The 144179-nt window shown below is 46.4% G+C and overlaps 1 protein-coding gene across 1 annotated transcript; it reads left to right on the top strand.

Annotated features, from left to right (window-relative positions):
- The first annotated feature begins 35930 nt into the window (after positions 1-35930).
- Positions 35931-126606, top strand: LOC109758279 (uncharacterized). The gene is made up of 6 exons (XM_045227557.1): positions 35931-36611; positions 124458-124834; positions 125548-125700; positions 125774-125856; positions 125970-126169; positions 126601-126606. Exons 1-6 carry the CDS (start codon positions 35931-35933, stop codon positions 126604-126606), a joined length of 1500 nt encoding a protein of 499 aa, XP_045083492.1.
- Positions 126607-144179: the final 17573 nt, after the last annotated feature.

The following is a 144179-nucleotide window of genomic DNA, read 5'->3' as shown; positions in this document are numbered from 1 at the left end:
CACACGCTATTCTGTGGTGCAACGTTTACGATGCATACTTCATCAAAAACAGTTCATGGTTGCGAATCGTGTACGATAAGGCAACTAACACAAATGTTTAGTTTGCTCGCACCGTTTGTGATACTGTCTGATATCGCACACGCTTTGCAAACGGCAACTGTGTGCATGCTTGCACACGTTTCGTATCTGTGAACCGTCTCGGATTATGGTGCATATCGCAAACGTTTGTGTTTTACAAACCGTGTGTGCCGTAAAAACCTGGAGAGCGTAATTTCACCTTAATTTAATTGCTGCTTTTCCAAATTGTACCAGATTTGGATTTGAATTTGAACGTATGCTGCAGCTTTATTCATATCCATCAGGTTCAAAGAACCAATGCATTATTCGATTCATAGGTACATATGTTCAAGAATTACATAACAACCAAATAAAAAATGATGAACCATAGTTGTATACTTGTACTATTGAAGATGGTAAAGAAAGAGGCGAAATATATTCTGGTTGCTCAACAAGGTGAAGCGGAATGCCCATATTGTGCCCTCCTCCATGCAAAAGGCACGCACGACTCTAGTCCAACCCCTTGTGATGGTCGACCGCCCATCCTTCACGGTCTTCATGAAAACATCTAGATAATCATCGTGTTCTGGTAGAAATACTTTAACCTTTGCATGCCCACCAATCATGTAGTTTGAGAGGTAATCTTGAGTAAACTGCTTTGGCAACCACTGCAATGGAATAAGATTTCAGACATTGTCATCTAACACAACTCATTATGGGCAGTAAAAAGAAGGCTGCAGAGTTCTTACTTACCATCCTGCAGTTCGTTGTTGTCTTGGATAAAGTGTAAACAAATAGTTTAATTGCCAGCTTTGGACCCATTTTACTAACAATCTTTATCAGCTTCCTCACTAGATGCTGGTTCATCGATATCTCATTGCCCCATACGCAGAAAGGGTCGAAACGCGGATCTTTACCAATGACATATGTACCTAAAAGCACCAAGTTAATATTATAGAAGCTAAACAGCAATGGCACAATGATGTAGTACAACACTCTTTTATAATATGTCTATATACATCCGTATGTGGTAGTCCATTTGAAATCTATAAATAGACAAATATTTAGGAACGGAGGGAGTATCTTATAACATCCAATATACTCACATATTAGATGAATTAACATCTTATATTATGGGCCGGAAGGAGTTTAGTTCGTTCTTAAAAATTATCTGCTGCTGTATCCACGGGTTACAGTTAGTTTGAGCTAGTTCGGGATCAAATAGCCCTAAAGTATATCTAAACATGAGGGCTAGTTTGAGCTAGTTGCATCTATAACCCACCCAAAAAAACTAGTATCCAACCCAAGAGGTGCTAATTGGAGCTAGTTCTCCTAGTGCATTTATTGTCAATCTAACCCTGCCATCCAAACAACTCTTTGGATGGAGTTAGTTCAGGGTTAGTAATGAGCTAGAAACTAACTCTAACCTCTAGCTAAGTTGAGTATCCAAACAGGGCTGTGTAGTTGATGTTGCTGCTGCTGCTCTTCTACGTATATCTAGACATCATTAGAACATTAATGTAACACTCTTCCTTGTTGCTATGTAGCCTCAGATATATTACATATGTCCCTAGTTAACCTAAGGAAAAACGGGTTGCAGATATATATTCAGTTAAAAGTCTGATTCACTGATTAGTCCCTTATCAGCCGCCAGCCTATATGGTACCAGCAACGGATATCCTGAACAGTGAGCAGATATAAGCCATGGGATGAAACTAACCTCGATGGAAAACAACAGTCGTTCCCAAAATTGTCCTGTGTAGGTACATCAAGAAGCATGTTAAGCACAACAGGCTAAACATCAACCAAAATTACACATGGCAGACAAAATAATCTCCAAAAGATAGCTTCAGTGTGCAGGTTTAAGCACGCTAGTAAAGCAAAACAAATGGAAAGGTGTGCTAACTGCAACATGCCTAACATTTAACAACAAGCAAACATGGTCATTCAAACTGGTATTGTGCCGGTCTAAGTACACTGGTTTTGGTTAAATAAAAATGGAAAGGCATGTTAACTACAAGATGCAGCAACCAAATGTAGTCATTCATAGTGGTATTGTTGAAACTGGTACTGATGAAATTGAACTACACAGTTCATACTTGCACATATAGAACATCACGTTGTGAATAACTGGAATAAACAAGGCATACTACAAACAACCAAAGATAGCATTTGAAACTAAACATATGCTAACTACAAACAACCGAACAATCAAAAAACTTTAAAAGAGGCATATGCTAGCTATAACAGGCTTAACAGCAAGCAAATATATGCATTCCTATCGGTATGTTTAAAACTGGATTGATGAAATGTACTGCACAGTCAATAATTGCACATATAGAGCATCACATTGTGAACAACTGAAATAAACAAATCATGGGTTTCCTCACTTGTCATAGATGGGCTCGTTCCCGTGGGAAGAGCACGGACCCTGGATGCGCTCCATGTTGTAGCAGATGGGCTCCTTCCCCTTGGAAGAGCACGGCTGTAGGGTGCCCTCCCTGATGTCGCAGACGGGCCCTTTCCCCTTGGAAGAGCAGATGGGCTCTTTCCCCTTGGAAGAGCCGGAGAGGGTGTCGTCCTCGTGGTCACCGTCGATGACGTCTAACTTGGAAGTTGTGGATCCCAAGCCAGCGTCACAGAATGTGTCCTTCAGAAATGACAAAAGGGGCTTGATGGCGATGTAGAATGGCAAATTGTTGACAGCGAGCCAGAGGAGATCAAGGGGGCCATGGATGAGATCGACGGCGGTTGAACCCGAGGGGTTGGGGGTGGGCCACTTAACCTATGACACAGCCAGCCTCAGGGCGTCGCTGTCGACGACCTCGATGTTGTAGCCGGCGGACAAGACATGCCCGTATACTCTAGCCTACTGCTTGAGTGCCTGCCACCAGTAATGGTCATAAGCTTCCTCGGCGACGTCGGGCGAAGAGACCGCATACACCTCTTTTGGGCCAGTCGCTCCTCGAGCTCCACGGGAAGCGTAGCCGGGCTTAGGCTGTGACGCTCTGGAGTGGGGGATGGGGCTAGGGATGGGGATCTATGGGAAAGGGGGCGTTTGGCAGGCGTCATCTAAGAAACTCAGGGCGGCCTGGATATGGAGATCGGTGGGTAAGCTACATAGGCAAACCGGCAGATTTTGACAATGGAGGCCTTGCAGCGGCGGCGGCGGCGGGGCCTTTGCTAGGGTTTCGAGCGAGGTAGGGTGTGTGTGTGTGTGCGCGCGCACGGCCGAGGAGGTTTTGGTGTGTGTGTGTTTGTGTGGAGGGGGCGCGGGGTGTTTGAGGAAATGACGCGGGTACTGAAAATTTTACTACACGGGAGTCAAACGCGGGAGTGAAATGCCGGGCTATTGAAAATTTTGATGATAGTGCATCGCACACGGTCCGGAGATAACAACCGTGTGTTATGAAAAAGAAAAACCCTCGAGGCGGGTAGATATTTTCGATGCAGGCGGGATTTCGGAAACGAAACATCGCACACGGTCCGGAGATAACAACCGTGTGTTATGAAACAGAAAAACACTCGAAGAGGGAAGATATTTTTGAGAGGGGGAGCCTCGTGGAGCCTAATGTACTGTGTGGATGTGTGCGTGACAGGTGCACTGGCGTGGCACACGGTTAGTTTGAGTGAACCGTGTCTGTTGCGTCATCCGACTTGTCTAATGTTCATAAATTTGGCGAAAAATGATGCGGGAGAGTCAAAACACGAACACACTTGCATGTGGACCAAATTTATGTATCAAAAGGGTGGTTTGATTTTCAAACACCAAATGCAACTTCGATGTGGCACCTCTCTCGCAAAGCGTACGGTATTGCTTGCTCCCACCCTCTCGTGTCGGCACGAAGGGAATCCTAAGCTATGAATGCATGCCCCCCAACCGCGGTTCACCTAGCAAACTGTGAAGTAGAGCTAGCAGCCCCCCTCCCTCCTGTCGGCACGAAGGGATTCCTAAGCTATGAATGCATGCCCCCCCAACCGAAGTTCACCTAGCAAAGTGCGAAGTAGTTAGCAGCCCCCCTCCCTCGTTTCGGCATGAAGGGAATCCTAGCTAAGCTATGAATGCATGCCCTCCCCCCAAGCGAGGTTTACCCTAGCAAAGTGCGAAGTAGCTAGCAGCCACCCCTCCCTCGTGTCGGCACGAAGGGAATCCTAAGGTATGAATGCACATGCCCTCCCCCCAACCGAGGTTCACCTAGCAAAGTGCGAAGTAGCTAGCAGCCCCCCTCGTGTTGGCACAAAGGGAATCCTAAGCTATGAGCAAGCCCCCCTCCCCCCTCCCTCAACCGAGGTTCACCTAGCAAAGTGCGATGTAGCAACCCCCCCCCCCACACACACTTTCAGTCGGTGGGCCAGAGAGGCATATATCTCACCAAGATGGATCGTAAAATGGACCAAGAATAATCCACCTTGGTCGTACAACCTGTCTCTTGTTGTTGGTCAAAGTGATGTCCGTCCATGCGACCCCGAAGATGGGCTAGCTCGCCAATAATCACGCAAGTAGCTATTCCCCGAAGACAACCACTGCATGCGTGTGGCCCAAACATATGTATGGAGAGGTGTGCTTTTGAGTAACAATGAACAACTTTGATGTGGAACCATGATTTCGAACTAGAAATCCCCACACCGAGTGAGGGTTAGGTTGACGATGCATATGTATGTTACACCACACTTCAAGCCAACGACGGGGATTCATATATGCATGGATGCGTGCATAGTATATGCGCTCAAACTTAATTAGGTCTGAATCTCACCATGACCTATACTAAGATAACACTAACCAAATGAAGAATCCGCCATGGTAACCTATCTTGTTGTTGGTCAAGGTGATCATGGATGTCCACGCGGGCCAACGAATATATAGGCTTGTCGCCGATAACCACGCGAGGGAGTGTATCGTCCGAAGGCAAACACTACATGCATATGTATGGATGCGTGCATGCATGCATGTTTGAATACACAACATTGATCCGGCGCGTGTGTCAAAAATCGTACTCTAGCTCCCCACACAGAGCAGGATCGGTTCATGATGGTGTCGTAGTACTAGCCACTTCGACTTGATGGGATGGATTCATGCGTACATATGCATATGTGTGTCCTCAAAGTGTATCATGCATGTCGCCCCAGAGCAAAAATAATAATCCTGTCATAGCCCTAGAATACTACCTGTAATTAGTTGCATGAGAGTGCATCATGCATCATGTTTAAATTCAAATGAAATTTGAATTGAGGAATTTTCAAAGCCTCAGAAACCTTTTAAAAATGATCAACATTAAAATCTTCTCAAAGAAGCCCAAGAAAATGTTCCTGTTAAACCTTGAAAAATATTGGCAAGAATAAAATTCAAACCAATATTTTTGGAGGCTTTAAAATATTTATTTTGGGCCTTTGAATTAAATTTATAACATATTTGAGTTGGACTTATTTCTGTTATATAAGAGATAAAGTTCAAATAATTTTTGTAAGTTTGCATGTGGCCTTGGACAAGTTTCCTAAGATCACATAAAAATTTACAGAAAGTTCTAAACGATTTGATGCTTCAAATCAAATCAAACAAATTACAGAAAATAGAAAACAGACAAGAAATGAAAGAGAGAGAGAGGAACCTCACCTGGGCTTACCCGGCGGCCCAGCAGAGGCCCAGCCCACTGGCCTGTGCCAGTCACCACCTACCTCCCGCCAGGAGGACAGCGCGTGCGTGGCCGCCCCGCGCAAGCACACACTCCGCCACCTCCTGCTTCCCGCCGCTGCCCCGACGCGTCTGGACGACGCCACGCATCACCCTCCCTTGTCCTCATCCCCTCCTCTCTCTCGCTCGATAGCTCATGCCCGTGCGAGCTCGCCGACGCCGATCGCCGTACCCGTAGCCAGAGCCACCCCCTTGCCTCTCTGACGCGTCCCCGAGCTCCGCATCATCGTCCTCTTCGTCCACGCGGAGCCAAGCAACCGGGGAAGCACCGCATCGCCGTCCCTGACGTCTTCTTCAACCTCGGTGCCGGCGATCCCCGCCACTTGTTTTGTCACGTCCAGAGCTTCCCCGGCCCCCGCCATCTACACCGGCCGACTCACCGTGAGCCACTGACCTTCTCCCCTAACTCAGCATGCTCGCCCCCATGCCATAGCGCCGTTCCCCACAAGCACCGAAGCCGCCGTCCGCTATTGCTGCTGCACGCATAGCCTCCGTGCTCTCCCAGCCTCTCCATTTGCTGACTGATGCACCGTAGCGACGCGCCCATGCACCACCGAACACCACCGCCGCCAAAGCTCATCGCCGGCATGAGTTCCGGTGACCCCGCGACCTCCTACTTGGTCCTCTGGATGCGCGAGAGAAAGGGCTATCCCCTGGTGCCCTCAGCGCGCCGAGCTGACACCTCTAGCACAAGTCCGGCATGCCCCCGCCGTGTCCTGTGGTCGCCGCCGGCTGGTCTCCGGTGGCTGATGTGGTACCATTAGTTTAGGTGCTAATGGCGTTTAGTTAGTTTCGCGTGTCGATGAAATATGGGCCCCACGCCCTTAACTAACCACGGTTTAACCCCTGTTTAGTTTAAGTTAATCACAATGGCCCCACGCGTCGGCATTGACCTTGCTGATGTGGCCGTTGACCGGACCCACCTGTCTGTGTCAGTAACTAACACTCGGTCACTGACCAATGGGTCCCACTGGTCAGGTTTGACATGGACCGTGTCTGTTGACCTGCTGAGGTCAGAATGACGTGATGCTGATGAAGTAATAGGCTTTTCTAGATTTATTCTTTCAGGAAATTCCAGAAAATAGTTATAACTTCTAAAAATCATAGAAAATAATCTATAACTCAGAATGAAATAAATTATATATGAACAATGATCAGAAAAATCCAATCTATCCATCTGTACCATTCTCATGCATGTTTGAGCAACCTAAAGCTACTGTATGTGACAATTTGAATTAATGGCATTTGAAATGTCTTATGTGGAGTTTGAATTTGAACCTTGGGTTCAAACCAACTTCATTTAAATTGTTGCTAACTACATTAGCTCAAATCACCGCATATTGCCATGTCACCTTCATGCATCATATTGATGGATTGCATTGATTGTGTTCCTTCTCTGTTTGCCGGTGTTGTTCCCTCTCAGTGGACATTGTATCGACGTTGTGATCGTTGACACCGATGAAGAGCTATACTATCTTCAGAAGTGCCAGGCAAGCAAAACCCCCTTGTTCATTCCGATACAATCCCACTCTCTCGCTCCTGCTCTCTTTTACTACATTAGGACAACAATGTTTCAACTGTTACATGCTGCGGTAGTTGAACCCTTTTCCTCTGCATGACCTGTCATTGCCACAGTAAATAGATGAAACCCACTAGCATGAGTAGGAGTTGTTTGAGCCCTGATGTGCCTACTCATTCATGCTTGTTTGTCATGCCTGCTATTGCTTAGAGTTGTGTCAGGTCTGATTCATCGGGGATGAATTGGAAAGTTGTGAACATGTCCTACTGTTGAGAGCTAAGTGTGTGAACATGATTTGGTAAAGGTAGCGGTGAGAGGCCATGTAGGAGTACATGGTGGGTTGTCTCATTGAAACCGTCCTCAGGAACTGAGTTCTGTGTTTGCGATCCATGAACAACTACTACCACACATTGGGCTCCGGGCACTCCAAGCTCTCTCGAGTTATTAATTAACCTGATCTCTGTCCAGGAGTTGCAACTAGTTTCTGGTGTTTGTAGGTAGTGCTAGTAGTCTACCAAGTGGCACCCGGTACAGGTGGGCTTGGGACAGACTAGGTGCAGTGGCACAGTGTACCAAGTGGCACCCAGATGGTGGGCTTGGGAACCCTGCTCACATCGTTTGGGGCCGTGAGCGACAACCCGGCCGGACCTCCTTGCGGATGGAACCCGAAGAGGCGATAAACCTGGACTAGAGACTTGTGTGTTTAGGCAGGTCATGGCCGACTCCCTCGCTAGGCTTCTGCTTGAAGGTTGCTGAGATACATGACGTGTACATGGTGGTAAGTGGTGAGCGCGTGTGTGAAGAAGTACACCCCTGCAGGGTTAACATCATCTATTCGAATAGCCGCGTCCGCGGTAAAGGACTTCTGGGTTGCCTGTACAGTTCATAGACAAGTGAAAGTGGATACTCTAAAATGCGTAAGATAAGCATGAGTGTGATGGATGGCCTTCTTGTAGGGAGACGGGAGCGGATCCATAGTTGTGTATTGTTATGGTGAATATGTGGACTCATGTGCGCCACCTCAAAAGAGTTACTTGCAGTCGTAGTTCAGGTTAGCCACTGATTCAAAGCTGGTTTGCTGCAGTCAAACTCCACCACCCCTTTATTGATTCTGATGCATATGTAGCTAGTTCTGATGTAAGTCTTGCTGGGTACATTTAAACTAACGTTTGCTTAATTTATGTTTTTGCAGAGAGACTTCAGCCTCACTAGTAGTTCCGCGTGGACTTCGACGTTTAGCTTGTTACCTCAGCTACGATCTTGTACCCTTGGGAGGGTCTTCTAGATAGTCAGGCTTCTCAGCCTTTTTCATTTGTAGTTGTCTGTACTCAGACATGTTCATGCTTCCGCTTGTTGCTTGTATGCTCTGTATGTAGGGTCATGAGACCCATGTTTGTAATACTTGGCTCCTCGGAGCCTAATGAATAAATACTTTGAGTTGTAGAGTTTTGTCGTGATGCCATGTTGTATTTGCACATATCGAGAATATTGTGTGTATGATTTGAAATGTTGGTATGTGTGCGATCCGACAACCTAGTTGTTTATCCTTGATAGCCTCTCTTACCGGGAAATGTCTCCTAGTGCTTCCACTGAGCCATGGTAGCTTGCTACTACTCCGGAACACTTAGGCTGGCCAGCATGTGTCCTTCGTTCCTATGTCTGTCCCTTCGGGGAAATGTCACGCGGTGTCTACCGGAGTCCTGTTAGCCTGCTATAGCCCAGATTCTCCGGAGTCGTGTTAGCCTAGCTGCTACTGCCCGGATTCACTCGCTGATGACCGACACGTTCGTTGTTGGGTCATGTATGCATGTCCTTGTAAGTTAGTGCCACTTTGGGTTTACGACTAGTCATGTCGGCCCGAGTTCTTTTTCATATGGATGCTATCAACACTATCATATACGTGAGCCAAAAGGCGCAAACGGTCCCGGGCTAGGTAAGGTGGCACCCATGGAAATACCGTTCGTGAGGCCGCAAAGTGATATGATGTGTTACATGCTAGATCGGTGTGACTTAGGATCGGGGTCTTGACAGCTTTGGTATCAGAGCCTGACTGCCTGTAGGATTACCAAGACAAACTGGTCGAAGTTGAGTCTATAAATGCTTTAGTTATATAAGGGAATTGATTGTGGAAGGGAACGTAAGGCTCTTTTTACTCCTTTACCTTATGCCCTTCTGATCTGAGTCATCCTATCTTTCCTACGGGGTTAAGGAACTAGGCTTTCTCTTCTTTCTATCAGGATCGCGTGTTACTAATCCGTAGACTCTTATAGGATTGTTGGTTCCAAGCCTCAATTCAGTTTCTACTACCTCAGTATGTTGACAGTTGATCTCGGAACCTTGATATTGTGATGTTGAGTGGTTATGCCACCATTTTTGCAGGATGTCTCAAATCTTTTTGAGCAATTGCAGTCGTTATGCTGTCCGAGTCATCCCAGGTTTCTAAATAGTCTGATGCATTTGCAAATCCCTTCTTTCCGTTCTCAATGTACCTTTGGGCCAGATTAACCACACTAATCAGTGTGTTGAGGTACTCCATTGCCTTGACATATATGTTGAAGCTATTATTATGACTCTAGGTGTCTTAGAGAATCACTTAGTAATCTAGTAATGCTTTGTATCTCCAGTGTGATGATTTTGGCCATCATTCTCGAAAGCATCCCGTGATGTTATTAGTTATTAGGCATTCCATTCCTGGGTTCTTGAACCCAATATTCACTCTACTTACTTCGTGTTGTTAGTTTTTGCTCGTTCCTTTAGGATATTAGTAACCTTTGTGATAGTCTTTGAGGTTTGTGGTATATCATTCTTCCAATACCATGAACCATTATGGCAGAAGATCTTTGAACCAGTGATGACAACAAGAGTGCTCTTGATGAGTTCTCCATTCAAAAATTGTGAATCTGCCAGTTCTACCTTTCTGCATGGGTTATCCGGAAGAAATATGTTGAACTCGTTCGACATGCTAATCTATGCACCCACAACTCCGAAAATCGTATGTTCCTTTGAGTTGTCCCTCTTTAGTTGTTTTCTGACCTTCGTCTATCAATTGATAGTCAAGAGTAGGTGTGCATTCGTTCATCGATGCCTATTATTCTTGTGTTCCGTCAAGCCATTCTATCTCGGAATGACTAGGAGAAACCAACTCCAGTAACTTATCCATTTCTAGTATTGGATCAAAGTAGTTGTATTCTGCAGATCAAATGCCAAACCAGCTTTTGTTCTATTCTACCTTGGAGTATTACCCTATTTATGTCAAGAATATCAAAGGAATTGCACCATCTCTTATGAATTCTTGATGCAGTGATACTTCTCACCATCATCATTCATTCCTCGGTCCTCGTGTTGTTGTAACTGGAATGTCGACAAGTGAATTGTGATGTGTGAAATCAATACTCCGAGCAACTCGTTGCTTGGTAGTAAATGGACAATATTCTCATTCTTAGCGTGTTGGTTATTGAATCATCATTCTAAGATAGATTGTGCTACCTAGTCCATTTTTCTTGGTGCACTCCTCGATCAATAAGTTAGGATTGTGTCAATCCCTCGCTCTTTTGATCATATCGTCTTGCCTTGAAAAGCAAGATTGTTCTCGAGCTTCATAACATATCGGTGGCCCATGATTTTCGGAATATCTTATTGGAAGTATCACCAGGTTGTCCCCTGACCGTTATGTTGAGCTCGTGATCACATGGTTTTCCTATAAACCACTCTTTCTACAAGAATCTGTGTCGGATACCCTGAACTAGTTGGTTGGGCTAAACAACAACTTGAAGAGTTGGAAGATGGAAGCTTGTCTGACTTAGTTCATTCCAAAGGGATATCTCTTTGTATATGTGTGTTGAAGAAAGATGATATCTTCATCGATTGATCTACGTGACCAATTGTTGGATCTACTGTCTTGTCCAAACTTTGATTTGAGTGTGGGATATCGTCAAATCAACTCAGAACCAACGATATTCGTAATGTTGTCTCACTCGTGGTTGACCCCTCGAGCATGCACCATTATATCCTTGGGTATGCCCAGTGCTATCACCATGTTCACATAATTGTGGAATTCCAGTTATATGGAAATCCCAATGACTTGTTGTTGAGCCCATGAGCAGCATTTTATCTCGTCCATGATTCATGTTGAACATTAAATAGTGTTGGAAACTTTTTAAGCATTGCCTTCGTGTTCCATTCATGAGGTATATGTTTGGATGAAAGAAGTGACTTCATCTAGTTCATGTGCATTTGAAGCAAGTTGCCGCCGTGAATTCAAGAAAGTTTGTTTTGCTCCCGCTGGAATCATCCCAAGTCAGTCAAGCATGTGCAAAGTATTCTGTGGTTTGATAGACTGATCATCTCCATTCTATATGTATTCCCTAGAACACCAAGCCACTGACTGATTTGTTCAAGGAAGAGAAGTCTATGCTTGGGATCTAATCCATGGACTTGCGTAAAGACTTCGTTATCCTCAATGATGGTTCCCAACCAGTACTCGATAGTGTTTCGTTGTAAGACTACCATGTGGTCATGCCTGTCTGGGACAACGTGTTCACATGTGTGTAGTAGTACCAACTCATGTTTTGGAGCTTGCTACCGTAGTTCATCTCCCGAGAATCTCGCAACATTATCTCGTCGATTTGTGTTGCAACCTTTCCTTTTCGGACATGTTGTCTGGAATATCCTATTACCAACCGGATCTGAATCTCAGGTAGATATGATGGTTGGAACATTCCCAACATTTGCAGCTTGTCCCCAGCTAGCACCGCCATTGTGCCAATTTCCCATGGGCCGCCCTTCTCAGCATTTGTTGTTCAGGATCATCTTCAAAAGTGGTCCTACCATGGGTCCCATCCATTTCCGATGATAAGCAAAAATCATCCATTGCGTTGTCTCCAACAAGGTAGTCCACACCATCCATCCTAGTTTGAGTATGCCATTCTTCCGAACACCCTCAAACGATCGACTGTGATTTGCCTTAGGTTGGTATAAAGAGTTTCAATGATCTTTGAATCAGAAGTAATTCTTTTTGGCACTTCCAGAATAACTCTACGAGTCGCCCTCCCTGAGGTGCCCCGTTATGGAATCATGGCAATCAACTCCTCGCTACCTTGAAACCTATGCACCATCCTACCTAAGCGTGGGAGTGTTTCCTACCAAATTGAACTTTCGTCATTTGTACTCTCCATCCCTCTTGATGTGTGTTTCTCTCTTTGATCAAGAGATGATTCAACGTCTCATTCCATGAGTTGATCGTGTATCGCTTGATATTTGAGAAGATCGTTTTCTATAGAGTTTCCTTCTGTCGTCATCATGTTGGATGAAGATCTCGAGAGCAAAGACGTTAAGATCAATTTGAAGCAATGAATCAACATCTTCGAGAGGGTAGCTGGATCATGAAGATCGTGTTAGCTTTGTGTTCCCTCTGTCTTCTTAGCTCACGTCTTGAATCTCTGGACGAGATTCTTGTTTAGTGGGGGTGAGTTGTCACAACCCTAGAATACTGCCTGTAATTAGTTGCATCAGAGTGCATAATGCATCATGTTTAAATTCAAATGAAATTTGAATTGAGGAATTTTCAAAGCCTCAGAAACCTTTTAAAAATGATCAACATTAAAATGTTCTCAAAGAAGCCCAAGATAATGTTCCTGATAAACCTTGAAAAATATTGGCAAGAATAAAATTCAAACCAATATTTTTGGATGCTTTAAAATATTTATTTTGGGCCTTTGAATTAAATTAATAACATATTTGAGTTGGACTTATTTCTGTTATAGAAGAGATAAAGTTCAAAAAAATTGTAAGTTTGCATGTGGCCTTGGACAAGTTTCCTGAGCTCACATAAAAATTTACAGAAAGGTTTAAATGATTTGATGCTTCAAATCAAATCAAACAAATTACAGAAAATAGAAAACAGACTAGAAATGAAAGAGAGAGAGAGGAACCTCACCTGGGCTTACCTGGCGGCCCAGCAGAGGCCCAGCCCACTGGCCTCTGCCAGTCACCACCTACCTCCCGCCAGGAGGACAGCGCGCGCGTGGCCGCCTCGCGTGAGCACGCGCCCCGCCACCTTCTGCTTCCCGCCACTTCCTCAACGCGTCTGGACGACGCCACGCATCACCCCGGACCCTCTCGCCCACTCCCTTGTCCTCATCCCCTCCTCTCTCTCGCTCGACACCTCATGCCCGTGCAAGCTCGCCGACGCTGATCGCCGTACCTATAGCCAGAGCCACCCCCTCGCCTCTCTGACGCGTCCCCGAGCTCCACATCGTCGTCCTCTTCGTCTACGCCGAGCCAAGCAACTGGGGAAGCACCGCATCGCCGTCCCTGACGTCTTCTTCAACCTCGGCGCTGGCAATCCCTGCCGCTTGATTCCTCGCGTCCAGAGCTTCCCCGGCCCCGCCATCTGCACCGGCCGACTCACCGTGAGCCACTGACCTTCTCCCCTAACTCAGCACGCTCGACGCCATGTCGTATCGCCGTTCCCCACGAGCACCGAAAACGCCGCCCGCCATTGCTGCTACACGCATAGCCTCCGTGCTCCCCTAGCCTCACCGTGCTGCTCTTAGTGCTCCCCGTGTCTAGCAGGTGCTGCCCAGCCTCTCCATTTGTTCACTGATGCACCGTAGCGACGCGCCCCATACACCACCAAACACCATCGCCGCCCAAGCTCGTCGCCGGCATGAGTTCCGGTGACCCCGCGACCTCCCACTTGGTCCTCTGGATGCGCGAGAGCAAGGGCTATCCCCTGGTGCCCTCGGCGTGCCAAGCTGACGCCTCTAGCGCAAGTCCGGCGTGCCCCCGCCATTTCCTGTGGTCGCCGCCGGCTGGTCTCCGGTGGCTGACGTGGCACCATTAGTTCAGGTGCTAATGGCGTTTACTTAGTGTCGCGTGTCGATGACATATGGGCCCCACGCCCTTAACTAACCACGGTTTAACCCCTGTTTAGTTTAAGTTAATCACAGTGGCCCCACGCGTCGGCGTTGACCTCGCTGACATGGCCGTTAACCGGTCCCACCTGTCTGTGTCACTAACTGACACTGGGTCATTGACCAATGGGTCCCACTGGTCAGGTTTGACCTGGACCGTGTCTGTTGACCTGCTGAGGTCAGCATGATGCGATGCTGATGCAGTAATAGGCTTTTCTGGATTTATTCTTTCAGGAAATTCCAGAAAATAGTTAAAACTTCTCAAATCATAGAAAATAATCTATAACTCAGAATGAAATATATTATATATGAAAAATGATCAGAAAAATCCAATCTATCCATCTGTACCATTCTCATGAATGGTTGAGCAACCTAAAGCTACTGTATGCGATAGTTTGAATTAATGGCATTTGAAATGTCTTATGTGGAGTTTGAATTTGAACCTTGGGTTCAAACCAAATTCATTTAAATTGTTGCTAGCTATATTAGCTCAAATCACAGCATATTGCCACGTCACATTCATGCATCATATTGTTGCATTGCATTGATTGTGTTCCTTCTCTGTTTACCGGTGTTGTTCCCTCTTAGTGGACGTTGTTTCGACGTTGTGATCGTTGGCACCGATGAAGAGCTATACTATCTTCAGAAGTGCCAAGCAAGCAAAACCCCCTTGTTCATTCCGATACAATCCCACTCTCTCGCTCCTGCTCTCTTTTACTACATTAGGACAACAACATTTCAACTGTTACATGATGCGATAGTTGAACCCTTTTCCTCTTCATGACCTGTCATTGCCACAGTAAATAGATGAAACCCACTAGCATGAGTAGGAGTTGTTTGAACCCTGATGTGCCTACTCATTAATGCTTGTTTGTCATGCCTGCTATTTCTTAGAGTTGTGTCAGGTCTGATTCATTGGGGATGAATTGGAAAGTTGTGAACATGTCCTACTGTTGAGAGCTAAGTGTGTGAACACGATTTGGTAAAGGTAGCGGTGAGAGGCCATGTAGGAGTACATGGTGGGTTGTCTCATTGAAATTGTCCTCAGGAACTTAGTTCTGTGTTTGTGATCCATGAACAGCTACTACCACACATTGGGCTCCAGGCACTCCAAGCTCTCTCGACTTATTAATCAACATGATCTTTGTCCAAGAGTTGCAACTAGTTTCTGGTGTTTGTAGGTAGTGCTAGTAGTCTACCAAGTGGCACCCGGTACAGGTGGGCTTGGGACAGACTAGGTGCAGTGGCACGGTGTACCAAGCGGCACCCGGATGGTGGGCTTGGGAACCCTGGTCACATCGTTTGGGGCCGTGAGCGACACCCTGGCCGGATCTCCTTGCGGATGGAACGCGAATAGGTGAGAAACCTGGACTAGAGACTTGTGTGGTTAGTCAGGTCGTGGCAGACTCCCTCGCCAGGCTTCCGCTTGAAGGTTGCCGAGATACACGACGTGTACATGGTGGTAAGTGGCGAGAGCGTGTGTGAAGAAGTACACCCCTGCAGGGTTAACATCATCTATTTGAATAGTCGCGTCCGCGGTAAAGGACTTTTGGGTTGCCTGTACAGTTCATAGACAAGTGAAAGTGGATATCTAAAATGCTCAAGATAAGCGTGAGTGCTATGGATGGCCTTCTCGTAGGGAGACGGGAGCGGATCCATAGTGGTGTGTTGTTATGGTGAATATGTGGACTCGTGTGCGCCACCTCAAAAGAGTTACTTGCAGTCGTAGTTAAGGTTAGCCACTGAGTCAAAGCCGGCTTGCTGCAGTCAAACTCCACCACCCCTTTATTGATTCTGATGCATATGTAGATAGTTCTGATATAATTCTTGCTAGGTACATTTGTACTCAAGTTTGCTTAATTTATGTTTTTGCAGAGAGACTTCAGTCTCACTAGTAGTTCCGCGTGGACTTCTACATTTAGCTTGTTACCTCAGCTACAATCTTGTACCCTTTGGAGGGTCTTGTAGATAGTCAGGCATCTCAGCCTTTTTCATTTGTAGTTGTCTGTACTAAGACATGTTCATTATTCCGCTTGTTGCTTGTATGCTCTGTATGTTGGGTCATGAGACCCATGTTTGTAATACTTGGCTCCTCGGAGCCTAATGAATAAATACTTTGAGTTGTAGAGTTTTGTTGTGATGCCATGTTGTATTTGCACATATCGAGCATATTGTGTATATGATTTGAAATGCTAGGTATGTGTGGGATCTGACAATACCTAGTTGTTTATCCTTGATAGCCTCTCTTACCGGGAAATGTCTCCTAGTGCTTCCACTGAGCCATGGTAGCTTGCTACTGCTCCGGAACTCTTAGGCTGGCTGGCATGTGTCCTTCTTCGTTCTTGTGTCTGTCCCTTCGGGGAAATGTCACGCGATGTCTACCGGAGTCCTATTAGCCTGCTACAGCCCGGATTCTCCAGAGTCCTGTTAGCCCAGCTGCTACAGCCCGGATTCACTCGTTGATGACCGACACGTTCGTTGCTGGGTCATGTATGCCTGTCCCTGTAAGTTAGTGCCACTTTGGGTTTACGATTAGTCATGTCGGCCCGGGTTCTTTGTCATATGGATGCTAGCGACACTATCATATACGTGAGCCAAAAGGCGCAAACGGTCCTGGGCCAGGTAAGGTGGCACCCGTGGAAATACCGTCCGTGAGGCTGCAAAGTGATATGATGTGTTACATGCTAGATCGGTGTGACTTAGGATCGGGGTCCTGACAAATCCCCTCCTCAGTCAAATTAACCTCTCTTGTTGTCAGGCAAAAAGAAGTGATGGACCAAGCAAGCCCATAGATGGAAAGAATCGATATCGCTGATAACCGCTTAAGTGGGTGCGAGAGGACAACCACCACCGCTTTGCATGTGAGCCAAACATATATATATGTTTAATACCCAAAATGCACAACTTTGATGTGCCACATGCCTCAAAAACCGTAAACCATGCACCCAGAGAGAGTGAGGTTCATATCAAGCTTACTACATATGATGGTCCCCTTCCCCCTCTTCACCGCATACTATATGCTCCTGCCGTAATATATGTACAACCCGAAAGAATGCTTATCGATGGTGAATTTAATTAACCTCTCCCGATGTAGGTCAAATCGATGCATGCATGCATGCATCAACGATGGCCTCATGGGCCCACAGATGAAGCGTCACACGTGAGTGTCCTAGCTAGGATATATAGGCATGTGGCCCAGGTGTTGTGTGATGTTTGAATAACCAATTTCACAATTTTGATGTGGCACGTGCCTCGGTAACCAAAAAGTCCCGACATTCATTGGGGTGTACTTGTTCCCGGACGCATACATATAGTATATATGATAGTGTCCTCCTACCTCTTCGACGCGTACTATATACCACCATAACACAAACAAAAAATATTATACCTTGCTGGTCCACTGTTGGCTGTTCGTCAAAGGGATGGACGACGACCTCGCGGGCCCATAGAAAGCGTGACACGTGAGTATCGAGTGTTTTTAGGACAACCATCGACTGCATGTGGCCAAAACACTTATGTATGAAAGGGTTGTGTAATGTTTTAAATAATGATTTCACGACTCTGATGTGGCACCAGCCTGCCAAACAAAACGGCCAACCCACACGGTGGCTCACAAGTCGTAGTGTACTGCGAGCCACCCGCCACCCCCAGACGCACACACCCACACACACACACACCACGAATCCACCGCAACTACGATGCATATTAAATTAATTATCCCACGGTGAACATACATGTTACCAAAGGAGGGACGTTTTAATTTCAAAAAATTCAGAGAGATAATTAAGACGTTTTAGTACATTGATCGATTTTCTATGGGTATAATGTGCAAAAATCAAATTTGAGCTACATGCACACGTGACAGTGCACCTAAATGGGTTGCAAAAAACATGTGTCTCACTGGCGGCATGTTTACTCCCCGTGCAACAAATTTCAAACACTGAGAATCTTGATTTTTAAATTCTAGTACATCCAAAACTTATTTGAAGTTCATGAAACTTATTGTGTTGTCATATGGACACCAATACAAAGTGGCATTGTACTTTTTTTGTCAAATTTGAGACCAGTTTTGATGTAATCTTTATCTAATTACAGACGGGAGATTATTAATAATTGGGAACCAATATCCGAATACGTGCCATGCTTCGGTTAAGCAATAAAGCGTCAGCATTAATCATCCAAATAGAAAAACAATATACGTGCCGCCGCGCGACCCGTGTGGCGTGCGAGACGGCGTAAGTTGATGGGACGCATGCGAGCAGTCCGCCGCGCAGGCAGACGGGGAGGCATGCGTGCAGGTGTGTGAATTGACAGAGGTGTGCTCGCTGTGCAGTGTCATCGAGGCGTGCGAGTAGCTATGTGAAACTTTGGTAGGCATGCCAGCAGTCCGGTGCGCAGGCTCACCGGGAGGTGAGCCATCGGTTTGACCGCCGCCCGCCTCTGTCCCACAACTCACACAACTCCATATTAATGGTGCGCCCGAGCGGCCGCACCCCCATCCTCGCTACGCACACACAATCCTCTCTCTCCGCTTGCAACCTCGACGCCGCTCTCAGTCCTCAAAGCCGTCAATGTATGAGGATGCCGCCGAAGCGCCCCATCGGAGGGAGTGGCGACGCCGGGGCTGCTAAAGCACCGGAGCAAGGAGTGGAGATGGAGACAGAGGTTGCCGTCACCGCCGGTGAGTTATCGCTGCACCCTGACGTCGTCGACGGCGTCGGGCTTCCACAGCCGGAGGCGGAGTTCCACACCGACTCCAACGACCACTCCGGTGACGACTCCGACGACCACTCTGGCGATGACTCCGACAACGACGGACAACTGGTTAGTCATCTATACCCATTTATGTGTCAAGTAGATCATAGGGTTTCTCTGGTTACTCCTGCCTCCCCCTCTTCGGAATAGAAATCCTGTGGTTATGTTCTCCCAATCCATGAAATCTGAGTAAGTTTCATTAGATCCGTGTAGTGTATTGATTGTTTGAATGGTACAGATGATAAGTGATTAGTTATTTCATCTGTGCAAATGATTTCTGCTAGTAATCCGACTAGGGTTAGTGTTCGTGCTAATAATTCCTAGCCAGGACTTGACAATTGATTTTGAATGACCTACATATGTTTGTGCCATTATTTTCTTCAAGATTGGTCTATACATAGATGACTCTGCTTAAAAATCGAACCATAATCTCTGAATATGTATAAATAAATAGCCATAAATTCCTAATCCTACTTCACGGCATGTAATCAGTGATTTGATGCCAAATTTGTTTTACTATATGTATAGGTGTTGTCTGACGATGTGGACTGCGAGGATGAAGATGCCTAGAGGAGGTAGAAGAGGCGAATCCTGAGGGAGTTTTTATGCGGGAATGCATAACAGGCGTATTAGGACCTGGAACGACGTCTATGGATGCCCATTTTGCAACCACAAAATTCATGATGCGTATCTAAATGTTCTTGCGCATGCAAGAGGACGGGCCATTGGCTCCTTCAAGCGGAAGTATTCTCTCAGGGTAGCGCACGGTGTGTACGCCGAGTACCTGGAGAAGCTTCAGGATCGTGCCGGCCACATGTGAGATGAGATGTGGGATGGATCGAACTATGTACGCTTGAGTATGCTTAATTACGGTTGAACTATGTACTTATGGTTGAACTATGCTTATGTACGTGTACCCTCATTATCTATGTCTGAGTATGTTAAATATTTCACCAAATTTTGGTAAAAATTACAAGGGGGGCAATAAACCAGGACGGAGGTAGTACGTCAATCACACACGGTTCGCAAAATTGGAACCGTGTGGAATGACTATCATTTTGCCTGCTGCATCAACCACATACGGTTCGCTCTAGCAAACCGTCGCCCCCAAAATTCTTTGTGGGACAGAAAACCCTCACCACCCAATTCAAAAAAGAAAAAAGAAAACCCTCACCATCGCCGCATCACAAAAACCCTCACCACGCCTGCCACCCACCTCGGCCCCTCCAGTACGTTCCCCATTCAGACCTACACAAGCTCCTCCGCGTCTATGCCATGGCACCGCCTATCGCGGCGGTAAACACTTAGTTCGATGCCTGCCGCCGCTGCCAGGCTGCCGGCAAAGCCCACCGTATTTCGCCACTTTTGCTTGCCGCCGCCTATCACCATCGACTTTCTCGATGCTGCCCGCGGTCGACCCAGCTCCGCTCGGTTGGGGAATCTGCCGTACTGAGTGTTCTTTCTCATGGACGACAAGGTAACTAATTTAACGAGATATTATCTCATCTCTTATCCTAGTTCATCTGCCTCCTTTAATCACCAGGTGGAAATCACCGTGAATACATTTTTATTCGAGCTGATTTGAGGGTTTTCTTTCATTCATAGAATGTATAGTGCGCCAATACTTCAGGACTTGGCGACCGCCACCAGAGATCCCATCTCATCGTACCAGATAACTTGAGGACGCGCGCGGTATGTTCAATCTCACTCTAAATCGGTTGGCATGGCCTACTTTCCTGAACATATTCTAAATATTGCTACATTTGGATAAAAGGTGCCACATGCACCATATACGTCACAGGGGATTTTTTCCCCTCTTCTTTCTATTTTAGGAAAATTAATGATGTATTGTTCTTTCGATTACTCTCATATTTCCATGACATCATGCTTACCATATCTGTTTAATTATAGACTTTTGTCCTTCGATTTCAACTGCTGTACCGTTCTTTCAATTTGGGCCCATATTTGCATGTTACCATATTTTCTCTAAGAACCCTACCATTTTCTGCAGGACATCCCTCGCTATGCAACAGATTATGTAGTGCACAGTTTTTCCCTTTACATACATCAAGGCTCCATGAATATCATACTGCGCACAAACCATGGATTTACAATCGTTGCTACTATAGGACTTGATGAACGTGGTGACTCCTATTTTGGCACTGGCTTTTGGAATGAAATTGCAAAGTTTTATGTACTGAAAGCTGGCACTAAAATTGCACTGCACATAGAAGGGCCTGGTCATGAGATATATGCTAACTTCCCCGACAAAATCATCCGTCCAGACTTTGTTCGAAGTAAGTTTTCTTTTCAACTATCTGCATATGTTGACTTACCCAGCAATGTCAAATGAATTGTGTAGTATTTAAGCAACCAATTGTTATTCCTTTATCTTACTATATTCCGACCTAATAACTTCAAGTTACCAATACACTTTTCTATTGCCCTGTTTTAACTAAATATTCCCTGTACTCCCATTTCTATCAGAAAGCGCCGCTGACAAGGAGATTCCGAAGATGGAGAACAGGGCTGCCAACAAGCGGAGGCGGGGCGAGCTAGAACCGCAAGCGACTCCAGCAAGCCTAGACTTAATCAGCAGCCTCCCCGATGATATGTTGAGAGTCATCATCTCCCTCCTCCCAATCAAATATGGGGCGCAGACAACCCTCCTTTCCCGGCGGTGGCGCCGCCTATGGAACTCCAGCCCTCTCGACCTCATCGACACCCACGAGCTCTGCCATGGCTATAGCAAAAGCTTGGATGCATTCTCCAAGATCCTCGGCAGTCACCTTGGCCCAACCAAAGACCTTAGAATGGGCAAGTTCCATTCCAACGGCAAGGACCGAGCCAAGCTTAACGACTGGTTTCGATCCCTCGCCCTAGATCAGCTCAAGGAGCTCACTTTTGATGATGGGCATATGCGGTCGCTGCCAACGTCCGCGCTCCGCCTCGCGCCCACGCCGCGCGTCGCCAAGTTCAGGAACTACCATTTCCCGCCCCTTAATGACGCGCCCGCTCTTATTCTACCATGACTGAAGCACCTTGATCTCATCGCCGTCTGCCTCTCAAAGGGTGACATGGAGCGCCTGTTCCATGGCTGTACTGCACTCGAGTACCTTCGTCTTCAGGTGATCAATGGGTTGAGTACCTTCCACATCACCTCCATGACTCTCCGGACTATTTATGTGTGTTGCTGGTGCGGCAGGAAGACATCACAAAAGGTGGACCACGGTATGGTCATCCAGGACACACCTGCACTTGAGAGATTACTTGTAGTTGATCAAGAAGGTCCAACAAGAATCAATGTCATTTCTGCGCCGAAATTGACAATGGTGGGCTACTCGTCCGACAAATACTCCGAACTTGTCATTGGATCCACACCCGTTCAGGTACAACAGCCTCCTTCTACCTCTCCGTCTACAAATTAACATTATATCTAATTTGGAAGATGTTTGTTCGTCTATCATTCAGAAAATGATTCCGATAAGCTTGACCCTGAAACTGCGCACAATGAAGGTCTTGGCACTAGAATATATCGGGCCCGACCTCGAGCAAGTTGTTAGTTTCCTGAGATGCTTTCTGTGCCTGGAGAAGCTATATATCGAGGTGATGTTCCTTTCCAGTTAAATGTTAACCATAAGGGAGTTCAATTTGTGACACCTTTTTCAAGTTTACAATGACAATGTACTACGATTTCTGAAGGTTCTTTTCGAGGATTTCAATAGATACATGCCCCCCCATATTGGTTGCTTGATCCATATGGTTACAATCAATAAGCATTTCTCCTTTGGATTCATCTGTACTAGTTTTCTTAGGGAACTTTTCATCCACTCCAACCTCTTGTGAAGAAGGCTACATTTTTCTAGAATGTAATCAAATGCTCATGTTAATCATGTCAGATCGAAGATGGCATGTTAGTGCATTTTACAAATCCTGCAAACCAAATACCTAGTCCTGTAGTAATGTTCAAAACTGCATGTAGGCACTAACACGTTTTCTTCTTTTGCAGATAAGATTAGGCCCAGCGGTGGATAATGTGATACAATATAACAATCACGTCGAATGCCTAGATCTGCATCTCTCGGAAATTACTTTGAACTCCTATCGAGGGACCTTACCGGAGATTATATTCGCCAGGTTCTTTGTTCTCAGAGCAAGGGTGCTGAAGGACATGAGGTTTGCCCTACATTTATTTCGCAAAAATGAATGGTATGTTGATCAGCACCGGCGCGTGCGGCAGAATGGAGTAGGCTCCAAAAATGCTGAATTTCATTTTGGAACTTTAGATGACAGAGTAATCGTAAGTCATCGGGTCAACCCCATACATGACTTCTCAGTGGCTGACCCCTTTGCAAAAATTGTGAGGTTTCGAAGCCAGACTTAGAAGCATTGATATTAGTTTGAACCTCTCTAATATCAATGTTCAGCGCATCAGCACGTGCGTTTGCAGCTAATGAGCTGAATTTCATTTCTAATATCAGTTTGAACCTTGTAATCTTTGAATTTGAGCCATATAACTCTGGAATTTGAACCTTGTAACATTTCGAGCTTTTGTGGTACAATCGTTGAAATGGCATCGTATGAGTCTCGTATATTGCTAGCACTATTTTGACCTTAATATGCAGTGGTCTTAGATTTTATTAACCATTCCCGAATCGGTTTACCTTGTTGATCTCACAGCACACGATCTGTATAGCTAACTCGACTGCGATCTTCGACATTATTGCACACAGTTGGTTTCTTCCACAGTGTGCACTGTAGAGCGCAGAATTAATTATCGCACTCGAGTGTCCATCATCACCATTGTGTGTAACTTTGACCTCATCACCCAGGGGTAAACTTAGGACCGAATTCATTCCATACACTTCGTTTTCACAAAGCTTTTTGCCAATAAACGCCCACGATTTGTCCCTCTTCTAGCCGACGTGTGGCCAAACTAGCCGGGCGAGAAGCTTGCGCGGTAAACAGCGCGGTAGTGCGGGAACAGGCTCACCGACGATACATTTGGCGCCTCTTCAAGCCCATGCCTGGGGTGCAGTGTTGTCAAGCGTGCACTGGATTCGAGAATCCTCCGCTATGAACGCCATGACAAGACATGACGATTATAGGACGGTCGGCCCCCATTTATTACAGCGGCCATTTAACCTACCCTTGTGTCTCTTCAACCTTTCGATCGCGCCCCACCATTGCAAGAAGCACACCCACCACGAGAAACTCTTAGAGCGTATCCTGCACGGCTCGAATGGCAATCCGAGAGGCTGCCGACGACAAGCAGCAGTTCACCATCCGTGCCGTGGTGGACACCCACAGAAGCTTCATGGACCTCTCGGTGGAGTACACCAACGACCCGGTTTGGGCGGAGCACTCCATCCACATCATGGAGCTGTTGCTTGCCGAGGAGAAGTACAAGGTGGTCGGGTTCGACCTCGAGTACACCCGCGCTCATGCCGGGTCTCGTCCCAAGGTCGCTATCGCCCAGATGTGCGTGCGCCACCACGTCCTTGTCTACCACTACTGCCTGGCCACAAGGCCTTGCGAGTGTTTCGCGATGTTTGTCAACAACCCCCACTACATGTCCGCTACGGTGGACATCACCAACAATGTAAAGGCGCTTGAGAATTCGGGCATCGCCTGCCAGAATCTTGTCGACATCCAGGGCCAATACAAGATCAGGGGTAGCAAGGAGCATGAGAAGGACTCACTAGTTCACCTCGCTGAGGCCATCATCGACACCTACTACAAAGACATGAAGGATTCGTGCAACAAGGACAAGCGTGCCTGGCACTCGGCATGGATGGAGAAACTCGACAAAGCTCACATCGTGTACGTGGCCAAGGTGGCGTACACGAGCTACGACATGTACCAACGGATTGTTGACATGAGGAAGTCCCTCCTTCCCCAAAACGGTCTGGGATCCAGCTGGAAGCAGAGCAATGGCAAGCGTCGTCGCAACAATAAGTAGATGATTAGATCCTCGTTTCTCCTACTTTAGTATGCATGTAATTGCTTACTTTGGTGTGTGCAAATGTTATGTGTGTAGTCACTTGTGTACTTGTATGCTTAATTTGGTTATGCAATGCTGTCTTTTTAAGTATATATGTTGATGCTCTGTAGACAGAGCGTAGATGGTGTGCGGACAAAGAAAATCACATCGCACACGGACTAAACAATGGAACCCGTCAGTGATGTTTTCATCAATCACTCACAATTGTATACCAGCAACCGTTTGCTCACAACACACACGTCTTATTAGTAGCAACTGTCTGTGTTCTTATCGGTCTTCAGACACATTTCTGATTACAGACCTGTTTGCCGCGTATCACACACATCTTGTTAAGTTGAACCATTTCTGTTCTCATGTCTCAACGCAAACAGTTCATCCGAGTGAACCGCATGCCGTATATCGCACACACCTTTGATCTGGCTGACCGTTTCTTTTGTGTTGCCTAATCACAAACAGTTCATCCGAGTGAACCGTATGATGTGTATCGCACACGCCTCCATCTGGCTGCCCGTTTCTTTTGTTCCTCCTCATCACAAACAGTTCATTGAACTGAACCGTATGCCCTTCATCGCACACGCAACTAAAACCTGAACCGTGTTTGGTGCATCTGTCATCACAAACATTTTACACATTTCTGATGGTTTTCTATGGCACCCCGGCTCAGAGCGACCGGTTTACCATGCATTGCCAGCCCAGAGATCATGTCTGCTGGCAACACACAACATCTTGGTACAGAAAACAACTGCTTTTTTGATGCTAGCGGAACAAAGTTTATATTACAACAGCTGTCGAGGCCAAGCGGCACACCCGGTGCAGCTGAACAATATGTACATTATTTAGTGAACATAAAGGGGCCTCGATCAGAACAACAACGTGGCAGTGGAATAACGTCGTAGTGGAAGCTCCATATCACAGGGACACCGATGTGGACACGATCTAGACTTGAGCAGCGCTCCTCTCCAACGAGACTTTCCTGAAATCTGGCATGACACGCCAGGTCAGTACATTGAATGCACTTGCAAGCTCACAACAGGCATAATCATAATGGCAAACAATATCATGATACTTAACCAATTATTAATAATGCAACACTATATGTGAAACCTGCTGTGATCATGCTCGAACGTCCCTCGGGACAACTTACCCACCGTGATCATTCTCGGATCACAAACAAGCCACCAACATGGTCTTAACAAGAGTAACTCATGATCCTTATGGCGATCCCAACCACGACCAATATCTGGTCCTGAATATCTCGATGGCCTTTCTGCCATCCTCAACAATGCAAAGTTCATAGCTTAGTGTGCACATTTTATTAAACATTGACTCATGGTGGGACCTACTACGAGGTGTGTGTGACCATGGACTCGGCTATCGATAGATTATACACTCTGCAGAGGTAGCACACTGTACCCACACCACGGAACCCATGGCCTCGCACTCCCATTCGGGTGGACCAACGACATTCCAACGAAACCCTTCCATTGCCATGACACTCTCTCGGCCACTCCGACCCAATCCCCAACGGGCTAGTGCTGGGTGGCCCCGTGTCTACCAAAGACACACCGACCACCGTCGTGGCCAAAACGATCCCACTCGGGGACCCGGTACCATAATCTCAACAACGGGCACACAAGGTTATGCCTGCTTACCGGGTCAGGGTAAGCACGACGTAACCTTCCCTAGTTGGAGGCACCGACCAGAGGCAATGTCAATGGACCGAATCAAGGCCTTCCCACAAAGGCAAATGTGGTTGCACTGGGAAAAACTCGATTCAGCGGCACCATGACCCAATCAACGGTATATTCAAGTTGAGTTATATTCAGGTTCAACTTAAAATGAAAATGACCGGTGTCATAGCATGCCATGAAATGCAAAACTACACATGCATCACTTAATAACGAAAATAACCGATGTCATCCATATTCACACTAAGCATACACATCAACAACTCATATTACTTTGCTGATCAAGATAACTCACATATTAACCAAAATATTTTGCAGCAAGTTCTATTATTTTCTCATGCAAGAACGTAACTCCGATTCATTTCTCATATGAATAACAAAGATTTTACCACACACAAATCCTAATTTCTTTACCAACCAAGTGAGGTTCAAACATTCTGTAAGTAAAGTAAAATTACTAAACAAGTACTTAACAGAATATTTTCTAGCAAATTTTTATCATTTTATTTATGCAAGAACATAACTTTAAATAATTAATAACATGCATAACAAAATTTATTTCTATCATCACCACAAATAGATCCTAGCTTTGCTTCACCAACTAAGCTAGTTTCCACATTCTGTAAATCAAGCATATTAACTAGCAAACACTTAACAGAATATAAATAACACAATAAATGCATGGATTAATCATTTCATTCAAGTAAGAAAATCATAAAATTGAAATGACACCATGAAAATGTTGTTGTGTCTTGCCTTAGTGCAGATGAGGTTCACAAGCCTTCTGGTGATCCTCAAGACAAGCCTCACCCTCTAAAAATAATTTTAAACACAAAAAGAAAATATCAAGAACACTTCTGAAAATCACTAGAAATTCTAAACAGCTCAGAAAAACCTAATCTTTGGTGAGCTGCTAGATTTCTTTGCAAAGAACAAGATGCAAAAAGAATCAATTCATTTGGACTTATGGTTGAGGAGTTATGGCTGTTTGAAGTGTTCTGTAAATTCAAATGAATTTGAATAAAAATAAGCAGGCTAGGAGTGACATCGAAGGCGTAAAGCCCAGGGGCGCCACCACTCGTACCACTTCACGCGCGTACAGAGTGGCTGACTAGCGGGGCCCGCTAGTCAGGTTAGGAGGAGGGGGAGAAGGAAACAGAGGGAGTCGCAGCTCCGCCGGTGCTCTCGCCAGCGACGAGGACTCCTTGGCCAAAACGAGAGGGAGGGATGGCAAGAGGGGGTTGAGGCGCACCTGCCCGTACCAGTAGCGTAGCTAGGGCGGTCGGACGGCGTCGGAATCAACCTCGTAAGTGGAGGCAGAACACGAGGTCGCCGGAGATGAAGAAGACGGCGAGCAGAGGCAACTCCAGGCGCTCCAAAGGGGTGGAACGGCTTCACCGGATAGGGGCAGAGGCCCTGGAAGGCTCGCCCTGGCCTGGGAGGGGCTGGAGCTACCGCGGCGACCAGAGGGGATCGCCGGCGATCTCGAGCTCGGGGACGGCGGCTAGAGGCCTGCCCGACCGGGCTACGGCTTCCTACTCGCTTGTGGGGGTGTGTGGGAGTGTTGGATGGTGCTCGAGGAGGCTGGGGGCGGCTCCATTTATAGGCGAGCGGCGAGGGGGTTTCGGGCTCCGTCGGTGGACACCTATCCACGGCGCCCGGCGACGAGCGGCGTCAGTGAGAGGGAAGAAGGCGACGCAGCTCACGCGGCAACTGTTGGCAGACGGAGACGAGCACAGGAACGAGGAGAAGGCGACGAGCACAGTGCGCACCGCACTGTTGGGTTGGCCGGAACGTGCCCGTGCTCGCTATGGTGAGCTCCGGCATCGGCGAGCGCCAGAGGGGAGTTAAGGGAGTTGAGACGAATATGGTGGTGAAGTTTGGCGTGCTACGGCAGTCGGGGAAGCGAGCACGCGCGAAACAGGGCGCTCAGCGGCACTCAGAGCACGTCGACACGCATGCCAGCACCCCTGGACGAACGCGGTCACCGCGTGGACTATGACATTAGGCCGAGCTAAGCCTAAACTTGATGTCTGGCGTGTTGTTCGTGGTAGTTTGAGATGTTACCACGCTTTGGTTTGGATCCAGGTGCAGTAAAGAAGTTTTTACACGCTAGGTAAGTTTCCGGTTAGTAACTTTGAGAGGTTACTGAGGTCAAATGGCTGGGAGTTAGAGGCTGTGCTTTGGAGGTTAGCCAAGAGTTACTAAGGTGAAAATGCACAAGAAAACCCAGGCACAATGGAGCAAGTAAAATGGTAGTTGCTGTAGAAACCACCATTTCTGTCCAGAACAAAAAATATTTTCTGTAGCAAAAATATTCCAAAAAGTGATGAAATATTTTTGCTCAGGAAGGTGCCCTAGGGTTCAAAGAATATTTGTGAATTATCTCAGATTTTTCTGGGCCATAAAAATTAGGGTTGCTTTGGAGCATACTGGCCTATCTAGGGTTTTTGAGAGAAAATGAATATTTTTCCTTTAAGAAAAATATTCCAAAGATTATTTTGGGTTGGATCAGAAGGGGAATGATGATCAGAGAGGAAAATGGAGCACTTGGGTGAAAGCCAAGAGTACCCAAGTGTTTAAGTCCATATGAAAAGATTCAAAAACTCCAAGTTTCAAATTTAATCCAAATAAAAACCAAGCAAATGAGAGAGGGCAAAAACCAGGCTATCACAAACCTCCCCCACTTAGAATGAATCTCGTCCTCGAGATTCAGGTGCTTGGGAAAACCACTCTGGATAATATGACTGTAGAAATTCTTCCTGCTCCCAAGTTGATTCTGACTCTGTGTGATGCTCGCACTGAACTTTGTAAAATTTCCTGACTTTACTGCGAGTGACCCTTTCCATCTGATCTAAAATTCTGAATGGTCTCTCTTCATAAGTTAAATAATTTGCCAACTCTACCTCAGCCATAGCAGTCCTTTTCTCAGGCGGGGATATGCATCGTCTCAATTGTGAAACATGAAACACGTTGTGCACGTCTGCCAACTCAGCGGGTAGTTCTAATTGATACGCAACAGTACCTACTCGAGACATAACTGGGAATGGACCAATAAATCTGGGGGCCAACTTTCCACGAGTCTGAAATCTCTTGACTCCTTTCATAGGAGTGACTCGGAGGTATACGTGCTCTCCGGGTTCAAAACTTATCTATCGGTGCTTTGCATCATAATAACTTTTATGTCGAGATTTGGCCAATTGCAATTTGTCTCTGATTTCCTTAACTTGTTTCACAGCTTCCATCATGAGATTTGTTCCGAAGATACGGCTATCTCGAGTTTGAGACCAATTTAAAGGAGTGTGGCACTTACAGCCATACAAAGCTTCATATGGTGACATTTTCAGACTGGTCTGGAAGCTGTGGTTATAGGAAGACTCGACATATGGCAAACAGTCTTCCCATTTGGGTCCTTGGGCTAAAGCACAGGCTCGCAACATATCTTCGAGTATTTGATTTTCCCTTTCTGTCTGTCCATCCGTCTGAGGATGATAAGTAGTACTATATTTCAGTGCTGTCCCCAAGGCTTGATGGAGGCGTGACCAAAAAGCGGAGGTAAACAGGGAACCTCGGTCGGAAGTGATTGTTCGGGGTACTCCATGCAGACTGACTATTCTGGATACATACAGCTGTGCAAGTTGATCTGCCCTGTATCTGGTGCTGATTGGAATGAAGTGAGCGACCTTGGTTAGGGTGTCCACTATAACCCAGATTGCATCATTGCCTCGCTGAGTCTTAGGCAATCCCGTAATGAAATCCATACAAACGTCATGCCATTTCCATTGTGAAACCGGCAGCGGTTGGAGGAGTCCGGCTGGCTTCTGATGCTCTGCCTTCACCTTGTTGCATATGTCGCAACAGGCTACAAAATAGGCAATGTCTTTCTTCATTCCATCCCACCAGAATATTTGTCTAAGGTCCTCATATATTTTCGTACCTCCCGGGTGAATGGAATATGAGGATTCGTGTGCTTCTGACAGAATTTTCTTCCTTAAATCCGGTTGATTGGGTACACAAATCCGTCCACGGAATCGGAGGGTACCGAATTTGTCCTTGAAGAAATCTGGGGTATGTTCTGCCATCTGGCCCTGAGCACGTCTTTGGAGCTCGGTGTCAGCTGGCTGGGCCTTGCAGATCTCTATCTCAAGTGTGGGTGTAACTTCCAAAATATTAGCGAGGCCAGCATCCAATATGACCAAGTTGAGCTGAGCGATCTCCTCTTGGAGTTCGGGCGGCAAGGATCTCAATATGACATTTAAGCTGACGGGCTTTCGACTGAGTGCATCGGCAACTACGTTGGGCTTGCCCGGGTGGTAATTTATTCCAAGGTCATAATCCTTGAACAACTCTAGCCATCTTCGCTGACGGAGGTTTAAATCTGGCTAAGTGAAGATGTATTTGAGACTCTTGTGGTCGGTAAAAATTTGGCACCGTTTTCCAATGAGGTAGTGTCTCCAAAATTTTAATGCATGAACCACCGCAGCCAATTCCAAATCGTGAGTAGGATAATTTCCCTCATGGGGTCATAGCTGTCGTGATGCATATGCTACTACCTTGCTGTCTTGCATAAGTACGCAACCAATACCTTGCCTGGAGGCGTCACAATACACATCAAAACTGCGATAAATGTCTGGAAGGGTCAATATAGGTGTCATAGCACTCGAAGACAAAGCACATCCAGATACGTCATCATTTTCTTTGAGATCTGTCGTGGTGGGTGCACGGCAGATGCCAAGGGATGGCTAAAGAGAGGAGGAGGCTCGAGGGCACCGGTGGGCTCTAGAGGCGAGGTCGGCGTGAGCGAGCGAGAGACGCAAGACATACCCAGGTTCGGGGCTCTCCGGAGAGATAACACCCCTCGTCCTGCCGAGTGTGGTTTATATGTAACAGTACAGATTTTCTCCTAGAGCTGTATGGAGGAAGAAGGAGGGCAGGCCAAGGCTTAGGCTGCTCCCTGTCCTAGTGTGTGGCTAGTCTAGTTGATCTTGTGTTCACCTGTATGCATGAGGGCTCCTGGGGGTTTTATAGGTCAACTCCCCAGGGATACAATGGTAATATTACAAGGCCGTGGGGCCGGGTTTTCATTGACCGGGAAGCTGGCGCTGGGACTCGCCGGGTGTCAGGGCTCGCCGGGTTCTCTGGGCGCGGGCACCGCGCGCCAGGGAGCACTATTTGCCATCTTGTCGATCGTCACGGAGTGGCCGGGTCGAGTCCGCTACAGTGGCGCACTGTCAGGTCACCGGTTGCCTGGCATCAGCAGTGATGACGGGTGCACTAAAGCCACATCGGCCTTGGTCAGCAGGATAGGTGGGGCACTGTTGCCACGCCTTGGCTGACCAGAGGAGCTGGTGGGGCACCGTTGCCTCGCTCATCCTTGAATGGAGACTCGTCCCATCGGTACGGCCCGGATGGGATGGGAGCTGACCCGTGGCCGGGTTGAGGAACACGCCAAGGGGAGCTGGCTTGTTGGATAAGTCTTTGTCGTGCCGGGTTCGGCCGTCTTGTGCTAGCTGTTGGGGCCGGGTTGAGGAGTTTGGCTGGGTTGAGGGACTTGGCCGGGTTGAGCAACCCGGCCAAGTGCGAGCCGGATTGAGGGGCGTTGCTGGCCCCGATGTTTTTGAAAAGGATCCGGGTTTCGTTGCCTGCCCGGGGTTCACCCCCCCCCCGACAAGATCATGTGTTGAAGGGTGACATCTCTATTGAGCACGTGAAGACTGAAGAACAGCTATCCGATATCTTCACAAAGCCCTTGGATGAGAAGAGATTTAGCAAGTTGCGGTGTGAGCTAAATATCTTAGAATCTTCGAATGTTCTTTGAAAAGGACACACATCCTAACACTTATGCAAAATTGATGACTTAGATGTGCAACACACAAAGTAACGTTTTTCTTCAATCAATGAAGACTAACCCTCTATGTGTGAAGAAATTAACGAAGAATTTGATTCTCATAGCCCTACGACAATTGTACACGGTGTCTGAAATCATCATTCTTATACGATGGGTCACGCCACAAAAAAAAGTTGAAAACCTTCAATTTGAGTTTTTCTTCAGTTGTTCAAATTCTTCAAATTTGCAGAGTCTTCACTCTTTCTGTCTATGTTCTTCATTGTCTATGTATATATTTGAGTTTTTCTGTCCTCTACAGCATTCACTTATAGCTAATTCTTCAAGTTGATTTTTACCTAAGTGAATGTGATCGGACCCGTCCCCCTCTATGCTAAATCAACCCAGTCTGTTCACAAATTCTTCATGTGCGTTCTATTTGAAACCCATTCAAAATCTTCACTGTGTCCTTGTCAGCTGAATAATTTGCGAACGAAACTTTAAAATATTCCAATCTGAATTTTCGGCTCTTGCCGCTCAAACCGTTCCGCATCCCAAGATGAGATTATTCTATTCACCCACAATCTAACACGGTCTCCACTACACAGTACGTGGGTGACACATGTCGCTAGGATGAGAAGGGTCAGGAGCACGTTCGTCCATTTTCCTCGCATGAGCGATTTTTCACCTCGGCTATAAATACCCCTCACCCTCCTCAGACTGCATTTACCCGAGCACTCTCACCTAGCACCGCCACTACTTTCCATCATCGCCGGTGAGGAAGATGTTCACTGCCTCGACCTCGTCGCCGTCGTACTCGCGCCGGCCGCGGAAATCTTCACTCCGCTGCCGCCATAGCTGTCTTCCGCCGCCAAGTTAGGTCGTGGAAGATCTGAACGGACGAACTTCTCAACTTCTACTCCCAGTTCATCATGTTCTTCATCAAGGGTAAATAAAATCTATTTTTACTGCCCTTGTTGATTCTGATGATTTCCACAAAATCTTCAAAAGGTGTTTATTCCTCAACTTCCACTCTTAAACACCACACTTGCATCTGTTCTTGATTTGTTTCTCTAAGCAACGTTTTTCTTCAAGATTCCTCAATTGTATGGATTTTCAATCTATACAACTCTGGAACCTAAGTCAAACACCCCTTAGTGAAATTCCTCTAGACGCTCCTGGTTAAATTCCTCAAACTTGATTCTTTTGAAAAACTTCTGAGAACGCATATGACCTCTCCAAATTCTTCGCACCTCTACTCTGTTCACAGGTACACATGTCCGCTGCTAAATCTCTAGTTTCTCATCAACTTAACTCATTTGCAGCATTCCTCGAAGACAAATTGCATACCTCATCAGAAAATTCGATTGTTCAAAATCCTCAATTGAAGAAAATGGCAGAAGGCAAAAGACCTCAAAAGGGAGGAAAAGACCTGAGTAAAATACTGCTTTTGAGATTTCTGTAGAAATTTATGAGGAATATTGCACCCCTGATGAAGCCAAGCATGCCAAGGAGAACAAAAATCAGCGCAAAGTGTGCATTCAGCGGATTGAAAGAAGGTGGGCCAAAGAATGGAGGGAGTATCACTATGTTACTCCCAAGTACATGAAGAAATTCGCGGTTAACCCTCCATGCCCAAGACCTCCTTCGGCTCTAGGCCAAGAAGCTGATCCCTCTAGCATTAGAAGAGGTGAGGAATTTCCCAAGGAATGGGCCAAGCGCCAAGCCAAGTTGGCCAAAATGGCCAAAGAAGCAGTGAAGAAATTCAATGAAGATTCTGGTGCTGCCGCTGCTCAGGCCTCTGCTAGCAAGCCCAAGAAGGCTATGCCCAAGAAGCCTGTGCACAAGCATAGTTCCTCAGCTGCAATGCCCTCACGGCCAAGCTCTTCAAATCCCTCACGGCCTGAGCCTCAAGCTACTTCCTCAAAAGCAGTTCCAGTCCCAACTGCAAAATCCTCAGCTGTTGCTGCAAAGTCCTCGGCACCTGCACATCTCGCCTCTTGCCAAAGGACCACTGGTATATCAATTGCTTCAGGAGTTTCTGCAAGTTCTTCAACTCCTCCTAAGTCTTCAATAGCTCCGACCTTGCTGAAGACAAAGGCCACTGCTGCACGAGGCACAAGGAAAAGTCCTCACAAGAAGCAGGTCGCCTTTCAAGTACCGTCCAGTGAAGACGAACCTGATGATGAAGAATTGGCTGAAATCATCAGAGACCGACAAGCAAGGGCTGCTAGAGCCAAAGGCAGTGAAGTAGCACTTCTGTTGGATCCAAAGTTGATCCTTGAGTACATTGATCTATGGCACAAGGACCCTAACACTCCTCTGCCTGATTTCAACCTCACGCCTGGTCAAAGTCACATGTTGACGGCCTTCATAAATGAAGAAAAATGGAAATTTCAAAAGGCCAGGCAAGTGAAGAAAGCTTAGTACAAGAAGGAGCGTTTTCTGAAGAAAAATGTTGTGAAGATGACTCCTGATGAACTTGTGACCATGCAAACTGAGATCAAAGCACTCAGTGATGAATTTGATGCATACCGTGCAGATTGGCTGGGCGCCAAAGTTAGATTCACCATAATGGCGAAGGGATTCACTCCAAATGTTGCAGCTTCATCGCAACATGAAATTCCTCAGGCTGAGACATCTTATCAGCCTACTGAAGAACATGCAAGCACAGCTGATGACAATCAGGCTGTTGAAGAAAATGAAAGCACCAGGGCTGCTGAAGAAATTCCAGCCTCTGAAGAAACTGCCAGGGCAACCTCGACTGTTGCACCTGAAGAACAAGCCAGGCCAGTCGAAGCATCAGCTACTGTGCCTGAAGAAACTGAACATGCCAAGGCAACTGCATCAGTTGCGCCTGAATAAATTGAACCAATTTCCTCTGCTCCTCGTGCACAGATGAAAAGTATCAACCTTCCTTCTACATCAGAAGCGAAGAAGACAAAGGCTGCGGAGCGAGCAGCAGTGAAGAAAAGGAAATCATCTGTAACTTCAAAGTCTTCTGCTCCGAAGAAAGTGAAGACTTTGACGAGCTCTTATGCAAACCCAATTGATGTTGTTCCGATATCAAGCATGCCATCAATGGAGATTGTTCCCTTTGGTGAGGAATATGTTATTCCCAGCGACTCGGATGAGGAAAATCCTTCTATTGCTTCGTCAGAGCAGTTGGATGAAGAAATTGAAGTGGACGATATCCCTTCAACCCCACTGGTATCATCGCCCATGCCTCAGTTCACAGCTGAAGAGGCAGGCGTTCAAGAAATTATTGAAGAAGATGAAGATGTGGATATTGGGTCAACCACTCCTATTCAGAATGATGACTACTGGGAAAGTCATCACCCTAATTCTCCACTGACTACACCACTGCACCAACTTCCTCAGTCCCCAGTCCAAACTAAAGAAATTCATATGGGCTCTAAAGAATTTCAAGCTTTACTTTTTTCTATTCCAGAAGAATTTCCAGCCGCTAGTGCCGAAGTAATGGAGGCCAAGGCTGCTGATGAAATTGCTCCAGAAATTCCTCAGCATGTGGCTCCAGAGACTGTGCGTCAAGAGGCTGTGAAGACTTCCACTGCAAATCCTCATCCCAAGCCACAAAATCCTCACACCAAGAAGCAGAAGTTCAAGGCTGATGAGTTCTTTGCTGAGCATCATTTCTTCTCGGACTACAATCCATACGACTCTGCTCGACTTCGTCGCAAGCATTTTCGGACTGCCAGCCAGATGAATTTCTATTCCTCATCGCTATTTGATAAGGACAAAGTCTTTGACCATGAGCAAATTGCTCATGTGGATATGGAGTCTCTACCTTGCTTCGCTCCAGTCCTTAGTGTTCTTCATGACGCTGGGCTGCTAAACTTCTGGACTCACATTTGCGATTGGAATGAAGAACTCATTGTTCAGTTCTTCGCCACGCTGCACATTAATGGAAATGTTGAAGATGTCAATTCATGGGTGCTTGATTGGATGACTGAAAATACTCACTACAAAGCTCCGACTTCTGAATTGCTTCATGCCGTCCCAGTTAGTCCTCCCACTGAAGGTGCAAGGCTCATCTATGCTGAACCTGAACTCTCAAATCATCTGATGCAAGTGCTGATGAAGCCTTTGAAGCCTGGCCAGGCTCCAAGGACCACATTCCTCGTCAACGAATTGCTCTATGTGCCAAGGACTATATATCCCATATTGACCAAAACCCTCAGTCTGATCAAGGGCCACAACTCTAATGATGAAGAAGATGTTGGCATAATGAAGAATCTGCTGTTCAATATCATTCATGGTATTCGTATCAACTATCATGATTTCTTCATGAGGACTTTGGCCAATGCTGCTTTGTCACCTTTTGAGTTGAAGCCTTACGCTCCCTAGATTATGAGATTCATCAGATCAAGGTCTGCAATCAACTACAAGGCTGACTTTAAAAATCATCTTAGCTATTTGCCCCCTATTGAAGTCCTCAAAAAGACATTTTCCTTAGCTGATGAGAAGGGTAAGGCTGCTGTTATTGATGAAGGCACTCATCCATTGGATGGACAGTTTCGAAAAGCTACTTCATACTCCACCAATGAACTCTGCCACACATGATACTGTCGCAAATGCTTCAAAGCAATATCTTCAAGCCACTGCTCCACGTGTGATGACTAATCGTGAGCTTCTCCTCAGTCTTCATCAAAAGGTCGATCACAATCACAAGTGGGTCAAGCGTCAGTTTGGTGCTATTCTTCATAACATGACCGTCACGCAAAATACTGTGAAGAAGAACCACTACTACTTGCATGAAGTTTTCGATTGCACTTGGGCTGTATTGTCACACCTTTACGGTGATAAGATCTCAAGCAGATGGGTTTCAAACATGACCTTGGCTGGTCTCAGTCTCCTTCAAAGAAATTCAAGAAGGTCAATGCTCCTCACTTGGTCGTAAGTTCATATTCTTCAACGCGCGAGACGGATGAAGCTGAAGACTTGGACGACACCGCGGCAGGCCCTACTCCAACGGACGACCCCAACAACTTCGTGATGATATTCTTTAGGGGCGTTAGTCCTTATTTTTCGTCCCTTTTGGTCATTCGATGACAAAGGGGGAGAAATTTGAGTTAGTCTTCAAGCGGGTCTCTTTATATGGGCTTTTTTTTTGTTAAGTTGCAACTCTCGCTCTTCTGAAGTGTTTGTTGGATCGAGTTGTAAACTTAAGTCCTATGGTGGTCTGATACTTTTGCTCTGTGTTCTGCATGCTATTTCCTCAAAGTTCGTTAATGCACGCATGCTGAATTTCATGAGACACCATATTTCATCATGCATTTCAAATTCTTCATATCATATGTTAAATACGTGTATGAATTACAAGTTATATCGGGAGATCTCCATGATTCTACTCTACAATGTGCATTTGCGATTCAAAGAAAATTCCTCACATATGCACATCTTCAGGGGGGAGTTCCTCTATATCTTGCCATCAAATTCCTCAATATCAGTATTTACACTTCATATGTTTTCCCCGTTGAAAACTTAACCTATAGTGTCATCAATCACCAAAAAGGGGGAGATTGTAAGTGCATCTAGTGCCCCTTAGTGATTTCGGTCTATTGAAGACTTGTAGGTTAAGGGACTAATGAGTTTGTGAGTGTACACAGGTCTATAAGTCTATGAGGAGTTTGATATTTACGATGAAAGTCGACCCCTAAAAATGAATGTCTTCAACTAAAGACTTTGGTTTTCTTGAAGACTTTGGAAGTGAAGAAATTGGTGTGACCATGAAGACTTGATATTCATGCGAGGAATATGAAGCGTGAAGACTTTTGTTTTAGTAGTTTCATTTTCTCTTTCTTGAGTCATAGGAAAGACCGTACTGTTAAAGCGGGTCGAGGTAAAACTAAGGAAAAGTTTCCAAGTGATGCTCATCACAATATCCTACACCTACCCAATCCTTTCGAGTGAAGCCATTGGAAATATCATATAGTCCAGTCAATTTCTTCAGTGACAGAGATGAAGATCTTCTGTTCTCTGAGGAATTTGTTCTGACTAAGGAGTTAGGAATTCGCTAGTGCAGATTGCCTACAAGTGAGGAACATGATAGCCCTGAGGAATTTGATAAGATCAAATATCCGACCATTGTTGTGCTATGCGCCAGCTGTCCCAAAATATCTACCCACCTAACGGTCATATCATTTAAGGGCATTTATGTCTTATCATATCGGGCTGCTCCCTAGGCTATAAATAGCAGCCCATACAACAACTAGTTGGTTGGCTGCTCCGAGAGATAGATTGACACTTGTCATTGAGAGCATCCCATCCTCCGAGGACTTTGAGCGAAAATCATCAAGTGAGGAAAACCCAAACCCAAACACCTACAAACCCAAAGTGATTGAGCATCACTGAAGAGATTGTTCCTGTGTGGAACTGACACTTGTTACCTTTGAGGACTTTGTATCCTCCAGACGGTTAGGCGCCATGGTCTAGAGCATCCAAGAGGAAATTGTGGATCGCCGAGTGACCGAGTCTGTGAAGGTTTGGAAGTCACCTGAAGAATTACCACGAGTGATTGGGCGAGGTCTGTGTGAACTTAGCTCAAGGAGAATATGGTGAGGACAGTGTGTCTGGGACTGTGTGTCCTCAGGTTTAAATACCTAGCCGCTCCAAACAGACATACGACTGTTACAGCAGTTGGAACTGGTCTACCAAATCATCGTCTTCACCAAGCTACTGGTCTATTTCCTCAACTCTTACATTTCCTCATTTCTGTGTTCATGTACTTGATCGTTACTGTTTGAAGACTTTGATTATCTCAATTCTATTTCTTCTGTCAGTTTGTCTCTAGCCTGCTTATCCTGTGTTTATGCTACTTGTACCCATGCTTTCATTTCAGCATGATGACTATGATACTGCTCTTTTATGCTTGCATCTGAGTACTTATTCCGCTGCTAATTAGTCTGTTGCTTAGGAATTTCCTCACCTTGAAATTCCTCAGCGACAAATTTGTAAAAAAATCGCATATTCACCCCCCTCTAGTCGATATAACACACTTTCAATCATTAGCTTCCTCTTCGACTGACGGAGGGGCCATAGAAACATCCTTCTGTGTTGCGCTACTCTATGGTTGAAATAAAGGTTCAACAGCCTCATCAAGTTCTATCTTCCTCCCACTCAATTCTTTTGAGAGAAACTCTTTCTCGAGAAAGGACCCGTTCTTAGCGACAAACACTTTGCCCTCAGATCTGAGATAGAAGGTATACCCAATTTACTCTTTTGGGTATCCTATGTAGATGCATTTGTCTGCTTTGGGTTCGAGCTTTTCCAGCTGAAGCCTTCTGACATAAGCTTCCATTGGTACGCGTCGATGCTATACAAACGGTTTTTAACCCCTTTCCGTGACGGCATTTGGAACCGTCGCCAAGTGAGTGTGGGCGATAGGGGGGTCCTTCCCACACGACCCAGAAATCGTCGGGGATAGGCCCTCCTCGGGGATAGGATAGGTCCTTCCCACACGACCCAGAAATCGTCGGGCGAGGCATTGAAACCCAATCATTTCTGTAGGTATGTACATCCCACACGGTGAATCCCAGAAAAACATTTCCGTAGGTATGTACATGCCACACGGTGAATCCCAGAAAAACATCTTCGTTCGTATGTATATCACACACAGTCAATCCAAGGAATACATTTTCGTTCTTATGTACATCCCACACAGTCAATACAGGGAGAACGTTTCTGTTCGTATGTACATCCCACATAGTTTTATGTGTAATCTCGTGTGTGAAAGGTATAACTATCACACAGGCTCTGCCTTGGTTAACAGTTTGCTTTCATGAACTACATAATACACAATTTGATGTAGAAAACCGTGTGGCATTGGGCTATCCATCACAAGCGCTTTTACTGCCAGAACTGTCGTGGAATTGTCACGGCAGATGTCCTAGTGTCAGGACTTAGTCGCGAGGCCAGCGCATCTATGTGGTAGCTTGAGAGGGGTTGGGTGGAATCGAGAGACGCAACACAAGACAGGGATTTAGACAGCTTCGGGCCCCGGGAAACATCATCTGGTAATAGCCCTACATGCTGTTTGTGGCTAGGTCTCATTATGCTCATGAGGGAGTCGCCGGTAAGCCGGCTCTTTGTGTCTAGCCCTAGAGATTGTTTCTTGTTGCCTGTCCCTCTTGGGGTGCCCTGCCCCTCCTTATATAAGTTAGAGGGGCGGGTTTACATGTAGAGTCCTAGTAGGATTAGAACTAACTTATTCTCTATTACAAGTCGGATACAAGTACGGGTCTTGCTTCCTCGTAAAGGAAATATTCCTCATGCCTTCCGTCTTAAGCCGGCCCATAATAACACGTCCCGGCCTACTGGGCCTTGGGCCCTTGTCATCCGTCTGACCCGCCGTGGGGGCCATCATTAAGTCGCCAGGCTCATGAGTTGCCAATCTTCCGGCGGGTTACGATGAAGCGTCAAGTCCGGCCGGGTCATACTCCCGGTCGGGTCATACCGCGGGGTATATCCCCGACAAGAATCATTTGCAAAGTTCCATGAACGTCTGTTCTCTTTTTATTTTTGCCTATAATTTATTATTCGAATTGGAAATTTTGAAATATTAAACATGCAATTCAAATTCTCAGCACAATGGTTCAACAACGAATCCATAAATAAAATTGCCAGTACAATATGTTCAGTAATTACAGGTTTAGGCAGCAATTAACTATGATGAACCACAATATTTAAAGGCGGTAAAGGTGAAGAGAGAAGTGTAAATCATTTTGACTGCTGACGGTGTTGAAGAAGCGGAATGCCCATAATGTGCCTTCCTGCATGCCATAGGCACGAACCACTTTTGTCCAACCCCTTGTGACGATCGCCCACCCATCCTTCACCGCCTTCAGGAAGATTTCTGGAGCATTATCATCGTACCATGAATTATATACTTTAACCTTAGTTGCCTCCACTCCGTCCATATAGTTTGCAAGGTAATCATCAGTGAATAGCTTCGGAAACCATTGAAAAGAGAAAAATATCAGATACTGAGGTGTAATAGAGTAACTTGTTGTGGGCAGGGGGAAAAGGCAACACATTACTTACCATCCTAAAGTTCACTGTTGTCTGTGACAAAGTGTAAATAAAGAGCTTAATCCCAATCACCCATTTGTTTCGCCTAACAATCTTTCTTAGTTTCCTCACTTGACGCTTGTTCATGAATATCTCATTGCCCCATACGCAAAAGGGATCGAAGCGTGGATCAGTACCGCTCATATATGTACCTACAAGCAACCAGTAAATGTTAGAAGCTAAACTGAGATTGCACAAATGATGTAAAATACAACTACCTATGTTCCTAAGTACAAGTATTTTTTTGAGATTTCAATATGAACTACATACTGATGTATATAGAATTATAGATATAGTTTAGATTAGAATCTAGATTCACTCATTTTGCTCCTTATGTAGTCTATATTGGAATCTCTAAAAATACTTATATTTAGGAATAGATGGTGTATAAGACATGGGATGCAGCTAACCTCGACAGGAAACAACAGCATCGCCCATTGTAGCCCTGTGTAAGTACATGGAAAGCCAATGTTAACTACAACAGGGTTAACATCCACCAAAAATAGCAAATGGTAATAAAATGGCAGCATTTGTAGTGATATCTTCATTTCGAAAGAGTAGCACGGTAGCAAAGTGACAGATTAAAAAAGGATACAACTGTTAATTGCAACAGGCTTAACAACATCCTAATTCATGTTTTGTAAGTTTCTAGACATTGAAATACAACTCTTTAAAAATGGATATAACTGTTAATTGCAACAGGCTTAATGGCCATTGAAACCGGTACTGATAAGAATGCAATTGGCAGAGTTAAACATCACAGCTAGGTGCTGCCAGAGCAGATAATGGCCCAGTTGTCTATAAAAGGTAGGGAAAATAGCTAAAATGTCTTAGGCATGTTTACTACAACATGCTTAATACATCGACTTTACAAAACATAGCCATTAATTGCAACTGGTATTGGTAAGACTGAACTGGTGAGTACATACTTGGTAAGTCCCGAGAGGTAGTTGCTAGGGCACTTGATCTTGGCCAGAGCCCGCCCAAAGTCAGCGACGGTAGAGGTGAGCTGTTCTTCCAGGTCGAAGCGTGGATCAGTGCCACTCACATGTGTACCTACAGGCAACCAGTAAATGGTAGAAGTTAAATTACAATTGCACAAATGATGTGAAATACTACAAGACATGGGATGCAGCTAACCTCGACGGCAAACAACAACATCGGTTGTTATGACCCTGCGTAAGTACATGGACAGGCATGTTAAGTAGAATAGGGTTAGCATCCATCAAAAATAGCAAATGGGCAGCATCTCTAGTATATCTTCATTGCGGAGAGTAGCATGGTAGAAAATGGACAAATTAAAAAAATGGATACAACTGTTAATTGCAACAGGCTTAACAGCATCCTAAGTCATGTTTTGTAAGTTTGTAGCCATTGAAATACAACTGTTTAAAAATGGATTCAACTGTTAATTGCAACAGGCTTAATAGACATTGAAACCTGTACTGATAAAAATGCAATTGGCATAGTTAAACATCACAAGGTAGGTGCTGCCAGAGCAGAGAATGGCCCCGATGTCTATAAAAAGGTAGGGAAAGTAGCAAAAACGTGTTAGGCATGTTTACTAGAACATAGCCATTAATTACAACTGGTATTGGTAAGATTGAACTGGTGAGTACATACTTGTAAGTCCTGGGAGGTAGTTGCTGGGGCTCTTCATCTTGGCCAGAGCCTGCCTAAAGTCAGCGACGGCGGAGGCGAGCTGTTCCTCCGGGTCGAAGCGTGGGTCAGTGCCACTGACATGTGTACCTACAAGCAACCAGTATGGTAGAAGTTAAACTGCAATTGCACAAATTATGTGAAATATTGTAAGACATGGGATGCATCTAACCACCACGGCAAACAATAGCATCGACCATTATGACCCTGCGTAAGTACATGGACAGGCATGTTAAGTACAACAGGGTTAGCATCCACTAAATATAGCAAATGGGCAGCATCTCTAGTGATATCCTGAGTCATGTATTGTAAGTTTGTTGCTGGTATTGGTGAAATTTAGCTGGACACGATAATATTTGAACATCACAAAGTGTGCAGTACTGAAATAAACAAGGCACGAACATGCTTAATACATCAACCGTACTAATCATAGCCGTTGCAAGTGGTATTGGTAAGATTTAGCTGGTCAGATCTTACCTGTTAAGTCCTTGGGGGTAGTCGTTGGGGGACTTCATCTGGGCTAGAGCCTACACCATGTCGTTGTCGGCGGCGGAGGCGAGGTGTTCCTCCGGGTCAACACGCAAAGCGGCCATCGCGCCATGGACCGCCATCAGCTCCTGGTGGTGGGGATTTGGAGGCATGACGATGTTTCGCAGGCGCCATTTAAGCAATCAGGTCGGGGCTATGATAGAGATCGATGGGTTACCTGACTGGATCCAAGCAGAACGTAGATGTGGTTGAAGTTGTGGTTGCGGCAGCGGCGGTTTGAGATGCCGGTAGGGGGAGGCGCGAGGGGGGATACTGAGGGCGGGGATGTGGTTGGAGGAATAAATTCTGAAATAGCACGCCTAATGAAAGTTTCACTGCGAAACTTGAAACTTGGGCGGGGGAAACACACAACACAGACGAATCACGTAAAATACTCGTGTGCGAGAAAAAACAAAGTTGGCAGATCCCGTCTCCAAAAAAATGTACACGTGTACTTGATTTTTTCGTTCAATGGTACGCCTGGTTTATTAGGAAACATCGCACAGGTAACTGACTTATGGGTCATTAACGGAAAAAATGCAGACAGGTACGGCATAGAAACCGTGTGTTTTGTGATCTTCTAATGATTAACGCAAAAAAAAAAGCACACGGGCACACATGCTAATCAACGCTCAAAGCCCTCAAAGGATGATCTTACCGACATTGTACGTTAATACCACTACTAGGAAAAGGCCTACTAGTGGCGCACCAGTTTTGCCTACTAATGGCGCACTACTGGTGCGCCACTAGTATTTTTTACTAATGGCGCACCACTGGTGCGCCATTAGTAACTGGTATACTAATGGCGCACTAGGCAGTGCGCCATTAGTATAGGCCACGGTGCGCCATTAGTATGCCTCCCAGGGGGCCATATTTACCCATGTGCTTTGCCATACTAATGGCGCACTGCTGGGTGATGCGCCATTAGTATCCTTTGGCATACCGATGGCGCATGTTGGGGTGATGCGCCATTAGTATCCTCTGGCATGCTAATGGCGCACGTTGGGGTGATGCGCCATTAGTATGTATATTAGGGATTATTATTTTTTTCTTTTCTGATATTTGCACAAATTACAAAATATATTATTGGACAGAATATAAACAGCACCACACAGCAACAGTAGATTCATCGAATACAATAGAAGATTAGTCTCCGAATACAATTCATCATATTAGTCTCCGAATTCAAAAGACCGAACAAAGATAGAACATTACAAGTCTCGAGACCGCGAGTAGAGAGTTTGTCTTCACATTACAAGTCGATATCGATCATCTAAACTACCATCAAATAGAAGAGAGTTGCGGTCATCACGATGAGCATCATCGCGATGAAACTGGTCTTCATCCGGTTCCTCCAACGCTCCCTCCTCTCTCCCGCTAGATAGCGCACGTATCTAGATTCCGCCTCCGCCTAGTGGTGTACCCTTTGTAACTGTTACCGCTGAAACGGTGAACCTGTCTCCGACACTCCTCCTAGTCGTCGTAGACTCTGGGAACCTTACCCTTGTACACGACATACGACGGCATCTCTACGCACTAGCCGAAGAACAGACAATACATAAGCAATATATAAGTATGCAACAAAAGGATCGGAAGAGAAAAGCAAGACATTAATAGCACGATTCATGGTCCTACTAATAAATAGCATCGATTACATCTAAGTTGAAGACTGTCCAAACCAAAGAGACATACAAGTTCATTAAAGTTTAATTACAACATGAGCTAATCAATATTTCAGAACTACACATAGCATCACTACTTTTGACTCGAATCATGGGACCGGAGCGTGGATGAAGCCGCCGTCTGTCGTGATGGTCATGAAGTCGCGGGCATTGTCAGCCTGCATTTGTAGCGTTGTGTCTATCTCACTGTTGGACGGTTGAAATTTGAGGTAGAACTGCCCCGAGGTACGAAGGACATCTAGATGGATGATTTCTGCAAACTCCGACTGGATGCGAAAGAATTCTTGTCGGATGTCCGCCTCCTGGATTGCCGCCAAGCTTGCGGCCCAATCTTTGAGATTATTTGGTAGCAGAAGGTGATTATGGTCCCGTACGATTGCCCGCATGTGATGGAGGGCGTAGTAGGCATCCTTCTGACCGCCAGGCGGCTGCTTGATGCAGGGGAACGTCGTATTGCGGGTGAACACGTGCCTGCCGTACCTACGAGCTGGCCTCTTAAAGGTGCCTCCAGATGCGGCGTAGCCGGGGAGAGCATCATCAAGAACTTTCTTGATATTTGTGTAGTCTATCTTGGAGTCACGGTCCGGGTCGAAATACGTGGCCATGGAATATTTCGGGCTTAAGAGGATGAGTGTGCAATGTGTGTCACTGCACAGAACACGCAATGTTAGAAAAAAAAGAACGATCGAAATCTAAGAAATCATCTGTTACGGGGTGGTTAGGAGATGACTAACTCGGGAAAGTAAGGCACGAGGAAGTTATCCTTATCTGGGTTTGCCTGAATGACGCCTTCGAGGTGTGAACTCGCGACTTGCCGGTCCCCAACGCTGCCCAAGATCTTGGCACGCATGTAGAAGGGGTCGACTATCACAATGTCCGGGGTCTTGTCTCTAATGATCCGCATCTCCATACTCAGCGAAAACAGCCGAACGAAGGTGTAGTGCAGCGGATGAAGGTTAAGCCTAGCAAAGATGTCATCAAACCGCAGGACGATCGTACCCACGACGGCGCTATCCACAAAGCCCTTGCCCTCTGGCACCTTGGCCACGAAAACCGGGTATGCCACATCATTCTCTCTGAGACGCCGCTTCTCCAAAGAAAGAACATTGTCATGGAGACTCCGCATAGCACCGGTTGCAACATTGAGCATATTTGTCGGTAGCATCGCCCTACCCACCACATGCACCCTCCTCGAGATATCCTTAGGTGAAGGTGGCCCGTCCTGAGCACGGATTGTACTCGGTGTCGGCTGGCTCGCACTGGCGCCCTTGTTAGTCTTTTGTTTCCATCCCTTCTTCCTGATCTGCTGTAATGGGATCGAGTTCTGCTCACAGACCGCCTTCTTGAGCGTGTTGGGGCTGATAATATTTCGCACCTCAGCTATCTGAGGCTCGGTGAAGGCGGCAGCTGGAGGCGTCTCCTGAGACCTGAATGCCAGACGACGCCTGTTGCAATTGGGTTTCTCCGCCGTACCAGCTAGATCGTGGTCGTCTTTTTCAGGGTTGGGTTCTTGAGAAGGAGGCCCGCAGAACTCGTCACCGTACCCATGTTCGGCAAAGTACTTATCGACGTTGGAAAATGTACCGCCGTCGTTGTCGGCGTCGTCCGGATCCTGTGCCATATGCATGTCCGGATCCTGTGCCACAGGGACGTCCGGCATGTCCGGTAGCGTTGCGGCGTTCTTGCCATGGCTTGGCGCTGGCACGGCTGGCGGTCTTGTCTGTGGGGTGGTGTCCCCCGCCCCCAAACGAATCTGGCTCTTCGGCCAAAGCAGGGGCCAGCTTACACAGGCGCTGAGGGTCATCACATCATCTTCGTCGGCCCCAGGGGGTCGAATCGGAGGTAACAACTCGTCGCAGCCTGGCAGCACCCGAACCAGTTCAACCCTATACAAGGTGGGTGGCATCGGATTACCGTGGAACACGCGGTTGCCCGGTTGAACGATTCTGCCCTTGGCGACATCGACCAACTCGCCGCCCACGAAGTGCAGGAGAGTGCAAGGAACATCGGCGGCGCCCTGCGAAAACATGTAGGGCGTCAGGGATGCCAAGTCAAAGGCAAGGAGATGAAGTCATCGGCCGAGAGGCTTAGTTACCGTGATGCCGTCGAGCTCGGCTAATGTCGAGGCACCGCCAACGGCGGGCGTGCAACTGACGGAGGGGCCGCTTGCTGGCGAGGTGCCGGCCGGCGTACACCCGGTTGCATTAAGCTCCAATCCCCGTGCCGGCACCGGAGACACGAATACCGCCTCCGCCGGAGACACCAATGGCGCCGCCTGCGCGTTGTGCGAGTTGCTGGCCGTGAAGATGGGAACCGGGGGAGGCCCCTGTTGGCCGCCCGCAATCCACGTCGTCAGCCCCTGAATCAAGGTAGGCACAATGGCGGTGAGCATCGTTCCCAATTGTTGTTGCACTTGCTCTTGGACAATCTCCGGAATCCACGCCACTTGTGCCTTGAGTTCTTGAACCTCGCGCGACTGGCTTTCCGAGCTGGTCTTTTTCTCCTTTCGCCCACCAGCGGTATAGTATGACGACCATTTTGTGGACAAGCCTTTGCCGGCCACACGACCAGCTGACGACAGCTTACTGAGCTTATCCGTGTTTTTCATTACGTTCAACGCCCTATTTAAAGGGGTGTCAAAAGGGGAGCTCTGAGACGACCCCGTGCTACTGCTTTCAGCCTCTTGCGGAAGGAATGTGAACCATTTAGAAATTGGGCTTCATTAATTAGAATGCAACCATATGGAGCTAATTACGCGGGGGTGTATTCCTTACCAGAACAAGCTCAAGTGCCCTGGTCTTCGGATCCGTGGTAAGCTCCTTTGTTACCGGGTCCTCCTTGTACCGGGCCCTGACAAAGTTCCTGGTCTGCTTGTCAGGGAATTTCTCGAAGCGGGGCGGTAGGCCTTGCTCGGCACACTCCGCGTCCTCCTTGTCCCATATAGGCTCCGCCACTCTGTAACCGCCGGGACCGAGTTGGTGGACCCCTAAGTTCAACTGCCGCATTTCGTTGTGGGCCATGTTTCGCTCTAAATAGGAAAAAAGTTTGGTCAAAAAGTTGGTTATTGTCAAGGAACAAGATCATGGTCTCATCATTTAGGGTTTGTTGACACCGAGGCATCCTAAAAGAAAAGCTTTTATCATTTAGGGTTTGTCAACGCCGAGGCACCCTAAAAGCCTAAGCGTACATCATTTAGGTTCTCATCGACACCGAGGCACCCTCAAAGCCAAGGTTTTATCATTTAGGGTTTGTCGACTCTAAGTTGGGCCTAATCACTTGGCTCTATTGCCACCTATGGTTTAATGCAGCAAGAATAAAGGGGCAGTTGATCCTACTTAATTAAGTACTAAGATACCCCGGCGCATGCATTAGTCGCAAGTACCCCATATGTCCTTTTTTTAGCAAAGTCATGCTAAAATTCATGGAAAATTTCAGCATGACCTTTGCTGAAAATAGGACATATGGAGTACCCGAATTTGCCGGAACGGAAGTTAATCGACATTCCGGTAAACTCAAGGGTCTCTCGGGGTACCTGCAGCAGCATCACAATGCTCACCAATATTGCAATCAATAAAAACTGTAATGAAGCTAGGGCAGACTAAGAAACTGGTTCATAAACTAGGCTCCCCAATATTTCAATCTGATATTCTACAGTTTTCAATAAGCTAGGGCAGATAGCAGATAAGGTAGGGCAGCTAGTGGAGCAGGGCAGGAAGCAGACCTTCCTGTTAGGCAAGGAAATAATGAGTACCAGGAATATAAATGCAAGAGCATATGTTTTCATAGGTGGCAAATTACACCTACAGCGTAGCGTAGCATTAATGAAACCAGTTATAACAACAGCATAGCATTAGTGAAAACTTGAAATGCAACGGTAGTAGCGTTTGGCTGCCACAAACTAGAATGCAGGAAGAGGACATGTATGAAACTTGAGATTGTGGGAAAATAGTTACTATCTGTAGCAGTGCTCAACTTGCATAGAGGCAGTTAGATTGACAGGAGAAACAACGAAAGAAGAGCTCAAGGATTATAATTCCTCTGCTTGGATGATCACAACTTGCACAGAGGCAACAAGGCATGATGACTAAAAAAATGAATCTTAATTAATGGCTACTAGTAAAAAAAGGTGATACTTCTAGTATAAAACACAAGAAAGACACCACTTATAAATCCCTAAACATAGATGAACTGCAAAAAGAATATTCAGAGTTCAGTACACCAAGCTCCAATATAAACTGTTGACTATGATTGGTGATCCCCCTACTTCAACCTCCTGATGGCTACTACTTGGACACAAAGTTTTTCTCTAACTTAGCAAACCAACAAATCTCCTTGACTTCACTCTTGCTTCAGAGCACACACCAACTTTCCTAATTGACTGCCTAGCTGCCTCTGCCTCCACTGCTCCTCTGCTGGTTAATTTAGCTCTCCTTCTCACCTAGTACCTCCTAATTTGCAAGCAACTGCAATGCAACAACCACTGACTCTGTGATTGATCCATCTATTTCTCCTGCTCTCCTCACTCACCCTCCTCTATACAAACAAAAAATCTTCTTAGGGGGAACCAATTAAGTAATGGAACTGCGTAGGAAATTAAGTAATGGCCGACACCAACTCATACACGATGCCTAAATCCAGTGCTTGTTTGACTTTACTGAATTCCAACGCATGGCACACAACACATTTATATTTTGTCAGGTCACACAACACTTGTTCTGCAAATCTTAGTGAAATTTTGAGTGCATTTATCACTTGTTGGAGTATGCTACAGCTTCTGCAAATCACAAACTCCTTTAGTTTACATCTCAGTTTTAGCTAACACTACAGTTTCAGTGAAGGAGTCATAACTGAATAACAGGCACTATAAATGAATTTGATGGCATCAAACTAAATTTTCAAACTCACAGCAAGAAATTGAATAGTGAGTAAGCCTGAAGATTCTTCTCTTGCAAACCCCCAACCCTAGCTACTTAATTCTCCAACCCCCTTTCCTTGTCCAAAATTCTCCAACCCCCAACCCTAGAACACATCAGAAGGAAATCAAGAGGGGGAAGCGGCTCGGGTGCTCACTGGGGAGGTCGAGGGCGACTCGGGGTAGCCGGAGCTAGTCGAGGCGGCGTGAATTCGGCGTCAAGCGGTGGCGATGGTGGCCGAGGCGGAGGAAATCGGCGGGCGTCGAAGGGATGGCTCGAGGGCGTCCGAGCTCGTCCGGGTCCTCGTAGTCGAAGAGGAAGACCTCCTCCTCGTCCTCCTCCTCCTGCTCGGGGCGTGGGGGCGGCGGTGCGGGGGAGCTGCAGTGGTGGGGGCGCGGGGGAGCTGCAGTGGTGGGGGGGCGCGGGGGCGGCGGGGGTGGAGTCCGGCGGGGGTCGGGGCGACGGCGTCGTGGGTCAGGTGAGCGCGCGGGTGGACTGGCGAGGGAGAGGGACGAAGGGGATCTGGCGAGGGAGAGGGAGGAATTAGCTAAGGGGGGAAACTTACTAATGGCGCACCCCGAAGCGGTGCGCCATTAGAATGATTTTTTTACATAGCAATGGCGCACCCACGATCGGCGCGCCATTAGTAATCTTTTTTTATATAGCAATGGCACACCAGCCAGAGGTGCGCCATTAGTAATCTGTTTTTTATATAGCAATGGCGCACCAGCCAGAGGTGCGCCATAAGTAATTTATTATTATTATTTTTTGTTGCATCTAATAATTTTTTAGAAAATGAATATGAATATGAAACAGTAATATTTTTTTATAAAAACAGTAATAATTTTTTAAAAAATATCATCAAATTTGTTATTTGAAAATATTTATGAATATGAAAAAATATCATCAAATTTATTATTTGAAAATATCATCAAATTTGTTATTTGAAAATATAATCAAATTTGTTTTTTCTTGCAATTTTAGTTGCATTCATTTGTGACGGTGGAGCGGGTCGGGGAGGGTGCGGGGGAGGGTGCGGGGGGTCGTTGGCGGCGGTGGAGCGGGCCGGGGAGGGAGCGGTGGGTCTTTGGCGGCGGTGAAGCAGGGGAGGGTGCAGTGGGTCATCGGCGGCTGTGGAGCGGGGGAGGGTGCGTGGGGTCGGCGGCGGCCGGTGGAGCGGGGTAGAGGGTGCGGGGGGTGCTCGGCGACGAGGGGGACCGGATCTGGCGAGGTGGGATAGCGATCGAGATGGAGGGGGATCGAGATCGAGTGTCCATGAAATTTAAAAATATTCATGAGTTCAAAAAGTGCCCATGAAATACAATCGAGAAATGAAGGCTACAATTTAAATACAATCGATCTTAGCTAGCTATCTGTTCACAATCTTCTTGCCCTTATTTTTCGTAAATGGAGTTCTTCTCTTGAACGGACGTCCTTTAGATAGGGTGGTCCTGCTTCTTCTTGTGGTGTATGCTGATACTTCATCGTCGTCGTCATGTTCCATCTTCGGGTCACCGTACTTGTCGAAGTCTTGCTCATTGGCGACTCCATCCATTCCGATGGTCTTCCTTTTGCCTCTCCTCACGACAAAACGACTGGGCTTTGACGGGTCGGTAATGAAGAAGCATTGGTCCACTTGGGAAGCCAGTACCCATGGCTCATTTTTCGCGGTGACGTTCACGCCTGCGGTCTTGGATTTGGCTTCGGGTATAACCATGGTGGTGAAATATCGGTCTTCTTTTATGATGCTCTTGGCCCATCTGACACGGAACATCGGGACCTTCTCTCCAGCGTAGCTCAGCTCCCAGATCTCCTCGATCCTTCCGTAGTATCTGTCCTTGTCGTTACCGGTGTAGGATTCCATCGTTACCCCGTAGTTCTGATAACCATCGCTCTTCATGTCCTTTTCCTCGGTGTAGAATGTGTAGCCGTTGATATCGTACGCCTCATACGTCATCAGGTTGTGCTCGGCGCCCTGTGACAAGGAGAATCTGAGTTGTTCTTCCGCGGAAGAATCCTCATGTAAAGGGTACGACAGAAGCTTCTGCTTGAACCAACGCGTGAAACATGAGTCGTGCTCTTTGATTATATCTCCGTCCGTCCTCTGTTGGCCTCGGTCATTGTACGTCTTCTCAATAAAGGTTTTGTGCTCTACCACCCAAGGATCGACCACGTCTATGTGTTGTAGCGCGACTAGGTTTGCTCTTTCAAAGTCGGCGAGTCGACCATCGAAGTCGACATGCATTTCGCGGTGACCCTCACGGTGACCCCATCCAGCGAGCCTGCCGAGGTGCCTATTGACGGGCAGACCAACGGGGTTCTCGATGCCTAGATAATTCGTGCAGTAGGAGATGCACTCTTCGGTTAGAAAGCCCCTGGCTATGCTTCCCTCTGGACGTGACATGTTGCGAACGTATCCTTTGATGACACCATTCATCCTTTCGAATGGCATCATGCTGTGCAGGAACGTCGGCCCGAGTTGGATGATATCCTCCACGATATGGACCAGCAGATGCACCATAACGTCGAAGAATGCGGGTGGGAAGTACATCTCAAGCTCGCATAGTATCACCACGATCTCTTCCTGTAGCCTTCTGAGTTGCCTCACGCCAACCGACTTCCGAGAGATGACGTCGAAAAAGTTGCATAGGCCAAATAGCGTTTCACGGACATGCGCGTCCATGATCCCATGGATTGCAACTGGAAGTATCTGCGTCATCAGCACGTGACAGTCGTGAGACTTCATCCCGCAGAACTTCTGCTTCGCTAAGTCTAGGTATCTACTTATCTCCCCCACGTAACCGTAAGGAAGTTTTACTCCTACAAGGCAGGTGAAAAACTGATCGATCTCCTCCTGACTTAGAGTGAAGCACGCGGGAGGGAAGTCATTTCCGGTCTTCTTGGCCTTTTTGCCTTTGCGATGACTTTTCGTGTCCTGCTTCGCCTCATCATCATCATCATCATTAGCGTGAAGCTCCTCCCTGATGCCCATTGATTTCAAGTCTGCCCTTGCTTTCGGCCCATCTTTGGTCCTCTCTGGCATGTTGAGCAGGGTACCAAGCAGACTCTCTGTCGGGTGGTAGGTGCGACATATGCCAACGGGTGGCCTATCATTGTGGGAGCCAGTAAGACGTCACCAGTGCATGGAAACGGGATTAGGCGAAGACATGCACGCCGGCGGATCTTACCCAGGTTCGGGGCTCTCCGTGGAGATAACACCCCTAGTCCTGCTCTGCGGGGTCTCCGCATGATCACTAGATCAATACAAGTAGCTACAAGTGCTCCTTGAGCTGTCTGGCTAGAGGAAGAAGAAGGGCAAGGCTAGCTCTCCTTTTCTCTCTATGTGGTGTGTGTAACTCTATGAGATCAACCCTTTGCATGGGTGTCCCGGGGGGTTTATATAGGCATACCCCCAGGGGTACAATGGTAATCCGGCTGGGCGCGGGTCCCAGCCGTCAGTGTCTATGTTTGCCGGCTTCTCCGCCGGTCATTGGGGCCCGCCGACTGGTGGGTCCCGCCGGCTGCCGGCTTCTTGGCCGGCATAACGGCCCCACCACTTGGGGGCTTTGTCGGTGGCTGGTTACTGTTGCCTCGCCTCTGATGGCGAGGGCTTTGTCGAAGTAAGCGTGTCTACAGTGTCGCTGCCTTGCGAGTTCTCACTTTAGCCTTACCTCGTCTTGTCTCCTTAATGGGGCGCATGCTTCGAGGGAGGGAGGTCGCCGGCTATTGGAAGCCGGCCACATCCCTGGCCGACTAGAGGAGGCCGGGCCATCTTCATATGTCTCTCTGGCAAAGGGGCCCGCCGCCCACGGGCCATACTGGCACCTGTCGTGGGTCACATCGAGGCCAACATGGCGACAGTGCCGCGCCGGACGGGGGATGGCTGGCCCGTACGGCGCCCTGTGGCCATACCTGTTTCGGGATTCGGGGGTAGTGGGCTGTACTACGGCCACGCCCCATCCTATCACCGTCATGTGGGTACAGTCTTTGTGGGTGCATTCTTGGCCGGCTTCTGGGAGCCGACTTTCTTCATGACCGGCTTCCGGGAGTCGGCTTTCTTCATGGCCGGCTTCTGGGAGTCGGTCCTCTTGGGGCCGGCTCCCTGGAGTCGGCTATCCCTGAGACTGGGTCGCCTTCTGGGAGTCGGCCCTGGGGATAACCGGCCGGGGGAAGGCGACCCTATGCTTTGTATGCTTGAAGGCTTGAATGGCCTGGTAATTTTTCGAAGAGCCAGGGGGAGTCGGTTAGGCTACCCGTGGCCATTTACTCCGACAGTAGTCCCCGAAGCTGGTTGGGCTTCGAGGCTGAGTGGAGGTCGAGAAGCTCGGTCAGCTTGTTATCTTGACGAGCCAGCAGCTAGGAGCCGGCTTCGGATGGGCGCGCCGTCTTGGCGAAATTTTTAAAGTTGGAAGGCGGGAGTCTCTTGGCGCGCGCGCCGGGCTGCGGGCCGGCCGCTCGCTGCCTGCGAACCACGTGGCGTCCTCTGGCTGAAGAGAGCCTGCCAACCCACGCGCGCGAGAAGACGTCGTCGCAGGCCAAGGGCCCACCACTCCTAAGCCTAGGCCCAGGCGCGGATTCTTTGCGGCCCAAAGCCGCCCGCACGTCTTCCGACGGCGGTTTCCGCACGCCGTTAGGGTGCAATAATCGCGGGACATGGGGGAGTGGGCGCAGTTAATCCCATCTTCCTCCCCACGCCTCGCCTCCTCGGCTTCACCGCACGAGGCTATAAGTAGGGGGAGGAGGGGGAAGCGGCAGACGCTCACACGCTCCTCTCCTCTCCGCCATCTTGTTCCTCCTGCTTTCCCTTGCAGCAGCGCCTCGCCGCCACGCCGTCCCACCATTCTTCACTCCGCCCCGCAGCTCTGCCATCGCAGGGCCATGCTTTCTCTGCCGCCACACTCTTCCTCGCTAGCTTCTCGCCACCATGCAGTACGGCGGGGACTGGGACGGCTCCAACATCCACATGGACCACATCGAGTTCCTCTGCAAGACGCGGCGGTTGCCCGACGTGGACCAGGTGCGGGTCCGTCTCGCGCCTGCGAGGGAGATCACGCCGGAGCCGGAGGAAGGCGAGCGGGTAGTCTTCCGCTCGCATTTCCTGCACGGCATCGGCTTGCCGGCGAGCGCTTTCTTCCGCTCCTTCCTCGACTTCTATCAACTCCAGCCGCACCACCTCACTCCAAACATGGTGGTGCTACTGTCCGCCTTCGTCACCTTGTGGGAAGGCTTCCTTGGCGTTCTCCCCACCCTCGAGCTCTGGGGGGAGTTCTTCCAATCTAAGCTGGGCACCCGCATGCAGGGCGTGCCGGCCCAGAGCGGTGCCTTCAAAGTGATGCGGAGGCCGGCGGCCGACAACCCCTTCCCCGTCATCACGTTAATCCAGTCAGTGAAGCGCTGGCAGAAGTCCTATTTCTACATGAAGAACGTCGCCCCGCAAGGCGACTACATCAACTTGCCGGTTTACGTAGCCGGCCCGCCGGCTGGGAGGCGGCCCCACTGGTCCTATCGGGCCGCGGCGCTGACTCCGGCTGGAGCCGCGGCCGTCGCCCGACTGCGGGTGATGATCCAGTCGGAGGGCCTGACTGGGCCCGACTTGCTGGCCGCCTTCATCGTGCGCCGGGTGCTTCCGCTTCAGAGCCGCCCTCACCTGATCTGTCAGATGAGCGGCCAACTCGATCCGAGCCGGATGTGCACCAAGGACATGCCGCATGATGAGGTGGCCCACATGGTAAATTACCTTGCGAACTGCAAGCTCTCCACAGAGTGGCGGTTTGGCAAGGAGCCATATTCCCGTGCGCATCCTCCGCCCACGGTGTGTTTTCTCTTTCCTTTTCTTTCCTTAGTTTTGTTGCCGAATTCCTTCTGGCCGTCTCTGACCAGTCGGGGTGCCTTGGCAGAGCTCTCTCCTTCGACCTGCAGCCGGGTTGGAGACGGAGCGCCGATTCCTCCCCGACCGGGCGGAACATGACCTGGAGGACTACGACTTGGGGGCGGCGGGCGTGCAGGACAACACCGAGATGGGTGGCGCCGAAGCCGGCGCGAAGCAGGCGGCTCCGGTCTTGGAGCCCGCTTCGACGACTGGCCGGATGACGACGAGGCGGAAGTCGTCCCACGCCGCCAGCCGCCGTCTGGCCACGGCGTGGGTTCCTCCGCCGCGCCGCCTACTCGGGGCGGCGGGCAGAAGCGTCGTGCCGCGTCGGGCTTGTTTCGGAGGTCGGCCGAAGCAGCCCAAGGGTAGGGCGGCGGCGACCAGGCGCGATGAGGCGTCCGCAAAGGCGGCCCGCTTCCGCAAGGTGGTGAAGCAGCCGCAGACGGTGTCGGCGTAAGTGTATACTCCTTTCTGCATTCTTTCTTCTTTTCTTCGGTAGTTTCTGAATCTTTGTCCTTTCTCAAAAAATCAGGGCTCCGCTGTCGCTAGAGCGGGTTGCTGCCACCTCCGTCGTTGGATCGCCGGGAGGATCCGGGAGCACCCGCCACGTGGACCCCCGCGCCGAGCTTCAGGCGGCAACGGAGCGAAACACACGGGAGGCGCAGGAGGAGCGGGAGGTGGAGGAGTTGAGGGCGGCTGCCGCCAAGGTGGCATAGGAGGAGGAGGCGGCGAAGGCGCACGCCGACGCAGTGGCCAAGGCCCAAGTGGAGGCTGCGGCCGCGGCGATGGCAAAGGGGGCCTTGCTCGTCACCCTCTGCGCGTCGCGGCGCCTGAGGCCCCAGAGCCCCCCGCCAGAGGAAGCCGGTGGCGACCAGCCGGGATTGGAGAGGGAGGACGACGTCGTCGTCCCGGAGAGGGAGGCGGCACCGGCCCCGCCAACTGGGGCGACCCAAGGCGGCCGGCCTAACTTGTCGCCTGCGCAATCGGCCGGGGGCGAGCCGGCCGCGAAGATGGATCTGGTGGTCCAGTCGCCCTCGCGCCAGCGCACGGGGAAAGCCGCATCGGAGCCGCAGAAGGGCGCGGGCTCCAGCTTGTCGGCCCAGGACATGGAGGCGGCCAGCGCCAGCTCGGGGTGGACGCCGGGTGGAGGGACGGCTGTGGTGAACGTGGCAGCGCAGGACGTCCGGAACTGCCTTCAGGCCCAGGCTGCGGCGCTGATGAAATATAATGACGAGTTCCTTGCGACGCGGGTGGCCATTTGGGTTAGTCTTCTTATTTTTGCTTTTTTGATCTTGGTTTCTTCCGTGGGGGCGCGTCAGCGCACCCACTGGGTGTAGTCCCCGAGTTCCGAGTCAGCTGCTGAGCAGGCCGCTTGGAACTTCTTAGCGGGCTTTGGTTTGCTATTCTTGTTCTCATTCGCTCCTCTGCCTGACTTGCAGGACTACCACAACCTTCGCGCGGCTGCCTTCAACTCCCAGGCTCGGGAGCTGACCCAGAAGACTGCTGACCTATCTGAGAGCCGGGGTAAGTGCTTCGTCTTTTATCTCATGTGGGGGCGCGTCAGCGCACCCACTGGGTGTAGTCCCCGAGATTCGGGCCGACTGCTGAGCAGTCAGGTCGGATCTTCCTTGATGACTTCTTCCTTACTGCTTCTTTCTTTTCTGCCATCCCTGCAGCGGCCAACGTCAGTCTGAGGGAATAGCTGGGCGAGGCTCAGGCCGCCCTCCGCGCTAAGGAGGCCGAGTTTGCCGCCTTGGCACAGGAGCGTGACCGCCTGGCCAAGAGGTTGGCCGACCAGGAGAAGAGCCACAAGGCGGCCCTGAAGGCGGTGCAGGACAGCGAGGCCGCCCTCCGAGCCGAGTATGAGACAGAGGCGGCCAGCTGGGCCAAAGCAAAGCAGACGCTGATCAATGGATATGGCCAGATCGAAGACTTGGTTGACGGTAGGCCGCCTTCCTCTTCATCCTTGCTTGCCGCTTGCCGTTTTAGCTCATTTTCTGACTTGGTGTTTTTCTCTTCTTTCTCTTTCTTCCTTGTGCAGAGTACTTCCCTGGCTACTCTACCGCCGCCAACCAGGTCGTCGAGGCCCACCGCGAGGCACGAAGGCAAGCTGGCGCCGAGATCGCGCCAAACGCTCGCCGGTCGCTGGAGGAGCAGCTCTTGGCGATTCAGGCCCACCTCCAGCCGGCTCATCGCATGCTCCGGCGGCTTCAGCGCGTTGGGGCGCAGGTGCTGGCCGCTCTGTGGCCTGGTGAAGTGATTCCCCGCACCCCTAATCGGACTGCCGACTGGCTGGAGGTGGCGGTTGGCCGCTTCGAGGCCTGGAAGGCTTCTGCGGCTTGGTCCGGCGCCAGGCGGGCGCTGGAGTTCGCCAAGGCCTGGTATCCCGAGCTGAGTCTGGACCAGCTGGCCACCTGGCAGCAGGAGGCCGACACAGAGCTGGAGCCCGCGCGGTCGGCTATCATCCAGCGGGCTTCGGCGATTGCCGACTGTAACAGCCCAAAATTTTGACCTTGTGTTATTAATTAAAATTTTGCCAGGAAATTAAATTTTTATTTTCTGGATTTATCTTTTGATTTCAGAACCTCTCTTTTCTTTGATATTGTGGAGTTCTTACAAGTAAAAACTTTCCAAAAAATATTATTGGACTTATATACCCTCTCAAGAATACATTTCTTTTATCAGTGGATTTATTTGCATAATTGTTTTTCCTGAGCTTTATTCTTTCAAAAATGATTTTCATAAGTTTTAGAGCTCTATTTGCACTACAACCCTTTTAGAAAATTCTTTAAAATTCTCACCAAAATTTGGGGATGTCATGTGATGTTCCCACATCACTTTTGTGCAAAAATATCTTTTAGTCAATGGAGGTTTTGAGCTCTACCCCAAGTTTTCAAAACTGGTCCAGTTTGTAATTTGGCACTGCAGTCTATTTAAATATTTCTTTAAAAAAATTTACAAATCTTTGGAGATGTCAGTAGATGCATATAATTCAACTTTATGCAAAAACCCATGTGTATTCTTTGAAAAAATTGAGCAAACCATCCTCTTTTACTCTCTGGCCCAGTTTGGCTTTTTCTACTGCAACCCTAATTTATTTTGCTCTAGTGCCCATGAGCTTTTTCCTGCTTGTAGTCCTCCCTAGCAAACCCTTAAATCCAGGAGAATGGACCCATTGGAGTATTTTTGGTCCATGAAACTATGCCCTTTACTTTCTGTCCAGTATTGGTTTTCTCAAAAACTTGCTCTAACAAGTTTTTGTTTTTGACAAACTAACCTTGCCATCATCACTTGTACCTAAGGAGACTATGATCTGGAGTTTTTGGCCACCCCAAGAGATGCCTAGATGACCATAGCATTCTGTCAAACACCTTGTGTGCATGGTCAGTTTTGGCTTGGTTTTTAGTTTGCATTGTGGGCTTGATCCCCTGACCAAACCAGCATGTCCACTAAGCCCCTACATAACTCTAACCTAGACCTGTTAATCCCCAGCCACACCCAAGCCTCCTGGCATGCCTTGGCATTTTGCCGAATGCCTGGCGTGCATGCTCTGGACGCGCCCAGAGCGCACATTTTGCACGCGCGCGCACCGAGCCGCCGCGTCTCGCTGCCGCCCTCCCCGCGCCCGTGCTGACCCTTGGCCACTCGCAGCCATCGCACCCGACCCCTCCCTCGCCGTAGAGCCGCCCCGGCCACCGCCTGGCACCCCACAGAGCCACCGTCAGGTCGGCCATGGCGGCTAGCTGACGGCCGCAGCAGGCCCCGGCCGTGGCAGCACCGCCCGAGCCACTCCAGCGTGCCAGCTGCCCTCTGGAACAGCTCGAGCTCATCCGCGAGCTCGTTTGCTAGCGCACGTCGCCGCCACGTCGCCCTGCAGCTACAGAACGGCGGTTCACCATCGATCCTATCCACGGCCGCCGTTGGAACCGACCTCAACCGCTATAAAAGGGACCCCGAGCTCCTCCAAGACTCCAGGCAACCTCAAGCCATCCCCCTAGGGCTCCCTTAGCCGGCAATCGATGGGGAGAGGCCTTCTTCCTCGTCTCCGGCCGGTTCGGTCGCCGCCACACTCCGGTGTCGTGCGTCGTGAGCTGAGCCTCCCCTGCCCTTCCAGCACCGCCATTAGACTCTCCTAGACCGTGCGGAGCCACCCAACGCCTCAGCCTCGACCGAAAACCACCGGAGCCCAAACCCCCAATTGCTCCCGAAACGCCGTCCGCCGCGAAGCTCGCCACCGACGACTCCCTGCGTCCCCACCAGCCTTTCGACCACGGGGAGGACCGCCCTGGACTGGCAGATCCATCCCTGCCCTCGGGGCCCCGTGGGGAGCCGCCGTTCGCCGGCGTCGATCGCCGGAGCCCCGCCTCTGTTCGGCCAGAGGAAGAAGGAGGCGGGGGGCGACTGGTCAAACCTGACCAGTGGGCCCCCTGGACCCACTGTCAGTGACCACGGGCCGGTCCACGCTGGCGTAAGTGGAGGCGTAAAACTCAAAGTACGTCTCCTGCGTGTATCTATTCGAAACGTTTTTCCTCCTTTTCTGTTTTATTTTAAAAACAGAAATTTGACTAAACTTTGACTGGCCATAACTTTTTAAATATAAGTCCAAATGACTTGATTCTTATTTTGTTGTTTCTCAAATTCTGTCTAGTTTATTTTCATATTTATTTGAAAATTTTCTAGACACCTTTTTTGTACTGTTTTAAAATTATGTGTTAATTTAAATTTCCTCAAAATAGGATTTTGGAGAGAGAAGAAAACTTTCAAAAGTTTTTGGGATGCACCCTGCCACTCCACAACTTGAAGGCAAGCATTCTGAAAACTGGCATAATATTATGTGTGTTGTTTGATACGGTTACAACACCACCTTAACACAAAGTATTCATTATTTTATGTGATGATATGATCATACTCATGAGTGCATAATGAATGTTCCTTGCTGTTGGAATTTGATATGCTTGTGATAGTAATCACCCTTGTATGCCTTTCATGCCTACGGGAAGGAATCCGGGAAAGCCTCTGTCTTGGGTAGACACGAGCTTGTCTCCAGTCTCCGTCGAGACGGTTGTGTCCGGTATGGCATAGTAAGGTATGATGAGTGGGGATTCTGTCTGTTGGTTGAAACACATTTGCTATGCTAATCATGCAGGGAATACTTAAACCTCCTGAGTCGGCCGTAGATCGAGTCTTGTTCCAGTAAGCCCCATACTTGTTTCGTACTACCACTTGTCCCTGCCATAGGTAGGGTACGGTTCAGTAAGTTGTCAACCCCTTACCTAGCACACACCGTACTGAGAGGCCATGGTGGAAGATAGCGGAGGCATCCGGTAGGCATGCCACCTGGTCCGGGGGCATGGGTGTTTCGGTTGTAGCCGAAGGGGTAGCTCCCCTAGTTTGCGCGCGGTATAAATTTTGTGATCCCATGCTAAGTCGAGGTTGTAGCCTCCCCACTTAGAGTTTCGCTTAACGGGTGTCATGGGTGATTCCAAACACCGGTAAGTTAGGCTGGTGTGTGCGGTTAGGTGTGTTTTCAATTAAAAGACCGTAGACGGAATTAGTCCCGATGGACTAAAGAAATCTGTTACCCGTGGGTAAAGAGTACACCCTCTGTAGAGATTATACATCTATTCGAATAGTCGTGTCCATGGGTAAGGACTACAGTCTGGGATGGGTCAAGTGTCGGTCTTAGTGTCGGTGTTCGGAGGAGAAAACTGTTAAACCAGAACTTGGATCATGACTTGTGACTTATGAGGATTATGATCACTATTATTATGGACTAACCATTTACATTATTTGAATTATTGAGTATCCCTGGGACGGTTCTACCTCCTGGGTATTCACTGTGATCATTCTCTTATAAGCCCTTTATGTGGCGTCGCTCAGATGCCCGACTGTGGCATGTTTGTTATTTAGATTATTTATAAGCCCTTTATCTGGTGTCGCACAGACGCCCGACTGTGGCATGCTTGTTATTTAAATTATTTATAAGCCCTTTATGTGGTGTCGCACAGACGCCCGACTGTGGCATGCTTGTTATTTAAATTATTTATAAGCCCTTTATGTGGTGTTGCTCAGACGCCCGATTGTGGCATGCTTGTTATTTAAATTATTTATATGCCCTTTATGTGGTGTCGCACAGACGCCCGACTGTGGCATGCTTGTTATTTCTATTATTTATAAGCCCTTTATGTGGTGTCGCATAGACGCCCGACTGTGGCATGCTTGTTATTTCTTTTATTTATAAGCCCTTTATGTGGTGTCGCTCAGACGCCCGACTAAGGCATGATTTATCTTATTATCCCTTCGAGGCGTCGCTTCAGACACCCGATCGGTGCATTCTATTTCTACTCCCATATTGCATATTCGTGTTATATATGAATAACCTGCTTGCGTGCATCATGGATTTTTATTTCGTGACTGGCGTTGTGATCATAGAATATTTCAGAGCATGATTACCATTTGTTATGTTATACCTGTGTTCATAATGTTTGCGAGTACATTCAAAAGTACTCACTGGCTTGTCCCTGGCTATTGTCTTGGCAAGATTTCTTGCATGGAGAAGAGCGTTGCGATGACAGCCCCGGAACCCATGCAAAGGTGATAGCAGCCTCGTGAAGATAGGAGTTATCCTGGTCAGCTGTTCCTGTGGGAAATGGAGTCCCATAGACGCAGATGAACCACAAACCGCTTCCGCCATCAACCACTAGAAATCAATTGTTCTACTCATAGGCCACAATGGTCTTGTACTACATATCTTGTACTTTGCTTGGAATTTCTGTATCAAGTTGGTGCCTCATCAGCTAACAGTAATCCTGGGGCTGGTGAGCACAAGGGCCATTTTCTAGGAAATTGATATCCCGAAAATCCGGTCCTGACACCGACTACACCGACACCAGCGCCTTCGCTCCTGAGGTGGACGACAACGGCGTTGCCCAACCGGAGGAGTGGTTCGGGCTGAACCCGGCAGACGGCGAGGACTCGCCGGAGGAGATCGACTCCAGCGACGAGGGCCAGGAGGAGGAGGAGGGTGAAGACGTCGCGCCAGATGGTGGAGCAGCCGGTCAGCCTCAGCTTGACCATGCCTCCAGCAACAAGGCATGCGTGGGTGCGCCGTCTGCCGCCGGCGATGATCAAGCCGAGACCCGCCAGCCGCCCACTCCTCCAGCCGGCGGCGCCGTCTCGCCCGACCAGCCCGGCTCCCCTGCTGCGCCCTTAGTCTAGTCTGCTGCCTCTACTTTCCTGTTTCACCATTCTTGGAATAGTGTTTTGTTAAGTTTGCACAATTCCACCACTGGGTGTATTCGAACTATATTGACTGCCGACAGGTTTGGGGCCTTATGTGTAAATATAATTATGCATGCGTTTGGCTTTCCCTTGTTCTTTTCTTTTCATCCTTCTGCTGTTTCCTTTGCCGCCCTCCCTTGGTTGCCGCTTTCCTAGCCGGACAGCTGCTCTGCAATCTGTGGCTGGGGAAGTGCTTGGGAGGGGAAGTACTCTAGCTTTGTTGGATTATAGCGAAGTGATTGGGAGGCCGGCCAGCTGGCTGTTTTGACAGCCGGCAAGCGTGGTTGGAGGCCGTCTTTGCGTTATACAAGTTCGTTAGTCCTTAGCCGTTTTTCATGTGGGCATCCTCTCTACCTTTGGCTCTTGCCAGTCGGACAGTCGGTTCTTCAAGCTGCGACTTTCAACAAGAGAGGGCTCGGGTTTCGGCACACTACTTGTCTGACTTCAGGTAGAACTTTTAATATAACTTAAGGCGGCCAGTCCCCGGGCCGACTAGTCGAACCCGGTGCCAGACAGAAAACCAAATGTAATAATACATTCATGAGTATGACACTCGTCATTCATAGATAAAGGAGGGCAGTCCCCGAGTGCTCCTCGGGGGGCCCGTTGTTTCGTACTTAATACAAAAATGTAGCATGATACATACTGCTTTCAACTGTAAAATCTTCTCAGGAGGTTCGCGTTCCATGGTCGCTCCGACTCCTTGCCGGAATCATCCCTCTTGTGTGCTCTTGGTTTTTGTGCATCGGTCAGGTAGTAGGAGTCGTTGCCTAGTGCTTTGCTGATGACGAAAGGGCCTTCCCAAGGGGCCGAGAGCTTGTGCTGGCCGGCTGTTCGCTGTATCAGCCGAAGCACAAGGTCACCCTCTTGGAAAGATCATGGGTTGACCTTTCGGTTGTGGTAACGGCGCAAACCCTGGTGGTAGATAGCAGACCGGCTGAGTGCTAACAGCCGGCCTTCTTCCAGCAGGTCGACGCCGTCTTCTCGCACTTCCTTGGCCTCCGCCTCCGTGTACATGGTGACCCGAGGCGAGTCGAACTCGATGTCAGTTGGGATGACAGCCTCGGCACCATATACAAGGAAGAACGGAGTGAAGCCGGTTGACTTGTTTGGGGTAGTACGCGGACTCCAGAGGACAGCTGGCAGCTCATCGAGCCAGCAGCCGGCCGATCGCTCCAGTGGTACGACCAGTCGGGGCTTGATGCCGGAGAGGATGAGTCCATTTGCTCGCTCGACCTGGCCGTTTGACTACGGGTGGGCAACGGACGCTAAGTCCAGTCGGATGCCCTGCGTCACGCAGAAACGTGCCAGTGCTCCTTTGGCAAAGTTTGTGCCATTGTCGGTGATGATGCTGTGCGGCACGCCGTACCGAGTAGTGATGTCGGCAATGAATGTCACGGCAGCCGGCCCGTTCAGCTTCTTGATCGGCTTTGCTTCGATCCACTTGGTAAATTTGTCCACGGCGACAAGCAGATGTGTCAAGCCGCCGCGGGCTGTCTTGAATGGGCCGACCATGTCCAGCCCCCAGACGGCAAAGGGCCAGGTGAGGGGGATGGTCTTGAGTGCGGAAGCTGGCAGGTGTTGCTTGGAACTGAAGACTTGGCATCCTTTTCAGCTTTTGACTATCCCTTTGGCATCTACCAAAGCAGTCGGCCAAAAGAAACCATGGCGGAAAGCTTTGGCCACAAGTGATCTTGAGGCTGCGTGGTAGCCGCATTCGCCTTGGTGGATATCCTTGAGGATTGCCACACCTTTCTCTGGGTCGACGCAGCGCTGGAAGAGTCCAGTGACGCTGCGCTTGACAAGTTCTCTGTTTATTATTGCATATGCTCCGGCTCAGCGTTGCACTAGTCTTGCCGAGGTCTCATCAGTCGGCAGCTCTCTGTTGACTAGGAAGTTGAGGATGGGCTACGCCCATGATGGAGCTGTGACTTCTTCTACTGTCAGTACGGCCACTGTGACTCGGGTGGGCGGGTTGGGTGGTGGAGAGTTGGAGTCGGCCACTGCTTCTTGTGTCACTGCAGTCCCCGGGCCGACTGCTGTAGTCCCCGGGCCAGATTCTAAAGTCCCCGAGCCGGGTGCGACTACGGCAGTCCCCGGGTTGCTTGTTGAAGTCCTCAAGCCGCCTGCTGGGTTCCTCCAGACGGATCCAGCTGCATCAGGGGCGGGCGATACAAAGATAGAGTCCGACTCTGGAGACGGCTTGATGGATGGTTTGAGGAGCCGCTGGAGAGAGACACCGGTTAGTATAGCCTGTCGGGTGGAGCCGATCCGTGCCAGGGCATCTGCTTGGTCGTTGTCGGCCCGTGGTACGTGAAGGAACTCGCACCCTTCGAAGTACCCACTGATCTGCTGGACGAGGAATCGATAGCTCGCCATGTTTGCATCCTTGGCGTCCCAGTCGCCAGATGACTGCTGGATCACCAAGTCTGAGTCGCCATAACACAGGATCCGGCGTATGCCGAGCCCTTTGGCTAGCCGGACCCCGTGTATGAGCGCCTCGTACTCGGCCACGTTGTTGGAGGCGGCAAAGTGGATTTGCAGCGTGTATCTGAGCTTGTCACCTTTGGGAGAGGGGAGGACGATGCCGACTCCCAAGCCGGTGCGCATCTTGGACCCGTCGAAGTGCATCCGCCAATGAGTAGAGTCGGGAGCCGGCGGTAGGTACTGGGTCTTGGCCCAGTCGACGAGGAAGTCGGCCAACGCTTTGGACTTGATGGAGGTGCGGGGCTGATAGAAGATTGTGTAAGGTGCAAGCGCAATGGCCCATTTAGCCACCCGGCCGGATGCATCCCGGCTGCCTATGATCTCGGCAAGCGGGGCGGTGCACACGACCGTGATGGGATGCTCTTGAAAGTAGGGCTTCAGTTTCTTGGCGGCAAAGTATACTCCATAGCACATCTTCTGGTAGTGTGGGTAGTTTTGCTTTGAGCTGGATAGTACTTCGCTTAGATAATATACCGGCCTCTGGACTAGCAGGGATCGGCCTTCTTCTGGGCGCTGGACCACGACGACTGTACTGACCACTCGGCTAGTTGCGGCAATGTAGAGGAGCATGGGTTCCTTCTCAGTCGGCGCCGCCAGGACAGGTGGAGTGGTCAGCATCTTCTTCAACTCATGGAAGGCTTGGTCTGCTTGGTCGTTCCACTCGAAATGAGTGGATTTCTTCATGAGTCAGTACAGGGGGAGAGCCTTCCCTCCTAGCCGGCTGATAAAGCGGTTTAGGGAGGCCAGGCACCCGGTGAACTTCTGAACGTCCCGCAACTAGGTGGGAATCTCCATTCTCTCAATGGCCTTGATCTTCACAGGGTTGCACTCAATGCCGCATTCGGAGACCAGAAAGCCTAGAAGCTAGCCGGCTGGCACTCCGAACACGCATTTCTCGGGGTTGAGCTTGATCTGGAATCGGCGCAAGTTGGTAAATGTTTCTTTGAGGTCTTCCAGCAGGGAGCCGCGCTTTTCTGTCTTCACCACAATATCGTCTATGTAGACGTGGTCATTTCTGCCGAGCTGCTTGAGGAGGCATTTCTGCATGCAACGCTGAAAAGTGGCACCGGCATTCCTCAGGCCGAATGTCATAGTCAGGTAACAGAAAGCTCCGAATGCTGTGATGAAGGCAGTCTTCAGGCGGTCTGCTGGGTCCAACTTAATTTGGTGGTACCCTGAGTAGGCATCCAAAAAACTCAACAGCTCGCATCCGGCTGTGGAGTCTATTACTTGATCAATCCGTGGCAGAGCAAACGGATCTTTGGGGCAGGCCTTGTTGAGGCTAGTGTAGTCTATACACATACGCCATTTGTTATTCTTCTTCAACAGCAAGACTGGGTTGGCAAGCCACTCTGGAAAAAACACTTCCATAATAAAGCCGGCGGCAAGGAGACGAGCTATCTCTTCTCCTACGATTCTTCTCTTCTCTTCTGACAGTCGGCGGAGAGGCTGCTTGACCGGCTTCGCGTCGGCTCGGACATGTAACTTATGCTCGGCGAAATCCTTCGGAACACCCGGCATGTCCTTTGGGGACCGTGCGAAGATATCCCGATTCTCACGGAGGAAGTCGACGAGCTCGCCTTCCTATTTACTGTCCAGGTTTGCACCGATGACTGCAAACCTCTCCGGGTTCTCCGGGTCCAGAGGTATCTTCTTCGTCTCCTTGGCCGGCTGGAAGGAGCCCTGCGCATCATTCTCCTTGGGGTTGGGGGACAAGGCTGGCTGCTTGCCGGCCATGGCCACAACTCGATCCAGCATCTTCTTCTCTTCTGCCACTACGAGGGACCCGGCCAGTCGGCTGCTGGCTGCAGCGCACTAGATGGACTTCTTGTAGTCGCCGGCCACAGTGATGATCCCTTTCGAGCTCGGCATCTTCATCTTCAGGTAGGCGTAGTGGGGCACAGCCATGAACTTGGCCAGAGCAGGTCGGCCAAGCAAGGCGTGGTAAGGGCTTTCCATATCCACTACCTCGAACCAGATTGCTTCTCGGCAAAAGTGATCCTTGTCTCCGAAGAGGACACCCATCTTGATCTTGCCGATTGGGGAACATGACAGGCCAGGTACGATGCCATGGAAAACGGTCCGGCTTGGCATGAGCTGCTTCACCTTGAGGTTCAACTTCCCCATGGTGTCACGGTACAGTATGTTGATACTGCTTCCGCCATCAATCACAACGCGGGAGAATCGGGCAGCCCACCTCTCTGTTGCGAGGGTGACATCCAGCACCAATGCGTAGGAGCCAGGGGACGGCATCACCTCTGGGTGATCGGCCCGGCTCCAGCTGATAGGCCTTTCGGACCAATGCATGAACTCCGGGTTGCTGGAGGCGACTGCGTTGACCTCTTGGTGCTGTCGGCGCCAGCTGCGCTTGTCTTCAACCTTGCTTGTGAAGACGACGTAGGCGGCGTACTCATCAGGGAACTCATCTTGAATGGCTCCGACTGCTGGTCGAGCAGCCGGCTACTGGGGGGATGGACGTGGCGGGCCGGGAGGCGGAGGCGGCACCAGCCCCTCGCCCTTGGAGATCCGGGTGAGCCAGTGGCACTTTCGGGTCGTGTGGTTGGACGGCTTCGCACCGCTGTGGAACTTGCAGGGGGCATCGAGAGTCTGCTCGTAGGAGAAGGCCGGCTGCCAAGCCGGCCTGCCGCCCTTCTTCTTGGGAGCGGGCCGCTCTTCGGGCTACTCGTCTTCGAACGTGGCCACCTGCCGACTGGTGGAAGGCGGCATTAGGGCCTTGCGCTTGTCGTCGTTCTGGTAGGGGCGCCGATTGGAGTCGCCCGCCTTCGTCTTAGGAGCCGGAGCGAGCACCTTCCCAGAGGCGCCTACTCGGAGCTCGGTCTTCATCGAGGAGTCAGCTGTGGCGTAGTTGTCTGCAATGACCAGTAGCTCGTCGAGGGTAGCCGGCTCATCGCAGAGGAGTCGGTGCTTGAGGAGGGTGCCCTCTCGGCACCCGGCGGTGAAGTATTCGATGGCCTGCACCTCGTGCACCCCCTCGAAGGAGTTGCGGAGATCGTCCCACCGCGTGAGGTAGTCGCGGGTTGACTCGTCGGGCCCTTGGACGCATAGGGAGAGCTGGCGGGGCTTGGGAGGCCGCTTGTACGTGCTGGTGAAGTTGCGGACAAAGACTTCCGTGAAGTCCAGCCAGCTGTTGACGCTATAGGGCTTGAGGCTGTTGAGCCAGGTGCGTGCTGTGCCTTGCAGCATGAGAGGGACGTACTTCACGGCTACGCGCCTGTTGCCGTTCGCTATGCTGACAGCGGTGGAGTAGTCGATGAGCCAATCTTCCGTCTTCACAGAGCCGTTGTACTTGGGCGTGTCTCTGGGGAGCAAAAACCCTTTGGGGAAGGGCTCGTCGCAGATGCGGGGGCGAAAGCACGGCGGGCTGACATCGTCTTCTTCTTCTAGCGCTAGGGATCGAGCTAGGCGGTCGATCCGGTGGCGAGCGTCGTTCTCGCCGACTCCTTCGCGGCGGCCTAGTCGGCCACCGAGAGTCGGATGTGTGACAGGCGGCGGGGTGGGATATCTCTCCCCCCGAGTCGGGGGAGGAGGCGGATTGCCTTGGCGCTCCACCGCTCAAGGGCGGCCTTCCGCGTCGCGCTCGATGGTGATCCGAGTCCGGCTGCGGCTAGCAGCTGGCTCCTTGCCTTTTCTTGCGCGGGCGCCGCTCGCAGTCGGCTTCTGGGATGTCACGGCGTGCTCTCGGCGTGGGGGAGGACTCTCAGCGCGGGCGTCGGCTTCATGCCGTTCTGCGGCCGCGTCGATCAGCTGCTGGATACGCCTTGTCATGTAGGGGAGCTCATCAGCCCCCAGCCCATTTAGCTCTTCAGCGGCCGCCTGAGCGGCTCGCAGATTCTCGAGCGGTGTGGCGTAGACGGGGCGGTCTGCCCCCAGCATGCTGGCGATGGCCGCGCCGCGCTTCTTGACGAGGCCGGCTCGGCTCAGCCCGCCATGAGGCGGCATACCGAAGGCCGCGCGGTCGAATTCGCGCTGGTGGGCCTCGGTGAGGCGTCTCATGGAGGCTATCTTCTGGCCCTCCGCGATGAGGGCCAGGCGGCGTGCCTCCAGGGTCTCGGCGTCGGCGTCGGCCAGGATGGGGACGGATAAGTCATGCATCGCCGTTTGCAGGGCGTCGTGGGCGTTCTCGCCCGAGTCGGCGACGTGGCTGATGACCAGCACCTCAGTGACAGCGCTGCTGCCGCTGTCAGCTCGAGGGAGAGGGTCGTTGAAGACTACCACGTCGGAGGGGTAGGCGTCGAGCGATGCCGTGTCGGAGTCGACAAGCATCGGGTCGGTGGAGCCGACCGACTCCAAGTCTACAGCAAGCTCGCTGGAGACGTGAAGTTGGTCGACGAGGCTGACGAGACGACTCTCGGGGTAGTCCGTGCCCGCGTCGGACGCGGGCTCGTCGGAGATGCGAGTCTCGCCAAGAAGATCGGCGAGGCAGCTCGCAGCGCAGGCGTCGTCAACGCCTTGCAGCGCGTCGGGGCAAGCGCCATCGGGTGCAGCAGGCTGGCTGCGCTCGCGGGGGAGAAAAAGAGTTCCCGTCCAGAATAGGTCTCCGGACGACGGTGCACCTGGCCCCACGGTGGGCGCCAAATGTCGGGTGAAGGTGCGACATATGCCAACGGGTGGCTTATCATTGTGGGAGCCAGTAAGGCGTCGCCGGTGCCTGGAAACGGGATGAGGCGAAGATATGCACGCCGGCGGATCTTACCCAGGTTCGGGGCTCTCCGTGGAGATAACACCCCTAGTCCTGCTCTGCGGGGTCTCCGCATGATCACTAGATCAATACAAGTAGCTACAAGTGCTCCTTGTGCTGTCTGGCTAGAGGAAGAAGAAGGGCAAGGCTAGCTCTCCTTTTCTCTCTATGTGGTGTGTGTAACTCTATGAGATCAACCCTTTGCATGGGTGTCCCGGGGGGTTTATATGGGCCTACCCCCCAGGGGTACAATGGTAATTCGGCTGGGCATGGGTCCCAGCCGTCAGTGTCTATGTTCGCCGGCTTCTCCGCCGGTCGTTGGGGCCCGCCGACTGGTGGGTCCTGCCGGCTGCCGGCTTCTTGGCCGGCACGCCGGCCCCACCACTTGGGGGCTTTGTCGGCGGCTAGTTACTGTTGCCTCGCCTCTGATGACGAGGGCTTTGTCGAAGTAAGCGTGGCTACAGTGTCGCCGCCTTGCGAGTTCTCACTGTAGCCTTACCTCGTCTTGTCTCCTTAATGCGGCGCATGCTTCGAGGGAGGGAGGTAGCCAGCTATTGGGAGCCGGCCACATCCCTGGCCGACTAGAGGAGGCCGGGCCGTCTTCAGATGTCTCTCTGGCAAAGGGGCCCGCCGCCCACGGGCCGTACTGGCACCTGTCGTGGGTGACATCGAGGCCAACATGGCTACAGTGTCGTGCCGGACGGGGGATGGCTGGCCCGTACGCCACCCTGTGGCCATACCTGTTCCGGGATTTGGGGGTAGTGGGTTGTACTACGACCACGCCCCATCCTATCACCGTTATGTGGGTACAGTCTTTGTGGGTGCAGTCTTGGCCGGCTTCTGGGAGCCGACTTTCTTCATGACCGGCTTCCGGGAGTCGGCTTTCTTCATGGCCGGCTTCTGGGAGTCGGTCCTCTTGGGGCCAGCTCCCTGGAGTTGGCTATCTCGTATATTTCTTGGGGGAGGTTTCTGAGACTGGCTCGCCTTCTGGGAGTCGGCCCTGGGGATAGCCGGCCGGGGGAAGGCGGCCCTATGCTTTGTATGCTTGAAGGCTTGAATGGCGTTTTAATTTTTCAATGAGCCAGGGGGAGTCGGTTAGGCTACCCGTGGGCATTTACTCCGACACTCTCACACACGTTCTTCGTGATATGCATGACATCAAGGCTGTGAGGCACACGGTGGATCTTCCAGTACGGCAAGTCCCAGAAAACAGACGTCGTTTTCCATACCTACAGCAGCGGCTCTGGTGCCTTTCGCTTCTTTCCTGGCTCTGGCGCCTTTTGCTTCTTTCCTGGCAGTGGGCAATCTTTCCAATTTTTCAACAGCTCGTCTATTTCCTCGCCGCTCCTCGTACGCGGGCGTCTTCGGGGTTCGGTTTCACCATCGAACAGATCCTTGTGTTTCCTCCACGGGTCATCGTCGCGAAGCCACCTTCGATGTCCCATGAACACGGTTTTCGAAGACCCGGGATCTCTATCTAGCTGGCGATATGTTGTGTCATCCATGCACCTGACGCATCCAGAAAATCCGTGGACCACCTGCCCCGCGAGATATCCATAACCGAGATAGTCGTGCACCGTCGTGAGCAGTGCGGCTCTCATAGGGAAATATTCTTTCTCTGCGGCGTCCCACGTATTGGCTGGCGTTTTCCACAGCGTGTCTAGCTCCTCTTTCAGCAGCCCCAGATACAGATTGATGTCGTTCCCTGGTTGTTTCGGCCCTTCAATTAGCATACTCATGTGAATGTACTTCCTCTTCATGCACAACTAGGGCGGAAGGTTGTACATCCACACAAACACAGGCCAGGTGCTATGTGTGCTTCTCTGGCTGCCAAACGGATTGACTCCATCGGTGCTCGCGCCCAGCACGATGTTCCTTAGATCCTTCCCAAATTCTCGGTGTTCGAAGTTCAACGCTTGCCACTGGCTCCCATCCTTAGGGTGACTCAGCATCTTGTCTTTTTATTTATCTCCGGATCATTTCCGTCATCTTCTCGCTTCTTCTCCTCCCTATCCGCGTGCCAACGCAGGAGCTTTGCTACTTTAGGGTCCGCGAAATACAGCTGCAGACGAGGAGTGATCGGAAAGTACCACACCACTTTTCGAGGAGCTTTCTTCCTCTTCTTGTATCGAGTGACGCTGCACACCGGACATATGGTAGACTCCGCGTGCTCGTCCCGATAAATGATGCAATTGTTCATGCACACATGGTATTTCACGTGCGGTAAATCCAGAGGACACACGATTTTCTTCGCCTCCTCGAAACTGGGCAGGCACTTGTTCCCCTTGGGAAGACGTTCGTGCCAGAATGACATGTTCTCGTGGAAGCATGCGTCGGTCATTTTGTGTTTTACCTTCATCTCCAGAGCCATGAGCGTTACTTTCAAGTGGGTATCCTCGGGCCTGCATCCTTCATACAATGGAGTAGCCGCGTCTATCTCCAGTTGATCCAGCTTGGCTTTCTCTCGGGCGGCAGCTCTTGCGTTATCCATCTGCTTGAGAAGCAGCTCTTGAATATGAGGGTCCTGCACCCAGCCCATCGATGGTCCATCGTCGTCTGCTCCGCCGGCATCTTCATCTTCATGATCATGCCCTTCGTCTGCTCCGCCATCTTCCTCATCATCATGTCCGGCATCTTCTACATGATGACTCTGTACAGAATCACCCTCGTGATCATGTCCTGGAGATTCTTCGTCTTCTCGCCCGCCCGAGCCGCGGTGGTTGTCTTGTTGCCCTTCCTCATTTCTTGCCCGGCCCCCATGGACGACTTCATAGTCATCTTCATCACCTTGCCACCGATAGCCATCCATGAAACCACACAAGAGCAGGTGGTCCCGCACCTGCCCGGAATGCGGGTCCGCAATAAGGCTCTTCAGCTTGCATCTTCGACACGGACATCTTATCTCCGTCTCGTTCTTTTCAAGCATCTCGGCCTTCGCGGAACTCAAAAACCTATTCATGATGCCTTCGGTCATCATGCGCACTATGGTCGCCTGCGGGGTAGAGCAAAACGATATTTTAGAACCAAGAAAAAATTTGACATGACTTTCCCTAAAAATAGGACCAAAAAGAATGCATAGTGCCAAAATTCTCGCCGAAACGGAAATGAATCAACATTCCGGCAAAATATTGGCAACTATCGCATTTCAAATACCGGTACCTGCAAACACAAACATATATGCAACACCACAAACATACATAGATCTAGCTAGGCCATAAAAAGTGCATGTGCACGTTGTTGGAGGGAGAATAACATAAAGATAGCTTCCCCCTTACTTACCTCTCAAAAAAAGGTAATTTAACCACTTAATTTGGATGAATTTATGGTGCAAATGAGGTGAGGAGGAGGAGGCAGCTGAGACAAGCTTGGAGGAGGAGGTGGAGAGAATGAAGTGGGGAAAGTGTGTGGGTAGTGTGGCTGTCCAAAATATCTAGCTCGTCCCAGGTTACTAATGGCGCACCACCAACAAATGCGCCATTAGTAACCCTGGTTACTAATGGCGCACCTGGTGGTTGCAAAAAAAACACTAATGGCGCACCAGGGAACAGTGCGCCATTACTAGATTAAACTAGTAATGGCGCACTGTTCCCTGGTCCGCCATTAGTAGTTTTGCAAAAAAAATATAGTAGTGGCGCACTATGAGGCTGGTGCGCCATTACTAGTTAGAACTAGTAATGGCGCACTGTGCCCTGGTGCGCCATTAGTATGTTTGGAAAAAAATTTGTTACTAATGGCGCACCGTGTGTCTGGTGCGCCATTAGTGTCTTTCACACTAATGGCGCACCAGCCCGTGGTGCGCCACTGCTATATAGGAGTGGTGCACCACATGTCTGGTGCGCCATTAGTGGCCATTCCATCTATAGCCCTTTTCCTAGTAGTGTACTAAAAACATGAAGTACTACTGGTAGTTTGCACTAATACTACAAACTTAAACTACTTCTCACATGCTGCCATCGGGGCATCCTGGCCAGACGCCGGCGTTCTCCTTCCTGGCCTTCTAGGCGGTAGCCCACCGTGCTTCGATCTCGGCCAGGCTCTCCTCACCATGGCGTGCGGCCTTTTTTTCTTGCGGCAGCGGGACTCTCTTTTCTTGAATGTTTTCTCCCTTTTCCGCTCCTTCTGTGCGGCTTTGGCCGCCACTAGATCCACCACCCATTCGGCCATGGCAGCCTCAAAGTCTGCCCATGTAACTGCCTGGCCGCCGATGGGGATGAACTTGGCACGGCGAGATGCCATCGCTTCCTTACCATGTGTGCGGTCGTGGGCGGTCAGGAAGGCGGCGCGGCGGGATGCCATCGCTTCCTCACCAGTTATTGTGCGCCGCGGTGCCATGGATGATGCCTGGAGAGAGCTCTGGGATGGAGGGGCCAGGCAGCCGTACAGTGCGGTGGTATTCAAGAGCTGAACGACAAATGACAACAGAAGTTTGGCTTCCCTTACAATTTTGCCCGTTCATTATCGCACACGGTTCATCTCCGTTGCTTTCGAAAACAGTGTGCACTGAGCCTATTGTGTGTTGCGTTATGATTGGCCGGAACCCCAGCCACGCGGATCGCGCGTGTGCATCATAGGATGTGCCGCGATCGAACGGCAATCCACGTCCCTCACATCACACCTGTGCAACTGTAGCTGGATTGGACTTATATGCGCTAAATGCCTAGAACATGCACATAATCCCCTAAATATAGTAAATGAGCCCGGAAAAATGCCAAATTTGAACACGGTGATTTGCAGGGTGTATGTTCATCGTACAAAAAACTCCAGGGCAAAGAACGAAGAAAATTTGGATTCCCCTTCAATCTTGGTGATTTCCCTCTCGAAAGCGTGGAACTTCTTTGGTGATGGTTCGATTTATGAAGGTCGTGCATGACGACATAAGCCAAACCTTCTCTAATTTTTACCAGTGCATGGTGAGGTCTTACCATGGCACACCATGCTAGGCGTCATGTCTTTCAAGCATTTATTTCATTTTTCTATAATTGAAAACCCAATAAAAAAAGTTTGTGGTCGACTATTGCCACACATTTCATCGAAATATCTGTCCCTTCCTTGTAAAAGGCATGAAAATTTACTAAATGGCACTAGCATGGTTTTCAAGGCCGTTCCTGTGCACCCTTTCGTGCACCGCTTGTTTGAACTTGAATTATGTGCATTAATGCCTAGGAAATGCACATAATCCCCTAAATATGGCAAATGAACCCGGAAAAGTGCCAAATTTGAACACGATGATTTGCAGGTTCTATGTTTATCGTAGAAAAAAACTCGTGGATAGATGACAAAGGAAATTTGGATCCCCCTTCAATATTGGTGATTTCCCCCTCGAAACCATGAAACTTCCTCGGTGATGGTTCGATTTATGAAAGGCATGCATCACAACATAAGGAAAACATTCTCCAATTTTTACCAAGGCATGGTGAGGCCAGACCATGGCACCACGCCGGGCGTCATGTTTTCCAACCATGTGTTTCATTTTTTGTATAGTTGTTAACCCAGTAAATGACGCGTTTATGGTTGACTATTGTAATATATTTCCTTGAAATATCTGCCCATTCCTTGTAAAAGGCATGAGAATGTACTAAATAACACGAGCATGGTTTTCTAGACCGTTCTTGTGCACCTTTTCAGGCACCAATTGTTTGAATTTGAATTATGTCCATTAGTGCCTAGAAAATGCACATAATCCCCTAAATATGGTAAATGATCCCGGAAAAATGTCAAATTTGAACATGTTGCATTTGAGGCGGTATATTGATTGTTGGAACAAAGCTGAATGACACACTAGGACGGAAATTTGGATTCCCCTTCAATCTTGGTGATTTCCCTCTCGGAAGCATTGAACATCCTCGGTGATGGTTCGATTTATGAAGGGTGTGCATTATGACATAAATCAAACTTTCTCAGCTTTTAACCAGGGCACGGTGAGGCCATACCATGGCACCATGCCAGGCATCATGTTTCTCAAGCACATATTTCATTGTTCTATAGTTGATAACTCAGTAAATGACGTGTTTGTGGTTGACTATTGCGACTCATTCCATTGAAATCTCTGCCCATTCCTTTTAAAAGGCTTGAGAAATTATTAAATACCACGAGTATGGTTTTTTCTAGACCGTTCTTGTGCACCTTTCCAAGCACCAATTCTTTGAATTTGAATTATGTGCATTAATGCCTACAAAATGCACATAATCCCCTAAATATTGTAAATGAACCCGGAAAAGTGTCAAATTTGAACACGTTGATTAGCAGGGTTTATGTTCATCGTAGAAAAAAACTCTTGGATGAAGGACAATGGAAATTTGGATTCCCATTCAATCTCGGTAATTTACTATCACACACGATTCATCTCCGTCGCCTCTGCTAACCGTGTGTGTTCACTCACACATGCAAAAGGAAAAAAGAAAACCCTCGCCCACTTCGGCCCCACTCACTCGCCGCAGAATCCTCCCCAACTCTGCACCCTTAGCTCGACGGCTGTTGGTGGCGGGCGTAGGTCGCGCTCCAAACGGCACAGGATTTCGCCCCTACCGCTTTCCGCCGCCTATCTGCACCGACATTCTAGACTCTGGTCGACTGGGGTTTTCTGCGGGATTGGGCTAGGGATTTTTCTCATGGAGAAGGTAATCAACTTAATTAGCAAAATATTCACTCATCTTTTATCGCAGTCCATCCGTCATTGTTAATCCACCGGCGGAAATCGCCGTGGAATCATTTTTGTTCGAGCTGATTCATGGGTGTTCATTCATGTGTCCATAGTGCGAGCACAAATCGGGCAACTGTGGTCATGGCTAGTCAGAAACGAAGTTCTATCTCACCATTCCGAATGACTTCAGGGAGCGCTCGGTATGTTCAATCTCAACCTACCACAGTCGGCATGGCCTAAATTTGTGAACATATACCGTGTATTGCTACATTATCTATATATTTGCATCAAATCTTTGTTACAATATCTATTTTTAATTCTATATTTTTGTACTTTGCTTTCATCTATATATTGATCTGTTTTATCAGTTACTCTCATATTTGCATCTTGCTATGTTATTTCAATATATCTAATTTACGATCTTAATTTTCATTCCAAGCAGTACATCCCTTGCTTTGCAAGAACAGGAGTAGAAAGAAATCTTGGGCTTTACTTTGCTGATGACTCCCAGGATGTCATATTGACAATGCAACATGGATTTACGATGACGGTTAGTGTAAAACTTGATAAAGATGGTCACTCCTATTTTAATGCGGACCTTTGGAGAAAAATGTCTAAGTGTTATGAACTGAAAGCTGGCAATAAAATTCTAGTGCGTGCACCACAGGCTGGTCTAGTTAACATGCATGTTTACTTCCCCAACGTCATCAGACGATCAAAGTCTGATCAAGGTTAGTGTCCTTTCAACTTTCTCCATGCTGTCATATTACAATTTAAGCAACCAATTGATCAATATTTAAGCAACCAATTGTGATATCATATTCTGACTCTGTTCCTAGGCAGTAACAGATTCTATTTACCAATTTATGCGCACTATATATTCTTCTGCCATGTTCTGAATAAATAATACATTTTCACCTTTTAAGCAGGATACGTTGGATGCATAGTGAACGATCTGTATGTTACTAAGCGTAACAAATTTCACTGGAAGGACTTGAGCATGTCATAAACTTTGTTGATAATCTGACAGAGATAGCACAGCGTATGAATGATGGATTTTGGATGGGATTAATTAGACCTATGGTGCACACACTGAACAAGACCAATTGTGTGCACAGAACGCTGGTAAAAAGTCTTATTTTAATGTTGATGCTCATAAACTATATATATCTTCAACGATATGTTACAATTGTTTTTTATTCTACATGTCAACAGAAATTGCCCCCTGTAGCAGTTCCTGGATCGATTTCCTGGCGTGGTCGAATTACACTTGTGCCTGCTAATAACGCCAAACAGATTGCAAGGTACTGCATTTCCAGCAGAAATGGAACCATTCAAATTAACAAGTTCTCGCTTCTCGTGGCAACGCATCCATATTGGAAAATTGGAGACACTGTTCTACTCTTGCTCTACCAAGGCACAGGAGGGCTCTTCCTTTTTATTGACGAGATGCCGAGTCGCCGTGATCAAGCTGCTTCCACTGGATAGTTGTGGTTGTTGGCCCTCAGCCTCTTAAAATGTGCTAGCTGTTACTTTATATGTAAGTATGTGTAACATCCCAAAATTCTAAATTTTGGAATGTTATATTAAATAAATAGTTTTGATTGATTGCTTGACTGTGGTGTGGTTGCTTATGTGAAATTGAGTGAAATTTGAAACTTTCTGAAAGTTAAATGAGAGGGAATAGCAGACTAAGGCATAGCCTAGTGGTGGGAAGGGGCTGATGCCTTCCCACCCACCAGGTTCAAGGCATGGTACTTGCAATTTGGGTTTGTTGCACCAATTATACTGTAGGGGGTTCCCTTACAGTCTTTCTGTCAAAAAAATGAGAGGGAATAAAATGACTTTCCCAAAAATTTCACTTTGCTTTCTGATCTCCGTGAATTCAAATTCATTTCATCATAAAACCCTAGAGAGAAGATGACATGACTTCTTCCATTGAAATAAATGAAAAGGGTTTTTGAAAAGATTTGAATTCCATTTGAAAAATATTTTCAATTCAGAAACTTTAAGCAACACAATGATTTTCATGAGAGAAGATAAAATGACTTCTTCAAAACACATGAAATATAAGTTGGAAGTTTAAAAAGATCAAATTTAAAATCCTTTTGAAATTATTTTCAATTTGGAGTTATTTGGGTTTTATTCAAATTATTTTTCTCAAAAAATAAAATATATGGAAATTAGGGTAAAAAGATTCCCTGCATCAGAAAATTGGAGAGAAATATATTAGAATTAATTTTGGTATTTTTAAAATGATTTTTATTGGGTTTTATTGTAGCAGCGGCACTGTTTGAATTATTTTGAATTTTTGTGGATTTTATTTGACTCTAGAAAAATGTTCACATTATTGAAAATCTTTTTCTGAAAATTTTGATATATAATATGCCTATATTATATTTTGTTTTTATCTCTTTTTGTTTTATTTCTTTATCTCTCTATATTGAAAAAAAACTTCTCCGCTGACTGGGCCGGCCCAGCTCCTCCACCCGAGCGCGAGACCGCCGCCGCCGTGTCCTACGCGGACACCGTGCCCGGCCGCCTCCTCCACGCCTCGCCCCCCTTAAATACCGGGCCCCCTCGAGCCACGCAACGCCTTGAGCCGCCGCCGCCCTCGCATCTTCGCGCCGCACTTCGCCGCGATCCGTCGCCGCCGCTGTCGCCGACTCCGCCGCTGCCGTGCCGCCTAGCCGTGCCGCCGCCGATCTCGCCTTAGCCGCCCCGCCCCCGACGCCCCGCTCGCTGGAGAAACGCCGCCGCCGCCGTCGGGTTTTTCTTCCCCCGAACCGGTAATAACCGACCCCGGTTCGCCGTTTTTTGGTTCTCTTCGGTTTTTTGTTTAAGATCGGTTATTTTATTTTGTTTAGTTTATTTAGTGAACGTTCTTTAGTTAGGATTCGGTAGCGAACGTATTCTTTCTTTAGCATTCGGTAGCGGGCGTTCGCTCGATAGATTTTTTTCTTTTTCTTTTTCGTCCAGGGACCCATCCGTGAATATTATATTTACAGATTAGTCCCTAGATTTCAATCGATCGCAAATTTTCGCTCGTTTATCTCCTCTTTCCAGTAAAACAACTTAAACATATTTTTGAAAGTTTTAAAATTTGAATTCAAACAGATTTGTATTTCAACTTCGTTTGATCGTAACTCGAGTTTTATAACTCCGTTGGAGTTGATTCTTTTTGCAAATTAAAGCTCTTGAATCTAAACTTTCTTATAAGGCCAAATACACATAATTTTGGTACTGTTAGAAATTGTTTTATGTTGCAAGGGTTATTTGCTTGGTTTTGATGTTTTCCGAATTGTTTTCTTCGTTTTTCCGATCTTTTGAGTGATTGCTTATGTGTGGTTACTATTGCTTGCTTATGATAGATTGGCCGGAGTGTGACGAGTAGAGCTATCAGGAGTTATGAGTGCGAATCATCTTCATCAACAGTATGAGGCAAGTTCACACTTTGATCATATCCCTTTCATACCCAGTTTTTATGCATTAGTTTCAACCCACAAACATTGCATGGTTAGGAATTGATAACATGTGGGTTTTGGGAAGTAGTTGATGAGGTAGGAACCTATTGTCCTGCATTCAACCCTTGGGGGTTACTTCTATGTTATGCTCATACTGCTCTGCTATGCTCGTAGACGTGGATTGGTTTGAGAGAATTCATGAAAGATGTGAGAGATTATTGTTAACTAAGGTTCAACTTAAGGTGGCTACTTTAATACACATCTGGGAGGATTGGTAGGGGCACCCTGGGGATATACCAGTGGACTTGCCCGGACACCTGTGGTTATACCAGTGTTGTCCTAGGAGATCCCGGGGTTATACCATGTGATCCTCCTTTGGTCCGCCACCCAGGCTCAAAGGGATCGTAAGATTATTCATGCTAGAAACTTCCGTGTGCAGCCACAAGCTATTATAGGCTCTAGCATAGTTGACTATGTTGCATGACCTCTTCAAGTGGTAGGCTAGCAGATGTAGGCGATGTAGGTTGGTACTGTCTACCCGGGGTTAGAGTTAATGCTTCTGAAAGACTGTGTCTCGGTCATCCATTTCTCAAACACCATGAAGTGCGAGAAATCCAGCGGAGGAGATCGAGTCTTGTGGGGAAAAGTGCGCAAACCTCTGCAGAGTGTACAAACTAATCATGATTAGCCGTGTCACCGGTTATGGACATTTTGAGTATCTGGTTCTTAGATTATCATGTTGATCTCATCACTCTATATAATTAATTTGTCAGGTTATTAATTTTTAATTGGGATTGAGAGTGGGATTTACCTTCTCAATGTTTTCAACAAACTTTGTAGTTAAATAAAACATATTCCTTTGCAGTAGGGAAAAATTGGCTTTTCGCAAAAACATTATAACCATAGAACCTCCGCGAGCCATATAGGCATGTAGTGATAGCCATTATTCATCATTTGCTCTATGGTGTGAATTTGCCAGTACATTCAATGTACTGACCCTTTGTGGCTGCAACGTCTCATGTTGCAGGAATCTTACGACGAGTAAGTGATACATTAGGTTTACGATTTCTACACTCAACTTTGCCATTGGTGTTGATGGGAATCCACAACCTTGTTGTTACTTCCGCTATTTGGATTGAGGTATTAGTATTTACGTTACTTTATACATGTGATTTACCTCTGTTATAAATCCTCGAGTACTGTGTGTGTCAGCATACCGATCCAGGGATGACACTTAAGCACAGAGACTTGACCGTCTGAGGTCGGGTCGCTACAAGATGGTATCAGAGCACATGTTAACTGTAGGAAAGATTTTCTCTACAACTTCATTTTCAAAAAGATCTTTTCCCTCTCTTCTTTTCTAAGCTTTATCAAATTTCCCTTTTAGTTAGACTACACCCCTTTCCCCTCTTGACGACGCGAAGATTCAGCTGATGAGACCACTCCGAGAAGGACAAGATATCGGACAACTAAGACTACTTGGAATGAAGAGGATTTTACCGTGCATTATAATAATGGAAACTACAACGGTTGAAGACTCCGAAGACTAGGATAATTTGAAGGCTGTGTAGAATTTCCAGATTTGTATGACCTAGGAAGGCTACCCTTATGGAATTTGTCATACTATGGAAGCTGTCAATACCCGAGATCAAGGTGTATCGGAGAAAGACCAGAACATGGGGCATTAGAACCCAAAGTTTTTGTCAAGAAAACACTAATGGAGGAGATATCAACTATGGAATGATAGCTCATGGTAATGACAAGAGCAGAAACACGGATATCCATGATGTGATCGCCCGCTTATGCTATTGTCACCGTGCTGAGTTAAGCATGCATTTCCTCAGAAGGATTGGATGACAAGAAGGCTGACGGAGCACCTATCAGCAAAAGATGAAGTTTAACCTTAGCTGGTGTATCACCAGGGTCTAGAGAATTACATCAGGAGTTTTAAGATGGACCTGCAGGAAGCCGTATTTTGACAAAGAAGCATTTCGTGAAGAACTCAGGACCCAGAAGCTAAAAGTAGCCTACCTGGAGGAGCAAAACCTCGAGATACCGGAGATTCATCAGGAACTAAAGGACAGTAGGACCATGGTTCATGCCAAGGATGTTGAAACCCAGAAGTTTGGAACACAACTCCAGAAATATTGAAGGACGCCACGGGAGACTTCGCGTCAATAGAGATGATCTGGCAAAAGAACTTGAGAAAGACAAACATGATCGGAAGAAGCCATTGGAGGCATGAACAAGACTGGAATAGTTTGATGACTTTGAAGATTTATTGACCTTTAGAAGACCAAACCCCTGTTATATACTTACGTTAGATGTGACGTTTGTGAGTTGTCATTTGTTTGTTGTTTTTCTGACAGCCACAAAATAAAATCTGTCTTTTCAAAACTATTGTTTGCATTGTGTGTATCTCTCTCTATCTCTCTTATTCCACCCGAAAACCCATGGAACCAATTGAAGATGAATGGAGATGAACTCATGTTTTCTGGACCGATGACTCAATTGGAGACGGACCGATGGATTCAGAACATGGAGGATCACGTGAAGAATAGCACTATAGCTGGAAAGGATAAGACCCATCATGCTCTTAAGTGCTTTCAAAGAGGTGCTGCTACTTGGTGGAGGATGTACCAAACCATCAATGGATGGCAAGGAGTAACCACTTGGAAAGAATTTAAGTTGACTTTGCTAAAGTCTCGTCTTGTGTCCCAGAAATTAAAGCCTTGTGGAAAGGATATGAAGAAACCTTGTGTCTGCAAGCTCCATGGAGAAATAGGACACAACCATAAAGAGCACAAGTGTGAATGCCCTCATTGTGAAGAAAGTCACCCAGATGAAGAATGCCCAACTAGGTAGATTACTTGTTTCTTGTGTGAAGGGACTACCCACTACCCTACTCAGTGTCACATTTACCCCATGGTACAACAAACCATCCAGCAGAACAAAGAAGTAATGAAAGGAGCCCTCATGGAAATTTTAGAAGAACCTGTGATGAAGTAAGAGGTGGAGGACACACCCAAAGAAGACCCAATTAAACCATGCACTAAGTCATGCTATTCATGTGGAGAAGAAGGACACATCTCCCAAAATTGTCTGAATGGGGATCTAGTAGAATTCCCGACAGAGGAAGTAGAGTATGACCCACAGGAAATAGAAGCCCTGATGAACGGAAAAGTCCAGGAAGAGAAGTAGTTTGGATACCAGGAAGGACCTGAGTCATATCACCTGTTTCAGGTGCAAGGAGTCAGGGCACTACTTCAACAGTTGCCCAAAAAGGAAGCCGAGTACCCAAGGAGGCTATGTAGTTATAAGGAAACCTCGAGACTTGTCAGAAGTAGTATGTTTCTGCTGTAATGAAGCAGGGCACTTTGCCAAAGATTGTCCCAAGGAGAAGTAGACTTGTGATAATTAGTTGTGTATGTGAGAAGTATAGTAGTAGTGAGAACATTTTCCTTTGTATTGAGGCGATGAGTTGAGGTATGTAATGGAAAAGCAAGAGATTGTAATCATTGGAGAATCAATAAAGTTAGCATCGTTGGAACTGATTGGATTTTATGAGTTGTTACTCTATGAAGAAATTGGTTGACCATTTTCAAGGACATGAGAAATATGGTCTATGGAAGAATTGGAGCATTTTAAGGGTGGTAGTACCCTGTGAGGACACTTGACCCCTGGAAAGGATAATGATATTCCATGGAGTGGACTTCGGACAAAATAAGAAGGAGTTTTGTCTCGATATGTGGGATGCCCGAAGAATATGAAGGGATGAAGTATTATTGGATATAAAGGAGGTAGGATGTTGGTAATATGGAGCAAGTGTAACTCCATGATGAGTTTGAGTAATCACGTCTTAGTTTGGTGCGAATAGAAGGAAGAAGGAAAGTACAATTGGATGGAATTAAGAATGCTAGGAAGCTGGAAATTGGAATAACGAGAAGTTGCCCCGATGATTAGTTCAAGGTTTACAAGTGATGAGATGGGCCATAACCCACAGACCCCAGGACCTGCCAAGAAGCAAGCACATTCTTGCTGAAGGAAAAACCCTGGACGAAGTTATGATTTTATCGACAGACGATTTTATAGGAGTAACGCAAAACCTGAGAGTTGTGAAGAAACGATAGATGTTTGTTTGGCTTGCAGAATCAATGGATTTATCCGAACTTGGTTTGTCGACAAGAAAAATTCTGCAATGCTTGTGAGGATGACCAAGTGTTAGAATGCGAGATTCGCTAAACCATATACAAGGTAATGATTTTGGTGCGGGATGGATTGATCACCATACCGACTTACTCTTATTATTCGCCTTGCTATATGGGATGGTAAATCTGAGTGACTTACCCATAGTAGAGAGACGACGATCCAAACCTTGTTTAAAACCTTAGAATGATATAGCAATTTTTTCCCTTGTACAAGGCAGCTGTTGCCAATCGTAGGACATCCGGTGAGAATGAAACCCAGACCCATTTCCTGCAGGAGAAACCATAAATTGTCGACCTCCATGAGATATCGATATTTGTTTAGTATTGGCGCCAGACCCGTCAGCTAAGAAGACCCAGTCTCGGAATAACCTTACCAAGATGAAAGGACAGAAGAAGTTGAGGAAAAGATTATGCCACTACCGGAAGAGCCAGAGAAAGAATTTTCCCGAGGATCTGAGAAGACCGACACTGTCAAGAATAAGGATGGAGTATATGAGTTTTGGTGGAACCGTAACCATGCTTCTAAAAGTGGTAGCACCCCAGACCCCCTGTGATGATCGATGGATTTTGAGAAGACCCCCAGACCTAACCTATTTTCTTTCTAGCCTCTCCGAATCTCGAGGACGAGATTCATTTTAAGGTGGTAGGTTTGTAAAATCTCAAAATTCTAAAATTTGGAATGTTATATTAAATAAATAGTTTTGGTTGATTGCTTGACTATGGTGTGGTTGCTTATGTGAAATTGAGTGAAATTTGAAAATTTCTGAAAGTTAAATGAGAGGGAGTAAAATGACTTTCCCAAAACTTTCACTTTGCTTTCTGATCTCCGTGAATTCAAATTCATTTCATCATAAAACCCTAGAGAGAAGATGATATGACTTCTTCCATTTAAATAAATGAAAAGGGTTTTTGAAAAGATTTGAATTCCATTGGAAACATATTTTTCAATTCAGAAACAGTGCAAATCATCTTCATCCACAGTACGAGGCAAGTTCACACTTTGATCATATCCCTTTCATACCCAGTTTTTATGCATTAGTTTCAACCCTCAAACATTGCATGGTTAGGAATTGATAACATGTGGGTTTTGGGAAGTAGTTGATGAGGTAGGAACCTATTGTCCTGCATTCAACCCTTGGGAGTTACTTCTACGCTATGCTCATACTGCTCTGCTATGCTCGTAGACGTGGATTGGTTTGAGAGAATTCTTGAAAGATGTGAGAGATTATTGTTAACTAAGGTTCAACTTAAGGTGGCTACTTTAATACACATCTGGGTGGATTGGTAGGGGCACCCTGGGGATATACCAGTGGACTTGTCCGGACACCTGGGGTTATACCAGTATTGTCCTAGGAGATCCCGGGGTTATAACGCGTGATCCTCCTTTGGTCCGCCACCCAGGCTCAAAGGGATCATAAGATTATTCATGCTAGAAACTTCCGTGTGCAGCCACAAGCTATTATGGGCTCTAGCATAGTTGACTATGTTGCATGACCTCTTCAAGTGGTAGGCTAGCAGATGTAGGCGATGCAGAGTACTGTCTACCCGGGGTTAGAGTTAATGCTTCTGAAAGACTTTGTCTTGGTCATCCGTTTCTCAAACACCATGAAGTGCGAGAAATCCAACGGAGGAGATCGAGTCTTGTGAGGAAAAGTGCGCAAACCTCTGCAAAGTGTACAAACTAATCATGATTAGCCGTGTCCCCGATTATGGACATTTTGAGTATCTCGTTCTTGGATTATCATGTTGATCTCATCACTCTATATAATTAATTTGTCGGGTTGTTAATTTTTAATTGGGATTGAGAGGGGGATTTACCTTCTCAATGTTTTCAACAAACTTTGTAGTTAAATAAACATATTCCTTTGCAGTAGGGAAAAATTGGCTTTTCGCAAAAACATTATAACCATAGAGCCTCCACCAGCCATATATGCATATAGAGCCTCCACCAGCCATTATAAACATATTCCTTTGCAGTAGGGAAAAATTCTTTTTCATGTGTTTTCTTATTGACCAGGAGCATGTAGTAGAAGTGAAATTTCAAACTTTTTCACTGTTTAAATTTGAATTTGCTCAAATTTGAATTCAACCATCCGGAGGCCATATTTTTCAAACTGCTTTACCAATTTAGTTGATTCTTTTTGCATTGTGATCCTACTAGCATGTAGATATTATATAACTACTGATATGTTCTGTTATTTAAGTTTTTATTTGAATTATTTGTTGTTGGCTTTATTGTGATTGTTATGTGAGTATGGTTTATTTATCGGTGCCTTCGTTAATCATATAGATTGTCCGGAGTGTGAAGCGGATCAGAATTGAGCGTTAGAGTACTTCAACAACGTTCAAGATAAGTTTGCACTTTTGATTACGGTCATCCTATATTCTGCTATGCATGTGTGGTTTTATGCTATGATATATGTTTGGCCTGATATGTGTATCTCGTGTTGTCATGTTTTGGTATTGATTGTGTTATGTGATGTTGTGGTCAACTTGCTACGGTAGACGTGGGCATGTGTCGAGTGATCCATGAAAGTGGTGAGTATTTATAGCTGTAGGCTCGGGATTATTAACCAGGTGAATGCGTCACTGGCAGAGCGCTCTATTGTCCCTAGAGAATGCGCCATTGACAGAGCGCACTTGAGGCGAGGTATAGTTTTCGGAACTTAAATCAGGTGAATGCGTCCTTGGCAGAGCGCTCTATTGTTCCTAGAGAATGCCCCACTGACAGAGCGCACTCGAGAGATACTTCTGAAGTGCTTGTCATGTTTACTTAGAATCTTTGGGTTATCTTGGGCGATTAAAATTAGAGGCGATTGTAATTCAGTTAATGTTGGCAGGTGAAGACATTCTTCTCCAAACTAACTTGTGTGTTTTGTTTGTCATACATTGCCTTGTGGATGTAGGTTTGCTATATCATATTGTGTGATTTGCCAATACATTCAATGTATTGACCCTTTGTGGCTGCAACTTATCATGTTGCAGGATTTTCAGATGATCAGTGAGATACAGAAGGGTCCCGAGTCTTCACTCAACATGTTCTCCAGTGGGCGTTGATGGACTCATCGTTTATTATGCTACCATTCTGCTGTTATTATTGAATAAGTTAGCATGTGCTATTCAGTTTGTAATACTTTATAAATTCTGGATCATACGTTATAGTAAATGATGCACTTTTTATTTGATATTCATATGTACCGTGTGTGCTAGCGAGTCGATCCAGGGACTAGCACAGTGAGCACAGAGACATCGAATCTTATCAGGTTCGGTTCGTTACAATTACGTTGTGGTGTTCCAGGTGGTGTCAACTGTGAAACAATTCCACATTGTCTTAAATGATTGCCAAACTCATAACTCAGATATTCTCCCCCTCGATCGGATCGTAGGAATTTAATCTTCTTGTTACGATCATTCTCAACTTCACTCTGAAATTGCTTGAACTTTTCAAATGTTTCAGACTTATGCATTATTAAGTAAATATACTCAAATCATCGATGAAGGTGAGAAAATAACGATATTCACCACGTGCATCAACACTCATCGGACCGCACACATCAGTATGTATGATTTCCAACAAGTCACTTGCCCGTTCCATTTTACCAAAAAACGGGGTTTTAGTTATCTTGCCCATAAGGCATGGTTCACATGTGTAAAGTGATTCAAAATCAAGTGACTCCAAAAGTCCATCAGCATGGAGTTTCTTCGTGCGCTTTACACCAATATGACTTAAGCAGCCGTGCCACAAGCATGTGGTACTTTCATTATTAACTTCGCATCTTTTGGCATCAATATTATGAACATGTGTATCACTACGATCGAGATTCAATAAACCATTCACATTAGTTGCATGACCATAGAAGGTATTATTCATGTAAGCAGAATAACCATTATTCTCTGACTTAAATGAATAACCGCATTACAATAAACACGATCTCAACATGTTCATGCTCAACGCAGACACCAAATAACACTTATCTAGGTTTAACACTAATCCCGATGGTATTGTGAGCGTGCGATGGTGATCAAATCAACCTTGGAAACACTTCCAACACACATCGTCACCTCGCCCTTAGCTAGTCTCCGTTTATTCCACAACTTTTGTCTCGAGTTACCAAGATTAGCAACTGAACCGGTATCTAATACCCAGGTGCTACTAGGAGTACTAGTAAGGTACACATCAATAACACATATATCAAATATACTTTTGTTGAAGTTGCTAGCATTCTTATATATTGGGGTAGTTGCACTACCAGTGACCATTCCCCTTACAGTAGAATCACTTAGTCTCGGGTTTGGGTTCAACCCTGGGTTTGTTCACTTGAGAGGCAACTGGCTTGCCACTCGTGAAGTTTCCCTTCTTTCCCTTCTTGAAACCAGTGGTCTTGTGTCACGACCGGTTTTTCAATAAAATAATTTATTGAGAGACCAATCCCTTTTACGGACCAGTAAGGAAGAATTCCTTCTCACTGGTAGACAATATCTTGGTCACAGAAGAAAAATTACCAGGGGTACTGAAATATAATACAAGGTTGAGCGGAGACTGCCCAACAATTTATTACAAGCACGCCGATATCACAAGACGGCGGATAGGGTGGCATACTACTAACTCACGATAATAACGGTGGTGGAAATATCACCGCGAAGCAAGGGATATGACTCCTGAAGACTACAGCTCTTCGAGCGTCGGAGTGAGGCTCGAGGAGACTTATTGTGGGTGGCGGAAGCGTATATAATACAAGTGACCAATATTCGGGATCGCGCAGGACTGACTGGGACTCCTCTAGGCATCGGACGCGCTATCAAACTCTTCATCCAAGAGATCGCCCTCGTCAACATCTGGCCAAATCAACAAGCCAGGTGAGTACTATGAAAGTACTCGCAAGACAGTTCGGACATGAGATATAACAAATGTAAACATGAAGCAAATGAACAATTTATCCAGTGCGATCAGACATAGAGATAATAAATACTGGGTGCCAAGCGAGGGTCTGAATGACGCCTCGAGCGGAAACTGCAGAATAGTAATGCTGGTGCCAAACGAGTGTCTGAAAGACTCCTCGAGAGGAAACTATGAGAATATTAATACTGGTGCCAAACGAGTGTCTGAAAGACTCCTCGGGAGGAAAATGCAAGAATAATAATAATGCCACAGTCGGACGTCTGAGCGACATCACATAAAGGGCTTATAACAGAAAACAAAAGACGAACATGCCACAGTCGGACGTCTGAGCGACATCACATAAAGGGCTTACATTTAAAGTAAGGAACAAGAGACATGCCGCAGTAGGACGTCTGAGCGACGTCACATAAAGGGCTTATATTGCAGTTCAATAATTTAATAGTTCGGGAGCATAAATTATCACAGGTATGAGACGAATAAAATTAGTTAGTCCATCCATAGGAATAATAATTAAACTGGATTTACCACTTGAGCTTGTTCACCGGGGACAAGTTTTCCACGCTGATAGATATGGAAATACTGATTTCACTACTTGATCATGGATACGATGATTTGGATGGAATTGACTCTGCAGAGTTTGTACTTAACCACAGCCAACAGATTTCAGTAGTCATAGGGACTAGTTCCGTCTACGGTGTTTTAGAAGAAACACGTCTAACCAGTACACACCCAATTCAACCTTCCGAAGCCAGGGACCACCCTCGGCAACATTCAAGAAAAACCTTGAGACGGGGAGGCTACAACCTCGCGTAGCATGGGATCAAATTTCTATACGCGCGCTCTAAGGGGGTGCCCCCCCTCTCGGTCCCAACCGGAAACTCCCATGCCCCCTGACCGGATGACTGGCTTTAATCCTGGGCCAAGGTACCATCATCCTGGCCTCTCTGTTTGGTGTGTACACGGAAAGAGGTTACCAACTTACTAAACCGCATCCTGGCAAATGAAACATGTGGCAGCACGAAAAAGGGAAAGGACGATAACGTGACTCCGTCCACGTTAACGTCAGAAATAGTCGGATGACGCAAGGCTGGTATGCTACAACAGTACCACCTTGCTGCCTTTCATGTCACCACATGATTAGGCCATCTCTCATCAGAGATCATCGCAACTATGTAACATGCAGGGGAAAGGAACGATAACGTGACTCCGTCCACGTTAACGTCGGAGAAAGTCGGATGACGCAAGGCTGGTATGCTACAACAGTACCACCTTGCTGCCCTTCATCTCACCACATGATTAGGCCATCTCTCATCAGAGATCACCGCAACTTTGGAACACACGGGTAGTTGCCTTACAAGCAACGAGGTATTTACCGACACTCATATGCCACGCACAAAACTTTCAAGCAAACATGCAAACACTTATCATATCAAATGTTCAAACATGCTTGCCTGGTTCGGAGAAGTCGGAGTCTAGCTCGGCGAAGTTCGCGGCTCCGTCACCTCTTCCGGAACCTACAGCAATCACGAAAACGGGCACTAACGTGAAAACCAACGCGTGCACAGAAACTCTTCCAAATATTTTTCAAATAAATCCCATAAAAAACTAGACAAAATTTGAAGATTGTCAGAAAAGGAATCACTCAAAAATCCCTTTTTATTAAAAAGTTATAAAGGTTTCTGTCCAGGGACTTATCTGTAATGAAACAGAAAAGTTCCAGGGTTTTAACTGAGAAAATAGAAAACGCTTCGGAAAGAAATGCGCTAGCTAAAGGAAGAAAACATTTTTTGCCCGAAGGCGTCAACAGAAAACGGTTCGCGAAAGAATAGAACAGAGGCTGACATGCGGGGTCCACATGTCAGGTTTGAAAAGCTCGCCGGCGCCCGAAGACTGCGGTGGACGCCGGCGTCGAACCATGGCGAGTTAGGAGGATCGGAGGGTACCAAGAGCTTCAGCATCATCTTCCGCGTCGGTGGGTGGTGGACTCGACCGACGGGGAGCACTACGTCGACGGCGACACTATCTCCGGTGGACGGCGGCTCGGGTGATGATGGGGAACTCCGGTGGAGGGTTGCAAACTTCGAATTGAAGCGCGGGCCAGAAAGAGAGGTGCATAGTGAAGCTACTGGCAAGAGAAGGGACGCGGAGGTGCACACACGGGGGCGAATCGAGCTGGATCCCGTGGCGGGTTGCGGCGGCCGGAGTCGAGGAAGGAGACCTCCTCGGGGCTCTTCAAGTGGCTAGGCGTGCTCTAGGTGGAGTGCAGGGATGGTGGGTGCTCGAGTTGAAGCTCGGGGCCTCTATTTATAGGCGGATCGACGGGGTGGCCGTGAACGGAGAATCTCCGGCGAGCGATTACGGCGATGCAGTGGATTGGCGGGAGGTTTGAGTGGCCGGGCAGCATCAGTGGAGGTTACTGGAGTCATTCCACAGCTAAACGGAGTTGGTCTTGGCGTAATGGCGTCGGTCCACGGTGAGGTGACCGCACGGGCTCGACGGCGGCAGAGAGCGCGCTCCGCGCCCTGCGGTTCACGACGAGAGCGGCAGCGCGTTCGGGGGAGTGGAAGGCCACGCGGCGAGCTCCGGTGGCTTGGGCGGCGCTGGGTGGCGCCGTCAGCGGCGTGCCTCCCGCTCGTGGCCGCAAAGCCGCCGCTGGCGTCGGTCACGGGCGGCGCACCTTCTGCTGCTCGTCGCTGATGTCCGCAAGGTGCCAGGCGTTCGTGCGGTGCAGGAACAAGGGGGAGGGGACGAGGAGCAAGGCGACACAGTGGCACTGGCGAGATCGACAACCATCTCTGAAGAAAACGACAATAAGCCACTGAACTGTTCTCTGAATTTCTGAACCTGAATTTGACAATGCACTGCAGGTGCTCGACAGAATGATTTGGCTATGAGATAAATTTCTCTGGAGCTGTAACTTGGTGAGGTGACCACTCAATGCACCCAGAGGCTGCCTGAATTTTCTTGGAATTTTTGGAGAAGGATTTGAATGAATTTCACCAAATTTGACAAATTTGGTCCAAACTTGCAGCAAGTGTAGTTTGAAAATTTTGAACTGAAGACCAGTGGATCTTCATGGGTCTTGGTTGAGGGTTCAAAGGACTAGGGAGGAGAGTTGGTTTGGGGGCAAAAATCAAAAAAGAAAGTAGAGTTCCTTTGTAAATCACCAATGGATAGAATAGGAGACAGAAATTTATTTGAATAAGATTTAGATGGAAAATAAACATAGGGGAGGTTCAACTTGCTGGATTTGATGCCAAACATGATCCAAAAGTTGAAGGGAGGGTTAGGAGAGAGTATTTGCACTAAGGCCATGGTAAGAGGGGAAATGTTGAAAGTGGTAGAGGATTATTCCAAAAGCCATAGTGCAAATTTCAAAGGGATTTTAGCAAGGCATTCTTCCAAGTGAAAAAAATATTTGTCTTGAGTCCAAATGAAGAGTAAGAACCTCCAAGACCAAAGACAGATCTTGGGTGAATCCAAATAAAACTTTTGCCATAACAAAATATTTGAAAGGGAGAGTTCTTTTGAAGAAAAAAAAGAAAAAAAACTAGATCACCTCCCTCAAGTCAAATAAAATCTTTTGATAAATCCAAATAAAAACTTGGGTGTCACATCTTGTTAACCATCAACACTTGATTCTCCTTCTTGATTTCTACCTTCGCGGCCTTAAGCACCGCGAACAGCTCCGGGATAATCTCCATCCCTTGCATGTTATAGTTGATCACTAAGCACTAGAAGCTTGGTGATACTGACTCGAGAACTCTATCAATCACTATCTTATCTGGAAGATTAAATCCCACTTGATTCAAGCGATTATAGCACCTAGACATTCTGAGCACATGCTCACTTGCTGATCTACTCTCCTCCATCTTGTAGGCAAAGAACTTGTTAGAGGTCTCATACCTCTCAACACGGGCATCAGCCTGAAATACCAATTTCAGCTCTTGGAACATCTCATATGTTCCATGGCGTCTAAAATGTCTTTGGATCCCCGATTCTAAGCCGTAAAGCATGGCTCACTAAACTATCAAGTAGTCATCAGAACGTGTCAGCCAGATGTTCACAACATCCATAGACGATGCTAGAGGGGTTGGCACACCGAGCAGTGCATCAAGGATATAAGCCTTCTGTGCAGCAGTGAGGACAATCCTCAGACTACGGACCTAGCCCACATAATTACTAACAATATCTTTCAACTTAGTCTTTCTCTAGGAACATATTAAAACAGGGAGCTACAACACGAGCTATTGACCTACAACATAATTTCCAAAGACAACTTACACTATTGTTCATGATAATGAGTTCAATTAATCATATTACCTAAGAACTCCCACTCAAATCAATATCCCTCCGATTGTCTGAGTGTAACATGATCCAAATTCACCAACCCAAGTCCGATCATCACGTGAAATGAGGTGGTTTCAATGGTGAACATCTCCATGTTGATCATATCTACTATATGACTCATGCTTGACCTTTTGGTCTCTTGTGTTCCGAGGCCATTTCTGTACATGCTAGGCTTGTCAAGTTTAACCCAAGTGTTCCGCATGTGCAAAACTGGCTTGCACCCGTTGTATGTGAACGTAGAGTCTATCACACGAAATCATCACGTGGTGCTTCGAAACGGCAAACTTTCGCAATGGTGCACACTTGTGGAGAACACAACTTTATCTTGAAATTTTAGTGAGGGATCAACTTAAAATGCTACCGTCGTCCTAAGAAAAATAAGATGCATAAAAGGATTAACATAACATGCAAATCATAAGTGACATGATATATATAGCCATCAACTTGTGGTTTTGATCTCCATCCACCATGATCTCCATCATCATGATCCACATCATTGTGCCGCTATCGGGGTTGTCACATCAACCATGCTTCTACTACTATTGCTACCGCTTAGCGATAAAGTAAAGCATTACATAGTGCTTAATGATTGACACGCAGGTCATAGAATAATTAAAGACAACCCTATGGCTCCTGCCGGTTGCCGTATGCATCGACATGCAAGTCGATATAAACCATTACAAACATGGTCATCTCATACATCGAATATATCTCATCATGTCTTTGGCCATATCATATCACAACATACCCTGCAAAAACAAGTTAGACGTCCTCTAATTGTTGTTGCATGTTTTACGTGGCTGCTAAGGGTATCTAACCAGAACAATTCTTACCTGCTCAAAGCCACAAAGGTGATATGCAAGTTCCTATTTAAACTTCTACAAGGACCGCCTTTGTGGAATCCGATTCCACTAAGGTGGGAGAGGCAGACACTCGCCAGCCATCTTTATGCAACAAAGTCACATGTCACTCGATGGAACCGGTCTCATGTACGTGGACATGTAAAGTTGGTTCAGGCCGCTTCATCTCACAATACCACCGAATCAAGAAAAGACCAAGGAAGAAGCAATCTGAATATCAACGCCTACAAACTCCTTTGTGTTCTATTCGTGATGTCATCTACGCATAGTCCTAGCTCCGATACCACTGTAGGGGAACGTTGCATGGGAAACAAAAAAATTCCTATGCTCACCAAGATCTAATCTAGGAGAAGACCATCTACGAGAGGAGAGGTTGGACCTACATACTCTTGTAGATCACTGAGAGGAAGCGTTAAGAAACGTGGTTGATGTAGTCGAACGTCTTCGCGATCCAATCACGATCCGTCCCACAAACTCCCGATCTAGTGCCGAACGGATGGCACCTCCGCGTTCAACACACGTACAGCTTGATGACGCCTTCACCTCGTCGGTCCAGCGAGTGATGGTGAAGTAGTAGCTCGAGTCCTCCGGCAGCACAACAGTGTGATGGTAGTGGTAGTGGAGAAATCTCAGCAGACCTTCGCTAAGCACTACGGAGAAGAAGATGGACTACGAGGGAGAGGAGAGGCAGCACCGTGGCGTGGAGATACACTCAAGGGTGCGGCTACCCGCTAGCTCAACCTCTCTGTATATATAGGGGGAAGGGAGGAGGAGGGGGCGCCCTAGATCCCACCTAGGGGGGCAGCGGCCACAAGGGATGGGAAACCCTAGATGGGTTTTGGCCCTCCCCTTAGGAGACTTGGCCCCAAGCCAGGTGGAGGCAAAAGCCTAGGGAGGCGTCCCCACCTCTTCTCGCAACGTGGGATGGGGCGAGGGTGGCGCACATCCCCTTAGTGGGCTGGTCTGCCCCCTTCCCTTGGCCTATGAGCCCCCTTAACACTTGTTGGGGCCCCCCGAAACCCCTTTTAGTCATGCTGGTCATCACCCGGTACCTCCGGAACAATTGTGGACTCCAATACCCTTCGTCCAATATATCAATCTTCACATTCGGACCATTCTATTGTTCCTCGTCACGTCCGGGGTCTCTTCCGAGACTCTGAACAACCTTTGGTAACCACTGTAATGATTCAACTATACTTATATCGTCACCAAACGTTAAGTGTGTAGACCCTGCGGGTTCGAGAACTATGCAGATATGACCGGGACACCTCTACGATCAATAACCAATAGCCGGACCTAGATGTCCACATTGGTTCCCATGTATTCTACGAAGATCTTATCGGTCGAACCTCCATGCGGCAAGGATTCAGCTAATCCCATATGTTGTTCCCTTTGTCTATCGGTATGTTACTTGCCCGAGATTTGATCGTCGGTATCTCCATACCTAGTTCAATCTCGTTAGCGGCAAGTCTATTTACTCATTCCGTAATACAAGATCCCATGACTAACTCCTTAGTCACATTGCTTGCAAGCATCTTGTGATGTTGTATTTCCGAGAGGGCCCAGAGATACCTCTCCGTCATACGGAGTGACAAATCACAGTCTTGATCCATGCCAACTCAACAGATACCCTCGGAGATACCTGGGGAGAATGTTTATAGTCACCCAATTACGTTGTGACGTTTGGTACACACAAGGTACTCCTCCGGTGTTAGCGAGTTGCATGATCTCATGGTCATAGGAACATATACTTGACATGCCGAAAACGATAGCAATAAACTTGACACGATCACATGCTACGTTTATAGTTTGGGTCTTGTCCATCACATCATTCTCCTAATGATGTGATCCCGTTATCAAATGACAACTCATGTATATGGCTAGGAAATCATGGCCATCTTTGATCAATGAGCTAGTTTAGTAGAGGCTCACTAGGGACACATTCTTGTCTATGTATCCACACATGTATCTGAGTTTCCGATCAATACAAATCTAGCATGGATAATCACTACAAAAAGTTACACTTCCGTGATGATACGTGTTTGTCAAAGTACGTCGCGTTTTCTGTCATGCATGTACATCCATGACGATTTTATGACAGAATCAAGATAGTTATACCTGTGCTGTCGTCGAAGTGTTCCATGACATTACCAAAATTATCATCACGAAAGTGTCCACTTCCATGATGATAAATCGCGCGTCATAGAAGTGCTTTTGTCAAGGGTGACTGACACGTGGCATCCACCATAACGGCTCGCCGTTAAGCTATCGGGTCTGGTTTTGGATCCAATAACCCGTTAACAGCCCGGACCAATGGTGATTTTCCACGTGTAAAATTCACATTTGCCGAAGGAAACACATGTCTGCTCCTCGGTGGGCCAGATGTTGCTCGTCCATTGGAGGAGACATGCCTATGATACGTCGACACATGGCAGGGCCCAACAGAGGCCCATATAGGTTAAATGGGCCAGCCCAACTAAAGGCCCACAAGATTTTGCGGACCATAATGGGCCGGCCCAACTAAAGACCCACAAGATTTTGCGGACCATAATGGGCCGGCCTAGCTAAAGGCCCACAAGATTTTGCAGACCATAATGGGCCGGCCCAGCTAAAGGCTCACAATATTTTGCCGACCATAATGGGCCGGCCCAGCTAAAGGCCCATAGGATTTTGAGGACACTAGTGGGCCGACCCATTCACAGGCTGCCATGTTTTGGGCCAAACGCCGGCCCATATTTGATCCGGTCCATTAACAGCCTGCCATGTTCCGGGCCTAATAAAGGCCCATATGAGATCCGACCCGTTAAAAGCCTACCACGTTCTGGGCCAAATTACGGCCCAGATAAGATCCGGCCCTTTAAGAGGCTTTGGGCCAAATTATGGCCCATATCAGATTCGGCCCGTCAACTGGACGCTATACTTTTGGGCCCACTTGCTAAAGGCCCATCTAGTAATTCGCCTGATATTAGTTTCGGCCTGTTAAAGGCTCGTTTAACATTTCGGCCCTATATTTATTTTGACCTGTTAAAATCCCGTTATGTAGTTGGGCCTAACTACAGCCCGGTTTGCATCCGGCCTGCACACAGCCGATAATATGATTGGGGCAAACAAGGACCGAGAAAATTTTGGCCTGTTAACGGCCTGTGATGTGATTGGCACAATCATGGGCCGGGGTCTATTTCGGCCTGCTGCCGGCCCGTGAGCTGTTCGGCACGTTTCAGGCCCAACCTACTTTTCAGCCTCCTAAAATCCCATTGAGTTTTCTTGCAAAAATAGGGCCGGCGGTTTACTCGGCCTATTAAAGGCCAGAATCTACTTGTGGGACAGTTTACATTTAGGCCTATTAACGGACCAAGATGACTGGGCCCATGATGCGGATCATACATAATGATTTGCATGACGTCCCGATTATGTACCGTAATTTTACGGTTTGGCCGATTTACTGTGAAGACACGATATGTATATATATATATACAGTAAAATAACTGCAGCATCGTGAATAAGAAAAAACCTAGACTATACAATAAAGAAATTATGGCATATTACATCCACTGGGCATCATAGTTTGCCACTATGATAATAAAGCACAAGCAAACAGCAGATTACATACACTGGGCATCAAAGATCGCCACCAGTGCAAATAAACACGCCGACAAAATAATATACAAAACCGTCAGCACTTCAATGGAGTTCAAGAAAGGTTACCCTGCTCGGGAGCTGCAGCGCAAGCAGCTGAGCAAGCTGATGAGACTGCGCTTGTTTGACACTTATATCCTCCTCACTATGAAAGATAAACAAGCAGACAGATGACAGGTTTTGCACATATAAATATGAGTGTTGACAATTCATCACATTTCTTACTGACGAATAAAGTGACACAGTTTAAAATAGCATTAACACAATATGGTATTGTTCCGGTCAAGACATGGCAGGAAATGACATTGTAAAGGAGTTGGCAGCTTCACAACACCACTGGATTACAAATCAAGAACTCATAAGTATCAATGGTTAGTGTGCTGTCAATTTATCCCATTTCAGATTGGCAAATAAAGAGACGGTTTAAATAATAGTAGAATGATATGACATTGTTCATAGTTAAGACATTGCAGAATATGACATTGTGCTGTAGTGGGTAGGTTCACGACACCACTGGATTACGGATCAAGAACAGAAGCATACATGCAGTGCAAAAGAAGATCACTTGCTATGTATAGTTTAATTTACATGGTATGAAGAAGGAACTTGGTTGTACAACTGAAAACTTAAATTGAGAAGGACAAACTTTTGTTTATGAACTACATAATAAACTTTAAACATGCAATTTGATGCAAACACCAAAAATAAACAGCTGTTGCAGTCATGCATAACCAAATATACACAACAAAGTTTGAAGGCTTGATAAGGACAAACTTACATTATTGGTGAAGACAGGCTCTATAAAGCCCTTGTCGATGCTGATGGGGGGGGGGATTCAATAAGTTTACCACAGAATCTTCTTCGTAAGCATTGCCTTTATTCTACATTTTGTTAAGAGTAAATATAGATGTGATAATATAAAAAATGGAGAATATTTAAGATAAGATGAAGAGTGATGCTACATAACCAAGTAGCTATAAATGTAAGTACAGCTATACAGGAAAAAGGTACAACCAAGAGCAATGCAGAGCTAAACTTCTTCAGTACCATCGGTGTTATCCAACCTTATGGTAAGAGTAAATATTGATCTGGTGTGTAGAAAATGGAGGGCAAAGGAAAATAAGCTGCAGAGTGATGGTACATGTACAACTAGCTGTCAATATAAGTACACTGATAAAGGACAGCAGGTACTTACAAGAACAATGAAGAGCTAAAAAATTTCATTGGCATTGGATATATTCTACACTAATGTAACCATTCATATAGATCAGATAATTTGGGGCGAACAATTGATAAGCAAGTTGTCACATGATGAACCAGGTATGTATGCAAGTACAGTGATACATGACAACAGGTACTAACAAGAGCAAAGCAGAGGGCAGCATATTTGCGATATCCTGGCGTCCTTTTCAAACCGGAATTCTTCTTCGAGCAGATTTCCTGCAAAAAAGATCCGTAAGGCACATGCGGAAAAGTAGAAGTTCAAATTGTCATGTGATATCATAGAGAGTACCTCATCCTGGGAACAGGACCAGTGCATCACAAGGTTTTTCCATTCAATGTCTCCTAAATTTAGCACAGGAGACTTCACCGAAAATTCGTTTATAGACTTGCCATCAAAGTGTCATTTCCTCAGGTAACATCGATACTGCTGCAATGCTTCCTTGAAAAGTGCAAGCAAGCTTTGCTCGTCATGACTATCCAGATGGACCCTCACCTACTTACAACAATGTAATGTAAATCATTGATGTGTTTAATCAGCAGAAAACAGGAAAATAATCACCATGAATAATAGCACTTACACGTAAGTGGGACAGGAAGATGTGAAAATGGTGTTTGTCTTCACTATAATCTTCCCATGATGGGAATATATGCATGTAGTCACTAACAACATTGAAAGCATTGTCTTTTAAAGTGGGAATAACTGGAATGGGGTTCCAATCTGCATGAATTGGCCGTCTCTGCTGTTGGGATAGGTCTTCAGCCGGTGGACTTGCTGTACTTTTTGCTGGAGTGGGATTTTTCTATGGTACGGTTGGTGCTATGGCAACTGAAATCGGCATACCTTTTGCTGGAGTGCAGGTCCTGTGTGGTGGGGCTAGTGGTGTGGCCAGTGAAGTATGGGTACAGTCTGCTGGAGTCGGTCCTAAGTTTTGTGTCCCTGGTTGTAGAGCCAATATAAGTGGGGTGTTGTCTGATTTCTCCAGCACCACCACGTTTTTCAAGGACTTTGCTGGTGCTCCTTCAGGTTCGGCAATCACCCTCTTCCTTTCTGATGTCTGATGCACAAGAACAACATTTGAGTGGAAAAGCATGGTATGATGACAGATGGAATGTGTATTGATAATTGATGGGCATGGCATCTTGACATATATGATAAGTAAACTAAGAAAATGGTGGTGCTACAAAGTAGAAGAAATGCAAGACAACTTATGCAAGATACGCGCAATCAATAAAACCTTGCCAAATTAGAACAGGCACCTTGATGGGTGAACAGGACAGGCCATCTGCCTTTGACCCCTCGAGGTCAGAATAGTTATAGGATCATATTCTGAACAAGAATATATCGGTGGGGAGCGTATGAGTTTCATTGCATCCAAAATGTCACTCAATGCCTTGGTGCCAATTTTGTAAGTCGTTGCAGTGTTCCACAATATTCTTGTGATGCACGGATTCTCATATTCACCGTGATTACGTATAATATCTGAGAAGCATGAAAACATAAATAGTAGTGAGATTATCTTTGTAATGCAGAGGATATTCTAATATAGGGGCGCCCCTGTAAACCCTTGTGTGCTATCACTGGATTCTGATGAGAGAGCCCATGTGTGTTGTAATATGGTATGTGCATTAATATAATCTGGCACAAGTACACACAAAAATAGGCTCGAGAAGTAAGGATAGTTGGCAGATGATAGGTTAATAATATACTGTATGGAGAGTTTATTGCCAAACCATGATAACAAGAGCACACAACAACTAGGCAGATCGTAGTTTACATAAAAGGGGTACACCATAACCAGGATATATAAATCAAGAAAGTGGAACTGGCTGGAAATTACGGTGTTGTATTGCCGCTACTAATTGAAAGCCTATCGATCACGTACAGGCCAGCTCTATCAGCTGTTGACTGCAGATGTCCCTGCTCCCCTTCCTAACAAGGAACATACTGTATGTACTAAATACAGAATAACAAAACAGTAACATGTTAAAGAACAGAAGAGGAAGCATATTCTTGAGGTTCCGCTTCATTGCATACAGTGTTGGTTGCCCACTCATGATGAATCACGGCGCCCAAAGAAATGCAATTCCATGTTGTCTCTCTATAGGTGGCCACATGCATTTGGAAATCAAGTGGGAGCATTACCTGACCAATTAAATGTGTGTTTGTTAACTAATATCAGTATCATATCACAATTCGTATTCTAAGAAGTAAGCTTTGGACTTATGATTGGTGTGTTGTTTAGCTTCAAGAGTGGACTGCTGCTAGTGCGACACAAAGCAGCTACGCAGATCATAGTGTAGATATAACGGGAAAACTATAAGCATCACAAGTAAAATCAGCAAAGTGGAACTTGCTGGAATATGTGCTAGTATTGCCGGTACGGCTAGAAAGGCTTTGGATACCAGCTCTCTTCAACTGAAGGTGCGGTACTGTTAATATCCATGTAACTCTCAAAGGCGACACAGCTCCCCGCATTTCCTTGCTAATCTTATAGGATTCGAGTGGGCAGGCCACTACAATTCCTATTCCTATGTTTACAAAATCCTACGAATCAAAGAGGCCTGAAGAGTTCAAAGTGTCCATCACAACCGACCGTATAGACCTCTACACTGCAAATGTCCCTGCTCATCTTCACTACAAGGAACATGCTGTACTACTATCATACTCCCTCCGTTCCAAAATATAAGTCTTTATAGAGATTTCCACTATGGATCACACACTACTGCAGGATGCTGCTAACGCCACACTATGATCAGAGACCCTCGACGAAACTGTGTGCGATGCAATAATCGCAAACAGTGGTGTAAAAAACCGTCAAAAAAGGAGCAAAATGTTTGCGATGACGGATGCATCAAACACGGTTCAGATTTTAGTTGCTTGTGCGATTCAGGGCATACAGTTCAGTTCAATTAACCGTTTTCGATGAGTAGGAACAAAAGAAACGGGCAACCAGATGAAGGTGTGTGCAATGTACAGCATACGGTTCACTCAGATGAACTGTTATTGATTAGGCAACACAAAAGAAACGGTCAGCCAGATCAAGGTGTGTGCGATGTACAGCATACAGTTCACTCGGATGAACTGTTTGTGATTAGGCAACACAAAAGAAACGGTCATCCAGATCAAGGTGTGTGCGATGTACGACATGCGGTTCACCCGAATGAACTGTTTGCGTTGAGACAAGAGAACATAAACGGTTCAATATAAAAAATACCATAAATATTGCAAGGTTCAAATTCAAAGATTACAATGCCCAAATTCAAACATTGCAAGCTTTGTCATTTATGAAAAGGGATCAGCCGCTGGCAAGTCATGTATGTGTTTGACACAATGATTTCCAATTGCTTTGCCATATGTTCTTCCCATATGAACTTTGGCATTTTTGGAGGCACTTCCATTCAACAGTACCAGCCGGCTCTGCTGATCATACCATTGATCTTTCCTAATTAAATGTGTGTTCAACCTCTGTACACTCAGCACCTTTGCTCTCGCAAGAAAGAACCTGGCGAGTGTAATCTTTGGTGGGTCCCTCGGTAGGACTTCAAAGTATTATTTGAGAGATGCAGATCCAGGCATTCGATGTGATTGTCGTTATAAACATCATCCACCAGGCCTAATATGCACTACAAAAGAAGAGAACGTGTTAGTGCCTACATGAAGTTTTAAACACTGCTACACGCCCATTTGGTTTGCAGGATTGGTAAAATGCACCAACATGCCATCTTTGATCTGGCATGATTAACATGGGTATTTGATTACAATCTAGAAACATGTAGCCTTCTTCATAAGAGGTTGGATTGGATGAAAATTTCCCTAAGAAAACTAGTACAGGTGAATCCAAAGGAGAAATTCTTATGGATGGTTGTAACCATATGAATGAAGCAACCAATATGGGGTGGGGGTGTATGTCCTAAAATCCTCCAGAATTCCTTCAAAAATAGTAGTACATTGTCATTGTGAACTTGGGAAAAGGTGCAAAAAATTGAACTCCCTTATTGTCAACATTTAACAGGAAAGGAATATCACCTCGATATACAACTTCTTCTGGCACGGAAAGCATCTCAGGCAACTAAAAACTTGGTCCAGGTTGGGGGCGACAGATTCTAGTACCAAGACCTTCACTGTGCCCAGAGTCTGGGTGAAGCTTCGCTGGATGACAGACGAGCATACATCTTCAAAACTAGTTATAACGTTGATATCAAGGAGGAGAGGTATATAAGGCGACTGTTGTACGTGAAAGTTGTAGTATTTGACAGACGAGTAGCCCACCACTTTCAATTTCGCCGCAGAAATGATATTGATTCTTGTTGGACCTTGTTGATCAACTACAAGTAATCTCTCAAGTGAAGGTGTGTCCTGGATGACCATATTGTGGTCCACCATTTGTGATCTCTCGTTGCAGCACCAGCAACACAAATAAATAGTGCGGAGAGTCCTGGAGGTGATGTGCAAGGTACTCGACCAATGCATCGCCTGAAGACGAAGGAACTCGAGTGCAATACAGCCGCAGAGCAGGCACTCCATGTCATCCTTTGGGATGCGGACGGCGATGAGCTCGAGGTGCTTCAGTCATGGTAGAAAAAGAGCGGGCGCGTCATTAAGGGGGGGAATGGCAGTTCATGAACTTGGCGAGGCGCAGCGTGGGCGCGAAGCGGAGTGCGGCCGTTGGCAGCAAGCTCATATGCCCATCATTATAACTTAGCTTCTCGAGCTGATCTATGGCGCGGGATCGGAACCACTCGTCAATCTTGCCTCGCTCCCTGCCATTGGAACGGAACTTGCCCGCGATAAGGCCTTTGATTGGGCCATGGTGAGTGCCGAGGATCTGGGAGAATGCATCCAAGCTTTAGCGATAGCCATGTCAGAGCTTGTGGGCGTGGAGGAGGTCGACAGGGGTGCGGAGTCATCGGGTGCGCCACTGCCGGGAAACGGCGACTGTCCTCGCCCGATTTCTGATTGGGAGGAGCGATATGATGACTATCAACATATCATCGGGGAGGTTGTTGATGAACTCTAGGCCTTCTAGAGTCGCTTGCGGTTCTTTCTCGATGTGCCTCCGCTTGTTGGCAGCCTCGTTCTCCACCTCGTAGGCGGGGACGGGAACATCTGTCTCCATATTCACGCCGTGCTCTGGTGCTTCAGCAGCCCCGGCGTCGCCACTCCCTCTGATGGGGCGCTTCGGTGGCATCCTCGTACACTGGCGGCTTTGAGGACTCAGAGCGGCGTCGAGGATGTGGGCGGAGAGAGAGGAATTGTGTGTGTGGCGAGGATGGGGGGTGCGGCCGCTCGGCGGCGCCATTAATATAGACCAGTGGGAGTGAGGCGGGCGGCGGTCCAAGGCTGTCTCGCTTCCCGGTGAGAACGACTGCTTAATCTCTAGTATGAATGAAATATATGCTTAATTACTGAATTTTAGTTGCAAAAAATAGATGGTGATATTGATTTTTAGCTACATATTTTGACAAATCGCAGTATCTCTTGGCTTAGTGCCGAAGTCTGGCTTTAATTTGCATACCGTAATCTGAACCGTTTGCGTTGAAGAGATGCATAGATCTTGCGTTGAACAGCATGTACGCTTCCCGGTGAGCCTGCGCACCGAACTGCGGTCACACGCCTCCTGTTCAGTCAAGCAGCTGTCCACACGGCACCTCCTATAGCCATTAAAACCAAGACACGTGGCGTCACACGAATGGTTAACCGAACGGACACGGTTTGAATTCTACAAACATTTGAGATATTAAAGTGGCAGCTATATTTTTTCAAAATGCCTTTGTTGGCTGTCATTATTCGAGTGCGCCTTCTCTCAAAATGGACACGAAAAATACCACAGCATGTCGGGTGCCCTTCCATAATAGCATGCCAAGTTTCATGAATTACAGACGAGTTTTGGATTGTAGCGATCCGACCTCAAACGGTCAAATCTCTGTGCATAAGTGTCATCCCTGGATCTTCGGTAATGCTGACACACACAGTACTTGAAGGATTTATAATAGAGTGCAATCACACACTTATTGCATCGAATGTCTCAGAAGAGAGCTTATTACAATAATATGGCTTAAGGCCATCTAAATAAGATAACTGCGAAAGCATCAAAGGTAAATGAGTCCATCAACTCCAACGGCATAGCTGAGTGCACGACAATGACCTAGCACACCTTACTCTTCGTCTGTAAAGTCTGCAACATAATATGTTGCAGCACGAAATGGGTCAGCACATGGAATATGCTAGCAAAATAACACTGTAGAGCAATGAACAGATAATAGCTATAACTATATGCATATATGGCTGGTGGAGGCTCTACGGTTATCATGTTTTTGCGAAAAGCCAATTTTTCCCTACAACAAAGGAATATATTTTGTTTAACTATCATGGTGGTTGATAAACATTGAGAAGGTTCCTCCAACTCAATCCCAATTAAACAGTATTAAGAACCCAACAAATTAATTTAGAGTGATGAGATCAAATCAATAATTCAAGAACCAGATACTCAAGATGTCCATAACCGGGGACACGGCTAACCATGATTAGTTTGTACACTCTGCAGAGGTTTGCGCACTTTTCCCCACAAGACTCGATCTCCTCTGTTGGATTTCTCGCACTACATGGTGTTTGAGAAACGGATGAACGAGACACAGTCTTCCAGAAGCATTAACTCTTTACTCTGGGTAGACACTACCACCTTCATCCCCTACGTCTGCTAGCCTACCACTAACAGAGGTCATGCAACATACTCAACTATGCCAGAGCCCATAATGGCATGTGGCTGCACACGGAAGTTTCTAGCATGAATAATCTTATGATCCCTTTGAGCTTGGGTGGCGAACCGTAGGATGATCACACGGGTACTCTGGGATATCCTAGGACAACACTGGATTCTCCAGTGCCCGCAACCAATCCACCTAGATGTGTAGTAAAGTAGCCACCTAAAGTTAACCATTAATTAACAACTCTCGCATCTGTCATGAATACACTCAACCAATCCACATCTACGAGCATAGCATAGCAGTGTAAGCATAACGTAGAAGTAACTCCCATGGTTTGATATAAAGGACAATAGGTTCTACCTCATCATCTACTTCCCAAACCCACATGTTATCAATCCTACGCATGCAATGTTTGAGGGTTGAGACTAATGCATAAAAACTGGGTAATAAACGAGTATGATCAAAGTGTTACTTGCCTTGCTGACGATTTGAAAACCCTAGTGACTCCTAGTAGCACGCTTCGCACTCAGGACATTCTATCGCAAACAAACAATAGCATACATAAGCAATCAAGCATAGATTCAAAGATAAAACTCATATAAAAAGATCCAAACTGAAAGTTCAACTGAAGTGCTTCGATTTGCAAAAAGAATCAATCAAATCGGGGCTACGAAACTCAAACTACGATCAAAAGAAATTAGAATTCAAACCTGCTTGCAACCAAATTTTAATTTTTCAAAACCATGTTCAAGTTGATAGCTAGAAAGAAGGGTTCGAGACAAAGATTTTGGCGTTGGTTTCACTAGATTTGGACGAACGGTTGGAAAGTTGCGAGGGTTTGAAGATCAGGGGCTAATCTGCGATAAAAATAATCGCGGATAGGTCCCAGGCGAAAAAAACAGAAAAAGAAAAATCTATCGGATGGACGTCCGCTAACAGAGACAAACGAATGAATTCATTCGTTATAAGGACTAAACGAACAAACGTTCGCAGAATAGATCTAAACCGAAGAAAAACCGATCTATATAAAAAAACCTAGTTAGATATAGGGTTTACCGAAATAAACCGGTCGGCGGTGGCGGATCTGAACGGTGACGGGGCGGCGAGATGTGGCGCGGGCGGCGGCTCCGGCGCGGGCGGCAGCGACAGACGCGGCGCGGTAGCGACGGGTGGCGGCAGCGGCGACAGCGGCTAACAGCGGCGGCGCGGCGCGGCGTGAGAGGCGGCGGTGGCTGCGGGCCTGGGGTGGGGAAGAGAGGCGGCGGGGGCGGCGGCTTATAAGAGGCGGCGGGGCAAGGCCGCTTGGGGGAGGGGGCAAGGCGGCGGCGCGGCGTGGCCGAGCTGGACGGAAAACTTTTTTTAATAAATTCCGCCGAGGAAAATCCTAATAAAATAAAATAAATATTCTAAAAAAATGCAAAAAACAATTTTGACCATCTAAATAAAATATTTAGAACAAAGGAACATTTTTCTGGCCTAAAAATGCAATTTTGAAAAATGCATATTTTTCTAATTCAAATAAAAATCTCGAATAAAATCCAAATAAAAATATTTATTTGATTTTAAAAAATTTCCTCCAGTATTTCTCTCTTTTTGAAGAAGTCATATTATCTTCTCTCTTTTATTTTAATATCGAAAATATTTTGGAGAGAAAAATTATTAAAACCAAAATGATCCTCTTTTCAAATTTGAGAAAAATTCAAATATGAAAATAAATGGAATCCCCCTACTCTCTCCGTGGGTCCTTGAGTTGCTTAGGATTTCTAGGATCACAAACAAAATGCAAATAAAATATGATATGCATATGATGACCTATGTATAACATCCAAATTGAAAATTGGGATGTTACAAACCTACCCCCCTTATGATGAATCTTGCCCTCGAGATTCGGGTTGGCTAGAAAATAGGTGTGGGTGGTCTTTCCGTATGTCTTCCTCTTGTTCCCAGGTGGCTTCATCCTCGGTATGGTGGCTCCACTGAACTTTGCAAAACTTGATAACCTTGCTCCGCTAACTCGGCTGGCAAACTCGAGAATCTTGACGGGTTTCTCCTCGTAGGTCAGATCACTGTCCAACTGAATTGCTTCTAGGGGCACTGTATCTCTCAGAGGAATATCGGTCATCTCAGCATGGCACTTCTTCAACTGGGAAATGTGAAACACATCATGAACTCCTGACAATCCTTCGGGTAACTCCAACTTGTAGGCCACTTCTCCCATTCGCTCCAAAACTCGTTATGGTCCTACAAATCTCGGGGCTAACTTTCCTTTAACTCCAAATCATTTAACTCCTCGTAGAGGTGACACACGAAGATACGCTCTGCCTCCAATTTCATAGAATACCTCCTTGCGCTTTGTATCGGCATAACTCTTCTGCCTGGACTGAGCTACCTTTAGTCTCTCATGAATCAACTTAACCTTCTCTTCAGACTCTTTGATCAAATCTGGTCCAAACAACTGGCGGTCTCCAACTGCATCCCACATTAACGGTGTCCTGCACCTTCACTCATACAAAGCTTCGAAAGGTGCCATCTTCAAACTAGCTTGATACCTGTTGTTGTATGAGAACTCCGCGTACGGCAAATTGTCATCCCAACTGGATCCATAATCTAATGCACAAGCTCTCAACATGTCCTCCAGAATCTGATCGACTCTCTCGGTCTTTCCATCTGTCTGAGGATGAAAAGCTATACTGAAATCTAGCCTGGTACCCAAAGTCTGGTGCAGCTGATTCCAAAACTTCGAGGTAAATTGTGTCCCTTTATCTGATACGATAGTCCTCGGAACTCCATGCAGACATATGATCCTGGTCATATATATCTTGTCCAACTTCGCACTCGTATAGGTGGTTTTCACTGGGATAAAGTGAGCCACTTTGGTCAAACGATCCACTACTACCCAGATAGAATCATAACCCGATCGGGTCCTGGGTAATCCGGTGATGAAATTCATGCCAAGCTTGTCCCACTTCCATTCGGGTATCGGCATAGGCTGCAGTAATCCTGCTGGCTTCTGATGTTCTGCCTTCTCTCTCTGACATACATCACATACGGCTACATACTCGGCAATATCCTTCTTCATACCAGTCTACCAGAAACGCTCCTTCAAATCCAAATACATCCTCGTGTTTCCGGGGTCTATGGAGTATGGCGAGTCATGAGCTTCCTGAAGTATTAACTTCCTGATTTCTGCATTATTGGGTACATAAACACGGTCCTCAAACCATAAGGTTTCATGCTCATCCTCACGGAAACCTTTGGCTTTTCCTTTGCTCATCTTCTCCCTTATCTCAGCAATTTCCTTTCATCCTTCTGAGCTTCTCGAATCTAAACGCAAATGCTCCTTGTGCTCCTCTTCATTCTTTGAGTATACCAAAATATCATCAATGAACACCACAACAAACTTATCCAAGAACTCCATGAACACCTTATTCATCATACTCATGAAATAGGCGGGGGCATTAGTCAAACCAAATGACATGACAATGTACTCATATAGCCTGTACCTTGTGGTGAAAGCTGATTTAGGTATATCCTGTTCTCGGATCTTCAGCTGGTGGTATCCTGATCGCAGATCGATCTTGGAAAATACTTTAGCTCCTTGCAGCTGGTCAAACAAATCGTTGATCATCGATAGTGGGTACTTGTTCTTGACCGTCACTTCATTCAATGCACGATAATCAACAACCATTCTCAAAGATCCATCCTTCTTCTCAACCAAGAGCACTGGGGCTCCCCATGGTGACGAACTTCGTCGAATGTAACCTTTCTCCAATAACTCCTTAACCTTCTTCTTAATTTCCTCCAGATCATTTGCGGGCATCCGGTATGGTCTCTTTGATATCGGTCCGGTGCCTGGCAACAGCTCTATCAGAAATTCTATATTTCGATCCGGCGGCATAGCTGGTAGTTCCTCTGGGAATACATCTGGGTAATCCTTCACTATAGGCACTTCCTCCTGAACAACTCCTGAGAGGGAATATACTTGGGTCCTCCTTGGCGCATGCCTGGATACATACTTGATCCTTTTTCCCTCCGGGGTGGTGAGCAAAATTGACTTACTAGCACAATCAATGTTTCCTCCATACTTCGATAGTCAATCCATGCCTAGTATTATATCCAATCCTGGTGACTCCAAAATTACTAGGTCGGAGGGGAAAACATGGCTACCAATGGTTAAGGGTAACCGATCAAACCATCGGCTGGCCATGTACTCTGCTCCTGGCGAGCTCACTGACATGGGTGACCTAAGGGCTAGGGTTGGCAATTTAAACTTTTCCACAGATCCCCTTGATATGTATGAATGCGATGCACCAGTATCAAAAAGAACGAGGGCGGTAAATGACGTAACCAAAAACTTACCAATCACTGCTTCAGGCTGATCTTGAACTTCCTCCACGTTGATGTGGTTCACCTGACCTCTGGTGAAGGGATTGGGCTTCTTCCCTGAACTTACATTGCCATTTCCATTCTTGGCTTCAGAACACTCAGTGGCGTAGTGCCCAGTCTTCCCGCAGTTGAAATAAGTAATGTGACTTAGATCCTTCTTGGCGGGTGTAGTGGGGTTGGAACGGTTCTGGCTGCTGCTTCCTCCATTCTCATTCCCATTCTTAGGGCCACTATGGTTATGTGAACTTCCTCCCTAGTAGGTGTGGCCTCCATGGTTATGGGTATATCCTCCCGAGTTCGGGGTAAAACGAGGTCTCTGCTGAGCTCCTGAATTGTACTTCCCTTGTACATACTTCCTTTTGCGGCTCTCTATCTGCTGCTGCTTCTCTTCAGTCATAAGAGCCCTGTCTACCAACTCCTGGTAGTTGGCAAATGTTGCCACCATCAACTGCATACTCAGCTCATCATTCAGCCCTTCCATAAACTTCTCCTGCTTCGCGGCATCTGTGGCCACATCATCCGTGGCATAGCAAGCTAACTTACTGAACTCATCAACGTACTGCCCCACAGTACGATTTCCCTGGCGTAAGTTGCGAAACTCACACTTCTTCATGCTCATAGCTCCAGTTGAGACATGTGTAGTGCGGAACGCTTGCTGAAATTGATCCCAAGTGACATTGGCTATGGGGAAAGTGGCTGTGTAATTCTCCCACCATGAGGCTGCGGATCCATCCAGTTGGTGTGCGGCAAAGCACACCTTCTCAGCATCTGTGCAACCTACGGTGGTCAACTCCCTTCCAATCCTGCATAGCCAGTCATCAGCAACAATCGGCTCGGTGCTATTGGAAAACACCGGCGGATTCAACCTCAGAAAACGGGCTAAGTTGTCAACTAGAGGTGGTGGCGGTGGGTTGTTGTTGTTGTTGTTGCCTTGGTTCTGAACTAGCAACTGCATCAAGGCATTCTGCTTTTGGATCAACTGAGTGAGCTCCGGTGGGAAGACAAATCCGGTGTCACGTCTCGGAGGCATCTGATGGGTTTAGAGGGGAGAGATTTAGAATAGAATGTGGTCTAAAGGGAAAGCACTACCCATATGCGCATGAGACAAACACATTCATATCACACCACTCAATTCAAACAAGGGCATACAAACGATCTAACTACCGTTACAAATTACTCGGACTACTACTATATACATGGGGGAATACTACTCATAATATGGTGGTCAACTAGAAATTTTGATCTGTGGAAGACTGCATGATATCCGCTCCAGCTTCGTCTTCGTAATCATCATCACTACTCTCGGGGTCGGAATCAGTGTCGTCGATGATGTAGTCCTCGGGATGGTCGTCATCTCCTCCTGGCGCGGGGTCTCCCATGAATACTCCTAGCTTCCTTGTCAGGTCTTCATTCTTTTCTACTAGCACTGCAATTTCCTCCTCGTATCCATCGCGTGTAGACTTGAGTTCCTCTTCAAGCTCCATGTTCCTAGTCATCACCTTCTTCAGATCTATCATGTTGGTGCACATTTGGTTATCCTGGCGACGAATGTGCAGGTTTAACTCGTAGATAAAAGCTGCAATGGAATTGTCCCTCCTGGTGCTGATCATCTCCCATTCCTCATCTCGGCGCCCACATATCTGGTAGATGGCGTCCTTAAGATCCTTGTGATAAACTTCGCCGATGCGTCCCATGGCGATGTGAGCTGCCATGCTCTTTCCTAGACTCCAGGTTGGTGCATCAAAGGAAAACTCTATGGGCTCAGTAACTGGCATGAATGTCCTTCCTGGAACACGAACTTGAATCATCCAATGCTCCTCTTCTAGTAAAGTGGTGGTGTAGGTCCCGGTGAAGCTTGGTGTTCCGATGTTCAGGTACCTAGTGACTTCCTTCAAGTGTCGTCCAAAAGGGATGTCTTCATCCGGTTGAGCAAACTTGTTCCTTGGGTCCGCCATCTATAGAGTGGAAATGGAGAGGAGTCAGAAATGAGTAGAGAAGAGTGACCTATGGCTTATCTTAGTGGTCGCGTCCTATAATCAGCATGTGCTCTGATACCATCTTGTAGCGATCCGACCTCAAACGGTCAAATCTCTGTGCATAAGTGTCATCCCTGGATCGGTAATGCTGACACACACAATACTTGAAGGATTTATAACAGAGTGCAATCACACACTTATTACATCGAATGTCTCAGAAGAGAGCTTATTACAATAATATGTCTTAAGGTCATCTAAATAAGATAACTGCGGAACCATCGAAGGTAAATGAGTCCATCAACTCCAACGGCATAGCTGAGTGCACGACAACGACCTAGCGCACCTTACTTTTCGTCTGTAAAGTCTGCATCATAATACGTTGCAGCACGAAACGGGTCAGCACATGGAATATGCTGGCAAAATAACATTGTAGAGCAATGAACAGATAATGGCTATAACTATATGCATATATGGCTGGAGGAGGCTCTACGGTTATCATGTTTTTGCAAAAAGCAAATTTTTTCCTACAACAAAGGAATATATTTTGTTTAACTATCATGGTGGTTGATAAACATTGAGAAGGTTCCTCCAACTCAATCCCAATTAAACAGTATTAAGAACCCAACAAATTAATTTAGAGTGATGAGATCAAATCAATAATTCAAGAACCAGATACTCAAGATGTCCATAACCGGGGACACGGCTAACCATGATTAGTTTGTACACTCTGCAGAGGTTTGCACACTTTTCCCCACAAGACTCGATCTCCTCCGTTGGATTTCTCGCACTACATGGTGTTTGAGAAACGGATGACCGAGACACAGTCTTTCAGAAGCAATAACTCTTTACTCTGGGTAGACAGTACCACCTACATCCCCTACATCTGCTAGCCCACCACTGAAAGAGGTCACGCAAGATAATCAACTATGCCAGAGCCCATAATGGCTTGTGGCTGCACACGGAAGTTTCTAGCATGAATAATCTTATGATCCCTTTGAGCCTGGGTGCCGAACCGTAGGATGATCACACGGGTACTTCGGGATATCCTAGGACAACACTGGATTCTCCAGGGGCCCGCAACCAATCCACCCAGATGTGTATTAAAGTAGCCACCTTAAGTTAACCATTAATTAACAACTCTCACATCTGTCATGAATACACTCAACCAATCCACGTCTACGAGCATAGCATAGCAGTGTAAGCATAACGCAGAAGTAACTCCCATGGTTTGATATAAAGGACAATAGGTTCTACCTCATCATCTACTTCCCAAACCCACATGTTATCAATCCTACTCATGCAATGTTTGAGGGTTGAGACTAATGCATAAAAACTGGGTAATAAAGGGGTATGATCAAAGTGTTACTTGCCTTGCTGACGATCCGAAAACCCTAGTGACTCGTAGTAGCATGCTTCGCACTCCGGAAATTCTATCACAAACAAACAATAGTGTACATAAGCAATCAAGCATAGATTCAAGGGTAAAACTCAGATAAAAATATCCAAACTGAAAGTTCAACGAAAGTGCTTCGATATGCAAAAAGAATCAATCAAATCGGAGCTACGAAACTCAAACTACGATCAAAAGAAATTCAAATTCAAATCTGCTTGCAACCAAATTTTAATTTGTCAAAACCATGATCAAGTTGATTAGCTGGCACTAGTAGAAAACAGGGCTTTGGTTCGGGCCTGGCCAGCCCATTAGTCCCAGTTCTGCACGAACTGGGACCCATGGGGCGCATTCATCCCGGTTCGTGAGCCTAGGGGGCCGGCCGGGGCCTCGTGGGCATTGGTCCCGGTTCGTGTGGACCCATTTGTCCCGGTTCTAGGCACGAACCGGGACCAATGGGCCTCGCTCCTAGCCCACAGCCATTGATCCCGGTTCGTGGCTCGAACCGAGACAGAAGGGGGAGATTTAGTCCCGGTTCCAGCCACGAACCGGGACAAATGAGTTGCCTATATATACCCCATCGCCGCAGCAGAGCACTCCACAGTGCTCTGTTTTTTGCTGGCCGGCGAGGGGAGGGCATTTGGGTGCTCTAGCTCACCTCCTATGCACATGAGGTGTTCGATGAAATGCCCGAGCCACACTAGTTAAGCTTTCTCCTCTCGAAGCTCGACATCCAAGCTCCATTTTTTCCGAGATTTGTCTAGGTTTATATTAGCGGTCCGTCACGCCCCATCCCCGTCTTCACCGCCGTCGATCGCCCGCGCCGATCTCGTCGCCGACACCACTGTGGTGAGCCTCTTGTTCTTATCTTCTTTCTGAAAGAAAAAAATTCTTAATTTACATAGATAGTTGTCTAATTTTCTTAATTTTGACACACATAATTATATATAATGCACGCAGATGAACCGGCAATGGATGTACGGTGACAGACACACCTCCGAGTACATTAAGGGCGTGCATGATTTTCTCGAAGTGGCAGAGGCAAACAAGCAGAATGGTTTTATGTGTTGTCCATGCCCTAAATGCGGGAATACGAAGTCTTACTCCGACCAGAAAATCCTTCACAACCACCTGCTTTACAAGGGTTTCATGCCACACTATAATGTTTGGACGAGGCACGGACAAATAGGGGTTATGATGGAATACAGCGAAGAAGAAGAGGACGATGACAACTATGTACCCCCTGAATACGGTGATGCTGCAACGGGGGAAGCTGCTGAAGATCAAGAGGAACTAGACGATGTGCCCGATGATGCTGCAACGGGGGAAGCTGCTGAAGATCAAGAGGAACTAGACGATGTGCCCGATGATGCTGCAACGGGGGAAGCTGCTGAAGATCAAGAGGAACTAGACAATGTGCCTGATTATGATGATCTCTGCCGGGTCATTGTCGATGTAAGGACGCAATGCGAAAGTCAAAAGGAGAAGCTGAAGTTTGATCGCATGTTAGAGGATCACAAAAAAGGGTTGTACCCCAATTGCAAAGATGGCAACACAAAGCTCGGTACCGTACTGGAATTGCTGCAGTGGAAGGCAGAGAATGTTGTGCCTGACAAAGGATTTGAGAAGCTACTGAAATTATTGAAGAAGAAGCTTCCAAAAGATAACGAATTGCCCGACAGTACGTACGCAGCAAAGAAGGTCGTATGCCCTCTAGGATTGGAGGTGCAGAACATACATGCATGCCCTAATGATTGCATCCTCTACCGCGGTGCATACAAGGATTTGAACGCATGCCCGGTATGCGGTGCATTGCGGTATAAGATCAGACGAGATGACCCTGGTGATGTTGACGGTGAGCCCCGCAGGAAGAGGGTTCCTGCGAAGGTGATGTAGTATGCTCCTATAATACCACGGTTGAAACAACTGTTCAGAAACAAAGAGCATGCCAAGTTGATGCGATGGCACAGTTAGGACCATAGGAAAGACGGGAAGTTGAGAGCACCTGCTGACGGGTTGCAGTGGAGAAAAATCGAGAGACAGTACTGGGCTGAGTTTCTAGGTGACCCATGGAACGTATGGTTTGGTTTAAGCGCGGATGGCATTAATCCTTTCGGGGAGCAGAGCAGCAATCACAGCACCTGGCCCGTGACTCTATGTATGTATAACCTTTCTCCTTGGATGTGAATGAAGCGAAAGTTCATTATGATGCCAGTTCTCATCCAAGGCCCTAAGTAACCCGGCAACGATATTGATGTGTACCTAAGGCCATTAGTTGAGGAACTTTTACAGCTGTGGAATGGAAACGGTGTACGTGTGTGGGATGAGCACAAACAGGAGAAATTTAACCTGCACGCGTTGCTGTTTGTAACCATCAACGATTGGCCCACTCTTAGTAACCTTTCAGGACAGACAAACAAGGGATACCACGCATGCACGCACTGTTTAGCTGACACCGAAAGTACATACCTGGACAAATGCAGGAGGAATGTGTACCTGGGCCATCGTCGATTTCTTCCGACCAACCATCAATGTCGAAAGAAAGGCAAGCATTTCAAAGGCGAGGCAGATCACCAGAAGAAGCCCGCCATGCGTACCGGTGATCACGTACTTGCTATGGTCAATGATTTATACGTAATCTTTGGAAAGGGTCCCGGCGGACTAGCTGTTCCGAATGGCGATGAGGGACGCGCACCCATGTGGAAGAAGAAACCTATATTTTGGGACCTACCCTACTGGAAAGACCTAGAGGTCCGCTCTTCGATCGACGTGATGCTCGTGATGAAGAACCTTTGCGTGAACCTACTAGGCTTCTTGGGCCTGTATGGGAAGACAAAAGATACAGCTGAGGCACGGGAGGACCTGCAACGTTTGCACGAAAAAGACGGCATGCCTCCAAAGCAGTATGATGGTCCTGCCAGCTACACTCTTACCAAACAAGAGAAGAAAATCTTCTTTGAATGTCTGCTTAGTATGAAGGTCCCGACTGGCTTCTCGTCGAATATAAAGGGAATAATAAATATGCCAGAGAAAAACTTCCAGAACCTAAAGTCTCATGACTGCCACATGATTATGACGCAACTGCTTCCGGTTGCATTGAGGGGGCTTCTACTGAAAAATGTCCGATTAGCCATTGTGAAGCTATGTGCATTCCTCAATGCAATCTCTTAGAAGGTGATCGATCCAGAAATCATACCAAGGCTAAGGAGTGATGTGGCGCAATGTCTTGTTGGTTTCGAGCTGGTGTTCCCACCATCCTTCTTCAATATCATGACGCACGTCCTAGTTCATCTAGTTGACGAGATTGTCATTCTGGGCCCCGTATTTCTACACAATATGTACCCCTTTGAGAGGTTCATGGGAGTCCTAAAGAAATATGTCCGTAACCGCGCTAGGCCAGAAGGAAGCATCTCCATGGGCCATCAGACAGAGGATGTCATTGGGTTCGGTGTTGACTTCATTCCTGGCCTTAAGAAGATAGGTCTCCCTAAATCGCGGTATGAGGGGAGACTGACTGGAAAAGGCACGCTTGGAGGGGACTCAATAATATGCAGGGACGGGCATTCTTCGTCTCAAGCACACTACACAGTTCTACAGAACTCTACCTTGGTGACCCCGTATGTCGATGAACACAAGAACAGTCTGCGCTCCAAACACCCGGAGCAGTGCGACGACTGGATTACATGTGAACACATCAGGACTTTCAGCAGTTGGTTGGAAACACGTCTCATAGCTGACAACACTGTTTGTGATGAGCTGTACTCATTGTCCAGGGGACCATCTTCGACTGTATTGACTTACAAAGGATACGAGATAAATGGGAATACATTTTACACGATCGCCCAAGATCAAAAGAGCACCAACCAAAACAGCGGTGTCCGCTTTGATGCAGCAACCAAGAGGAGAAAGGACAGATATTATGGTTACATAGTGGACATATGGGAACTTGACTACGGACATGATTTTAAGGTCCCTTTGTTTAAGTGCAAATGGGTCAATCTGTCAGGAGGCAGGGTACAGGTAGACCCACAGTACGGAATGACAACAGTGGATCTGAACAATCTTGGGTACACTGACGAACCATTCATCCTAGCCAATGATGTGGCACAGGTTATCTATGTAAAGGACATGTCTTCCAAACCGAGAAAAAGAAAAGATAAGGAAGCGAATACATCATACGGTGAGCCAAAGCACCACATAGTTCTTTCAGGAAAAAGGGACATCGTGGGAGTGGAGGGCAAGATAGACATGTCTAAAGATTATGAAAAGTTTCATGAAATTCCTCCCTTCAAAGTCAAGGCTGACCCAAGCATCCTGATAAACGATGAAGATTATCCATGGTTACCGCGCAATAAGCAAAGGACACAGGCGAAGAAAAAGTGAAGACTTTCTCTCCACAACTATTATGATGATACCATGCCAACTTTCAACCTTTTCGTAGTTCAATTGAAATGCCTGTTGTAACAGACGAGTTTCTGTATGAAACCCTGATATCTCGAAATAGATTGTCAGTTTTGTACACGAAGTGCATCCAATTTTTGCCGTAACCCTCTCAACTTTCTTGCACATGCTATGTGGATGAAATGATGATACCATGCCAACTTTCAACCTTTTTAGAGTTCATTTGAACTGCTTTTCAATTTCAGGGTCTTATAACTCAAAATAATCAGTAAATGCATGAAAAATAACAAATGAAGTCAGAAAGGGTTGAAAATTGATGATGTGGCTTTGAATGGTGCATTTTGAACACACAAAAAGTCTGGAGTTCAACTAAGTAAAAAATCCCTTTGTAACAGACGAATTTCCGTATGGAACCCTGATATCTCGAAACAGATTGTCCGTTTTGTACATGAAGTGCATCCAGTTTTTGCCGTAACCCTCTCAACTTTTTTGCACATGCTATGTGAATGAAATGATGATACCATGCCAACTTTCAACCTTTTCAGAGTTCATTTGAACTGCTTTTCAATTTCAGGGTCTTATAGCTCAAAATAATCAGTAAATGCATGAAACATAACAAATAAAGTCAGAAATGGTTGAAAATTGATTATGTGGCTTTGAATGTTGCATTTTGAACACACAAAAAGTCTGGAGTTCAACTAAGTTCAAAAAAATGAAATCCCTTTGTAACAGACGAGTTTCCGTATGAAACCCTGATATCTCGAAATAGATTGTCCGTTTTGTACATGAACTGTATCAATTTTTTGCCGTAACCCTATCAACTTTCTTGCACATGCTATGTGGATGAAATTATGATACCATGCCAACTTTCAACCTTTTCAGAGTTCATTTGAACTGCTTTTCAATTTCAGGGTATAATAGCTCAAAATAATCAGTAAATGCATGAAAAATAACAAATGAAGTCAGAAAGGGTTGAAAATTGATGATCTGGCTTTGAATGGTGCATTTTGAACACACACAAAGTCTGGAGTTCAACTAAGTTCAAAAAAATGAGATCCCTTTGTAATAGACGAGTTTCCGTATGTAATCCTGATACTTCGAAAGAGATTGTCCGTTTTGTACACGAAGTGCATCCAGTTTTTGCCGTAACCCACTCAACTTTCTTGCACATGCTATGTGGATGAAATGATGATACCATGCCAACTTTCAACCATTTTAGAGTTCATTTGAAATGCTTTTCAATTTCAGTGTCTTATAGCTCAAAATAATAAGTAAATGCATGAAAAATAACAAATGAAGTCAGAAAGGGTTGAAAATTGATGATGTGGATTTGAATGGTGCATTTTGAACACACAAAAAGTCAGGAGTTCAAATAAGTTTTAAAAAATGAAATCCCTTTGTAACAAACGAGTTTCCGTATGAAATCCTGATACTTCAAAAGAGATTGTCCGTTTTGTACACAAAGTGCATCCAGTTTTTGCCGTAACCCCTCAACTTTCTTGAACATGCTATGTGGATGAAATGATGATACCATGCCAACTTTCAAACTTTTGAGAGTTCATTTGAAATGCTTTTCAATTTCAGGGTCTCATAGCTCAAAATAATCAGTAAATGCATGAAAAATAACGAATGAAGTCAGAAAGGGTTGAAAATTGATGATGTGGCTTTGAATGGTGCATTTCGAACACACAAAAGGTCAGGAGTTCAAATAAGTTTTAAAAAATGAAATCCCTTTGTAACAGACGAGTTTCCGTATGAAATCCTGATACATCGAAAGAGATTGTCCGTTTTGTACACGAAGTGCATCCAGTTTTTGCCGTAACCCTCTCAACTTTCTTGCACATGCTATGTGGATGAAATGATGATACCATGCCAACTTCCAACCTTTTTAGAGTTCATTATAACTTATTTTCAATTTCAGGGTCTTATACCTCAAAATAATCAGCAAATGCATGAAAAATAACAAATGAAGTCAGAAAGGGTTGAAAATTGATGATCTGGCTTTGAATGGTGCATTTTGAACACACACAAAGTCTGGAGTTCAACTAAGTTCAAAAAAATGAGATCCCTTTGTAATAGACGAGTTTCCGTATGTAATCTTGATACTTCGAAAGAGATTGTCTGCTTTGTACACGAAGTGCATCCAGTTTTTGCCGTAACCCACTCAACTTTCTTGCACATGCTATGTGGATGAAATGATGATACCATGCCAACTTTCAACCTTTTTAGAGTTCATTTGAAATGCTTTTCAATTTCAGTGTCTTATAGCTCAAAATAATAAGTAAATGCATGAAAAATAACAAATGAAGTCAGAAAGGGTTGAAAATTGATGATGTGGCTTTGAATGGTGCATTTTGAACACACAAAAAGTCAGGAGTTCAAATAAGTTTTAAAAAATGAAATCCCTTTATAACAGACGAGTTTCCGTATGAAATCCTGATACTTCGAAAGAGATTGTCCATTTTGTCCACGAAGTGCATCCAGTTTTTGCCGTAACCCTCTCAACCTTCTTGCACATGCTATGTGGATGAAATGATGATACCATGCCAACTTTCAACCTTTTTAGAGTTCATTTGAACCGCTTTTCAATTTCAGGGTCTTATAGCTCAAAATAATCAGTAAATGCGTGAAAAATAACAAATGAAGTCAGAAAGGGTTGAAAATTTATGATCTGGCTTTGAATGGTGCATTTCGAACACACAAAAGGTCAGGAGTTCAAATAAGTTTTAAAAAATGAAATCCCTTTGTAACAGACGAGTTTCCGTATGAAATCCTGATACATCGAAAGAGATTGTCCGTTTTGTACACGAAGTGCATCCAGTTTTTGCCGTAACCCTCTCAACTTTCTTGCACATGCTATGTGGATGAAATGATGATACCATGCCAACTTCCAACCTTTTTAGAGTTCATTATAACTTATTTTCAATTTCAGGGTCTTATACCTCAAAATAATCAGCAAATGCATGAAAAATAACAAATGAAGTCAGAAAGGGTTAAAAATTGATGATCTGGCTTTGAATGGTGCATTTTGAACACACACAAAGTCTGGAGTTCAACTAAGTTCAAAAAAATGAGATCCCTTTGTAATAGACGAGTTTCCGTATGTAATCTTGATACTTCGAAAGAGATTGTCTGCTTTGTACACGAAGTGTATCCAGTTTTTGCCGTAACCCACTCAACTTTCTTGCACATGCTATGTGGATGAAATGATGATACCATGCCAACTTTCAACCTTTTTAGAGTTCATTTGAAATGCTTTTCAATTTCAGTGTCTTATAGCTCATAATAATAAGTAAATGCATAAAAATAACAAATGAAGTCAGAAAGGGTTGAAAATTGATGATGTGGCTTTGAATGGTGCATTTTGAACACACAAAAAGTCAGGAGTTCAAATAAGTTTTAAAAAATGAAATCCCTTTATAACAGACGAGTTTCCGTATGAAATCCTGATACTTCGAAAGAGATTGTCCATTTTGTCCACGAAGTGCATCCAGTTTTTGCCGTAACCCTCTCAACTTTCTTGCACATGCTATGTGGATGAAATGATGATACCATGCCAACTTTCAACCTTTTTAGAGTTCATTTGAACCGCTTTTCAATTTCAGGGTCTTATAGCTCAAAATAATCAGTAAATGCGTGAAAAATAACAAATGAAGTCAGAAAGGGTTGAAAATTTATGATCTGGCTTTGAATGGTGCATTTTGAACACACACAAAGTCTGGAGTTCAACTAAGTTCAAAAAAAGAAGATCCCTTTGTAATAGACGAGTTTCCGTATGTAATCTTGATACTTCAAAAGTGATTGTCCGTTTTGTACACGAAGTGCATCCAGTTTTTGCCCTAACCCACTCAACTTTCTTGCACATGCTATGTGGATGAAATGATGATACCCTGCAAACTTTCAACCTTTTTAGAGTTCATTTGAAATGCTTTTCAATTTCAGTGTCTTATAGCTCAAAATAATAAGTAAATGCATGAAAAATAACAAATGAAGTCGGAAAGGGTTGAAAATTGATGATGTGGCTTTGAATGGTGCATTTTGAACACACAAAAAGTCAGGAGTTCAAATAAGTTTTAAAAAATGAAATCCCTTTGTAACAAACGAGTTTCCGTATGAAATCCTGATACTTCAAAAGAGATTGTCCATTTTGTACACGAAGTGCATCCAGTTTTTGCCGTAACGCCTCAACTTTCTTGCACATGCTATGTGGATGAAATGATGATACCGTGCCAACTTTCAACCTTTTGAGAGTTCATTTGAAATGCTTTTCAATTTCAGGGTCTCATAGCTCAAAATAATCAGTAAATGCACGAAAAATAACAAATGAAGTCGGAAAGGGTTGAAAATTGATGATGTGGCTTTGAATGGTGCATTTCGAACACACAAAAAGTCAGGAGTTCAAATAAGTTTTAAAAAATGAAATCCCTTTGTAACAGACGAGTTTCCGTATGAAACCCTGATATCTCGAAATAGATTGTCCGTTTTGTACACGAATTATATCCATTTTTTGCCGTAACCCTCTCAACTTTCATGCACATGCTATGTGGATGAAATTATGATACCATGCCAACTTTCAACCTTTTCAGAGTTCATTTGAAATGCTTTTCAATTTCAGGGTCTTATAGCTCAAAATAATCAGTAAAAATTGAAAAAAAACAAATGAAGTCAGAAAGGGATGAAAATTGATGATGTAAGTAGAAACCAAATAAAATAAACTTTAATAAAATATATAAGTAGAAACAAAATAAAATAATATAAACTTTAATAACATAAATAAAATTTATGGACCTAAAATTACCAAAGTATTTTCTATTCAAAATATTATAAGCAAAAAGAATTTTCCTGAAATAAATAAAATAGCAACAGTAAGTATTTTGTTGTAAGTAGAAACAAAGTAAAATAAATAAAGCAAAAAAGAAAGAAAAATACTGGGAAAATTAAAAAAATGCCACCTACTGGGCCACCACGCCCTGAATACAACTAGAAACCCATACATGGGCCAGGATTCAGGCCCGCAGAAGGCCCAGTAGGCCCACAGGCATAGCAGTGCGAGATTAGGCCCAGAGGCCTGCAGTTCAGAGGAGTTCAATAGAGATGGCGGGGCAGGGCTTATAAACAGGTCCTGCCGCTCCTCGGCTAGCGAGGTGGGACTAAACATCCCACCGCACCGCGGCTTTGGCAGGCGCAGGACATTGGTCCCGGTTGGTGCCACGAACCGGGACCAATCACTACTGGAATCAGCTAATTTGCCATCTGCCAGCTCTTTGCCGTCTGCTAGCGGATGGCAAAGAAGGTCTTTGCCATCAGCTACCCAAAAGCAGACGGCAAAGAAATGGCAGACGGCAAAACAGGCCTTTGCCATCAGTCACTTCTTTGCCGTCAGCTGGCGGAAGGCAAAGAATCTTTGCCATCAGCTGGCGGACGGCAAAGAATCTTTGCCGTCAGCTGGCGGACGGCAAAGAGAGAGGTGGCCCCCCACTAACGAGCCGTTTACGAAAAAAAAAACGCCCCCTCTTTGCCGTCTGCTAGCAGACGGCAAAGAGACAAAACAGCGGACGGCAAACCAGATCCACACCCACCGCGCGTTATCTCTTCTCTCCCTCTCTCCCCCCGCCCGTTATCTCTTCTCTCCCTCTCTCCCCTCCCCGACGCCCACCAGATCCGCACCCACCGCCGCCCCCGCCGCTCCTCGCTCCGCTGCCTCCTCTCCTCGCCGGCCGTCTCCGCGGCCTGCCTCCTCTTCGGCCTCGCCGGGTTCCTCGCCGCCGCGGTCTCCCTCTCCCGGGCGCCCGCCGAGGCCCCGCGGGGCTGCTGCCCGGACTCCTCGCACCCGCTCTCCGTCTCCGTCGCCTGGGACCGGCGCCCCGGGGATGCCGCGGGCGGCGCCACCGACCTCCCGGCGGGCCTCGCCACCGGATCGCGCGGCAGGCACAAGGTCATGGCCTTCGTCGGGATCTTCACCGGGTTCGGCTCCGTCGGCCGCCGCCGCGCGCTCAGGCGGACGTGGCTCCCCTCCGATCGGCAGGGTCTCCTTCGGTTAGTTGTCGTTGGTACCACAACTTCCTGGTTCATGTTCGCTTGTGTTGCTCGAGATCTAGCTTTAGTGCTGAACTGTTGATCTGGTCGGTTGCCTAACATTCCGTTTGTCCATTTCTGTGATCTAGATTTTGACTGCGGCGTATTCAAATCATCCTGTGGCTATTATAATTCTCAGTCAGTAACATAAGTCATTGCTGGTCACTTGAATTTTAAGATCGATAGCTAGCTCATTCATTCATTCATATGGAAAGTTCACCCTGTCGATCATATGGATATTGGATTCATTTGTTTCTATGTTTGCTCCTTGAGTTTGATTGTGAGTTATCTACTGTGGCATCAGACTTGCTAATTCTTAGGCATTGGTGGTTCTCTTAGACATAACTCCTACGAGTTTGCGATATACTCATGATTTTAGCGGAATCACTCTAGAAGAACGTATTGATCCTTTTGAATTGCTGCACTCTTCTCACTACTACTGATAAATAGTGATTAATTAGTTTCTTTCCTGAGTTCGAAGAATGATGCATGAAGTTGGACAATCTATTGTTCTGTACAGGGAATTTGTACATTTGCTTCTAGAGTTCTAGTGGTAAACGTGCCCAAGTTCTGTTGCTTGATGATTGTCACAACTATTTTTTATTTTGGTTTCTATCCAGTGATGATGTCGCTTAAGTGCTCTTGCAATTCTCATCATGTTCACTTTAGTGCAGGTTGGAGGAAGCTACTGGTCTGGCATTCAGATTTGTGATCGGCAAAAGCAATGACAAGTCTAAGATGGCAGCTCTTGAAAGAGAGGTTGAAGAATATGATGATTTTGTGCTTTTAGATCTTGAGGAGGAGTATAGCAAGCTTCCATACAAAACGTAAACAGTATAGCTAGTATCATATCATTATGTTATCTCTTCATATGGGAACTGATTTGATCTTATGTTTTAGGTTAGCATTCTTTAAGGCTGCCTATGCGTTGTTCGATTCTGATTTCTATGTTAAAGCTGATGATGACATTTACTTGAGACCAGGTGAGCAAGAAACTGACAACATCCAAGATATATGCTCTCGGTGGCTTTGACCAACATATACTAATTTTCTTTTTGTAAGGTTGGCACTTTCATCATCAATTTCTAACCTGCAGATAGACTCTCCTTGCTCTTGGCCAAGGAACGTACACATACACAAACATACATTGGATGCATGAAGAAGGGGCCTGTTTTTACTGATCCCAAATTGAAATGGTTAGTTTCTTGTTTTCATTTTTCACCTAACACTTTTCCTTGTGAAGGATGTCTAACTCTAAGAAGCAATACATGCTGTTACATGCTAAATATATGGAAAGTACTCCCTCTGTTCGGAAATACTTGTTGGAGGAATGGATGTCTCTAGATGTATTTTAATATTGCAAAACCTGAACCAAAAGTGATTTTTTTCTACGGCATAACAGTAGTGCATCAAAACTGTAGTCTTATGGTCTCACAAGTATTTGTGTTAAGATTCGTAATAGTTATCTGAAACCAAAATGGTTGGCATTGTCTGGTGGGCAAGGAGTGATGCCGTCAGTGATCCTTGTTTCACCTATCATAGGAGATATGGAAGCAGTGGAGCTCACATGGATTGGTCTAGTGGGCAACATTTGCCATAAGGGCCTATTTTTTCCCCATGTTCAGCGCTGATAACTGTATTTGCGAACGCTCACCTGGGCAATTATACTGTGTAGCACTCGTCGCTGCCTGCTTATTGTTTTGATTGTTCTCTTTTGATGAACGCAGGTATGAGCACAGTCCTTCCTACTTGGATCAGAATACTTCCTTCATGCATATGGGCCTATTTATGCTTTATCAGCTGATGTGGTGGCAAGCTTAGTTGCTCTGAGAAACAACAGGTAAATATTCTAAAACTCGCCAAACTGTACCAGTAAATATTATTTTTTGGGTCTTAGCATGCCAACTAGTACCAAGATTTTTTTGCCACATGTTAGTGACACATGAATGGCACTTCACAACTTGAATGTGCCGTGGTTGTGGTTGTGGGATGTGCCGTGGCGCGGTGGTGCTGGATGTGCCCACGTCGCCGGCGGTGCTGGATGTGCCGTGGCGCGGTGGTGCTGGATGTGCCCACGTCGCCGGCGGTGCTGGATGTGTCGTGGCGCGGTGGTGCCCCTGGGTGGCGCCTCCATGCTGCGGTGCCCCTGGCTGGCGCCTTCGTGCCCGTGCTCTCACTGGTGCCGCCGTTGTGGTGCTCTCTGGCAAGCTCCGGCTTGTTGTGGTGGTGTTGGTTGTGATGCTGGTCACACCATAGTGATGGTGTGGCTGCATCCTACTTTGGCTACAACTCCTTTTGGTGAGCTTCTCCTTGCTCCCCTCCTGATCTCTCTAATGCATAGCTCTAGATCTTGATCTTGTGGGATGTGAGGCTCTATTAGCTGTGGTTAGCTGTTGTAGATGAGCATCAACTTGTATTGGAGCTCTCTGTGATGGATTCTTGCTGTGTCAGGGTTTTGGTCAGTGACCATCTATGTGTATTTGTGAAGTATATATACTCCTGTACTGCTCTGTTCTGTTTAGTTGATCCTGGAGTTGTTACTTTGGTCAGTTACTTTACTCATGAACGGATACTCACTTGTTCTTAGTTATTTTACTTCTAATACTGATATGAACAGATACCACTTGGTTTGGCTATTCCTATTTGTCTCTTTCTAATAGCCTATGAACAGATGCTATACTTGGTTTTGGCTGTTACTTTCCTAGTTTTCTACTGATAAGACAGATACTACATCTGATTTGGGCAGTGATGCCGGTCTGAGCCCCCCTCTCTTAGGCTTAATTTACATGTGACTATCCCTGTGCTGTGATGAACTAGCCCTGGCACTTCCAGGCTGTCTGAGCACATAATCCCTCAAGTATACCTTGAGGTCTTCTGTAGCTCTCCTTAATAGTTATCTCTTCTAAGCTGCTGGTGGTTGGATGTGTTGGGACTTGGTCTGGTTGGCTGATTATCTTGATCTCAAGTACTGGCTCCTAGGGCATTGCATTTCACCAAGTGAAATGCTACATTTCTACTCCTAACCCATTCTCTCTTTCTTAGTGTTTTTGTTATGCAGGTTGGAAGAAAAGAAGAAGATCCGGAGAAGATCTTAGTAATAAGATAGTTTTTAAGGAAAATAGATATTTAGTTTTAGATCATTCCTTGTAATATTTGTTGGATATGTGTTCATGGATATGTGTTGGATATATATGTGTTCATGACTATATATTGGTAACATGTGTTGGATATATATGTGTTCATGAGTATTGGTAATATGTGTTGGATATGCTATATTGGTCATATATATATGTGTTTGATTTTCTGTGAAAATGAATTGATATAAGAAGAAACAGAATTAATGCCTATTTGGTCTCTTTGCCATCTGCCAACAGATGGCAAAGAGCCTGCAGCCTTTGCTGTCAGCTGGCGGACGGCAAAGGCTGCCGTTAGCCACCTAACGGACACTAACACTACTCATTTTGCCGTCCGCTTCTTTGCCGTCCGCGGCAGACGGCAAAGGCGCCTTTGCCGTCAGCCGCCGAAAGCAGACGGCAAAGTAAGTCTTTGCCGTAGCCTACTTTGCCGGAGCCTTTTGCCGTCCGCGGCTGACGGCAAAGGCCTTTGTCGTCCGCCGTTCATGCCTTTGCCGTCCGCCGTGGCAGACGGCAAAGTAGCTGATTCCTGTAGTGAATGCACACCTTTGTTCCCAGTTCGGGACACCAACCCGAACCAATTTCCCCCCTTTATTCCCGGTTGGTGCCACCAACCGGGACCAAAGGCCTCTGCTTCCCGCCCTTTGGGCTGCTGAAAAGAGACCTTTGGTCCCGGTTGGTGGCACCAACCGCTGAAAAGAGACCTTTGGTCCCGGTTGGTGGCACCAATCGAGACTAATGGTGGCGTTGGTCCCGGTTGGTGCGACGAACCGGGACCAAAGCCTTTCCTATATAAGAAACACTTGGCAAAAATTCAGAATTTCATCGCCAGTTGCCCCCGACGACGCCGACCTCCTCAACGCCGCCAGGCTGCCCCGCCGCCGTCGCCGTCGCCCGTGCCGACGCCGACGCCGCCCGCCCCCCTGAGCCCACGCCGACGCCGTCCGCCGCCCACGCCGTCGCCCTCTGCCACCCCTGAGCGCGCCCGGCCACGCCCCTGTGCCACGACCCGCCCCCACCGTCGCCGTCGTCGTCGGCCACGCCCCTGCCCCAGCCCGCGCCCCCACCGTGGCCATCGTCGACGCCCTCGCCGCCCCCGCCATCGCCCTCGCCGGCCGCCCCCGATGTGAGCCGCCGCCACGGCTCTGTTCAGTGCTTTTTTCATATAATGTGTATTATTTTTTTGTTCATTGCGTTTTTTTGTTTGTATGAATAATGTGGTAGCTATATGATGAATAGATGTGGCTATGTATGTATGAATATAACGTTCATAGCATTTTTTGTTTATATATGTTTTTCATATATGTATTAATTTTTTATTTAGGTTGTTGGTAGATATCAATTTTAGGTTAGTGCATTTTAGGTTTGTGTAGAGGAAAAAGTAAAATTAGTAAGTACTACTTGATTTTAGGTCAGTGCTTAGTAGTTGAACTAGTTAATTTAATAAAACTACTTTATTTTACTATATATAGAAGTAGTTTATTTTTAGTAAGTACTACTTTATTTTATTTATAGTAAGTGCTTAATAGTTGAACTAGTTGATTTAATAAAACTACTTTATTTTACTATATATAGAAGTAGTTTATTTTTAGTAAGTACTACTTTATTTTATTTATAGTAAGTGCTTAATAGTTGAACTAGTTGATTTAATAAAACTACTTTATTTTACTATATATAGAAGTAGTTTATTTTTAGTAAGTACTACTTTATTTTATTTATAGTAAGTGCTTAGTAGTTGAACTAGTTGATTTAATAAAATTACTTTATTTTACTATATATAGAAGTAGTTTATTTTTAGCAAGAAAATTAATAGAACTAGTTTATTTTTTTAGTTCAAGCAATTATTCCCGCATCAACGTCGACGATGCCTATCTCGCATCCTCGTCGTCGACTCGGCGGAGGAGGCCGGCTTGATCAGAGGGGCCATGTCCGGGACTGGGCTCCGGCGGGCTGGTATTGGGAGGTGCTACCTTCCGGGGGGAGTAGGTTGGTGAGGAGCCAGCCCGTCGTTGACCCGATCCTTGTTTGGTGGCGGTCGCGTGGGCCAGTGACGGTGCCGAGGCTTCCGGACACCGCGGAGGTGGTATGTTACCGTGTCAGCGAGGAGGACGAGCACGTCCGTCGCTACATGGTTGCGTTGGTGGGCAGGTTCGACAATACCTGGCAGGTTCTTCAGGGATCTCACTGGAGCTATGATCCTGTGATGGTTCCTTCTCTTTGGGTGTCCACCGCCCGCGCCGATACCCGTCGGGCGCTACGGTTCTAGCTGTATTAGCGATGCTATATGTATGATAGTATTCGAGGTGCATTAGTGATAATATTCGACGATGTCCGGACGCAAGAGATGATGCAGTTTTTCTTATAATTGAATGCATGCTAATTTGAGTACTACTTTATTTTACGATTTGATTTTGGTTATTGAATGCTCAAATTGGAAAAGTACTCCTACTTCGAATCCTAAAATTGCAGAGCACTATGCAAGGCGTATGCATTTGATTAGTTGATAGCTTATAGGGTTTTTGTTTTTGCAGAAATCTAGGAGCCCCTCCATCATCCCCGCCGTCGTCCCCGTCACCGACCCCCCTCCGAGCTCGAGGTGAGACCAGCCAAATCTCCATGCCAATATGAGTCCTATAAGATATTTTTAAATGTTTTTGCTCATATATTCAACCATTGAAATGTATTGGCCATCAAGTTTGAATGCTCATATGATGTAGATAAAAACATGTATATTTCCGTTCCAGCAAATTTCAGGCGCTCGATATGTCCTTTTTTAGAAAGATAATTAAACGATATTTTGGGTTGACTTTAAGTATGTCGAATCTCCACCATATATGAGAGGACGAAGAATCCCGACTATTGTCATGGGGGTAGCTTTTCCTTCGTTCCCGTGTGCTAGACAATTTGGTGTAATGCACTCGGGAACGAAAGGAGGAGCTACCATCACCGACGGTCGCAATGTCAGAGAGGAATCAGTGAGGGAGAGTCTCCACATATATATATATATATATATATATATATATATATATATATATATATATATATATATATATATATGAGTATATATATATATATATATGAGAGGACAAAGAATCCCGACTATTGTCGTGGGGGTAGCTTCTCCTTCATTCCCGTGTGCTAGACAACTTGGTGTAATGCACTCGGGGATGAAAGGAGGAGCTACCATCACCAACGGTCGAATATGTACACCACGTGAGCTGATAGTTTTCAAGAAAAGACTCGACAGACCGATAATCAACCCGTGTTGAATAATAATGATCTAATTTATATTTTTAGTACATATATTTAATTGTACAAGTTTAATATTTGAATTATGAACATAGGAAATGTCGTACTCGGATGACGAAAGTCTCCCGGTGGAGTGCGACTGGTGCCACGACGACTGAGGTCTGTGCGACATGCCTCACCTAGACGAAGGTCCGCGCTTCAGCATTAAGCTGGAGAAGACCTTCGATGTTGAAACGGTACGCAACGACGACAAGTGTTATTTTTTCGTAATTAAGCACGATTTCAACTATTTCAACGTGTAATTTTCATCTTTTACAATTCGACTAGCTTATCCCATGCCATGCAAGACGCTATGTCTTGGAGAGGATGGGTTTTGAAGATCATGAAAGTATGGAAACAAAGAAAATTCACCTAAGGACCCATCATGATATGGATTTTGAAGTAAATCTGTATAATTCTGAGAGCGTAACCCATTTTAGTTGCAAAAATTGGGAAGCATTTTGCAAGATGTATGATTTTGATGAGGGTATGCTTGTCACCATGGATCTTGGTGATCCTCACATCGACCAAGACAATATGGACATTTGGGTCCTTGTTGATACGCCTCCAATTCTACCGCTATGTGAGTTTCTCAAACATAGTTATTAACTAATTTATATTGTTCATTTCAAAATAGTTGACAGCTTATTTCCATTGACAGCTTATTTTGATTGTTCAAACAATGTGCGGAACATGGTAGACAAAACCTACTACACCGATGGCTCTGAGTTAACTTATAAGGAGAAAAATCATGTGGTCGCATTTTGTACTGATCTTGAGAATTACAATATCTATTGTAAAACTCCTCCACATTATGGTCAATACGTGCCACTAGTGCATGTGTTGAACTAGGGTAACATCCATGGAGATGCCATGGTAAGATTTTTTTAGTATTACGACATTCGTGCATCTTTTGCATAAATTCTTTTAAAACTTAACTACATTGCAAACTACGAAGTTATTACTATATGTTTTTCGACAGGAAATCCCGAATGATTGTGTGCCTCATCTTATGTATCAGAGTGGTCGCCTAGATGTTTTGAACATACATCCAAGTCATCCTACGAATCTCAATTGTCCATACCGGATTTCTAAAAGAAGTGGAGACATGAAAATCAAGGAATGGAAAAAATGTATGGACATTCGTAAGGAGGTTCTTGGAAGCAAAAGGAAGCGAAGCGCAAGAACTGGAGACAGGATGATCTCCATTCTCGATAATGGAGAGTCAGGGTCTATATTGTTTTATGATATTTTACCTTAAAGAGGGTATTTTGGTCCTACCTAATAATGATGATCTTGTGCCTAGAACAATTAAGTAGGTTTGGTTCGATGACTATCAGGATGATGATCGTATGACTTGTTATTAATAACGAGTAGAAGTTGTATGATGATGATTAGTAGGACTTATTATTATGATGAGGCATGATGCGGGCATGAAGAGTTATTATATATCAGTGGGTGAAATGAACATGGATTGGATTGAAGTGAAGGCAACATGCATGTGGTGCATGTCGAAAGTAGTACTAATCCAAACTTGATCAAGTTAGGATTAGTATTACTTTCGACATGCACCACATGTTGCCTTCACTTTAATCTAAGCCATGTTTAGGCATAGCAGTAGCATTGGTAAAACAAGCACGAAAATAAGAGAGGACACTTCTCTCTGTTAGCTAGCTAACACACCCTAAATTACCCCCTAAACCACCCCCTTTCAGAAGAAAAAACAAAAACCTCAGCTCGTGCCAGCTGCTGACGCGTGGATGCCTATTGGTCCCGGTTGGTGCCACCAACCCGAACCAAAGGCCCTCCTGCCTTGGCTCGCCGCAGCGGCCACGTGGAGGCCCATCTGTCCCGGTTCATGTAAGAAACGGGACTAAAGGCCAAGGGCATTAGTAATGACACTTTAGTCCCGGTCCAAAAACCGGACAAATGGGCCTTACCAACCGGGACAATAAGCCCTTTTTTACTAGTGTGGAAAGAGGGGTTCAATACGAAGATTTTGGCGTTGGTTTCACTGGATTTGGACGAAAGGTTGAAAAGTTGCGAGGGTTTGAAGATCAGGGGCTAATCTGTGATAAAAATAATCGCGGATAGGTCCCTGGCGAAAAAAACAGAAAAAGAAAAATCTATTGGACGAACGTCCGCTAACAGAGACAAACGAACGAATTCGTTCGTTATAAGAACTAAACGAACAAATGTTCGCAGAATAGATCTAAACCGAAGAAAAACAAAGAAAACCGATATATAAAAAACCTAGTTAGATCTAGGGTTTACCGAAATAAACCGAAGAAAACCGGACAAAAACCGGTCGGCGGCGACGGATCCGAATGGCGGTGGGGCGGCGGCATTGGTGTGGGGCGGCGGCTCCGGCGCGGGCGGCCGCGCGGCAGCGGCGGGTGGCAGCAGCGGCGACGCAAGAAGCGGTTGCGGCTAACTGCGGCGCCGCCGTGCGGCTTGGGAGGCGGCGGTGGCTGCGGGTCTGGGGTGGGGAAGAGAGGCGGCGGGGGCGGCGGTTTATAAGAGGGAGCGGGGCAAGGCGGCTTGGGGAAGTGGGCAAGGCGGCGGGGCGGCGTGGCCGAGCCGGACTCGACGTCCATGGGGCGGCGGGGCTCAGCTGGAGGAAGGCGGCGGGGCTGAGGCGGGCCTGCCTGTTCGGCTGGGCCGTTGGCCCAGTCGAGCGGAAAACTTTATTTTAATAATAAATTCTACCGAGGAAAATCCTAATAAAATAAAAATACAAATTCTAAAAAATGCCAAAAATAATTTTCACCATCTAAATAAAATATTTAGAACAAAGTGAACATTTTTCTGGCCTAAAAATGCAATTTTGCAAAATGCATATTTTTCTAATTCAAATAAAATCTTGAATAAAATCCAAATAAAAATATTTATTTGATTTTAAAATTTTTCCTCCAGTATTTCTCTCTTTTTTGAAGAAGTCATATTATATTCTCTCTTTTATTTTAATATCGAAAATATTTCGGAGAGAAAAAATATTAAAACCAAAATGATCCTCTTTTCAAATTTGAGAAAAATACAAATATGAAAATAAATGAAATCCCCCAACTCTCTCTGCAGGTCCTTGAGTTCCTTAGGATTTCTAGGATCACCTATGTATGCATATGATGACCTATGTATAACATCCAAATTGAAAATTGGGATGTTACATGGATTTACTAGAATTTAAAAACCAGGCATCTCAATGTTTTGCCGGCAATCAACGGTGCCCTGGTGTTTGAAATTCATTCCCATTTCTTGCATGGGACCTAAGCATGCACCTAAGGACATAGATTTTATTTTTCAACCAATTTATATGCACTGGAGCATGCGCATGTAGTTCAAATTTTAATTATGCACATAAATGCATTGAAAACTCAGTTAATGCATGAAAATGTCCAAACGAACCCCAAAAAATCACAAAAATTCACACGACACTCCTGTTGTTCTATGTTGACATGAGGAAAAACTTGAAAGCAATAAGAGGCAATGGATGTCGTTTCGTCCCCAAAGGTGGGACGTTCCCTACCGAAAACCATCATGCTTGTTGTGAGAAGCTCCGGTTTGTGAGAAGCATATACCCAAACCTGCCCCAAATGGGACAAAATTTGTACCACGGCATGTTGATGCCGCTCCATGATAGCATGCCAAGTTTCATGAATTTCAGATGAGTCTTGGATTTACTAGAATTTAAAAACCAGGCATCTCACTATGTTGCCGGCAATCAACGGTGCCCTCGTGTTTGAAATTCATTCCCATTTCTTGCATGGGACCTAAGCATACACCCAAGGACACAGGTTTGATTTTTCAACGAATTTATATGCACTGGAGCATGCGCATGTAGTTGAATTCGAATTATGCACATAAATGCATTGAAAACTCAGTTAATGCATAAAAATGTCCAAACGAACCCCGAAAAATCACAAAAATTCACACAACACTCCTGTTGTTCTATGCTGACACGCCATAAAATACCTCCCACTAAAACTCAAGGGACCAGCTCGGCACTGGTTGAACAGCCTGCCCGAAAACACCATTGGCAGCTGGGAGGACCTGGAAGACGCCTTCCGCGATAACTTCCAAGGTACATACGTCCGACCCCCGGATGCTGATGACCTAAGTCACATAGTCCAACAGCCTGGAGAGTCAGCCAGGAAATTCTGGACTAGGTTCCTAACTAAAAAGAACCAGATCATCGGCTGTCCGGATGCCGAAACCCTAGCGGCCTTTAAACACAGCATCCGCGACGAATGGCTCGCCCGACACCTCGGCCAGGAAAAGCCGAAGTCCATGACAGCCCTCACGGCACTCATGACCCGCTTTTGCGCGGGTGAAGATAGCTGGCTAGCCCGTAGCACTAACAATGCAAGCGAACCTGGCACCTCTGAAGCCAGAAATAGCAACGGCAAGCCCCTACGCAACAGAGACAAGCGTTGAAACAGCGATAACAATACCGATGACACGGCGGTCAACGCCGAATTCAGTGGCTCCAAGTCCGGCCAGCGAAAAAAGCCATTCAACAGGAACAACCCGGGCTCATCCAGCTTGGACCGCATACTCGATCGTCCATGCCAGATACACGGCACCCCTGACAAACCAGCCAATCACACCAAGAAAAGTTGTTGGGTTTTTAAATAGGCCGGCAAGTTAAATGCCGAGAACAAGGAGAAGGGGTCGCCAAGCGAGGACGAGGATGAAGAGCCTCAACCTGCTCTATCAGGATACAGTGTGCAAAATGGGAATCGATCCATCAAGGATCAAGCCCACAAAAACTACCTTTAAAGGAGTTATACCATGTGTAGAGGCCCACTGCACGGGCTCAATCACATTGGAGGTCGTCTTTGGATCCCCGGACAACTTCCGAAGCGAAGAGTTGATCTTCGACATCGTCCCCTTGTGCAGTGGCTATCACGCACTGCTCGGACGAACCGCATTAGCTCGGTTCAATGCGGTACCGCACTATGCTTATCTCAAGCTCAAGATGCCTGGACCACGCGGCGTCATAACAGTCAATGGAAACATGGAGCACTCCCTCCGTACCGAGGAGCACACCGCGGCCCTGGCAACGGAAGTACAGAGCGGCCTTTTAAGGCAGAATTTTAATTCAGCGGCCAAGCTCCCGGACACTGTCAAACGAGTCTGGACTACTCCGCGGCATGACAATCTGGCTCATCAGGAGCTAGACTTGCAATTCGACTTCCATCTCAGTCCCGACCAAGTGGCGGCATACGTACCGCGCGTACGTAACTATGCACTGAAAATACCATAGGCAGAGACGGAGGCATAACTAGACTGTGGTGCACAATACGGCTCGACCTTCCCCGGACACACATACATTCACTTTTCTTTTTTATCCTTTTCAGGTTTCTTTTCCACAGGCCTCTCGCGGCGGCCTGCTCAGCGGTCCTTCCGAAGGACGGATACACCAAGGCAGCAAGTAGCATAGACGCGTGGGGGATTTCTATATGTCTTTCTCGATGGTCATTCTACCTGTTTCCAGGACCCACACGCAAGCTCCCCCCTCGATCTTGGCATGTCAAATAGCCCGGGTGCTTATCGCACTATTTGTACAAATACGCTTTGACGTATTAATCTAATTATAATGAGAACTGTTTGCGGCCCAACTTATGTGGCACTAGCTTACAATTTCATTTTATTTCGTCATTCTTATCGATGGCACACGTACACTCTGGTACGCTTTAATACGCCAGGGGCTTCATTGCGCTCCCTACTATGGCAACAAAGTCCGAACACTTTTATAGTACAGTTCGGCACCCCGAAATCAGCATTATATGCATTGGCTCCGAATCATGTCTTTGGTCAATAGTTGGGATGCCTGGCTCCTGTGCTTACTACCTTACGTTCCGCTCTATCGGCTAGGGTAGTAAAGGGAGAATGATGTCTACTACGCAACCTTCTTATAGACGTTGTTGGGCCTCCAAGTGCAGAGGTTTGTAGGACAGTAGCAAATTTCCCTCAAGTGGATGACCTAAGGTTTATCAATCCGTGGGAGGCGTAGGTTGAAGATGGTCTCTCTCAAACAACCCTGCAACCAAATAACAAAGAGTCTCTTGTGTCCCCAACACACCCAATACAATGGTAAATTGTATAGGTGCACTAGTTCGGCAAAGAGATGGTGATACAAGTGCAATATGGATGATAGATATAGGTTTTTGTAATCTGAAAATATAAAAACAGCAAGGTAGCAAGCAATAAAAGTGAGCGTCAACGGTATTGCAATGCTAGGAAACAAGGCCTAGGGTTCATACTTGCACTAGTGCAAGTTCTCTCAACAATAATAACATAATTGGATCATATAAATATCCCTCAAATTGCAACAAAGAGTCACTCCAAAGCCACTAATAGAGGAGAACAAACGAAGAGATTATGGTAGGGTACGAAACCACCTCAAAGTTATTCTTTCGGATCAATCTATCATAGAATTCGTACTAGAATAACACCTTAAGACACAAATCAACCAAAACCCTAATGTCACCTAGATACTCCAATGTCACCTCAAGTATCTGTGGGTATGATTATACGATATGCATCACACAATCTCAGATTCATCTATTCAAACCAACACAAAGTACTTCAAAGAGTGCCCCAAAGTTTCTACCGGAGAGTCAAGACGAAAACGTGTGCCAACCCCTATGCATAGGTTCATGGGCGGAACCTGCAAGTTGATCCCCAAAACATACATCAAGTGGATCACGTGATATCCCATTGTCATCACAGATACGCACATGCAAGACATACATCAAGTGTTCTCAAATCCTTAAAGACTCAATCCGCTAAGATAACTTCAAAGGGAAAACTCAATACATTACAAGAGAGTAGAGGGGGAGAAACATCATAAGATCCAACTATAATAGCCAAGCTCGCGATACTTCAAGATCGTATCACCTCAAGAACACGAGAGAGAGATCAAACACATAGCTACTGGTACATACGCTCAGCCCCGAGGGTGAACTACTCCCTCCTTGTCATGGAGAGTGCCGGGATGATGAAGATGGCCACCGGTGAGGGATCCCCCCTCCGGCAGGGTGCCGGAACAGGGTCCCGATTGGTTTTTGGTGGCTACAGAGGCTTGCGGCGGTGGAACTCCCGATCTATTCTGCTCCCCGAAGGTTTTAGGGTATATGGGAATATATAGGCGAAAGAAGTCGGTAAGGGGAGCCACGAGGGGCCCACGAGTGTGGAGGGCGCGCCCCCTGCCTCGTGCTCTCCTCGTTGATCCCCTGACGTGCACTCCATGTCTCCTATATTGCTTTCTTTCCAAAAATAACTTTTCCGAAGGTTTCATTCCGTTTGGACTCCGTTTGATATTCCTTTTCTGCGAAACACTGAAACAAGGGAAAAAACAGAAACTGGCACTGGGCTCTGGGTCAATAGGTTAGTCCCAAAAGTAATATAAAAGTGCATAGTAAAGCCCATTAAACATCCAAGATGGATAACATAATAGCATGAATACTTCATAAATTATAGATACGTTGGAGTCGTATCAGCATCCCCAAGCTTAATTCCTGCTCGTCCTCGAGTAGGTAAATGATAAAAGAAATAATTTATGAAGTGTCAATGCTAGTAGGTGCATAAGTTTGATCAAAGATAATTTCAATCACCTTTTCCAGCATCATTATATGTCATAACAGTAGTTCAACTCATAGAACTTTTCATGATCAAGTAACAAACTATTCACATGTTAAAGTATAGATCATAAACTTTCTTGAAAACTAACAAACGGTTCTCAGTCATCAAACAATTGCAATTCATCTTATTTACAGGAAGAGTCTATGTCAGAGCTTTGATTTAGCAAACTCCACATATTCAACTATCATATAGTCTTCCATAATTGCTACCACTCAAAGCATATTTTTAGAACAAATAGCATCCATCGAACACAGAGAAAGATAGGGGCTTAATGTTTCGCCTCCCAACTTATTTATCATATAGATAATTGTCAACAATAATAATTCATGATCAAATATATTTGAATGGCCATATATGCTTAGATCTTTCTCCACCACATGATGCTTGCCAACTAAAAAGTAGGTTGGAATGAGAAGGAATACTACTAACTCTTGCATAAAAGTAAAAGATAGGCCCTTCGCAGAGGGAAGCAGAGATTTGCAGAGGTGCCAGAGCTCGAAGCAAAAACAGAGATGAAAATAATTTTGAGAGGTATGCTTTCATTGTCAACATAACGACCAAGAGTTCCCAATATCTTCCATACTAGATACATCATAGGCGGTTCCCACGCAGAAAGGTAAAGTTTTTACTCCCCCTCCACCAACATTCACACTCCACGGCTTGTCCGAAACAACAGGTGCCGTCCAACTATCAACATTCCTGGGGGAGTTTTGTTTAAATTATTTGCGAATTTGTTTTTGATCTTTTGATCATAGGACTGGGCATCCCAGTTACCAGCCATTTTCTCGTGAATGATGAGCGGAGTCCACCCATCGTGAGAATAACCCACCTAGCATGGAAGATACTGACAGCCCCTAGTCGCTACATGAGCGATTCGGACATACAAAACAGATTATTATTTGAAGGTTTAGAGTTTGGCACATGCAAATTTACTTGGAACGGCAGGTAAATACCGCATATAGGTAGATATGGTGGACACTCATGGAAGAAACTTGGTTCAAGGAATTTGGATGCATAAGCAGTATTCCCGCTTAGTACAGATATTTTCGCTAGCAAAGGATTCTAAATAGCAAGCACCACATGTTAGAGGATCCATAACAATATAACATCTATACAAATATACCCAAGCATAACTCATTATGTTGTCTTCCTTGTCCAACTTCAACTAATTTCCTCAGGTTTGAAAATAATTAATGGGGCTCATAATCATAGAAGATGTCCAAGATAGTATATTTATATGTGAAATCTCTCTTCCTTCAATATTCTTTCATGAATTTTTCAAGTGACCAATACAATGTTTGCTAACCTTTAATAAATTTACCACCTCTACTTCTTATATGTGAAGGCATTACTCCCCACGGGAAAGGCATATGAAACATATATAATTTCAGATTTATGACATTCAAATCATTCAACCATTTACTCATAGGATATAAGTGAAGCACACGAGTAAATGACAAACTGCTCCAAAAAGATATAAGTGAAGATCAATGAGTAGTTAAATAATTATGTAGCTATGTGAAGACTCTCTCTCATTTAAGAATTTCATATCTTGGTATTTTATTCATACAGCAAGCAAAACTAAATAAAATAAAATGACGCTCCAAGCAAAACACATATCATGTGGTGAATAAAAATATAGCTCCAAGTAAAGTTACCGATGAACGAAGACGAAAGAGGGGGTGCCATCCGGGGCATCCCCAAGCTTAGGATTTTGGTTGTCCTTGAATATTACCTTGGGGTGCCTTGGGCATCCCCAAGCTTAGGCTCTTGCCACTCCTTATTCCATAGTCCATCGAATCTTTACCCAAAACTATAAAACTTCACAACACAAAACTTAACAGAAGATCTCGTGAGCTCCGTTAGCAAAAGAAAACTAAACACCACTTCAAGGTACTGTAATGAACTCATTATTTATCTGTATTGGTGTTAAATATACTTTATACCAACTTCTCTATGGTTTATAAACTATTTTACTAGCCAAAGATTCATCAAAATAAGCAAACAACACACGAAAAACAGAATCTGTCAAAAACAGAACAGTCTATAGTAATCTGTAACTAACATATACTTTTGTAACTCCAAAAATTCTGAAATAAATTGGTGGACCTGAGGAATTTATCTAGTAATCATCTTCAAAAAGAATCAACTAAATAACTCTCCAGTAAAAAGTTTTACTTATCTCGTGAGCGCTAAAGTTTCTGTTTTTTACAGCATGATCATAAAGACTTCACCCAAGTCTTCCCAAAGGTTCTACTTGGCACAAACACTAATTAAAACATAAAACCACATCTAACCAGAGGCTATATAGATTATTTATTACTAAACAGTACTAAAACGCAAGAAACTAAAAATAAAATTGGGTTGCCTCCCAACAAGCGCTAATGTTTAACGCCCCTATCTAGGCATGATGATTTCAATTATGCTCACATAAAAGATAAGAATTGAAACATAAAGAGAGCATCATGAATAATATGACTAGCACATTTAAGTCTAACCCACTTCCTATGCATAGGGATTTTGTGAGCAAACAACTTATGGGAACAATAATCAACTAGCATAGGAAGGCAAAACAAGCATAACTTTAAAATTTTAAGCACATAGAGAGGAAACTTGATATTATTGCAATTCCTACAAGCATATATTCCTCCCTCATAATAATTTTCAGTAGCATCATGAATAAATTCAACAATATAACCAGCACCTAAAGCATTCTTTTCATGATCTACAAGCATAGAAAATTTACTACTCTCCACATAAGCAAAATTCTTCTCATGAATAATAGTGGGAGCAAACTCAACAAAATAACTATCATGTGATTGAAAATTAAGATTGAGATGACAAGTTTCATGGTTATCATTATTCTTTAAAGCATACGTGTCATTGCAATAATCATCATAGATAGGAGGCATGCTTTCATCATAGTAAATTTGCTCATCAAAGCTTGGGGGGCAAAAAATATCATCTTCATCAAACATAGCTTCCCCAAGCTTGTGGCTTTGCATATCATGAGCATCATGGGTATTCAAAGAATTCATACTAACAACATTGCATCCATGCTCATCATTCAGGATTTAGTGCCAAACATTTTAATGCATTCTTCTTCTAACACTTTGGCACAATTTTCCTTTCCATCATACTCACGAAAGATATTAAAAAGATGAAGCGTATGAGGCAAACTCAATTCCATTTTTTTGTAGTTTTATTTTATAAACTAAACTAGTAATAAAACAAGAAACTAAAAGATTCGATTGCAAGATCTAAAGATATACCTTCAAGCACTCACCTCCCCGGCAACGGCGCTAGAAAAGAGCTTAGTTGACGGGGTGTGAGTGCCGCTTACCTAGCCTCCTCGGCAACGGCGCCAGAAAAGAGCTTGATGTCTACTACGCAACCTTCTTCTTGTAGACATTATTGGGCCTCCAACTGCAGAGGTTTGAAGGACAGTAGCAAATTTCCCTCAAGTGGATGACCTAAGGTTTATCAATCCGTGGGAGGCGTAGGTTGAAGATGGTCTCTCTCAAACAACCCTGCAACCAAATAACAAAGAGTCTCTTGTGTCCCCAACACACCCAATACAATGGTAAATTGTATAGGTGCACTAGTTCGGCGAAGAGATGGTGGTACAAGTGCAATATGGATGACAGATATAGGTTTTTGTAATCTGAAAATATAAAAACAGCAAGGTAGTAAGCGATAAAAGTGAGCGTAAACATTATTGCAATGCTAGGAAACAAGGCCTAGTGTTCATAATTTCACTAGTGCAAGTTCTCTCAACAATAATAACATAATTGGATCATATAAATATCCCTCAACATGCAACAAAGAGTCACTCCAAAGCGACTAATAGCGGAGAACAAACGAAGAGATTATGGTAGGGTACGAAACCACCTCAAAGTTATTCTTTTGGATCAATCTATCATAGAGTTCGTACTAGAATAACACCTTAAGACACAAATCAACCAAAACCCTAATGTCACCTAGATACTCCAACGTCACCTCAAGTATCCGTGGGTATGATTATACGATATGCATCACATAATCTCAGATTCATCTATTCAAACCAACACAAAGTACTTCAAAGAGTGCCCCAAAGTTTCTACCGGAGAGTCAAGACGAAAACATGTGCCAACCCCTATGCATAGGTTCATGGGCGGAACCCACAAGTTGATCACCAAAACATACATCAAATGGATCACGTGATATCCCATTGTCACTACAGATACGCACATGCAAGACATACATCAAGTGTTCTCAAATCCTTAAAGACTCAATCCGATAAGATAACTTCAAAGGGAAAACTCAATCCATTACAAGAGAGTAGAGGGGGAGAAACATCATAAGATCCAACTATAATAGCAAAGCTCACGATACATCAAGATCGTATCACCTCAAGAACAAGAGAGAGAGAGAGAGAGAGAGATCAAACACATAGCTACTGGTACATACCCTCAGCCCCGAGGGTGAACTACTCCCTCCTCGTCATGGAGAGTGCCAGGATGATGATGATGGCCACCGGTGAGGGATCCCCCCTCCGGCAGGGTGCCGGAACAGGGTCCCGATTGGTTTTTGGTGGCTACAGATGCTTGCGGCGGCGGAACTCCCGATCTATTCTGCTCCCCGAAGGTTTTAGGGTATATGGGAATATATAGGCGAAAGAAGTCGGTAAGGGGAGCCACGAGGGGCCCACGAGGGTGGAGGGCGCGCCCAGGGTGGGTGGGCGCACCCCCTGCCTCGTGCTCTCCTCGTTGATCCCCTGACATGCACTCCAAGTCTCCTGTATTGCTTTCTTACCAAAAATAACTTTTCCAAAGGTTTCATTCCGTTTGGACTCCATTTGATATTCCTTTTCTGCGAAACACTGAAACAAGGGAAAAAACAGAAACTGGCACTGGGCTCTGGGTCAATAGGTTAGTCCCAAAAGTAATATAAAAGTGCATAGAAAAGCCCATTAAACATCCAAGATGGATAATATAATAGCATGAATACTTCATAAATTATAGATACTTTGGAGACGTATCAGAGAACTACTGCGATTGTGTTTCTGGTTTATCCGAGCAAACACCTCAGTAGAAAAAGCCGAAAACTGACTGTCATGATGTGGCGAGAGTTGGTCAGCTATTCGGAGGTTCAAAATATTTTGCGATTTTCTCCGCCTTGTGCGCGGATCGGCCTTCACCCGATCAGGTGTTTACACCACCCTAGTCTGGATTACATACCAACCAGGGGCTATGCCT

This window comes from Aegilops tauschii, chromosome 4, assembly GCF_002575655.3.
Source record: "Aegilops tauschii subsp. strangulata cultivar AL8/78 chromosome 4, Aet v6.0, whole genome shotgun sequence".
NCBI lineage: Eukaryota > Viridiplantae > Streptophyta > Magnoliopsida > Poales > Poaceae > Aegilops > Aegilops tauschii.
The sequence above is the reverse complement of the archived record's forward strand: the minus strand, read 5'-3'. Positions and strand labels throughout refer to the sequence as shown.

Bases quoted from the DNA above. Each gene is read 5' to 3' on its own strand.
- LOC109758279 (XM_045227557.1), top strand. From the start codon at position 35,931: ATGGAGGCCAAGGCTGCTGATGAAATTGCTCCAGAAATTCCTCAGCAT. The intron at 125,701-125,773 runs GTAAACAGTATA...CTTATGTTTTAG, and splicing joins AGCAAGCTTCCATACAAAAC to GTTAGCATTCTTTAAGGCTG. The intron at 125,857-125,969 runs GTGAGCAAGAAA...TCTAACCTGCAG, and splicing joins TGACATTTACTTGAGACCAG to ATAGACTCTCCTTGCTCTTG.